Genomic DNA, 144179 nt, shown 5'->3' on the forward strand with positions numbered 1-144179 from the left:
CCTTCCAACCTCCCAGCATTCACAGGAGTTCCTGGCTCCAGTCCCACCGTCTAAGACCACCTTTATTATTATTAACTTTTTTTACAATTACAGTTGACATATAATATTGTATTCATTTCAAGTGTATAATATAGTGATTAGACATTTATGTATCTTAAGGAGTGGTTACCCTGGTAAGTCTAGTGCCCCTCTGGCACCATACATAGTTACTCCAGTATTATTGACTGTATTCCCCATGCTGTACTTTGCATCCCCGAGACTGTTCTGTAACTACCAGTTTGTACTAGTTCGTCCGTTTATCTTTTCCACCCAGTCCCCTAACTTCCCTTCCCTCTGACAACCATCAGTCTGTTCTCTCTAGCTATGAGTCTGTTTCTGTTTTGTTTGTTCATTTATATTGCTTTTAAAGATTCAGCAAGTAAGTGAGATCATACGGGATTTGTCTTTGTTTGACTTATTTCACTCAGTGTAGGACTGTCTAGGTTCATCCATGTTGTTGCAAATGTGAGGCCACTTTAATGAAGGTGTCCTCCTGTCTGGCTCTTCCTGCATGGGAACCCAAGCCATACATGTGCTAGTCCAACCCCAAGGGAATGTGAGGTTTACAACCTCTTCGTGACTACAGCTCTAGTGAATAATGATTTATTTATTCATTTTTATTAATTGCTACCATATTTTTGAGCTCTTACAATGGGAACTATTAAGCACTTTAAACACAGTTTCTTATTCTACTCTCATGACAACTGTGTGAGGGAGGTCATTTTATCGCCCCGTTTTACAGGTGAGGAAAACTGAGGGTTTGAATGGCTAATTTTCCAAGGGCACACAGCTAGTGAACAGTGAAATACTTTCAAATATTTCTTATTTGTACATTGGGGAAGGCCTTTATGTTCCTAACAGGTTTCTCTTTCTGGAATTAGTGTGTCAGATCTGAACTTAAAAGACATGTGATGGATGGACAACGCTACACACACACACACACACACACACACACACACACACACACACACACACATGGTCCCAGCCTTTGCCTGACAAGCTCCTGCCCCGACCTCCCCTTGGCAGGGCAGAGCACTCTTTAGCACACACAATTACGGGCTGGGAGGGGACATCGCTGCAGGCTCTGAGACTGTTCGTGGCCATTACACCTCCCTCAGGGCCACTAGGGAGCATGAGCTAATTGTATTAACAAGTGACATCTGGAATTTATTCAATTTTACACGAATCCTATGTTGTTTATGAATGAACCTAACTTGGGAAATGGAGATTGGGATCTCAGCTGTTTAACAAACAGACTCTGCCCGTGGGTTTGCTGACCTCTGGCTAGGGAAGAACTGTGGCTTCTTGTTCATTGCGACTCCACTACCCTCACGGAAGGCTTGGGGGTTCCTACTCTAGGGTACTAAACAAGAGAAATGGAAAAGTTCTATAGGATCCTTCCATAAATTGGACATCGCTGCATGGAATTGCAAAGATGCTAGTGTCCTGAAATCACTGTGTTCGGCTCCAGATGCGGTTGAGGTTGAAGGGATTCTATTCTTGGCAGCTCAGGACTGCCTAGGCTGGTGAGCTCTTTATCCTGTTCAGAATATAAAATATGAAACCAGCTGCCCATCACGGCGAACAGACTGCAGACACTGTGTTGTAGATGAAATGAGGCAACTGAAGCCTGTTTGATAAATAACATCTATTTCATATGAAAGAGAAAAAGGACAGAGACCAGCTCTTGAGAAACAAACAACAAAAGCAGAGCCCGAAGACCTTGAAACCATTATGAGGCGCTCATGCTTCCGCAGGAATGGGGCCCAGGCCATGCTGGTTTCAGGTTCCCCTTCACTACAGAGATAAATGGCCAGCGGAAACATTATCCGAGCAGTTTCACATCAAAGGCTAAATGGCAAGCTGATCTTCCTTTTAACCTGGCCAATGACCAAGTGAGAATTAGACAATGTACATGCTCAGGAAAGAGGGCTTCGGGCTGTTCCAGAGTGGATTTCCCAGGCTCTCATTCCATTCAGTCTCCACTGAGGAGCACTTGCTGTATAAGACACTCAGAGTGGCCGACAGCCCGGACAGAGCCTTCGGGTCTTGTAACCACCCCACAGAGCGTCTGGACAGTGTGTTGAATAAACAGGACCAAACCTGGGGAAGCGTGGGAGCTGCATTCATCTCCCTCAGCCGTAGCTGGCTCAAGGAATTCCGGTGGGGCCCACCTCACTGGGAACTCACAGGAAACCTAGGCTGGAGAGTCAGGGTCTACCTGACAGCCTCAAAGCTGGGGGAGAAACAATGAATTCTCATGTCCTACAGACTGACCAGCAAAGCAATAGGGTCATTTTGTTTTTATTTTTCGTAGTTGTCTAAAGCTGAGTGTGTGCAGCACGATGTCTCAGACCAGCTGAAGAAATCTGTGGATCACGATGTGAATTAATCCTCACATAATTTTGTGAGGCAGGCAGGGCAGGAACGACCATCACGACCCCATGGAGGAAGCGGAGGCCCACGGAAGTTAAGTAACTAACCCAAAGACCCACGGCTTGTAAATGGCCGGTAAGGGGCTCTAAGTGAGGACCCCTGATCACTTTTCTGACCCCCTGATGCAGCGTGCTTGTCACTGTGCCACACTGCTAGTCAGCTACTTCTGTTGGTGAAGTCATTTCTTCTAGATTACCAACTGAGAGGACGTGGGAAAGGTTCTGTGTTATTCCCCCATAAACTGCATGTCAGTGCCTGGCGAGGCGTTTTACAGTGAGACAGCAAAGAAAGCCCCTGACTCTTGGCTGTGAGTGATCACATTAAGCTCCGAGCTTTATGAGGGAGCGAGCTGCGCCTGGCTCCCAGCACCTGTATCCCCAGCATCTGTGACAGCACCTGCACACTGAACATTTGTGGAGGGAGAGAAGGGGACATGAAGCAAAGGCAGGAGGGAATTTACTTTCTTAGGATCACTGATCTGCTCTTCCCTCATCTGGTAAGAAGAGTGATGGAACTTTGTGGAATGTGTGTTTCAGCCTCATTCTGGCTGCATTAGTTTGCAAACTTTGTTCTTTTTTTAAAAAAAAATACTCCACTTTTAATTCATATAATTTTATTGTTTGTATTGTTCCTGTTATATTTTAAGCATTCCTGTGACTGGCTTTAAATATTTCTGGGATATCAGTCAACCAAAAGAAATAACCCTAGAAAAGCAGTAAATGACTATATAAATACATATTACTGGCAATAAGCACTTCTGTTCTGATTGCAGCTGCACCCCTTCCCCAGCCAAGAAGGCAGCCCACACGGCATGAACAAATTCTGTGTAGAGATTTTTTCCCCCAGAAGTCTCACTCTCTCTCCTCTTTACACCTTCTGAATTCTACTTACTCTTTGACACTCATTCCAGAGCCAGTTTCCTCCTCCCTGACCTCAACCAGCTAATCCAGCTCTAGTTTCTTCTAACATAAAGTGGCATGCATTAATTGTGGGTCATGTCCTTTCTTTCCATAGGGCTCTGAGTACTGGCGTATTGCGGAGGCATCTGCACTATGGCTCTGGGGTGGCTGTTGCTGAGCCGGTGCAGCCCTGTGAAAGGCCTCCTGGCTCACGGCTAAAGCACACTCATGGCAGTGGCTGCTGGCACCTCCCTTGGCCAACAGACACCGGCAGCCTCTACTTCATAACTGAGCAAACTCAGAGTCTCCTAAAGCGGGGTCTTCCCAGATCATCCTCGCTCTCTCCACCTCTTTGCTGCCTGCCCTCCTGAGAGCTCTTCCCTGGGTTTCCGTGGGGCTCAGCTGACGTGACTTTTTCCTATTTTTCTCACCACAGCCTCCATTTGTCTTTCTCACCTCCTTCTCCTTGGCCCTGGTTTTGGCTTTAGTCTTGCACTGAGCCATCCCTTTCCTGCTCACGCCATAGCCCTGTCAACTGGGCCTGGTTCTGATCCCCTATCTCTGAATGCCTGCTGGCGATTTCTCTCTGGGGATCTCTTTACCGTCCTCAAATTCACATGTCCAAAGCCTGAAGGTGACAATCTTTCCCCAAAACTTTGCTCCACATTTCGTCTTCTGTGGCAGTCGCACTGCCATCTCTTTACTCAGCTGGACTCGAATGCTCACTCATTTAGTTTTCATCCTTTCATACTCATTCATCAAGGTCCGGAGATTTCTTTCCTGGTTTCCTTCCTCTCCATCCCCACAACCCAAGCTAGTATTACACCAAACTCATAATCAGTCTGTTTCTCTTTCCATCTGCTCTGCTCCACACCAGGGAGCTCCGGCCACTGCTTCACTCTCCAGCTCAGAAATCACTGGACATGCCCTGTTTTCTACCACATGGACATGGACCAGCGGCTGACCCCCGCGGTACTCTGCAAGCTGACCAACTGCCGGCTCAGGATGCCTGCACCGGCCAGTCTGTCTCCTCACGATCACATAAGGATGCCTTGGCCTCACCTCTGTAGCTTTGCAGCTTACTCCTTTCTACCTGAAATGCCTTCTTCTTGCTCCCTGGCCTATTGAAATCACATTCCTTCCAGTTCAAAACCAACCTCTTCTACTAACTTCTCTTCGTTCTCTTTTCTTGAGTGCTTCCTGTTTTATTACACAGACCAGTAGATTCTCTTTCTTTCTGTTCTTTAGTTCTACATTATAATATTCTTTCCCCCTATTAGCTAAAGTCATGAAAAAGAATGAAATCATCAATATGAGTGCACTGAGCGTGTTTGGGAGAAAAGGTGCAATGGAAGTCTCGGGTTAAATATGTAGTGCTGATGACAAATGACCAGTGAGTGTCTCTGTGTTCCATTAATGATGTTTGTAATGCTGCCTTCATTTTCCTTCATGTCAGAATCACAAAGGGATAAAGTCTGAGGAGATCTGTGCTTTGAGGAACAAAGTATCTCTACCTTATTCTAATTCCTGCTACAGATAAGCTCTACACAGCCACCTATCCAGAGGACCTCTAAATGAGTAGTGTGTACCCATCTCCTTCTCTATTACTGAGTGTGAGGGAGGTCTGCAGGAAGTCCACCTCTCACATAGCGAGCTGCACCCAGCAGCCCAGGGACCACCCCCCACACTCACACCATCTGCTCCCCGGAGGGACGCAACGTGGCAGTCAGAGTGCTGAGTCCCAGTGCTCAGGAACATGTGTCTCCATGTCCAGTTTCCTCTGTGGCCAAGTCATCAGTTTTTGTTTTTGTCTCACTGGACAGGACCTGGGTGGAGACTCCAAGGGTTGGAAGAAGGGGATGTGCAGGTCTAGAGGGTGGACAGCACTCCCCAAAAGCTCAACTCGGAGAATACTGCGGGAGCAAATAAGCTGTAGCTGGTCATGCAGCCACCCTGTAGCTTCCTCTTTACAGCTAAATATTACAGCCAAAATATTGCATCAGGTTGTCCGCTTTGACTTCATTTTGTTTTGGTAAATAAAAATGAAGCTACTGTGAAATGCCATCAGCAATGCATGCTCTCATCGTGTAGCTGCTGTTTGTGAGAAGCGGGCCTCCCAAACTCCTCTACAGTGTGGCTTTTGTGGAGGTTATTTTGAGTGAAAATGGTCATTTCAGGTGTTTCATTGATGGTTATAAAACTGTATGCATACACAGTTTTTAAACAGTGTCAGAAAATACGGGTCTTGTCCACCTTACTGCACTCTGTAAGAACACCCTCCCAGGCTTGTGCTCACTCACCAGAGAGGTCAACACAGCCGAACACCCAGCACTGAGAGAAGGGCTCGGATGTGCTTGGTATGACACGAGGACTCAGAAACACAGCCAAACAGTCCCAAGGAGTACACAATATAAATGCTTTATTGCTAGCACAGAGGTTTCTTTTTAAGTAAATTAAAAGAAATAAATCTTCATTTTCACATTCTATATTGCAGTTTGAAGGTAACTAGCTGGTTAATGGATATGTTCACTTGGACACACGCTATAAGGGGACAGCATGACATTCACATGGAAAACATCAGAAATGTGGCATCTCTCAAGGCATCAGGCCACTGGACGCACTGTCGTCTGTAAGTAACAGCGAGGGGAGATTCCTTCAAAATGTCGTGAATAGACAAAGGTTAGAAACAGACAACTGGTGTGGTTAGAAAGCAGAAAATAGTTAAATACAGAAGGCTACATACATGTTGCCCATCTTCCATACCCTCTAGCTTAGGTTTGGCACTTTTAAATAAATGACCTTCATTTTGGTGAGAGACTGGATTGGATTTGGCAGCTGGATAGAGGGAGCAGGGAAAGACAGCTGACACTGCTCACATCACACTGGCCCGTTCACTGGGAAGAAGAGGGGTGTGTGGCTGGGAGGAAAGGGAGCCAGCCTGCTTCTCACCTCCCCTCGGGAGGGCGGAGGCAAGATGGGTGTGCCGAGAAGCCACCGCCTGTGGCAGAGCAGCTCTGGCATGGTGTGGCAATTGTGGCACACTGGAACTATGCAAATGGAAATGGAAACCTCCGAGCTTGGCCAGATTTTCCAAGATTACTGCCAGTGGAATTAGGGCATTTTAAAGTATGATAGGCCAAAGAAACACCCATAGCACTGGGAGTAGCAGATGTTGGTGCAGCAGGGACGGGTGGGGCAGATGAAGCTGTAGATCCAACTGCAGAGATCATTCACTTAGTTAAAAATTGTCAAAGAGTATTGGAAACAAAGTTATTTCTGCAAGGCACACAGCATTACCTTCTTCCAAATTCTCAAGCTTACTCAGATTGTTTTTTGATTGATTTTAAAGATAAGCTTTGGAAAAGACCTCATTAATCTATAAAAACAACCCACCCCCTGACTTATTCTGCAACAGCCAGGCAGGAATTAAATGCCCGCGCATGCGCACACCTCCAAACATGCCGCAAACTCGGAAGCTGTGAACTACACTTGATCTCTGCAGCTCCATCTTCCTGATCTTTCACTCATATTATTCATGGATGTAAGAAAACCAGATTGGGTCTGGGGTTTCCCAAGTTCTTAGTTACTTCCTAGTATATCTGTAGTGTACCAGCTTCTGGCACTTTCAGTCTGGCCTGCATCTAACTAAAACCATTTCATGTTTTGCTTTGAAGAAATGGATAACATGAAACGGTAATTTGGCTGCAAAACCTTGGAAAATTGTTCCCGGCCCAAACATCTGCCCCAAATGAGCTCAGCTGAGGTCTCCTTGGGGGAGCAGAGGATGAGAAGGGAAAGCCTGGAAGGGGGAAATGAAGACAATGGAAAGGCTACCTTTCCTCACCGGAAAGTGTTCTGTGACAAAAGGCATCAGACAGCACAGCTCTCTGACTCAGCGCCACTGCAGAAAGAGTACTGGGTGTGCCTTACCCTTTCCCTCCATCCCAATATTTGGTGTCAATAAGGTGATCCCTTACAGAGTGCCAAGAAACCGTGCCCGCTGGTTTGCTTGAGCTATGCAGTGACTGGCCTGGCCTACATGTCATCATCTGAATCTTTAAATAAAGACTGAGTGTCAACTTTGGATTCCTGAGAGCTGGGCCCCACAGGGAAAGCAGAGAGGGAGGGTCGTGCAGGCAGGCCTTCTCCTTCCTTCTGGACTCCTTAGGAATTCTTCTGGGGGATCTTCACCGTCACAGTCTTCACTTCAGAGTACTCCCGCAAACCGAATTCTCCCCTGAAAAGCAGAAATGGGCAGTGTCAGACACCACAGGCCCAAACGGTCTGACCTGGGCGATGGTAAGAGTCCCAGAAGGTGCAGGTCCTGTGGGTTCATGTAAAAATCCCTAATGGAAGCCCCACCTTCATCTGAGGGGCTGGAAAAGCTGTTATCTTATGAGCAGTCACTGTTTCTTAAACATAAAAGATGATTTTTCTTTACAATATTGCACAGAAAGGCCACAATTCCCACCTACTCAGAGAAACAGGCCTGGAGGTTTGCCTAGGCCAGCAGTCACCCAGAGACCCTGGCTGTGTCGGAGTGGGCACCACCCTGTCACTCCGGCAGACCCTGACCTTGCACAGCGGGCTGAGGTCCCACCCCAGGTGCACTGGCTCCCCAGGGCACGTGTGCTCTCCTCTTCACGAACGGGTCCTGCCCCCAACACCCACGACGCCTTGTGCTCTGCCGCTCTGCTGGAGAGCTGGTCCACTCAGAGAAAATTGTGAGATTCCCAGGCTATGGGCCTCTTGGTTTGGGATTTGAAATTCCTTTTCATTGATCCTTAGATTGAATAAATGAAAATGAATACTGAAAAGCCTACCTCACAAGAGCAGAAATCACCTGAAATGCCTTAAAAACAACCCTGAATAAACAACTGTCCACAGCACTCATAGTAATCAAAATAAATGACGAAAAAAGAATTGGGAAATGCCAGTGATCTGCCCTCCCCACTCCCTACCCCATACTCTCCTTTGGCCACTGACCTTCCTGGCTCTCAGAGGCCTCCGGGTTCTTGCTTATAGATCAAGAATTGTCATTCATTTAGTAAACAAACATAATTGAGCTATTACTATGGGGCAGCACTGTTCTGGGTTGGGCAAAGGAGAAACTAAATAATTGGTCCCAGCCTCTAAGGAGCCTGCAGGCAGTTGGGCTGAGACAGAGGGGCTGGGAGCTGGGCCACCTGTCTACGTGGCTACAGGAGACTGGGGCAGCCCTTCCCAGCCCTCGGGACATCTCACCGGTTTTCCAACCACTGCTTTGAGGATGCTGGGATGCACTAAAACCCTGTGGCTATGATGCTCTTTTTCGCCATTTTTTCTTCCCTAGACCCTTTCATTTTTACCTGTCTTTAATTGCTTTTTCCTGTTTCTCTACTTCACTATAAAATCAAGTATGTACTATCTGTTCTTTAAAATACTTGAATTTACTTCCCCTTCTAGTCTTTGTAAAGTCAAACTTCTATGAAGCTTTTCCTGAAGCAGCTTCCCCTTCTCTGTGTTTGCAGAGCACAGTGGACCCACCTCCACCACCGCCTGTCACACCAGAGGCTGCCTGACCATCTTGTCTCCCCCGTGGACTTGAATCTCACTGCCCAAGCTTTCTGCCCCCCACCAAACCTCGTGCACAACCTGCAGTGTCAGGCTCACAGAGGGCGCTTGACAACTGTGCAAGGGAGGGAGGGAGAGAGGCTTCTTCCCATCCCCACTTCCTTAGTTCCACCCTGTTGACTTACCACCTCTTCAAGGAAAAAAGAGCACTTAAGGATGTTTTTGAATAAGAAAGGATTAAGAAAGGCTGTCTTTAAAAACAGTACGATATAAAGGATAGGAAGTTACTGGCACTGGGCTTTGCCGTGCAGGCCTGCTGTAAAGGATTCCTTCTGCTTCCTTCCAGGAATCCCTGCATCCCTGCACAAGGCTCCAGTCCTTTGCCAGCAGGTCCTCTGAGCACCAAGGGCACCTGAGTTGACATGCCTGCGGCTGCCAGGACATCAGAGGGTAGCCAAGGAGTGACTGGGACAAGCGTGCTGCTCTTTCATCTGCATTGGCCACTTTGTTTACAGGAATGAGAGGAATGAATTTGGGATTACGTCACTTGGTATTCGGTTTCCTCATTAGCTCTATCCAGGCTCTGAGTCTCTATCACGGGCTCAGCTCTGGCTCTCTCCATACTTTTTCCTGCCCTTGGGCCATTCTGAACGTGTCTCTTCATCACGGATACCATCTGCCTCCTGTTTGAAGCAAAGTTACTCCCTTCTTGTTTCCTGGCTTGTGCTCGCACTTGGGGCAGACCCTGAACCACTTTCTTCCTGCTCAGATCTCCGGCTAGGTTGTGAGAAGTGTAAGGACTCTACAGGGTCAGCAGTCTACAGAAAGCAGACACGAGTCCATAGAAAGCCGGTAAGGTCACTTCTAAGTGACTGTTGGGTCCTGTCATCTTTGGGTGAGCAAAGCAAGGGGAATCCTGCTGGACTGGAGGTGCTCCCAGCGGGGGTCCCAGGCAGGCATCTGCTACCACGACCTGCTCTGAGACAGGAGTGGACTCAAATGCACCACAGAAAAAAACACTGCCCAAGCACCTGGGGCATCAGAGAAAGCCAGTGAGAGGTCCCAGGGCAATGGACACAGAGCAGAAAGAACACTGGAGTGGGGCGGGGGGGGCAGGGGGTGCGTCGGCAGATAGGAGTGGCACCTCGGCTCTGCCGTTCATGGACTGTCTGACTCCAGCAAAGTCACCCCCATCCTCATGGTACCCCCGCACCTCTCAGGCAGTATTCCTGAACTTCAGCATGCCTAAGTGGCACCCATGAAGCTTGCTTCAGGGGTAGATTCCTGAACACCCCACCATAGATTCAGTTTCACTAGGTCCAGGAGGGACCCATGAGATTGTAACCCAGATGTCAGCTGGCTCACCCTCTGAGAAACACTGCTGTAAGGTCTCTGAAGGCCTGAAGTTCAGGCTTCAGCCATTTCGCCATCTCATTCCAAGGTCTTTCTCCCAAATCTACTTAAATTCTAGTTAATCCAATTAAATTCTATAGCACATCCAGTTCCACAAAGAGGAATTCCACTACCACCTAAAAGGCAGATGTATTATTATTAAGGTGTCCCAATGTCTTCGTGTGGGCACCTTCATAGCTGGACACAGGTACACTTAGAAGTCTGTATTCATGTTTCTCAGCCAGGTTGTTATATTCCTTAAGATGACCCAAACCTGGCTTACCTACAGATAAGGTAAGGTGTTAGATTGTGGTGTCTCTCAGCCAGCCATTTAAGGAAATCAGTCACACTCACTTAATAAACAAACAGGGATTTCTGCTGAGGGTGTGTATTTCCCTGCCTTTTTCTTTGGCTCACAGCAGCATTTCTCAGAGCAGGGTCCCCAGACCACCTGCATCAGAATGATTCCAGAGACTTGTTAAAAAATTCAGGTCCTGGGCCCTAGCCCAGATCTGCTAAATCAGAACCTCTGAGAGTGGGTCCCCAGATAGGCACGCTTAGTAAACCCCTCCCCCAGACCGCAGGAGACTTTCTGTGCAGTGCATACCATGCATGGGCACATATGCACAATACATATGTGCGCACACCCGTGAACTTGAGATGCCCTTATTTAGAGTATCCTAATAATGCTTCTCATCTTCAAAGCTTGTGTCCTTCATTTTTAAATGCTGGGGTTCACAGCTTTCTTTCTATCCCCTTGATTGTGACACATATTTTATAGCTTGGGCTCAGGGGAACCTAAATGAGGAAGGAAAAGGACGGGACAAGTGAACCAGATGGAATTAGCTGAACAGGTAGAACTGAGAGAAACGCAGCCCAAGTCTCTGACCCCAGGAGTTGGAGGCCAGCCCATCAGGTAACCTGTAGAGGGCAGCCCTCTCCACAGGCTGTCTGTGGCAGGGACCTCGGAGGCTCCCCAACCCTCTGTGGAGCTTGTTTCCAGAAAGTGCTATTTCCTGTCCCTGTTCCTCTTAGAGGTGGGCAAGGAGATGTCACAGACCAAAGCTGCATGGAGTCTGTAGGCCACGAGAGAAACAACTCCTTCTACATGCTGGGTTAAAGGGAGTTTCTGGGATTGTATTAAATGAGAAGGTAGAGTGGGGGCCAAGATAAGGCAGGTTCTTTATGTGAAGTGTTTTCTGGCACTCCAGGTTAGCTAAGGAAGAGAAAACATGTTTGGGGGCAAGTGAGGACAAAGAAGCATCCAACTTAGACAAGATGAAGTGAGTCTCTGTTTCCTGGTTATGTTTTAACTGCCCTGGGAAGGCCAGCTCACCACAGCACCTACAAGACAAGTCAAGAGGCTACTCTTCATCATCTTGGGCCACTGTTCTGGGTGGTTTTGACACAGCCAAATGGTCTCCTGGGCCATCTTCCTAGATGAGGGGAATGTTTCTGACAGGCACAGGCTGGACTTGGACTATGTCACAGCCTGAATTCTGGCAGGAGGCTTGACTATGATGAAGGACCAGAGCAAGCCTGGGAGTAGGAGCCATCAACCAGCGCTTATCTGTTACAAGTATATTTCATGCCCACGACTCACCCCGTGAGTGGTCTGTAACAAGGAGGTTGATGTGAGCAGCACTTCCGGAACCAGCGCTTGCTCGGACCCAGAGACTGGGGAGCACAAGCACAGTGGCAGGAAATGAAATGACAAGGTGAATGCAGCGTGACAAGGAGAAGAAAAGTAAGGCCATGTGCCAGTTAAGAAGAGATACCTGGAGTATATGAAGACTTTATAAAAGCTGAGGAATACCAATAACTGAGCAAATAGGATCCAGATTGGTTCTGGCTGTAAAGCAGGTGAGAGGTACTGAAGGGCAGAAGCAGAGGTCCAAGCAAGAGCAGTTTCTCCCTGGCATTACCAGAGACAGAACAGAAGTTGGTGATACAAGCTGGAATTTAGAAAAAATTCTGCCATACTTCCAAAAGTAATATGTTTGTTAAGAAAAATGAGGATCACCTACATAACACTCATCTATAGCATTTGATCAACAATGATGATGCAGCTAACTTCCTGAAGGCTTGCCAGATGCTCTGTGGGATGTTTGCACACTTAATTCTAACATTTAACCTTCACACCAACCCCTTGGGGTAGGTACTATAATTATTCCCACTTTATAGATAAGGAAGCTGAGGTTTAGTGAGGTTAAGTAATTTGCCCAAAGCTGCACAGGTACGAAGGTTACAGCCAGGAAACACATCTGAGCAGCGTGATTCTAGGTATTCTGCTCTTTGCCCCAAAGCTACTCTTACTTTATGGTTTAATGGGTAGAGGCTAGAAATGACCAGCTAAAGTACCTAAAGCATGTAAAACCTCCGTGTTAGTCTTATGGGTTCACTGCATGGGTTTTCCTCCAAAACCACACTTATTTCTCCCACAATGCCTTTACTCCTCTCACACTGCTACCTTGCTCTGCCCACCAACCCTGAAAAAATATTTCCCTCTCTCCATCTACTTAAATGTTCCTCTCTTTTAAAGGCCAATTCCAGTCCCTACATGAGATCATATCTCAAGGTTTCCTGGACTTCTCCAGCTCACAGTAATCTCTCCCATTCTCAAACTTCTCTATCACTTAATGGTCTTTCTTGGAAGTTTCCTGATTCTTTCAATGTTGTATATTTCACTTACCCAACAACATGTTAAGTACCTAAATGAGCTGTACCTTCCCCGCAGACCAAACGTTCTGCTTTCCACACAGCATATGCTCAAGACTTGTGAGCAGATTGATTGTAAACTAAGCATTTGCTCTAAAAAAAATGCATTCCGTAATGGTGGAAGGAAAGGGCATGGAATATGTTTCCTTTTGTGAGTCACAAGATTTAGAAAACAGATCCAGCTCCTTTCAAAATAAAGAAAAACATTTTTTTAGGGATTGGGCAGGTGGGTGTCGGATCAAGAAAGCCCAGCTGCACTGAAAGGATCATTAATCCTTTGAGTGCCACTCAAAAAATCCATTTATATTGAAGCCTGAAAATAAACTCCCTCTTGAGTCTAGATTTCCTCTGCCACAGTCCCATTTTTCAGGCCTTTTCAGGGTCCCATCACAGGACCCTGCCCAATCCTGTCCCTGTAGCATCCTCATGCCTGGCCCCCACGCTTCCTTGGTTAGGTATTATGGGAACCAAGTGCATTTGGAGCCACTGAAACCTAGGTTAAAATCTCAGATTGCCATTTACAGGCTGCATGACTTAGGCAAACTACATAACCCTTTTAACCCTTAGGTCTTCCTCTGAACTATGTGTAATATAAAGATAAGTATTTATCCTATAGTATCACTGTGAAAATCAAGTCACACGATGTTAGGAGAGAAGTTAGCATAAAGCAAAAAACAGATCAGGCATTTAATTAATGGTATCATTGTTATTGCAAATTCCTTCTACTGGGTCTTCCTCCTATAATCACTGCCAAAACATCCTCTAGGTACCAGAAATCTCAGCCTTAAAAACTCTGGGATCTCCTCAGCTCCCACAGGATGCCCCTTAAAGCCTTTTGATATTGGGTTTAAGCCCCTCATTCATCCTATGGCCTAATGCTGCATTCCCAGACTCAGAGAACCTATAGGTGCTAAGCAAGTGACCTAAGTGAGTGAATCACGTATGTGTAAATAAATTACAACCACTATTCAGGTCCCAAAACCAACAGGAAGGGTGGGGAAAAGACGAACTGCAGGGCTCACACAGCAGCAGGTCTGGTATAGGGGGATGAAAATGAGCAGGGGATCTGGATTTTATTTAGAGCCTCCTCATTCCTGAATGGCAGGTAAAGATTTTTAAATGTGAGTCAAAACATAACATTTCCGCAGGCCAGCTTTGTCCCTGGGCTAGCAGTTGGTAACCGGTGTTTTAAGCACACCAAACTCTCCTTTGTTCCTGACTATTCTATATTTGTGGTTCCTTCACGCCTTTGTTCTTGCTATTCTCTCTGCCTAGAATGCCTGCTCCTAAAAAACTGGTATGTGCCCTGGCTGGCATAGCTCAGTGGATTGAGCGTGGGCTGAGAACCAAAGCATCTCAGGTTCAATTCCCAGTCAGGGCACATGCCTGGGTTGCGGGCCAGGTCCCCAGTGGGGGCCAAATGGGAGCCAACCACACATTGATGTTTCTCTCTCTCTCTTTCTCCCTCCCTTCCCCTCTCTAAAAAATAAATAAAATCTTTAAAAAAAATCTAACTGATTAAAAAAAAACTGGTATGTTATTTTCTCTGTGAAGTCTTCTCTGACCCCATCAGGCAAAATTAATTGGTTTTGCCTCCTTACAAGATGTTTGACATACCTTTCTAGCAGCCCTTATTTTATAGGATTATTGGTACATTAATTTTTCTTCATTCCCACCTAAGGTAAGAGAATTGTGTCTGTTGTTCATTTTTGTAACGTGCAGCACAGTGCTTAGCTTACGATGGTGTATGTTCAACCGAATGCTTGTTTAATGAATGAATGAGTAAAAGAATGAAAGTACTCCTTTGTGCTACTGTTCACAATCCCTGTTTCACCAGCAACTTTGGACACTTACATTTCTCTTCCATTTCCAGACATCTTGAATCCCCCAAAAGGGCTCTGGGCATTTAAGGCATTGTAACAATTGATCCTGAAAGATGAAAACAGTACTGCTGTTAGTGTGAATTCTGCTTGCACAGAAATAATCCCACAGGCATGATACCTTTTGTAAGTTTTAGTTTTATTTCCTTTTTTCCAGATGAAAAATTTATAATTTAAGATTTACTTTGATTTCCTTATCTGGCCAGTAAAGACTGCATCACCCCTCAGTATGAGGTCTGGTTGCTTTTGGTCTTCCCCGTCCTTCCAGAGGATATGTGTATATTTCACCGAGGCTCTGGAGAATTACGAGGCCCTGACACCACCCGTGGAATGTTATGACCAGAACAATGGCCCAGACTGATCTTACCAAACAGTCCCAGCCTGCATGGCAGAAGACACTGTGAGGGCCTTGTTGATGTCATTGGTAAAGACAGCAGCCACGAGTCCAAAGTCGGAGTTATTGGCTCTTTCGATAACTTCATCCATAGTCTTAAACCTCAGAATTTCCTGAACGGGGCCAAAGATCTGTAACAAAGTAGTTTGATCCAACATGGTTGCTTTGCCATTCCTTCACCTGCTTTCCACATTTCAAAGCATGTGTTCTCTGCCTTTGTTATGTAAATAATGTTTAAGTTTAGCAGCACAAAACTGTCAAATATCCCAAACTTTCCCAGAATAAGATTACATGGGAGTCTATCCTTTGGGTTTAATACCCTACAGCCCAGCCTGCCAGCCATCCATTAATTCCACTGGGTGCACTGCAGCTGCATGCCCATGAGCCCCAGGCAGGACGGGAAGGACGATTCCTGCTGCAGGCTCATCAGCACCACCCCCCGCCTACATGAACATGAAGATGCCAGCACGTTTTTTCTGTCCTGGTTAACAGCCCAGTGACCCACCGACTGCCTATTCTGATGGTTCTGTTGGCTAATAACAATTGCAATCAGCATGACACCCAGCTTTCCTTCCTTTTCAACTTTTTTCTTGAAACAGTTTTTCATAGCCATGTTTATTGCTATAGTACAATGCACTCAAAATAGAAATCATTTTAACTCTGATACCATAGAAATGCTCCAAAAACCATCCCAAGAAAATGTGGCTTCTGTTAGGACCCTGTATTCGATACCTCCTCCTTGGCAATGCGCATGTCATCAGTGACGTTGGAGAACACAGTGGGTTCGATGAAAAACCCTTTCCGGCCCAGCCCTTTGCCGCCACACTCCAGCTTGGCGCCCTCAGCCACACCACTCTGGATGAGTTCCAGGATCTTGTTGTACTGTTTCTTATCAATCTACAGAAAAAATTATCTAATGACTCCAAGTAAAAACCTTCTATGAAAAAGGAAATAAGCATGTTCTCAAGAATCATTTGTGATTTTTTTCAAAGCTTCACCATACCTAGGCAAATCACATGGAATACTGTTACTTAAATATTTTTGATCCATGAAAAATGGCAATTCTGTATGATTCAAACTAATATACCAAGAGTTCCAATAAATGAACAGTTCTCTAAGCGAAAAATACCAGTTTAAGATTTAAACATTTCTAAATGATGGAGATATTAGTGAACTGATTATTCTCTATGTGGAGAAAAACTGACCTCTGTAGCCAAATGAAGAGTTTTACAAGTTTTACGGATACTAAAAGGATGAAATCAACAGATGAGCTAATACACCACCTTTTTACATGGTACTGTACATCAGATCCTGGTGAGGTAAATTTTTAATGGAACTATTACACTTTTAGAGGAAAGGGTTAAGTTTAAAGAGTGGGGGCTAGCTTCCTACTCCATGAAATAAGGTCCGTCTTCTTTCTAGAAGTTATAGGTTTATCGCCCAATTATTATGGTAAATAATATAAAACCTTACATTCACCTGAGTTTGAAATGCTCAGCAAGAATGTCAATCTTCTCTCAAATGGTCCCAAAACTTAGGCAGTGTTGTTGTTTCTCATTAGAAAAACCCAGGCTCTAGGGATTCAGATGAGATCTGGTCCACCTATTCCTTTAAACATTCTCAGATTCTCAGATTCCCTCTACAGTTTTAAACCAGAATGCCTTCTGGAAATATGCCCTGATGACTGTGGAGAACCTGCAGCGCTGAAGAGTGCAGGCTGAGGGGACTTTCGTGGCCTTCCCACTCCCCACAGTGCACGAAGCACCAAGTAAGAGACAACTGTACAGCACAGGGAGGTAGACAGCCCTTCATGGCCTACACGTTCACAATCTACAAATGATCTCCCAGGTGGCCTGGCATGGTGGAGAGGATCCTCTGCAGCTGGAAAAAGAATGACTGGCTTCTGCAGGTGAGAGGGCCCACCTCCCTGACCATGGCATCTGCAGGGATGTCTGAGGCCCAGCGGTTGCAGCAGTGACTGGCCGCTAATGTCAAGATCCACCCTGTCATGACTAGGTCTTTGTTTCAAGCTGAGAGACTCCAACTTACCCCCCAAATTCAGAGTATCCTAAGGTAACCCTAATCCTTTAGTTTTTCAGAAATAAAATTTAGAAATGGAAAAAGAATCATATGACATAAGCAATGCCTCACTGGCTATACTTCCAGTGATGTAGAGGGGTAAGGATGCAGTGGGGAAAAGAAAGGTGGTGCTTTGCTGGCTCCCACTTGAGTGTCCACTTTCTGTGCTCACCAGGGATTGAATAAAGAAAGGAAATGTTTGTGATTTCTCTACCTGGGGTCCCTGCTCAGTGGTGGGGTCAAAGGGACTCCCCACTATGCGTCTCTTGGCCCGCTCCACGCTTCTTCTCACGAACTCCTCGTAGATGGACTCCTCCACAAAGATGCGAGACCCCGCAGTGCAGCACTGGCCTTGGTTGAAGAACACACCCTGGTGAGCCTGCTCCACAGCATAGTCCACTACAAGAGGAAACACCCATGTTCTCACACTGCTTCACCCAGAGAGGGGCCTGACTAGAGAGCCACCTCTCTGCCCCCTCCAAAGCCCCAGGTACAATGTCATGCTCACTGAAGAGCACACGAGTAACAGGGCTGAGAATGCAACTTAGTTCTGGTTCTAACGAGACCCGGATGTTACTTGCTACGTTAACTTGGACATCTTCACTTCTTTGAGTCCCTTTCTTCTTCTGTAAAAAAAGGATGGGAGCACGTCACCTGTAACAGGAGTCTCAAACCCCAATATTCAGAGAGGCTGGGCAGATAATGTGATGCTGTGAATCTGCCAGGTAGTAAGACAGTGTGATGGAGGCTCAGAAGGAAAACCACTACACTTGGCTGTTGCTGTGCATATATATAAGCCCACAGTTGCCAGATTTCCAAATTTAAGACAGAAATCAATATTTTAATGTATCATTTTTTAAGCACTGTGTGATATTTTGACATATAAATGCAGTTATGCCCAGCATTTGGCCTATGATGGCCAATGTGCAACCCTAATATGTAAGGCCTTCTGACTGTTATTTCCTTTTTTTTTATTGATTCAGAGGAAGGGGAAGAGAGGGAGAAATAGGGGGAGACAGAAACATCGATGTGAGAGAGAAACATGGATCAGCTGCCTCTTGCATACGCCCCAGCCAGGGACTGAACCTGCAACCCAGGCATGTGCCCTGACTGGGAACTGACCTCCTGACCTTTCAGTCTATGAGACGATGTCTAACCAACTGAGCCACACCTGCCAGGGTGTGGCTGTTATGTTTAATTAGTATTTTGGTGAACTGAACTATAACAGCAATGCCTTTTGTTTGAAGATATTAAATTTCCTCTATATTCACATGGAATTGCATAATATAGCACATGATAACTTGCATTTTCATCTCTTATACTTCAAGATAATATTAATAAGTATGGTGTGTGCTGGTTGCTAAATGACTGATTGACTCAATCCATCAACGTCATGTCAATGAGGCACCTATTCCTCGGGAGAATTTAGGCATACGAATTCTTATCCTCTTGACAACTAATATAAAAGCTGAAGCTGAACTCTGCAGATTCCAAGCTGGGGCTGAAAACCAGGAAATCTGCTTTCTGTTCTCTCCAGTGGTGAAATCAGGGAAACAGCTCTGCCTGGCAGGATGTGAAGAAGAAAAAGGATGACTGAAAGAGATGTGGGAATTTTATTCCCTGGAAAGTTTTTCAAAACATAGAGGCCACACCTGTGCAGAGTGAACTAGACAGTATCCTGCCTGGAGACATGGAGTTTCCTAGGTTACTGTCTCCAGCCTCCCTAAAGTCCTACTGCCAAGGCGTAATCACCTCCAATTTAGGTCTATTCATACAGAACTGACCATAGTGTGTGGTCAGCCTGACTGGAAGTCATGGGAACTACAGAAAGGAGTTGGAATGACTAAACAGAGAAGGAGGTGTGGGTTTGGGAAAATGTTGGCAGGGCCAGTGAAAGCAGAATTTTTTTAATGATCCACCAGGCACACTTGTGAAGTTTCCGATTTCTTGAATCTAGGCAGGGAGGTTATATTTCAGGTGTTCAGATGCTTAAAGCATCAGTCTTTCCGCTTTAGAGCACTCACCAAGCCTTCACTCCTCCTACCCTATTCTACAACATCACACATTTCAAGTGACTTATTAGTGCCTAGAAAACGAACCCTATTCAGTTCCCAATTGATGTGTTCTTTCCCAATATTAAACTATTTTCCCCTTAGAAGGAAGAGTCCATATTCTTCTTCTTGAATGTTCCTTAGTTTCAAAGATCTTTTTCTTAGTGTCCTGTCAAAAGTGGAGATATGAGAGAGTGCCAAAAGACAGTGTGCTGGAACACATGAGAGACTTGCGGTTGACTTACAATCGGCATCTGCAAAAATAATATTGGGACTTTTCCCTCCAAGTTCCAGAGTTACTCGCTTCAAATTGCTTCTTCCAGCTGCTTCTTGGATAAGCTTTCCAACCTGAAAGGAAACGGAGAGAAGTTTTGCACAATGTGCAGTTGAGATGGCCAATGGCCAGAGCCAGTCAGGGGAAATAGCGGTATGCAGCAGTAATGGATCCTGCAAAGCAAACCCACCTACTGGACGGCAAGGGATCAGCTCCTGTGCTCAACTTGTGTGGACAAGATGTGAGTCACTGCCTCAGTGACTACGAGTGCTGTTAGCTTCTTCAGAGGCTGCCTCAGCTGAAAAGAGCTCTCTTGTCCAAGGAGAGACCCTCCCCTGGGTGTCCCACATCCACCCACTGATGGTGGCAAGGGTGTCGAGGCCTTGCCCTTTCCGCCCACCACAAGACAACTCCGAGACCAAGTATGCTCCACCAGGTCAGATGTAGTTGGCTGAGGCCATCAGGCCTGTATTGCAGCTTGATTTTCCGTGCCCATTCCCCTTCAGCAGGGAAACCTAGTGAATGATCTGCATGCCAAAGGCATCTCAGAGACTTCTCCTGGAGAACCTGACTACTCACCGGGTGCTGCTCCACTGGAGGGCAGAGGCCATTTCATGGAAAATGCTGAGCCACTGTGGAGCCCAGATAGGCAGCTTGCTCTTGAGATGAAAAGTACTACTTGTGCCTGAATCCTACCAAAAGTTAAGTATTTTAAAAGTCTGGTGAAGAGAAATGCTGAATTTCTCCAACCCTTGTTGAGATCCTCCGTTAAGACTAATAATTCCTTAGGCAGTATAGAGGCAGTTAAGAGAAAAGGCCCTGGAGCCTGAACTTTTTTTTTTTTTACTGATTCTATCACTTACTGTTTGACCTTGAGAAATTTATTTAACTTCTCTGAGCCTCAGAATTCCCTCCTGTGTAAATGAAGCTAAAAATAGTATTTACCTCAGTATTTAGTTGACCTGAGGATTAACTGATTTAAGATATATGGCCCTTATAACCAGACCTGGCACACAGTGACTACACATGTTAACCACATGCAGGTGTGAGAAGCCGGAACCCCTCTTCTCCACTTTCTTGCAGAGAAAGGGAGGTGATGGTAAGGGGAGGTACCTAGACCTTCCATAGCAGGTCTCCTCTTGCATCTCCAAACTGTCTATGCACATCAACTGTTTCAGGAGACACTGGGGAAACTGTTTCTCTGACTTCCCCCCAATTTCCAGTACTACTCATTAGCTGGATTAACTGCTTTGTGTTTTTATTAGAACCTGACCTCATGGCCAGAAATTTTAGCAAATATACTCTCATTCTGAGGAAATCTAACCTTGAGGTAAAACTAGAGTCTCTTAGTTTGCAGAACAATGTTACTTACCAAGGGGATGAGAAACACTAACATCTGACCTTGTAGATGACTGGGCAGATGTCAACCCACCAGCCACATTGCCCCCTCCCTCCCCTGACAGCTCCTCTCTCTTCTACCACAAGGTAAACTCCCTGAGAAGATGGGCTAGCAGAGGCCCTGTCCTCAAACATGCTCTCTCTCCTTCAAGAAGAAAATATGTGAACACAAAGGAAAGGAGAATCTGGCCCTCTGTTCTGTCAAGAGAATGTCAGCCAGGTGAAAATTATAACTGTAGCCTGAGACCTGTAGCGACAGAGGGAAACTGGCACCTACAGGCTGCTGGGGAAACAGCACTATGGCACTTCCCCAAAAAAGCTGTGTCTATGATGACCTGTCCTGAGGAATCTTAGAGTGTGTGCAGTGTTCTCTGTCCTGAGAAAATCATCTTAATAGATGGGAACTTCCAGCCAAGATGGAGGCATGTGTAGATACATTCTGCCTCCTCACACAACCAAAAGGAAAACAGTAACAACAGATTTAAAAAGAAAAAACAACCAAAACAGCCAGAAAATCAAACTTTATGCAAGTCCAAAAAACGGAATTAAAGAAGAAATATTCATTTGGACTGGTAGGAGGGGTGGAGATGGGCAGCCAGGGCAGAAAGGACTCCCAGCAAGGCGGTGGCTGGAGGACTGGGCAGGTGAGGTTGTGGTTGGCAAACTGGGTGGTCCCATATTTGTGTGTGGATAAACTGGGAGGAACACCTGGGGAGTGAGACAGACCATGCAACTGAGGGTTCCAGTACAGGCAAGTATAGCCTCAAGACTGCACGGCAGCAGGAAAAACTCCAAAACTCACAGGGGAGTTCTTTGGACAGACCCACAGGGTCCTAGACTGTACAAAAAACCACTCACCTGGGAATCAGCATGAGAAGGGCTCAGTTTGCTTGTGGGTAGTGGAAGAAATAACCGAAAGCTGGCAGAGAGCTGAGCAAGCAGCACTGTTCTCTCTTGGACCCCTACCCCCATACAAAGCCACAACCCAGCAATGTGGGTTGCTCCATCCTGGAGAATACCTAAGGCTCCATCTGCCCCTTACTACATAACAGCTGTGCCAAGGCAAAAAAAAAATGACCCAAATTAAAGAACAGAGCAAAGCTCCAGAAAAAATACAACTAAGCAATGAAGAGATAGCCCACCTATCAGATGCAGAGTTCGAAACACTGGTAATCAGGATGCTCACAGATTTGGTTGAGTATGGTCGCAAAATAGAGGAATAAGTACAGGCTATGAAAAGAGAAATAAAGGAAAATATACAGGCAACCAACAGTGAAGGGAAGGAAACCAGGACTCAAATCAACAATTTGGAGAAGGAAGAAATAAACATTCAACCAGAATAGTATGAAGAAACAAGAATTCAAAAAAATGAGGAGAGGCTTAGGAACCTCCAGTACATCTTTAATGTTCCAACATCCAAATCATTGGGGTGCCAGAAGGAGAAGAGGAAGAGCAAGAAATTGAAAACTTATTTGAAAAAATAGTGAAGGAAAACCCCAATCTGGCAAAGGAAATAGACTTCTAGGATGTCCAGGAAGCTCAGAGAATCCCAAATAAGTTAGACCCAAGGAGCACACACTAAGGCATATCATAATTACATTACCCAAGGTTAAAGATAAGGAAAGAATCTTAAAAGCAGCAAGAGAAAAGGAGACAGTTACCTACAAAGGAGTTCCCATAAGACCATCAACTGATTTCTCAAAAGAAACCTTACAGGCAAGAAGAAGCTGAAAAGAAGTATTCCAAGTTATGAAAGGCAAGGACCTACATCCAAGATTGCTCTATCCAGCAAAGCTATCATTTGTAATGGAAGGGCAGATAAAGTGCTTCCCAGATAAGGTCAAGTTAAAGGAGTTCATCATCACCAAGCCATTATTATATGAAATGTTAAAAAGACTTATTTAAGAAAAAGAAGGTGACCATAAATATGAATAGTAAAATGACACAAACTTACAACTATCAACAACCAAACTTAAAAAAAAAACAGAAACAAAACCAAAAATGAACTAAGCAAACAACTAGAACAATAACAGAATCAAATAACAGAATTACAGAAATGGAGATCACATGGAGAGTTATCAGCAGGGACGGGGAGGGGGAGAATAAAGGAAAAGGTACGGGGAATAAGCAGCATAAATAGTAAGTACAAAATGGACAGGGAGAAGTTAAGAATAGTACAGGAAATGGAGAGGCCAAAGAACTTATATGTACCACCCATGGACATGAACTAAGGGGAGGGGGAATGCAGGCAGGGGGCTAGTAAAGGGAAGAGAATAAAGGGGGCAAAAATGGGACAACTGTAATAGCATATTCAATAAAACGTATTTTTAAAAAATTGATGGGGACTCATTTTAAAGTCTAGCAAGATAAGTGCTCTCTCAAAGGTGATAATCCCTGGAAGTCCTGAACATTATTATTATTGTATTAAAAAATTAGTATTTATTGAGTTGGTCTGTACCAGACATTTATATGCATTCACTCATTTAAGGCTCTTGAAAATCATAAAAAGTAGGTACTATCTCATTTTAAAAGTAAGCAAACTCAAGAGTCAGAAGTCAATGGATATTAGCAGGTTTCCCAGCTGGTTCCAAGCAGAACCTGTCAGACTATGTGCAGGCTAAATTGAGAGCACAAGTGTGAGCTCACTCCCTCTCCTTCCCTCCCTTCCTCCCAACATTCTTCGCTTGGCACCTTCCTTTCTCTACATACTAAACATCCGATGTATATGTCATAGCAGCAACACCTCATCCTTGAACTCGAAATTAATTTCCAAGTGAGTAGAAATATCATCTTTTGTAGACACAAATGATGATCGCAAATCAGTTAAAAACATACTCTGCCTTCAGATTGACATTTAAAAAATAAGCAGAAGTGAGAAGAAATCACAGATTTTATACATTGCAAAATGTGCCAACACTGAATAAATGTTTGGAGTTGGTAAAGAGAGTGTTGGCCCTGATGGCATTGTATTTCCGTTAGCTCTACCCCCTGTGCTTCCGTGAACCCTCTATGGGCTGATATATATATCCACTAGGAACATTGTCCAGTAATTATTTTCATGGCTACAGTAATGATACAAAAATCTTGCTCAGTCTGTGGTCATCAGAGAAGAACACTTCAGAATAATTTTTCCCATGTCAGTTCTTTGCCAGCTTTTCCTTAGAAACCAAATTTGTGCTAAACACTGCAAGGTAAATCTCAGATGAACAATGAATGCCTTTCCTTTTCATTTTTCGAAGAAGGTCAAGTTGCACCCAGTCTTGAGAAAGAATTGGATGTGTTAGGTGATGGGAGAACCACTTCCATCTGGAGTGGCCTCAGGACAGGATACTCTGAAAAACCTGATTTCAGCAATCTCCTTCATTCAACACATGCTCCTGGTTCTCCTGCTGTGTGCCGGGTGCAATTTGGGTGCAGTCCCTTAGTGACAAGGAACTCACAGCTAAGAGGACTCCCATGTAAACCCAGCAGGTGCTCAGTAAGTGCAGTTTTGCAGTCCACTTAGAGGAAAATATGGGTCTGATTTAATATTAGATCTAAACAGATGAAATTATGGTTCTGTAGCATTTCATTATGACCCAGAGTCAGACTACTCTAGGCCCTACCCATTAAATTGGGCTAGGATGCAACAATCTTCATTAATTATGGAATCAGGCACTGTGTGCCTTCCCATGACATTCTCAGTTTCCAGGTCAGACTCTCTGTGGAGAATATATTACTACTCATGAATTCTCCCCGCCAGCAGAGCGAGGTTAAGTGACCCCAACCAGGAGGCATGCCTCATTATCATTATCATGAGGGGGAGAGGCGATGGGAAGGAGCAAATGCAACTCCAAAGTAAGCAACTCTTAATAGGAAAGAGTAATATTTAAAAGCAATGAGTTCTAGTGAGAAATGACTCTGTGTCTGCTTACAAAACATGATAGGTCCTATGCAAACCAACCTAAACTGTCACTTATACAAACACCATGTGAAGGTTTCACCAGTTAAACCCTATGGGGTCCAAAAGTCTAAGAACAAACGAAATACAGACATCAAAGAACAGCCTGGGATTCACTGGGCCATCTTAAGTGGAAAAGTAATAGGGGGGTTCCTTGGGGACACGTGCTACACTGGTCATACTGAACCCCTTAATACAACATGTGGTTAGAAGGTGAAAGTATCTGGTGAGATGAACATCTGACTGGACGTTCAGGTCTTCTGAGTGGTTACAAGTCAAGTCAACAGGGATGACCTCAACAAAACCAAGCCCTATTCTGATCAAACAGGTGATCTGTAAGGTAAAACAGAGAAACATATAGTTTGGGAAACATACAATAAGTGGAAAAATTAAACAAAAGAAAGGAATAGGGACCAAATTTTGAGTTCGACATTATCTTTTTTCCCCCAATCAACAAAGATTTCACAATATACTCTTATTATACTTCCTGTCCTATATCTGACAACCTGGCTAATTATTACCATGCTCAGGCTTATGGACTATCGTTTGGCCCATAGGAGTCCGAAGACCTAGGTACCACAAATGCTGGTTTGGCTCCTAACCCATAACCCATCTTCAATTTGGGAAAGCCACTTTAGCTCCTTGGGCCTCAATTTCTTCATCTGATGAATGAAGGTACAAGGCAAGCAGTTCATCTGTGCCTTAGGTCTCCAGTTTGTTGGAGTTAAACAAAGGCACAGAGGGCTCCCCGAGCCCCTGCTCACTCTGAGAGTCCACAATTCCACATCTTCTAGCCTCATGGAGCAGAAAGTAGTTTCTCATAGAAGCACCACAGCTGCACTGAATGGTAGAAAAATATGATCTTTTTTTAGTTTCTTGCATACAGCTCATCATGAAAAAGTGACAGTGTTCCTATCATGTGGTTTCCTAACTTTGCACTCCCTGCAAAGTCTCTCAGCTATATCTGCGCACCCCGACCAGGCAAGGGCAGGGAACTGGGGCTACCCCACACATCACAGAACTCGGCTAATTTTCAGCAGGAATGTTGGCACAGACCAACTCTGACTCCCATTCTGGTTTTGAACAGTCTTCAAGATTGATATCAGAAGTATCCCTGGACCAGCCAGAATGTACTGGAATCATGTTCACGGCAATGCAACAGGCTGGAAATGCAACCTGGCACTTTGTGTGGAAAGTAACTGGTTATACAGAATTAAAGAGAACACTAACAGCTTTCCACGCCTTGCATTGGAGGCTGTTTCCCTCTGAACGGTTTCTAAAGTTGGGTAAAATTTTGCTTTTTTGTTAATTAACTGTCCATACAGGGATGAATTTCTTCTCAAAGATACTTCTTTTTCATGATTAATTACATACATTAGGGTAACTTTTATCCCAGAGATATTCCACCTTTTTTTATAACAGAAAAATCTCTAGTTGAGATCTCAATATAGTGGTTGAAGATGCCTGCTTCCTGCAATATATTTTCATTCCTTACACCCCAAATAGATTGACTCTATGCCTCTATCTTCCTCTCCTCTCTAATTTCCATTGTTGTGCTCACTGCTTCCCACTCTCATGGAAACAGAAATGCCAAACATGTGTATTATTGAATATTTCTTGTCTCTCTGAAATATTCAGCAATTGTCCAAATCAATCTGCTCAGATTTCCACCAGAAAGTAACAGGACCATGGCATCTAAGTAGGTCCTTTACTTTAAGTGGTAACAGCAATTTCAAAATTTTACTGTAAAATTCAGATTATGAAAACAGCCACTAATTATAATCCAGCTTCTTTCCTACTATTCCCAGCACCACACACCCATCACTCCAGCCACAGAAAACCTCCAGCCCCACCCAGAATATGCTGGTCTTTGTATAAGTGGTTTCATCTAAAATGCCTTTTCTCCTCTTGCTTACTTGATAAACTGATTTTTTTTCAGACCTACCTCTGCCACCTCTCCTGAAAAGCTAGCTTTCCAGACCCACCCTTCCCACAGGGTTTGGTATCCCAGCTCCACTGGCTGATCCCTCATAACAACACACTGTTTTTGTTTAACAGCTGTCTTCCCCTGCAGGCTGACTTTATGGGCAGAGAGACTACACACACACACACACACACACACACACAGTTTTCAACAACATTTGGTGAGTCAGTGGGCCCGAACATGACAGCTGCTCTTGAGGTCTCTGGAAGTCAGAGAACATTAAGTCGTCAGAGAAACAGAAAGGAGAGATTGGAACACAGGATGCTACTTCCAAGGCTTAGTTTTGCCACAGCTAGCAGCACAGTTTTTAGCTTTCCTCTTCTTCCTTTTGGTTTAAATGTCTGCATCATTAACGAAGGCATGGCATTGCGGTTCTGATTCCACATTGGAGTTCCTACTCACTTAAAAGTTTTTTCAACATCTGGGCTTATACAGAGATTCTGATCTTTGTCTGGAGTGGGGCACTCAGGTGTCGTATTATTTTTTAATTCCCAAGAACGTTTCAATGTGCTGCTAGGGCTAAGAACCATGACATCAAGGACTCTTTAAGGGCATTTCTCTAATGCTGTCTCTAACCTTTCATTGTTGGTTCTATTTTCTAACTGTTTAACGTGATCATTTATTGAGCACCAACTGTCTGCTGCTTGTTCTCACAAACATTATATAATCTTCATGACAACCTTGTGAGGCAAGAATCATTACCTCATTTTAGAGCTGAAAACAAAACAAAACAAAAAAACAAAATAAACAAACCACAACTCAGGGAGGTCAAGAAATGACTTGCTGACAGGCGCCCAGCAAGTGTCAGAGCCAGGAGTGGACTCCGAGGCCCACGCCAAGCCTCGGGCTCTTCGCCCCACGACTGCTTCCCTCTGTGGTTCCCACTTCGCTTGGATGTTCTCCTGGAGGCTAGGTCCCCTCTGCCACGATTAGAATCCTGGTAGCTAAACACACTACCCACAACTAACAGATACTCTAGATCTACTGCCTGTATACCTAGCCATTCCTCTGTTACATATGACGTTCTCTTCCTATTTCAGATACATTTTTAAAAATCAAGTCTGGATTTTTTTCAAGAAGTCTGGTGAGTAACGCTCAAGTCAAAGCTACTTCATGTGAGTCCCACCAACTAGGTGAACTGCAGGGTGTGCATCTTAGGGCTTTTTCATGCTCAGCCTGAGCTCTGAGGGGAGAAACCTTACTACAATCAAGGAATCTCAGCTAGCAGGCAGAGACTACAGCATACTTTCTCTTATTCTTCAGTACTCAAGTTTAGATTATGGTATTAAAAGAAAGCTAATGACTTAAAGACTGACACATCAAACTGGCATATTTGATTCAAATGCTGGATATTTAATACAATACAACCTTAGAAAGAGGCCCATTTGCTGTTTTTAAAACGTAGCTACAACTGGAGCACACTGCTTCCCCACCTGCACAGAGCGAGAGGCTGCACAGAGGAGAGACTGACCTGATTCATTCCTCCGGCAGCAGAGAGGGCGTCCGTACCATGCACTGAGGAAATGAAAGGAGAGCCCCAGCTGCGTAAATTAGAATCAGTGATAATACAGCTGTTAGCTACAAACATTTGTTTGGCACGAATCAATCTGGACTCTCCTGTAGTTTGCTTTGATGATCTGTCTACTATCTTGTTGACTAATGATGACATCATGGTTTGTTAATCTAACTGAATAAAGAAAACACTATACAAAGCAAAATGCAAACTGTTCTCCTATACTTCAGAGGTTGTTTATTGACTCTGTGTTTGTTAGAGCCCTTTCATAGTCACTTATTAAATATTTACATGTATTGCCTATGCATTTAGCTGCATAAGTAGAAATTAATTCTGTCTTTAGTCTGAGTAACTTTGTTTGCTTTTTAAAGGCCTTTTGCTAAAGGAAATGGAAAGCAGCCACCCAAAATAAGCTTCTTGTTGCTGCCTGTTACAGACATCTTGTGATGGATCAACATGCCCCCTTCCCCTAGAGTAATCATAACAGGGGCCATGTTTAAATCCATACTTCAGTGACATGTTCCCCCTGAAAACACCCCTACAATTTCCCAAGTAGCCTACAAAATTAAGAAAGGACAGATGGATAAAGAAGTAAAAAATATATAAGCTGAAAAGGGACTTGAGGATTATGTGATCATTTGATTTGCTTGTGAAAGTTGTCCCTCTGACACCATTAATATGGATAATTATGGGTTGGCTTTCATATTCTAGACAAATGCTTCTCCTGTGGGTCCCCTATTGTTTGTCAGTGATATCACTAGAGAAGAAACTAAGATATTCCAGAGGCCACAAGGATTGGTTCTCAGACAAGTGAATGTAAGCCCCTCTAGAGAGAGAAATACCAAATGTAGACTCTGTCAGAAAAATTTAGCTGAAACTTCCTCTATTCACACTGCTATAAGCTATCTCACTGTGTGAATAATCTTAATAGCAAAACACTTCATAGGACCACCTTCTACCTTTTTCTCTTTGTCAATTTTTCTTTTCTCTTTTTCTCTAAGTTCCCCCATCTAATATGTGCATCTTTGAAGGTTGCATATTTAGTTTTTACTGTCCTTCCTATGAAGATAAAAAATTCCTATATTATATTATATAAAGCTCCAGTGAGATAACATGGCTAAAATTAAAGACCAACAATAACAAATGCTGGCAAGGGTGTGAAGGAGCTGGAAGTCTTATACACTGCTGCTATTAATGTAAGCTGGTACACTCACTTTGGAAAATAATTTGGCAGTTTCTTAACCTAATATGATCTAGCCCTTTCATTCCTAGATATTTACTCAAGCAAAAAGGACACACAAATTTGTGCATGAAATATTCTTAGGAGCTTCTGACTGTAGTAGTCCCAACCTAGAAACAACCTGAATGTCCTAAATGTCCATCAACAGGTTACTGGATAAACAAATTGTGATATAGCCATAAAATGGAACGTTACCAAGCAAAGAAACAAAAGAATGAAGTATTAATATATGCAACAACATGGATAAATCTTAAAATAGTAGTATAAATAAAATGATTGAATAATTAAATTTTATAATAATTAGAGCTGAAAAGGAAAGAGAACAAGTAAAGAGGGGGAAAAAGAAACAAAGAAAAGCAAAAGGTGGTGAAGATAAAGAACGTATCAGAGGCCAGTAAAAGATATGATTGGAACTAAAAGGAGGCAATATTTGAGAGTATGAATCTAAACAAGAATAAAGTGTTGTACTCATTATAGAAGTTAGCTAGTTCTCATTTATCTTCACAGAGGGTGGAACAAAATCATTGAGCTAAGAACTCACTGGGTAGGTGGGAAAGGAGGTCATTTCTGACAGGAGAAATGGCATTTGCAAAGTCACAGAACTGTGAGAGGGGGTTGGCAAGCAGTCTGGTAAAGCTGGAGAGCAGGACAAGGTGCAAGGGCAAGGTCATTGATTAACTTGTCTTTTGCCTTGAGGAACCTGCACATCCAGGTAGAGATGTCTACTCTGAAGTTAGTCATAGAGTCTGGAGCTCAAAAGAGGGGCTAATAATGATAAGTGAGCTATTTCAGGGAAATATTCTAAATGAAATATTAGTGTTGACTTACTCATTTGATTACTTTCATATTGGTAAATAAAAAATCAAACAGATTGATTAGGTTACTTGAGGTGAAAATCTTCTATACTGATAGTTTTATACAGAAGAGAGTTGAAGGGAAAAAATAGTAGTTAATTTGTTCAGAAACCAATAGTTAGATAGAAATAAACTTTGGACCTTGTCTTAGGAATAGTGCTCTTATGCAGATAAGAGCTGAGTGACCAAAAATTGCTTATAGGAAGAAAATGTTAGCAGCTAAGCCTGGAAGATAAAATTTTCTATAAATTCATCAGGATTTTCTACAAATCTCTGTCCTTCATTGAACAGGCCCTCCACATACTGGTCCTGAGAACATAATGCCATGCAGTGGCATTATACATGTGCTAAACCTATGAAATTTTCTGGGGAACACTCTTGGAGCACAGAAGTAGAGAAGAGAGGGAGGAATAAGTCCAAAAAGAACTCAGTTCTATTTACCAAGAATCAGTTCTATGCTCATATGCTGAGCGAAGCCCTGAGTTGTTGCATTTGTAAATTAACGAGTGAGGTAAGGATATCTTCGCCAGTGCTCGGCACACAGTAGGAAATCAATTGGATGAAACAGGAATCTTAGTTCTAAGATGATCAAAGTCATCTCTCTTTTGGAGCCAGTGAGCCTGTGAGTGCCCTTCTGGGCTCTCGAGCTGCTCCAGTACACAAGGGGCAGGGGCGTGGGAAAATGTAATCAACTACACACAGACTGCAAAGTGGCAAAGAAACTGCTTGTTCATGAGGTGTGGCTTGTTTACAAATAAGTCTTAGAACTTGACAATTGCACTGTGTGAGTTATAGCCTCTGTCTGAGAAATACAGTTAAAGCAGGGCTGCTCACATGGCAATAAGTTCCCTATGTTGAGTCGGCTGTTTTCCCAGATCACCAATACTGTATGTATAGTTTCATAGTATGTCTAAACTTTGGGAAATATTTGTAAATGTTTAATAAAATACTGGCATTTTTTCTTGTTTCTTTGCTGAGTGGTTTAAGGATGTAGGGAATGTTTTGCAGCATGTCCTCGCTTTGCTAAGCTAATTTTGAATTAATTTCTTTTTTTTCCTTCAGGTGCTTAGGAGAATGATTACTGCTAGAATGAGAACTACAGACACAGCAGACAATATGAGTAGTATCTGTCAGTTTTCATTTTATTTTAGCACAGATTAATAAACTCAGAGCTGTAGTTTTGTTTTCCTTAAGTAGGCCTGGAAACATGGTCTGGAGTATGACCCAACTACTTACTGTATATAAACTAGTGATTCTTGAATGTTAATGAACACAACAATTAGTAGAAAGCCTTAATAAAATCAGAATTCCTTGGACCCCATTTCCAAATGTTCTGAGAAGATCCTGGGTGATGGCAAGAAATCTACATTTGAATAAGCCCCCTCACCAGCCCCACCCCCTCTCCCTCACTGTAGAGGAGGTAGTCCTTGAACAACTATGGGAAAACAATGGCAACTACATTACACTTCACTGCAAAGGAGTATCTCCCCACCCCGGGATTCAGTTCTGGCAAATTCAGTGGAAGGAGCGGCCCCCAGTCTAGGCTTTAGCAGAATCATAAGCAAGTTCCCTAATAGCTGCCAAGTGTCCCCATCAAGCAGCATCTCCAAACCCAGCACTCTATACCACTTAAAGAAAAGGGTTCCAAATCAGTTTATACAAGCAAGCACCTGGGCACTCTTCCAAAAAGTGAAAGAGAAGAGCAAAAACAGAAACAAAAAACCCAAACATTTACTAGAAGACAGAAATATTTGTAAAATATTTATAAAAGCTATAAAACAAACAAAAGGAAAGTAAAACTGCTAGAGGCAGGCAGGAATTAGTTTTTGATAGACATATTCTTTACAAATGGAAGTTTCAAATTCAGCTAATATTTACTGAGTTTTTACAATGTGCCAAGCAACAGAACTAAAATTTTCAAATACATTACCTCAATTAATCCACAAATAATCCTATAAGGACTTATTCAGAGCCCCACTTAATGGATGAAGAAATGAGAGATTGGAAAAATTAAATAATTTGCCAAGGTCACGCAGCCGGAGAGGTGTATTTGATCCAAGGTCAGCCGAATCCAACCCCCTTCTATTATTACACCACACTTTACCAAGCATAAATTGGTCTATAAATTTCATTTAAAAATAAACAAAAAATAATGACAGCTAATGTTTACTCACACTTTGTTAAGAATCAGGTCCTGTTCTAAATACTTTAGATATTTAAAGATAGTCTGTTTAAGATAGTCTATCTTATTCCATTCTCACAATCCATGAATTAGGTATAATCACCCCTCATCTACAGACAGAAAAGCTAAAGGCTGGAAAAATTAAATATTAATAACATGTACAGTGAAAGCTCCACACCATCATTGTAGAGGTTTGAATTATGTCTAAAGTTCTGACATGGATATGACATATTTAATCTTCACTACTTTTAGTATAATTTGAAGATGGTGTCTGGAATTGTTTATTGAAAAAGTGGTGATTTCCTCTAGTTTTTTTTAATAGAAGAGTATGGTGTGATGCAGCATTCTTTCAAGCTTTCATTTTTGTAAAAAAAATGAGAAGCACTTTATTTTTCTTTAATAGCCTCTAAATAAAGGATGAAAAGAAATTTAAGCTGAACTACATTAAAGCTCTTAACTTCCTAAATTCATTAAAATTCTATGAGGTCTTTGTTGATCATTAGATTGATTATTAACCATTCAGCTCAGTTATGATAAGCCACTTGTAGATGACAATTAACTTGGCCTGAATGTAGGTGAGAGTAATACAAATTTGAGGATTAGCAAATGATTTAAAAGACAGCTATAGGGGAAAACCTGATATTTTACCTAAGTTTTGCACACTTTCATGTCCCTTAAATATTAAACACTTTCACCACAACACTGAGATTATGTGTTTAGCCGTCACTGAACATCTGGGGTCCAGTGCCGGCTCAATCTTCCAAGTGTCCGGTGCACGAGGAAATCAGACACACATTAACTCCTCAACATGTCCCATCTATCATGATTTAGGTCCTTAAGGCTCCCCACCCCCAACCTCTATAAGGCTTTTTATTTCGGAAGAAATTTTTAAGAATATACACTGTGTCAGTATCCAATCTACAGCTATGGAATTCAAATGGCTGTTAAACATGGAGCTGCCTGAAATGACAAAAAAGGAAAACTGCATTTGTTATTAAGAGGCAACAGTGAAACCTAATCTCCCATTCCAGCCAAATATGTATCCAGCTTTTTGAAAGTGCTGGTCCTTAATATCAGACAAGGGAAATGATTCTGAGAATTGAATGATACCAGTATTTGTTGATTATCTGCCAATATCAAGCAACACATTACTCACAAGGCGCCCCCCCGCCTCTGGGGTTCCTCCAAGTCCTTTTTGCATTTTGGTTCCCACATCTCTACAATTTCATTTTCTCCAAAGAAAAAAAAAGAAATAGATCTATATTTTCCCACTTGTGAGTATTAACAACTGTAGAATTAAAGTGCAGAATAATCTTTTTCCTAAATATTGTTATCTTTGCATGAAGTAGCTTTTCATTTAAATTTAAATATCTTCAGCTAGCAATGTGTCTCCTTAATGAACAGACACATTTGAAAAGCATGTTGAGCAAGAGGATTTTTGTTTTAGCCTTGATCTTAGAAAACATTTTCAAAATCAGGAAATTTTTAAGTAAGGTGGTGAACTATTTTTCTCTTCCTTCACACTCCCATACACATTACACAATATTACCAGTAGTTAGTGTTCACAGTAACTAATATTCAATTATCTGGATTAGAATGAATTACACAAATTCTCTGAAGTCTAACATAGTATTTGATATGTAATAGGTGCTCAATAATGTTTGTGAAATTGACTTTAGATAGCTTAAGTTTAAAACTTTAGGTCCTATATTGCATAATATCAGATGAAAGTATAATACATCAATTAAAATTTAAAGATGCCAAAGATGCAATTTAAAGTAAATTATAGGAAAAAAAGGGGGGAAATTGAGTTAAAGCAGTAACCCTTCAGAATTAGATACTTGTGGCCATGTTCCACTGAGAGATTATCCTTCCTAAGCACCCACTTTGCTATGCGATTCTTGGTTTTTGATGGCTTCCTCCTCCTAGGGGAGGGTGCACAGCCTCTTCTCCAGAGAGGCAGTGCAGCACTGTGATTTGGAGCATAGGCTCTGGATATTACTCTCTCAGACCAACAACTTATTGCATGTGACCACGGGCTAGTAATTTCACTTCGTCCAGCCACACTCAGCTCACCTGTGGAGGTGTAGTGAGATGATATATGCAAAGCACTTAACAGGTATTTGGCATGCAGTAAGTGCTCAATCAATATTGGCTATTAATAACCACAATTAAAGCCTTAAATGCTTTTTAAAAATCATCCATTTTAATAGCTTTATTGAGATATAATTCATATACCATAAAAGCCCCTTCTACATATACAATTCAATAGTTTTTAGTATAGAGAGCTATGTGACAGACCATCACTATTACTGCAATCCAATTCCAGAACATTTTATCACTCCAAAAATAAACTCCATATCTATTAGCAGTCATTCCCATTCTCCCCTCCTTTCAGCCCCAGGCAACCACTAATGTTCTTTCTGTCTATAAATTTGCCTATTCTGGACATTTCATATAAATAAGATCATACAATATGTGGTCTTTTATGACTGGTTTCTTTCATTTAGCATAATGTTTTTAAGGTTCATCTATGTTGCAGAATGTATGAGTACTTCATTCCTTTTTTATGGCTGATTAATACCCTAATGTATGGAATAGATATACTACCATTTGTTTATCAACTATCATTTGATGGACATGTGGGGTGTTTGTACTTTTTGGTAATTAAGAATAACATTTTTGTAAAAGTTTCTGTGTAGTGTTAAGATTTTGTGAAATGCTTTTTTCTGTGTATGGAGATGGTTGTGTGATTTTTGTCCTTTACCAGTATGGAGTATTACACTGATTTCTAGATGTTAAACCAACATTGTATTCTTGGGATAAATATCACTTGGTCATGGGGTATAATCCTTTTTATATGTCACTGAATTCTGTTTGCTGGTATTTTTGTGTCTACAATTAATATAGGATATTGATGTATAGTTTTCATGTAATGTCTTTGTTGAGAAGGTTTCTACACTTTGACCTTATTTTTTTAACCAAGAATTCTTTTCAGAGGCTTGACTTACAGCATGTTACTTTCAAGTTCATCTGCCTCCCCATTCCCTTCCCAATACCCACTCTATCCTACTAAGAGCTTCTATATTCTCGATCTTCTACTTGTTTACTAATACTGCTCCTTTTCCCCCAGTTCACTGTACATATCCAAATTCTTTGGGACTTACATCAAATCCCTTTTTATCTTCAAGCCTTGACAGACCATCCAATCTCCAAAAATCTCTCCCTTTCTGGGATGCTGATGTCATATTACAAACTAACATTTGGTTATTGTTTACAGTGTACAAAACTCATATTTCATTTAATTCTCACAACCCTGAGAAATTTATGTAATTACTATAAACCAATTTTGTACAGAATTAAGTGACTTGTCCATAATTGTGTAGCTACAAAGTGAAAGATATTAAACCTTAAGCTTTTGGTGGCAGGAAGGAACAAGAAAAGTGCTTCACTTGATGTATCTATCACCTTCCAGCTCTGAGACTAAGCATTTATTTCTCGAATTCAGTCTTTCCTCCATGCAGTTAACACATATTTATAAAGCATGTTGACTATACAGCATACACTGCTTGAGCTAGTGAAGAGAATGCCTAGAGGGTAGTAGTCTTGGGAGAGACTACTACTCCGTACCCAAATTTACCAATATGACCAAAAACTTCTGAAACTAAAGCTAAAAAAATCAACACTAAACTGATAAGCAAGTCAGCTTACCCAAAGAAATTAAAATGGGTTAATTATTGGACAAGGTACTTTATTTTATTGTTACATTATCTTTATTGTATTTTTTCTATTACTATTTATCCTCCCTATACCTTCTTCCACCTGTACCCACCTCCCTACCCACTGCAAGGGACTAAGGTATTTCAAAGTATTCTATACCAAACCAACCAAACACTTTTCTGAATCTAAATGTCTTTAGAGTTGTATTCTTAAGACTTTAATTACATGAACTGAAGTAAATACATTTGTAACCTCATTGACTATATGAGTCAATCTCATCCAATATGAGTCAATGATAAACCATGAGGGTATGCAATTACCTGAAACCTAGAGAAAGAAATCAAAGAAAAATATCAAAAGTAATAAAACAATGCAGTGGGTCTTTTGCTTCTGATCATTGTGGAGTAACTGGCACTGGACTTGCCCTTTCACTCTGAACAACTAGAAAAGCAGATGAATTTCTTTCTTCAAATGGGACATCAAGCAATATGGGACTGTGATTCCAAGGATAAGAGGAACAAATAAGGACAGACACTTCTGTCAAAAGACTTTCTAGATTGCACCATGAGGTGGTTGAGGTAGATAAAATATAAAGAGCTTAGTACCAGTGGGAATGAGGTCCAGAAATCTGTGTGGGAGTCCCCTTGAGTCTCTGGGTAAAAGCTAAGCAGGGAATACATAGGGTGAAGCTCTGTATGTCTAAATAAAAAACAAAGACCAGGACTTCCGGCCAAGATGGAGGCATAGGTAGACTCACTGTGCCTACTTGCACAACCAAAAGAAGGACAACAATGAATTTAAAAACAAAAAACAACCAGACTGACAGAAAATGAACTGTATGGAAGTCCAACAACCAAGGAAATATTCATCCAGACTGGTAGGAGGGGCAGAGATGGGCAGCCAGGTGGAGAGGACACAAGGCAAGACAGCTGATGGTGGACCCAGTGAGGTGGTGGATTGCAGACTAGGTGGTCCTAAATTCGTGTGCAGATAAACTGGGAGGAACAACTGAGGAGCGAGACAGACCACACAACCCAGGGTTCCAGCATGGGGAAATAAAGTCTCAAACCCCTGACTGAAAACACCTGTGAGGGTTGAGGTGGCAGCGGGTGGCAAACTCCTAGCCCCACAGGAGAGTTCGTTGGAGAGACCCACAAGGTCCTAGAACATACACAAACCTGGGAATCAGCACCAGAAGGGCCCAATTTGCTTGTGGGTAGCGAGGGAAGTGACTGAAAACCAACAGAGAGCTTAGCAAGCAGCACTGTTCCCTCTCAGACCCCTCCCCCACATACAGCATCACAGCATGGTGACCTGGATTGCCCCGACCTGGTGAACACCTAAGGCTCCATCCCTTATCAGTAACAGACACTGGAGGAAGGGCAAGAATTGAAAACTTATGTGAAAAAAACAGTGAAAGAAAACTTCTCCAATCTGGCAAAGGAAATAGACTTCCAGGAAGTCTAGGAAGCTCAGAGAATCCCAAAGAAATTGGATCCAAGGAAACACACATCAAGGCACATCATAATTACATTACCCAAGGTTAAAGATAAGGAGAGAATCTTAAAAGCAGCAAGAGAAAAGGAGACAGTTACCTACAAAGGAGTTCCCATAAGACTATCGGCTTATTTCTGATGAAAAGAAACCTTACAGGCATTAAGGGGTTGGAAAGAAAGTATTCCAATTCATGAAAGGCAAGGACCTACATCCAAGATTGCTCTATCCAGCAAAGCTATCATTTAGAATGGGAGGACAGATAAAGTGCTTCCCAGATAAGGTCAAGTTAAAGGAGTTCATCATCACCTAGCCCTTCTTATATGAAATGTTAAAGGTATTTATCAAAGAAAAAGAAGATAAAAATATGAACAGTAAAATGACAACAAACTCACAGCTATTACCAACCGAACCTAAAAAAAAAACCCCAAAACAAACTAAGCAAACAACTAGAACAGGAACAGAATCACTGAAATGGAGATCACATATAGAGTTATCAGCGGGGGAGAGAGGGAGAAAAGGTACAGAGAATAAGTAGCAGAAATGGTAGGTAAGAAATAGACAGGGGGAAGTTAAGAATAGTATAGGAAATGTAGAAGCCAAAGAACTTATATTTACGACCCGTGGACATGAACCAAAGAGGGGGAATGCAGGTGGGAGTGGATGTGCAGGGCAGACTGGAATAAAAGGGGGGAATGGAAAAACTGTAATAGCATAATCAATAAAATATATTTAAAAAACAAACAAAAACAGAAACCAGGTAGTCTGTATGCTGAATAATTCCCAGAGCTCATACAGAGCTGGGAGACATTTGAGTTCTGACCAGCAGGAATGGAAAACACCTTGTTGAACACTGGGACCATTCAGTAGAAACACTGGAAGGATCTCAATTTAGTAATCTTAGTAAATTTTGGGGTGTTAGTAAAAGATAAACTAGTCCTAACAAAGTTTAAAATTAGGTGTCATAAAGGTCAAGTTGTACTTAGCCACTTGTTAAGGGAGAAAAACCTTAGCACCCTTTAAAGAATAACAACAAAACTGATTTTCAGTCAAGCTGGAAGCAATAGGTAGACACACTTTGCCTCCTTGCACAACCATAGAAAGAGTTACAACTAGACTTCAAAACAAATTAACACCCAGAACCATCAGAAAATCAAGGTGTATATAAGTCCAAAAACCAAGGATTTAAAGAAGTCACATTCATCCAGAGGGGTAGGAGGGGCAGAGTAGTGGAGATGGGCAGAGAGGTGCGGAGACATGGTTGTGGAGGCAGAACAGATAATCCCACATTCATGTGTGGTGAATAAAAATTGGGAGGGATACATTGGGAACAAGTGATTCCAGCCCCAGGCCAGACTGCACAGCCTAGGGTTCCAGTGCTGGGAAGATAAATCCCCATAACTTATGGCTGTAAAAACCAGTGGGAGTGGGGCAGGGGAAGACTGCTAGATTTTCAGGAGACTTAGCTTGAAGGAGCCAACACAAACTTAGAACATACTCAAACCCATCTACTCTGGGACTGACCATTAAGACAACAGCTGGAAGGGTACCAGTTGCATACAGGGAGTAGGTGAAGTAACTAGAAATGGGGTAAGTGCTAGGCAAACCTCCAGACGCCAGGCAGCAGTATTGTCCCCTGTCTGAGCCTTCCACACACACAGAGCCACAAAGCAGTGAATCGGGTTGCCCCACTCTGGTGATTACCTAATCCTCTGCCCTACACAATTTGCAGGTACCTTTTCTATTGTAGGCCACACTACTAAGACAGGGGGTCAAAGCAGATCTACCTAATACACAGAAACAAACACAGGGAGTCTGCCAAATTGAGGAGACAAAGAAATATGACTTAAATGAAAGAACAGAACAAAACCCCAGAAAAATAGCTAAATGAAATGAAGATAGCCAACCTATCAGATGCAGAGTTCAAAACACTGGTGATCAGGAAGCTCGAAGAACTCATTGAGTATGGCAACAACAAAAAGGAAGAAATGAAGGTTACACAAAATGAAATAAAGAAAAATCTACAGAGAACCATCAATGGAGAGGATGAAGCCAGAATTCAAATTAACAATTTGGAACATAAGGAAGAAATAAGCATTCAACCAGAACAGCAAGAAGAAAAAAGAATGCAAAAAAACAAGTACAGTACCAACATCTGAATAACAAGGATGCCAGAAGGAGAAGAGGAAGAGCAAGAAACTGAAAAGTTATTTGAAAAAATAATGAAAAAAAAAAACCCCTGCCTAATTTGGCAAAGTAAATGGGCATACAAGTCCAGGAAGCACAGAGTCCCAAACAAGTTGGATCCAAAGAGGACCACACCAGGACACATTATAATTAAAATGCTAAAGTTAATGATAAAGAGAAAATCTTAAAAGGAGCAAGAGAAAAGCAGACAGTTACCTACAAACAAGTTCCCATAAGACTATCAGCTGATTTCTCAAAAGAAAATTTGCAGGCAAAAAGTACTGGCAAGAAGTGTTCACATGATGAAAAGCAAGGACTTGCAATCTACATTACTTTATCCAGCAAAGCTATCATTTAGAACGGGTGGGGGGGTGGGGGGGGTGGGGAGATAAAGTGCTTCACAGACAAGGTAGAGCTAAAGGAGTTCATCATCATCAAGTCTTTATTATATGAAATGTAAAGGGACTTATTAAAGAAAAAGAAGATCAAAAACTATGAACATTAAAATGGCAACAAATTTGCACCTATCGACAACTGAATCTAAGAAAACAAACTAAGCAAACAACCAGAACAGGAACAGAATCATAGATATGGAGATCATCTGGAGGGTTATCAGCAGGGAGGGGGGCGGGGGAGAATGGGGGGAAAGGTGCAGTGATTAAAAAGCATAATTGGGTAGGTACAAAATAGACAGGAGATGTTAAGAATAGTATAGGAAATGGAAAAGCCAAATAACTTACATGCATGACCCAAGGACATGAACTAAGAGAGGGGATTGCTGGCGGAAAGGGGGTACCAGGAGGAAAGGAGCTAAGGGGGAAAAATTGGGACAACTGTAATAGCATAATCAATAAAATATATTTTTAAAAAAGAATAACAGCCCTGGCTGGCGTAGCTCAGTGGATTGAGCATGGGCTGCAAACCAAAGCATCACAGGTTCGATTCCCAGTCAGGGCACATGTCTGGGTTGCAGGCCACGGCCCCTGGCAACCACACATTGATGTTTCTCTCTCTGTCTCTCTCTTTCTCTCTCCCTTCCCTCTCTAAAAATAAATAAATAAAATCTTAAAAGAATAACAAAATCCAAATGTTCAATAATGTAACTGCTATAATGTACATGAAAGAAAGAATATATATATGAAGAAAATAATGGTCAAAGTTTTCCAAATTTGATGAAAACTATAAACTCATATATCCGCCTATAAACTCACAGCTTCAAGAATTTTCAATGAATCTCAATTAGTAAAAAACAAACAAAAAAACAAAATTTCACAGAATCATATTATAATGAAATTGTTGAAAACCAGTAAAATAGAATATCTTAAAAGCAACCATATAAGAAACTTTATGTACTGTAAAACAAAGATAAGAATGCTAACTTTTCACTAGAAATAGTGTAAGTAAAAAAAAAAAACCCAGAATGACAAGTAGAAAAAAAATCAAGATAGGATATTTAAATACAACCATGTCAATAATTCATTAATATTAAACAACCCAAAATGGACAGAGAAGTGTCATATTGTATGATTCCATTTATATGAAATTGTAGAATGGGCAAAATTAATACAAAGAAACGCTAGTTGCCTGGGACCAAGGGTGTTAGCCACAAAGAGACATGAGAAATCTTTTTAGGTTATGGAAAAATTCTGTATCTTGATCTGAGTGATGGTTACATTAGCGTATACATTTGGTACTTAAATGGGTGCATTTTTTGTATGTAAATCAAACTTCAAAAAGTCTTTTTAAAAGTTAAAAATATATATTAAATGTCAAAACAGAGTTTTGAACCCAAGCAGCCTGGAAACAAACGTTGTGTTCTTAATGATTCACTATGCCTGCTATGTCTTGTCTGGCCTGAAAAGCAAGGTCATCTATTCAATTAAATTTCCAATACATGATATTGTGACTTCAAAAAAAGGCACTCACTTTTTAGATTGAAATATCCTTGGACAAAAAAGTTAAATGCCTAGAATTTAATTTATCCAGATATGCACAAGGCCATGAAGTGATGAAGACAACAAGACAAACTAGAGTTACACCATGTTCTTAAGTGAGGAGTCGATCTTGTAGAGAAAGCACTTACCCTCAGCTCAATGCAGACAGGTAATGCAACACCAATCCAAATTCCAATGCAGATGTTTTTGGAAGAAAAGGTGTTTAGAAAATGGATTTGAAATTTTATCTGAAAGAATGGGCATGAAGAGCCAAAAGGTTCTGAAAAACCAAATAGCAAGGTATCTTGCCTACCACATTGCAACGCATCTTTTAAAAACCAGTAATTAAAGCAAGTAAAGCAATCTGGCACCAGTGAAAGAATAGACAGATAAAATTCTGAGTCTCAAAACAGAAATATGTGCATATGGAAACTTATCATGTAAGGTTAGTGTTTTATTCAAATGAGCTGCAAAGGGATACATCATTTAATATATGATGTGGAAAGAACTGAACACTCATTTAAAAAAATAAACTTAGGCCTCATCTTTCATTTTCATTAAAACAAATTCCAACCAGATTAAAGATTTAAACAAAAACAAAAGCATAAAGGTACTGAAAGAAAATGTTAAGGACCATTTGTATAATCTTGAAGAGATTTCTTTAAAGATGATAGAAAACCCAGAAGCCATTAAGAGAAAGACTTGTGCATAACAAGTCTATTTTTTTTTACAAAAATTAGAAAGCAGAGAACAAACTGGGAATATTTGCTAGTTCTAAAACAAAAAGAAGATTGACATACCTAATACATAAAGAGAGCGTAAAAACAAAACCATCACTCTAATGCATTCTTGGTGATAAGCAAGTTAATATATAACTATCTGTTTTTCAACATGTGTGTGCATGCATGCACGTGTATATCTGGATCTCCAGGAATTTTTATTTCAATACTCTGTGTAATAGGGGAAAACAATGAAAAAAATATGAAGTGTACATGAATGAGGACTGAACTATGACCCACTGATGCAAGAGTATTCCATTCAGCTATTAAAAAGAAAGAAGGTTATCTATAGAGACTGACATACAAAGTTTGATAACTCAATTTATATATTACGATCTCATTTTTATTAGAGAATATTATACAGTCCAAGCCTCTCAACTGATTCAAGCAGGACCACTGGTTGGTTAATAGAATAAAAGTTGAAGTATGGGAAGATACTTTAAGTACTTCATTTTAGTTTTAAAAATATATACATTCATTCTCCCATCTTTGGATAGAGGACCAAGGTCTTTTCTTTAATTATGGGTCCACCTGTCCTTTCTGATTAAACCATACCCTTAGAATAGTGTTTAAGATTTCTGGTTTCAGTTTCTTTAGAATGGAGTGAGGACTTAAAAACATTTGCAAAGCAATCCAGGTGCATGTTCTAACTAGATTTATATTTTTTATCCAGCCTTTCACAATTGCCTTGCTCGCTCTCCATTGACTGTAGTTTTTCTTAGCATCTAGCCCTTAGCAAATCTTTTCAAAGCATTAGACTTAGTTTAAATAGGAACAATAATTCTCTTTTATGCTCACATTTATATGTTTCATTGAAATTTCCAAAGCAGTACTACTAAAATAAAAGATTTGGAAACAAGCAAGTTAACTCTTGATAAACATAAAGCATAATAATCTGTAACTATAAATTAACACTCATGTTTATTAATCTCTTATGAAATATTTTAACATGAGCCATGTTAACTAAATATTATTAACTGTGTATACTGAAGTCCCTAGACCTGTGCTGTCCAACACAGAACACTTGAAAGTTGAAATGGGGATTGAGATGTGCTATAAATGTAAAATATGTACCAGCTTTTGAAAACTTCATACTGAAAAAAGAATGCAAATGCTGGGATGATTTTTATATTGACCATAATTTGAAATGATAATATGGAAATGCCAAATTAAATAAAATATGTTGCTAATATTAATTCACTTAAATTTTTAATGTGGTTAATAGCCAACTATAAATTACAAATGTTGCTTTCACTATATTTCTATTAGGTAGCACTGTTCTAGACCTGTGGACAGCCTTTGTTCCTGACGATGGCATCTGTGAAGTTCTACTTGACCAAGTGATTCAGATTCTTTTTTTTTTATCACCTGTGTTCCCTCAACCCAAGACGTGTTGGATAGCATTTTGTGAGAAATCTCTCTACTCGGACTTTTGGTTCCGTGTCACGGATCAGTAAACTATGGCTCAGGGGCTAATGTTGGCCTGCTGCCTATTAGTATAGCCCACAAGTTAAGAACAGTTTTTGTGTTTTTAAATGGTTGGGGAAAAAAAAGAAGATTATTATTTTTGTGAGGCATAAAAATTACATGAAATTCAAATTTCAGTGTCTTTCCAAAAAGCTTTCTGAGCCTGTGGCCATGCACAGTTCATGCAATACCTATGGCTACTTGGTGTCACAGGGGTGTAGGTGAATAGCTGCTTCAGAGACCATGTTGCCTGCAAAATCTACATTATTTATTACCTGACCTTACAGAGAAAAGCTTGCTGACCACACCTTTATATCATTCCTTATGACCCATGTGCATAGTTAGCTGCCAGTTGCTTCTGCAGGATCTGGTGGAAATAAATAGAAGGAGAGCTTCCCATTTTCACCCCTACCAGAGATTAGTTTAATTTCCAGCTCCTTAACTTGCTTCTGCCATACTGTTCTTGATTCAAGAAAGTGTTCAGAGGCCCAGTCACTGGGAAAGTCTCTTCTGAAATAGTATTTATAATTTGTTTTTACCTCTGTGTTCCTTTTATTTCAAAAGATAGTAGGGTTTTGTTTATTTTTCTGGGACAGGTTTTACACAGATGGAATCATAAGAGAGATAGGACCTGGCTGGCATAGCTCAGTGGATTGAGCGCAGGCTGCGAACCAAGCATCACAGGTTCGATTCCCAGTCAGGGCACATGCCTAGGTTGCAGGCCATGGCCCCCAGCAACCACACACTGATGTTTCTCTTTCTCTCTCTCTCTCCCTCTCTCTCTCTCCCCTCCCTCTCTTTTTCTCTCTCTCTCTCTCCCTCTCTCTCTCTCTCCCCCTTTCTCTCCCCCTCCTCCCTCTCTAAAAATAAATAAATAAAATCTTAAAAAAAAGAGAGAGATAGGAGACTCATGGCATCAGTGGTCAATGTGGGCCTTGACTCTGAGATTCGCCAGTGTTCCAGCTATGACACCAATGCTGTCCTCTGAGGGCTTGAGTGTTCACTGATCTTTCAGTGTCCAGCCTCTGAGTAACATTTTCAGTTTTCCTTTAAACCCTCTACCCCTCTGCAGACCTGTTCCTCAACCCACAGTTTCCCAGGTACCTACCTCAGTAGACCCTGTGAATGCAATCTTGTCTATGCCAATGTGAGAAGCTATTGCTGCCCCAGCCGTTGGCCCATATCCTGGCAAAATATTGATGACTCCTGGTGGAAAGCCAGCCTAACAAAACAGAATTGGAGGAAACGTGGCTTGTGAGAGGTGAAGAAGCACATTAAATCAGATCTGCTCCAGTGGGCCCCAACCACACGGGGAGTGGGGGTCACTCCTGAAGGCGGTTTCTCTTACCTCCTTGATGAGGGCTCCCATGTAGAGTGCGCTGAGTGGTGTTTGCTCTGCTGGTTTAATAACTACTGTATTGCCACAGCACAGAGCTGGAGCAATTTTCCAGGCAAACATCAGCAGGGGGAAGTTCCACTGAAAGGAAAAACTCAAGGTTGATAGATGGAAAAATATCCTCCACTACTTTGTTTTCAAGCTGTGACTTCTCAGATTTCTCAGACTAGTCCTCAACATAAATCTTGTCCCACCACAAAGTGTAGATGTTTGGATTTTTAAATTACTTCATTAAGAATAAAATAGGACTGACCTTGAAAATCCAAATTAGTATATTCCAACTACCAAGCAAAAGAAATCACACGATGAAAAGGGAGTATTTGTTTTTTCTTTGTTTTGTTTTAGTTTTTCATTGCTGTTATTTTATATGTTTTTAAAACTAGACTTCGGTTCCAGTAAGTTCTTGTGTTTGAAAACTTTTTCTTGCCTTGGTGATTTTTATACCAGGAATTTCAGACTGATATGGAAGCTCTTCAGTGTGAAAGAACTAGAAGAGAAAATTCTAGTTGTAAATTATATTTGTTAATGCACATAATTTGTCGTGGTAATCCCTTTTCTTTACCTACACGAATTATCACAAAAACATGATTATAAAATAAAGTGTATCCTTATTTTTTGAGTATGCAGAAATTTTAGTTTGCTTCCTTCTTACTACAAAAATAAGCTAATGGACACTAAAATAATACATGTATTTGGATTTGAGGCTAAAGCTGGTTTAAACTAATTTTTAAAAGGGTATTAAGCTGGTATTGTCATACTCACAGGCATGAACCTCAGGACTATCAGGTGTCGTTGATAATTTCATTAAGAAAGAAAACAGAAATCTTGGTCCCCTGGCTTCAGCCCCTGACCACAATGTGTTTCTGCCTGAAGCATCTCAGCTGCCATCCTTGAAAGATTCTCACTGGCCCTGGCAAGCTTGCAAAAATATACAAGTGTCTTGCCTTCACCAAACACCCAATTTCTTTTCCCCTTAGTTGTTTATAAACTTGGGAGTCCACAGTGATGTTTTAATTCCATCTACAGTATATAAATCTTGGAGTGCGGTAACTGAGCTGGAGCTGGTTGACAAGCAGCTCTCATCCTGTCAGTGAAAGCTGCAGCTCCCCGAGTCTGGGAAGGGCAAGAAGAGCAGGTTTCAGTTCCTGCAATTAAGGTGACAGACCTCACCCCTCCTCTGATCCAAGTGGGGTTTTTCTGGGTGGTGTGGGGGCAGAAGAACTTAAACCAAACCACTCATTTTCCATTTTCACTCTCTAATAAATTTCACAGTAACCCAGAGTCTGTAGATCCTGAAAAGAACATTAATACCTCCCAAAAATCTTTGGCCACCAAAGCCAAAGATTACCTTAACTCATTCTCCTATATTTTGAAAAAAAGAAAAAGAAAACTTCTTGTCTACAGTGTAAGAATTTAGTTTGAGCCTCCCCTAAAATCCCTGCCAGAATGATTAGCTGGTACTCTTGGAAGATTTGATGATGTTTTGTATAGTGCCAAGGCTGTGTATGGGGGAAGAGAGAGAGAGAGAGAGAAGACAATGTTTAATGTTCCAATCTAAACACTAAGCACTACATCTATTTCCCTTTACAAGACACACAACAGCCCGGCATGGTTTCAATTATGACCATGACGTTAATGGTACTGCTGTGTCTTCTGTAGAGTCTTCTATCTAGATTCTTGTGAAAAGAAACAGTGGGAAAGAATGAGATTAAAAGACCATATAAAACAATATGCCTGGAAAGATGGTGAGTCACAGTTTTAAAAAATAAACAAGCAAATATAACAAAGCATTAATTTTCCATAAGCCAAATGGACATCCATAACCAAGGGCAGGTTATTAATACATTGGGCTTGGCTTTGCTTATTTTAATCATGAGAATTCCATGACTTGAGAACTCAACTCCTGGTAACGGAGCTGAAACCCTATTAACCTGTTCAAATAAGCATTTGCAGGGAGGCTGTTAAAGATATGTCAACAACATGAGCTCAGTTTTTTCCCCCCAGTAATGGAAAACACACATTGCTGAGATCCATGTTTTATGTATCTTTAAGAGAACTGGCTCAAATGAAAATAAATATGAGACCCAAGGAGATACACTCACTGGGATGATCTGTCCACACACTCCAATGGGTTCATGTCTTGTAAAGGTAAAATAGTCTCCATCTGAAAGAAATGAGCATGGTCACTACCAGAGAATTCAGATTGGAAGAAAAAAATGCAGAGATAGAACTTGGGTGGCAGCAAAAAAAAAACCAAACAAACAGAAATAAAGTTGAAAACACATCCCACTCAACCATGTACAAAAGCTGGTAGAAGAGCTCTTACTTGGCATAAAGTATCTCCAGATATGGCTCCCAGACACCCAGAGTATTAACCTCTTCAGGCAAAATGAAGGACAGGTTTTTGATGACACTGGAAGCCGTCCTGGGGAGGGAGCGTGTATGTGGGGGAGCTAGAAACTGGAAAATACCCATTACTAAATGTTATGATCCTTACATGCAGAACAGTTATTTGATTTAAAAACTGACATACCTCAAAAATTTAAATAACTTTCTGAGGTATTAAAAAATTAAGTAAAATACTAGTGAGTCAAGTTAAAATTCTATGCAACTGGAAAAGGTGAGGAGTAAAAGTGGATCTATTCATAGCTCAGTCTAGGTGTCAAATGCACTTCCTGGAGGAACCAGGCATATGTTGGCCTATTTCAAGAAGGCAAAAGTCCACTTCAAAGCACATTCCAACAATAACCCAAAGCCTCCACCCTCAAATGAGCCATGGAAATGAGGATGATTTAATAACCTTGTTTTCCTTATAGGAACAAAAAGCAACTAAAATAATTATCCAGGAAAACCAAACCAAACTATTCCTTAGGAGAATGTCATTATGTTTATCTGAATTATTTTAAATGTCTGATTGAAATAACCAAAGAAAGAATGGCTCATTTTTATCACAGGGCCTTTCATTTCTGGTCCTGGGCAAAGTCTTTGTTTTTCCCCAATTGCCAACCTTTTGGCCCTGCCACTGATATTTATTGTCTCTCTCAAAAGCCTCCCCCCTGGGAAAGTGAAGATGCTGAGCTAATGCTCATGAAGAGCATTACTTTTAGGGACAGGTAAGGCTACAGGTGGGGGCAGAGTGTGTGGACTGGAGAAAGAGAAATGATTGCCTCTCGACACACTTGAATCACTAATATTTATCAAACAAAATTGTTTTAAATTCAAAATTATACTCTTTAAAATAATTAAAGGTTTCTCTCTTTCTCCTGAACCTCTTTCCAGAATTAATAGCTAGCTACCTTACTGGTGCATTGTTTCAAAAAACTTTTTTTCACATACAAGTATATGTAGCATCCTTTTATTCCCCCTCCCTCTTTTAATACAAATGGCATCATATTATTCACAGTCTCCCATATTTTGTTTTTTCCCCACTTTTTTCATGTAAATCTAACATATTTAACTGCTGAATGTTATTCCACTGGCTCAGTAATGGTAGTAGTTATAAACTATCCTGAAGGACACAGAAATTGATTTTAGTTTAGGCTATTATAAATAATGCTGTAAACACTATCATTATATATCTTAGTTTTGTGTGCAGACAACTCCAGAATTTTCACAGATGCCATTTTTTACAATAACATCAGGTATTACCCTTCTTTAAGTTATAAATCTCCATAAAGGTTGTCTTTTAAAAATATTAATACCTTTTAATGTTTCAGGTTGTTTTTTTCAGTAGACATAAATGTGATGTCAGGCTCTTCTTCCAGGGAAGGTTTTCCATGAGAAGCAATAACACCAACCAATAGGCTAAAGAGTTTTATTTCCAAGGAAATCCTTCCCAACTAAACTAGAATTTGGTTAAGATGATGGATTCAGGTGGATAATCACAGACCATAAAAATCAGACTAAGCCCTGGCTGGTGTGGCTCAGTGGATTGAGTGTGGGCTGTGAACCAAAGGATGGCCAGTTCAATTCCCAGTCAGGGCACATGCCTGGGTTGTGGGCCGGGTCCCCAAAAGAGGACGTGCAAGAGACAACCACACATTGATAATTCTCTCCCTCTTTCTCCTTCCCTTCCCCTCTCTCTAAAAATAGATAAAATCTTTTTAAAAATCAGAGTAAAATGTCAAATTGGAGTACAAATAGGCTAAGAAAAATGGGAATATGAACTGAAGAATGACACAAGTGCTTATTCTAGCAGTGCATGTGGGACGCTGGAGTGGCTGAGAAAATTCACAAGGCACTTGCACAAGCACAGCATGGCGAATCATGAGGCACTTCCCTCCTTTACATGCGAAGTGCTTAAGAATTTAGTTGCCTTATTTATATATCATTTTGAAAGTTTTGAATAAACAATAGAAGAAAAATGTGTAGGCAAAATCTCAAAAAACTGACTTCAAAAGGAACTAAATTCAACTCCATAACTATGTCCCAAAAGAAACTGAGTTACTGGGAATAAAAATTTTCCTGAGTAAACTGTTCACAGAGAAAGGAACTGAAGAATCTACTGTCCCTACATTTCCTCTAAGTAGTTAATAAAGAAGTGCAGGGTATTGTGGTGCTTCAATTCCTTCCAACAGAGTATTGAGTGCAAGATAAAGAAAGGGCCTAGACCTTGAATTTGATCTTTCTCATCTGGTCAGTACAAGAAGATTCTGGACACTGCAGTCTGATCTTGGGTGCCTGGCAAACACAAGAGCTGTGTCTTCTGTATGCACCCTTGTCCAGGGCTAAAGGCACCTCAGAGGTCCTTCACAGCTACTATGGCCCCACTCCAAATCCCAGCAAACTTCTAAACTAAAGTTACCCATAGACAAATCGCTTAAGGGCCATCTTCATAATTTCTGCTATATCCAAGTATAACTTACTCTATTACTTACTTAATTTTTTAAATCAATTCATCTTTTAAAAATATGAAAATGGTGATATGATAGTCTCACCTTAAAGAAAATCTATGAAACAACTGATTTCATGAGTTAGCAACATTTTCTCCTAATTTCTTCAAATCTATGATTAAAATAATAAATGTTCACCACTTTATTATATAGTCATCTTGCATGGCACCAGTGCCATGTGGTATGCTCTAGTGTGTTTCTCAAATTTAAATGTGTACACAGAGCACCCGGAAGTCTTGCTACAATGCAGAGTCTGAATCAGTAAGTCTGGGATGAGCCCTGACACTTCACATTTCTACAAGCTCCCAGGTGATGCTGGTGCTTCTGATCCACAGATCACACTGCGTCGTGAGGTTCAAAGGAACCAAGAGGCTAATGGAGAATCCACAGGTATCGCAATGACTGCCAGTCACTTTATAGTAGCTGACTTCATTTCTACTTATTTATTTTTTGCCTACTAATTTGCCTGAAAGGGGTTTGAAGTGTAGGAGAACCTGATTAATGTTTTTAACACTTTTAAAATATCCAAAATTTATAAAGAACTTACAAAACTCAACACCAAAAAAAAAATCCAATTTGAAAATGGGCAAAGGACCTGAATAGACACTTACCCAAAAACCACATACAGATAGCCAATAGACATATGAAAAGATGCTCAACATCACTAATCATCAGGGAAATGTAAATTAAAGCCACATTGAGATATCACCTCACACCTATCAGAATGGCTACTATCATTAAATCAACAAGACTAGTGAAGATGTGGAGAAAGAGGAACCTTTGTACACTGTTGGTGGGAATGCAGATTGGGGCATCCACTGTGGAAAGCAGTATGGAGATACTTCAAAAACTTAAAAATGAATCTGCTTTTTGATGCAGCGAACCCACTTCAGGGAATATGAGGTCTGTCCAGAAGGTATCCAGCCATGTAGTATGAAAAATAGAGATATTCACTGAAGAAGATACCAGAAACCTTGTACATAGGACAATGACACTTCAGTGTCCTTCGAAGCAGGCACCTTGGGACCTCACAGTTCTCCCAGTCACCATCAGCCACCCCATCGTATTTTCCTGAATCTCATCAATGGTCTGAAATCTCTTTCCTTTCAAGGTGATTTTAGTTTTGGGAAAAGCCAGAAGTCATAGGACACCAAATCTAGGCTGTAAAGGGGCTAAGTCACCTGGGTGATATGATGTTTTGCCAAAAAACTCTGCACGGGATGTGATACACGAGTGGGCCCACTGTTGTGATAAAGCTGCCAATCACCAGTTGCCCATAGCTGTGGCCTTCTGAATTATCTGAATAGTTTCCACAGAGGAATGTTCAAGCTTAACACAAAATGTGATGCAGATTTGTTGCTCTACTCAGTCATTTTGAATGCCATGGCCACACAGTACACGTGCTCATGCAACAGCATCTACCACCCCCACTGACTAGTACAGTGAAGTGGTCATTGTTCACGCATACACACTCCAGTCCACTCTCCTTGGCTGCCAAGTTATCTCAATGTCACACAAACTGTTCTCATTATGTTAATAATGGCTGGGCTTTTTCTGGATAGACCTTGTATATCCGCAAAAACCTAAAACACTAATTTGAAAGAACATAAGCACCCCTATGTTCATTACAGCATTATTTACAATCACCAAGAGATGGAAGCAGCCCAAGTGTCCATCATGAGATGAGTGGATAAAACAACTATGGGACATTCACACAATGTAATACCACTCAACTGTAAAAAAGAAAAAATTTTACCCTTTGCGACAGCATGGATGAAGCTAGAGAACATTATGCTAACTGAAATAAGCCTGTCAGAAAAAGACAAATACCATATGATTTCAGTCATATGTGGAATCTAATGAACTAACAAGCAAAATACAGACAGACTCATAGAGAGCAGGAATGATAGCTATGGATGTGGGGAGGTTAGGGGATGGAAGGATCGAGCAAAAGGAAACAGGACTCATGGACACAGACAACAGTGTGAAGATTGTGGGGGGAGAAGGGCACAAGGGGGCTAAATGGTAATGGAAAATAATACAATAAAAATGAAAAATTAAATAGCAAAATAAGAACTACATATATATTTCTATAGAACCTTACAAAATATTTTACCATTCTTAATAGTTAATGCTCAAAACAATTCTTTGAGAAAAAACAGAGCAACTGTTATCACATTTTATAAATGGAGAAAATACGGCACATACATTAAGTTCAGAGTCATGCAACTCATTACATTGTGACTCTTGGACTTGAACCTGGGTCATCAGACTTCAGGTTCATTACCCTTAGAAACATATTAAAGACTCTTTTTTGAATAAGGTGCTGGATTTAGGTGGATATCACAAACTATAGAATCACTATTAGGTCAATGAGGAGTGCAAATGGGGTAAATGACAACCCTTTTGTGAAAGATGATGAGGACTCTTTGATGGTCTGATATGTGGACACAGAGAACTCACACAAACTCCAGTATCGTAACTTATCAAGGGAACACTGTAGAGCAACACCCCCTTCCCTCAACTGGGGAAGCACAAGACAGCCCCTCTCCCCTCTTCATCTAGAGAGAGTTGACTCAAAAGGGCAACAATGTTAACTTCTCTCTCTCTCTTCTATACCTAAGATGATATATAATGAGTACTCTTCTCTGCTAGAAGAAAAATTACAACCCATTTTCCCAACTTTTATGTTAACAATGCTCTCCAAATATGGCAAGGAGACTTCAAAGTTTGTTCCCTCCATTTCTCGAGCTTTGTGCTATTAAGCCCATGAGCTTGATGTAGAAAAAAAAAATCTGTACCCAAACACAGACATTCCATTTGGGGCTATGATGATCTTAGGTCTTCTTACCAAATATGAAGCAGAGAGAGCTCAGACTCAGCATGAAAGGACTGCATTTGATGAGGACATCAAAAAAAAAAATGTTCTGAATACCACAATTTGAGCCAACAAGTTAGAACATAAATAACCATGATGGAGAAAGCTAAAGAAAAAATGAGATACCAAAAAAGAAATACTAAATAATATGTGTAGGAGTTTTTATCTCTCTACCTTTTACTCATTTCACTCAAGAAAGTAAAAAGTTACAGAGTAACAGCTACTGCTCTTACAGGAGTTGAAGACACACCCAGAAACACTTTCTCTGATGTGTTTTTATACCTGAGTGCTTGCACCTCATGAGGAATATAAATTTCTTACAACCGAATACTTTTTTATACTATGAATTTGGTTGAATTATGGATCAAATTTTACTGAATATTTGTAGACCAAACCATGTCTAGAATTATATTAAGAAAAGTCTTTTTCCCAGAATAGAATGAGCTTCTGCTGTATTTGTGAAATACAGTTGAGCTGCCATGCTGTGTTCTTTGATGGGGGGTTGTCAAATTACACAGAAGAGACAGAAATTATTTAGTCAACTAGGACAATTTAATTTTTAGGTTATTCATTGCAGGTAAACATTACTTTTTAAAGCAGACTTTATAGTTGTTTGAAAAAGATTTTCAACAGAATTTTTATTCTCATAATATCTGACACTGGCACAGTCTATACAAAAACTAAACACAGTGTAATTGGGCAATATGCACAGTCAATGAAATCAGAAAACTCTCAAATGTGCCAGAAACTGAGGAGAAATTTATCCAAAATGGACCTGAAGGACTAGCTCTCAATTACAATATTAAGAGTATTTCAAGAACTGCAGCTAATTTTATATACCTGGGCACACTGAAAATGAGTTTATTTGATAGCATGAAAATCTGGAGCACAGTTCAGTGAATGGGAGGCCATCTTCCAACCTCTAATCTGTGTAGAGAATTACCTCTTGGGGAGCTAGAAACCCTTCTGATTACTCCAGGATTAAACAATTACACCAGCTACACCGAACTTTTCATTACGCCCCCTGACAGATTCCTATGTATTGTGACCCTGAACAGGCCTTGATGAACAGTGTACATTTATAATGATAAACTATAAACACCTACACAAACACAGACTTTACATTACGGGGGGGGGGGTGGCAAAAAACGGAATTTATTTATAAAAAACTGTGTATTTATTCTTACATGTTTAAACTTCAGTCACCTTCAAAGTATTCTATATTTGATGCAATACGCCTATTGAGATGTTTTTCCCACTGCTTAAAACAGTTTTTGAACTTTAGGTTTTGATCGAAAGAGTTTCTGCTGTTTTTTGTTTCACTTCTTCCACATTGGCAAAATGTTTCCCTTTGAAAACTTTTCTCATCCAGGGAAACAAATAAAAAAGTAGCTCCAGGTGAGATTGGGGGAATAGGGAGGGTGGAGCACAGGGGTCATGCTGTTTTTGGTCAAAAACTGCAGAACACTCAGCGCAGTGTGGGCAGGTGCATTTGTAAATCACTCATCATGAAATGGCAAATGCATTAAGAGAGTCTTTAAAAAAAACTCACTGAAGTTGAACGCAGCCTCTCTCTGCCAGTACACTGATACATATAGATTCCTAGAACACTCACCTAGCAGTGGAAGCCTGTACTACGAGGGGCCCGCCCTCCAGAAGATACTTCTGTTTTCCGGGAGGTCACCCCCCTACACTACTGTTCTGGACCTTAGTTTCTTTGTATGAAAAATGAGGGGATTGCCCTTAGGAATCCCTGAGGTCTTTTTCAGCCTTGAACTTCTCAAAAAGGTTACATATGAAACAGACTTCATTGACTTCCTGTCACTTCAGGTCCCACTAACTAGGCTGGGTTCTTCTTAGGTGGCCAGAGAAAATAGTTCCTCACTCTCAGTGAGCAATAAGAGTGAACAATAAGATCTCACTATATGCATTCTTCGTTGACAATACTAAACTAGATGTAGTTGTTGAAGGCGAAGCCTTAGGATCTGAGTTAATGTCAGAGCATTTTTAACCTATTCTTTAGTTAGCAGGTAAAACTGAAAAGGGATGGAAGTGGATAAATAATTACTTATGTATGACCAAGGCAGTTTTTTACCTTTTGTACAAGCTAATGTATCATGAAGCCATTTTCGTGTTGGAATTCAGCTTAAAGCACGAACTATATTTTCTCTGCTTACATATCACAAAATCAATCAAATCACCGGTAGTTACAGAGGAAAAGCATATGCAAATCAGTTAGTTTCCATTTCTCCCTCCATTAATTGCAAACAAGCTTTGATCCTTCCTCCATCATTAGGAGTTTGTGGACATGAGAGGGGCTGAGGACTTTGATATAGGTTGAAAATAATCAAAATGGGAGAAATAATACTTGGCCTGCTGGGCTGCTATGAGTTTAGAGATACTATAATAAGCACAAATAAAGTGTTCAATAAATCATGGTAATGATTATTATTTATCATCACAATTAGGAGATGCCATAGTAGAAGGGTCAGAGCGTAGGGTGTATGGTCAGAAACAAGGGCTGCACTGAGTACCACGGCAGGAAATAGTGGGCAGTGCTGTAAGGGGAACAACATCAAGGCCCTTGTGAATCAGACTGACACTGCCCGATGCTGTGATGACTCCAACTGTGGGGATGCAGTGGGGTGTGATGGGGAGGAATGGGAAAAGCCCTCCAGTCAGAAGGAGAAACAGCTGCCCAGTGGTTGGCTCAAAAGTGGTCACACCCTAACCCTTTTCTCCTCTTCCCAAATATTCTAGACGGAGGCTACCCTACAGGGGGAGGTGGGGGAAGCAGATACTTGCTCTCTCCAACTGATTATCCATCATGTAATCAAAGTGTTCTTTCTAAAATGCAATTTTGGTCAAGGCGCTCATCTACAGTATTCAAAATAATTCATGGCTCACCACTGCCATGGAATAAAACTTGTTGCATAGTTTACCTGGCCCCAGAGGCCCACTGTCTTCTGCATATATCTGGTTATACTTTCAGGTCCACTACCACACTGTACTCTGCTGCCTCCATTCTCTGCGCAGGTACTGTCACCACCTGTGATGGCCCAATCTCCATCTTCACTTATCTATCCTTCAGGTATCATACTGGATGGGATTGCCTCTTCTATGAAGTCTCACTGAACTTCATGCCCCCACATCTGAATAAGCTACACTACATGGCAATTGCTTGTCTACCATTGGTTATCCTTACTAATCTATAAGCATTTCACTTACTCACCTTTTAGCCCCAACACTTAACAAAGGATGTGAAACATAGCAGGTGCTCAAAAAAAAATCTGTTGAATGGATTAATGTGTTCGAAGACATAAGTGAATGACTAGAGGCTGAAGCTGATGCCTGGTAGAGAAGGTGAAGGAAGACTCTTCCCATTACATGGTGGCTTGCCTGCCTCTCTAAATGGGAAGGAGTGAAACAAATAGCACCATTCTTCCCGCTCTTTTTGGCTCTTATCTTTCGGTGTCAGAGATGCTAAGTTGGATGAACCATGGAGTATGATTCAGTGTAACAAAGCATTCTTATATTTTAAATTTAAAAAAAGCTTTCAGCTTTATTTTTTATCGGTGACCAAATGGAACTGTGTTTTGCATCTCTGTATTTCCCCTAGGAACAATGGTCTAGTATTCACTAATTCCGTGTCTGCACCAATTTTATGGAACTACCATGAATAATGAGAATCAACTATATATAAATCTAAAACTCTGCAGAGAGTTAAAGACTTCACCAGGGTGACTGGCCTCTACCTCTTCCTGCCCTGCTGAATTGGCCTCCCAAAGAGGGTCTATAGTGGCTAGGCAGAAAGAGGCCTGGGTTTGAATGTCAGGCCTGACTAGCCATGTGACCTTGTACAAGACACTAAACCCTTGCTGTCTCACTTTCTTACCTGTAAAATGGGTATAATATCTTTTAAAATCCAACCTATCTCACAGGGAGACACACAAAATCACAAAGATCCTGTGGTCACAAATACAGAGTACATAATTCCTTTGTGTTATAATTCCAAACAAAAAATTAAGGTGTTTCATAGGACAATACACATAACACAATAAAGACTTCATGGTTAAAGGCTAACAGCTTTCTTATATTACAGGTTTCATTGGAAAATAAGCAAGAGTGCAGAAACAGAGCCAAGCTCATGTTAAATTATTATGTTAAAAGTGACAATCACAAATGGATTGTTAAGAATAAATAACTGAATGATAATGACCCCTCTTCTCCCTGATCTTCTCCGAGAATCCCCCTGGTTTAGTCCAACTACATTCACTAAGCTCTAATCTAGCCAAAGAGGTGAGGGGCTGAATTCTGAGGAGCCCTCAGGCAAGCCCAAGTAAAACTGGAACAGAGAGGAAAGCAGCCAGGTTCACATTTGCTTCCATTTGCTTGAGGTCACAGAGATAGCTCTTACATCCCAAATCCCCAGCCTCTAGGAGCTCAGCCTACAGATATATGACCCTACAGAGAGTCTCTTCCTGGTATCCCTCTAAATGTACTTTAAGAAAAACTGGGGTAATGAAAAATTACTTAGCATTTAAAAAAATTCCTCACTTTTTTTCCTTCACAGGTTGAACACCAGTTTTTGAGTCAAGGTGGCTTAGAAATGGCTACTGTAAAAGCTGTTTCTAAGCCCTGTATTTCTAACTCCAAGATCAAAATCCTCAGGGTCTCCAAAGAGCAACAGAGGAAAACAGTGAAGCAATGGACTAGCCACTTCTATTGCCAGAGAAAGTTACAGTAAAGCTTCAACCACTATCAGAGACTTCAATAATCTGTTATTTAATCAGGGTCTTCTCCCCTAAGGAAGCAAATGAAAACCAAGGCATTGTTAGGCCAACTGGAGATTTATGCATAGGGCCTTCTGTTTCACTTTAGTCCTAAGATATCTGTAAAACATTTCAGTAGATATTTAAATGCTTGAAATACATATTTGCTGTTTTCATAGTAAAACAGCAATTGGGGTGAAAGCAAAAAAGGACCTTTGATCTTGTTCATTTACCTTTCTGCACTGAAGTAGGGGAGGCCAACCCAGAAAAGCTGACATGTGTGCTGTCCATGACAAAGGTTTTAAATCCTAGGTCCTCCAACAGGTTTGCACAAACCACACTGTGACTCTGCCTTACCTTGACAGTTCTCAAATCCTGCAAGTGCTGCTGGAGAACAGTGGTTCCATAAAATTCCTAGAGCCAGGACTGAACTAAGATTCTGACCCTCCCTAAGGGCAATCTCCATCCTTCTTAGTCTGCTAAACAAGTGAAACCTCTAGACAGCGGGAAGAGTGTCTGTAATTCAAAGCTCATTTTCTAAAGACTTAACATGCCATGTCCATCATCACTCATGGAGGCAATTTTAAAATAGTTCTTTGAAGTCTCATCTCTGTCCGTTCTCTACTCCCACTGTGACATCTTCTCTTCTTGCTCCATGCCTGAATGAGGCATCACAGCAGTTACCTGCTTGGTGCTGGTCTTGACCTTCCTCTTGCTACTCAGGGAGACCTGCAGCCTAGGTATCACCTGGAAGCTGGTTAGGAAATCAGAATCTCAGGCCCCACCCCAGGCCTAGTCAATCAAAACCAAGGGAGGGTGGAATCAGGAGAGGGAGGTGGAGATGGCTGGAGTGGGAGGGGAGTGGTGGGGGGTAAATGCAGACAACCGTACTTGAACAATAAAATAATTTTTTAAAAATAAAATTTTTTATTTTGAAAAAAAGAAACAGCACTTGAAGAAGATCGCAGGTGGTACATATACACAATAAAGTTGAGAACTGCTCTAAGCCATCTGCGCTATCAGCCAACTGTCCCCTTTTTATAAAGCAGTCCCCTTCAGTCTATGAAGGCTCTTACAGGGCACTCCCAAGTTCCCAGCATTACTGTTCACGCTTCCTAGTATGCACAGGGAAAGCAGGCTGTTTTCTGGAGAACCCAGGTAGAGTATCTGGCACAGTACTTAGCATCCAAGAGCCACTCAGTAAACATTTTTTCCTTCCTCATATCTACTCACCGCTCCTAATATCTACAGAGCTCATTTAGCCAGTCTCATTCCTGTCATGGTGTCTCTTCCTCCCATTATGTAAAATGGACCTTCCTAGTGAAGAGAGTCACCACCTCTAACGTTAAAATTTGGGCTCTACAACTTATTTGCTGGGTTACTTAGAAAGACTGTTTAACTCGTCCAGGCCTCAGTGTCCTCCTCTGTCGGTAAGGACGTTAACAACAGCGCCTTCCCTTTAGGGTGCTGCGCAAGTACTCCACATGGTATTAGCTATCCCCAATATTCACACTCAGATCAAGAAGTTTCCACCAACTAACTTAGTTTAGCTATTTTCCCTCTGCTTTAAAGGAATACAGCACTGATAGGCTAAGCCATGCAACTTACAAAAACGTGTCAGGGTGGTTGGTGGTTGTTTTTATAGATTGTAAAAGTAATTCACGGTCAATATAGAAAAATACTTTTTCAAAAGAAATACATCATCCATAATCTCACCACCAAGAGAAAATGTATTTCCCTCCAAACAAGTAGATCTTATGTTTCAGGAGGGAAAGAACTAAATCTTAATCTTCTCAAAATTTCCCTTGACTTCCCAGGCCCAAGGCCTCGCCACACCAGCAGAACCTCACCTAGCACAGTGCTAAGCACTCAGCAGCTGACAAACACACACCTATCCCTTGGGCTGACTGATGTATCAATGTAAGTGGCCTGACTCTGCACTTATATATGAACCATCTACATAAAGAAACAGGGACATTATCAGAGTGGTGTAATTTGTTAGGCTCTTTGTTCGGTTCAGACTGCTTAAGTGTGCTCATATCTGTATTCTCTGAGACTGCTATTTGTGTTTGGTGATGAAAGTGTGTTTCTGGTGGAGCCTCATGTTTCTTTTTTCAACATATTCAGATTTTACATACCTACAGGAATGGTCATCCCATGGATTTTATCAGCCCAGCCTGCGTAATAGCGAAGGGTTTTGATGACCCCCTGCAAATCCACATAAAAAGCTTGCAGGAACGGTTTGCCCCCGTTGAGGGATTCCATGGTCTGTAGGAAAAGAAATAGAGAGAACTTTCCAGTGATACGCTTGATAATTTCTGGAGCAGAAGATAAAAGAAGGCAAGAGAATAGAGATGAATATGAATGGTGACTCATACTTGGCCACCCCTGATTTCTCAAATACAAAGATTTTCGTGCTGCCAGCTTCACCTAGTTTCCAGTTGAAATCACATGGATATATACATGCATGTTGTTGTGCCCGTGTGTTTCCAGCAGTCACTATCCAAATACATACACACAAGATTTCTTCAACTGACGAGGAAGAAACAACTGTCTGTCAAACCAGCTCTGGTTATATTAATGATCAGAGCTTCTGGGGTCTTGTTCAGAGTCTAAACCAGCATCTGAATCCATAAAGAAGAGCAGGGGTATGGGCTTTTATGCAACTGATGTGAATGCAAAACGTTTTCAACAGCTGCCAAGACCCCTGCTGAGAAATGGAATATCCGTGGTTCACAGTGGGTTTATTTATTGCCACCAAATACACAAGATCTCCTCTAGGGAAGCTCATATTTTAACAACTTGAGGGCTGTTTTTTTGTAAATATTTATGTTAACAACCATTATCTATTAAGAATGAAGTATCTGGTTCATTTAATAAAAATAGAGGCATTAAGCAGTTTCATATTATAAATGTTATTTTAATCACATGTTCCTAGAGTGGTTAAATTGGTAACAAAAAGCATTGCAAATGAACACATTGAAATGAGAAGAGTATTTTGACTTGAGAAATATTAAAGGTGTTACAAATTGAACTTAATGAAATAAAAACTGTAATCTCATGTCCTTCTCTACAAGGACGTTTTAGAACACACACTAGTGTGAAAACTCTGTAATTTACAGTACAATTTATCCACTTACTATGTGTACAAGATGAAGCTCATTTTAAAATACCATGCTACAATATTTATCACTATATTTTGGCTCACCTTTATTAAAGGGAATCAAATAACTTCCCAGCACTTTTTAGGACATTTATATATTCATGAGATACGCACTACATTCTCCATGTCTAGCATGGGATCATCTACACAGTAGAGTAGAATACCAAAGTGGTGTGGTGAACAAAATCCGGGCCACCTAAATGGTCCCCGTGAGCTAATGACACCAGCCAAATTCCCAAGAGTTGCCAGCATAGGTTTATTTCCAACTGTGCTGCCTTGAATATGGTATTGGCTTCGGTTTCCTAGTCAGGAGCTCCCTACATTACAGAGACTTCTTATTAAAACTCTCTCCTGTCATGACTTGGTCATGTTTAAAGTACATTTAAAAGTAGGAATGCCATTTGAGTGCCATCACAATGAGACACATGTCAGAAAAACAATGACATTTGAATTTTATGACGTGAAAATATAACTATAAAAATGAACTACTAATATATCATCATCTAGTAAATATTGTTAATCTGGTGTTGTAAACATTATAGATATTTAACTCAATCAAACTGGCTCTTACAGGCCATCAGTGTACCTCCCACTGATCATTTAAATGTCAGACCCTGTGTTAGAGTTTTTTTTAAAGTAAAATACAATTTTCAGTCTCAAAGAAATCATAATCCAGTGAAGAGACAAGCATATAGACTAGCATTCCCCAAGGTATTCCAAAGAATTCAGTTTTGCATGATATTGATAGGTTAGTAAAAAAAATAATGTTGAGGCTTACTTGAGTAAGTTTGACAAACATTGGGTAGGGCTTCTCAGTCTTTAATATGCTCGGTGTCTTATGAATTTCCCAGAAGGGGCCATTTCACCACGAAACACCTTTTTCACATTATGTATAAACACCTCCTTGAAGTACCGGATTAGAAAATGTTTTTATAGACAAACAAATGTTACATACAGTTAGAGTTTCAAAACATCTCCACAGAAGATTCATTTCTGTTCCCATATTCTGGACAGACCCCTGGAGGTGGGGGGGTGGGAGGAAGGAGCCATGGTGGAAGTGACCCTGAGGAAGGGTACTGAATCCTCCTTCTCCCAAAGCAAGCCCCGCAGGGACCTGCTTTCCCAGGCAGACAGTGGGATGGTGTATTCATGGTTTGAATGCCTGAACACAGATGGCCCAAATGTTAATTGATCAACCGTGGGTCATCTGTGTGGAGATCCCTCATGTACAGAACAGACATTCCCTAAAGGTTCCAGCTTTCAGAAAGTCTGTATTCTCTAACAAAATGACTTTTACTTTAAAAAAAGTAAAAGTGGAAATGCACCATAAGTGCTTATCCTGCCCTATGCTTCTGAAGGTTTCTCCTCAATCAGGAGGAGTTAGTTCCAGGGAGGTAAAAATGGTCCTTTCTGATTCTAAAGTAAATCGTTTGGTGTTGGTTTTCTGCAGAGAGCGTGGTGAATCTCCTGCAGCTTAACTGTTGTGTTTGTTAAAGGTGGGGAGAAGGCAGGAAGGTCCTTACTAGTCATGGGAAGATACGGTTTTGTTCTTCAAAATTCAGTAAGAAGAAACACTCAGCTGGTCCTCCATTTCCCCTACCTGACCACAAAAGCCTAATGTCTCTCATTTTTCATGTATATTATGAACTCCTTTGCTTGTTCCCCAGGTCTGCTTCACATCACATTTTCAGAAAGACAGAATAATCTAAATTACAGTGGAAAGGGAAATTTGGGGTAAAAACAATGTTTTCTTAGTCTACTTACTGCAAGAACTGCCCTGTCTCGTTCCACCAAGTCTGCGAGCTTATCCAGCAGGCGTCCTCTTTCTGAAGCATCCATCCTTCTCCACACTGAACCAAGCGAGAAGGCCAGGCGGGCTGCCTGCACTGCTTTGTCTATATCTGCCTGTTAGAAAGAAAGAGGCACAACTGAAGAGAGACAACACTCCAAATAAAGGAAGAACCATCTGCTCTCATGAAAAAAAGTGGCATAGTCTGGAAAGCAATTTCATAAGGAATTTTTTTCTAAGAAGGACATACCTTGTCTGCTTCTTGGACTTCACACACCTGTTCTCCTGTGGCTGGATTACAGACAGGGAACACTCGCCCACTCTCGGAGTTCTGCCACTCATTGTTAATAAAAATCTAAAGAAGCAGACAGAGAACAGGATCTGTGAGACAGGTGATAGGAAGCCTGTCAAAGGCAAACTGTTATGGAAGTATCATTGTAGTCATACTTATCCTACATGCTGTTGGTATATAATTAAAGTACAGAATTTGAAGAGTTCTAAGAGATCCTTAAACAGTATGCAGCCAAGCTTCACCCCTAATTCAGGAATTTCCTTTATAATATTTTTTACCTTAATGTCATCCAAAGATCAAATACAGTGAACCTACCAGCCAGTGAGAGAGCCAAATAAGAATGAAAGAACAGAGCCTCATAAACATACAAAACATACACTGAGGCTGAGAAAAATATTTATTGATTGTCCAAGCTCTAGCCGATACCTATAAGGGGTAAATTAAACCGACAGTGGTCAGACTTTAGACCCCAGTTTCTCTGTCAGAGGCCTAAGTGTCTTCACAAGGGGAACTTGAAGGTTGCTGGAATAAGCATTTGTTGCTGAACTTACAGTCAGACCCTGACCTGAGCAATGGCTCTGACTAAACTAGTGAATTAAACAAGTTACAAGTTAAATCCCAGTTAGAGTTCATTCCCTTTACTGGGTAGGCTACATGGCTTAGCAAAGGGAAAAGGTCTACAACTTTCAAACTGGTCTCTCTACGCTTTTTTAAGAGCCTTGGTTGCCTTACATAAAAAAATGAAGATTTTAATAAAATGACATAGAGACTAATGATTGAAGAAATTAGGTCAATTTCTCAGAAGATTTGTATGACATGAGTTAAAAGAGAAGGGAAAATATAGACAAAGAAATTTTAACATTCATATTGAAATTAAGAAACTCAAACTAATAATTTTAAATTATACAAGCTCAAAGAATACACAGAGATATTTTACTCTATAAACTTATGGCATGAAAATGAAAATTTCTGAACTTATGACTCAGTTGGCTAGCCAGTCAACTTAGAACAAATACAGTGACAGGTTGATTTGTTATCGCCTGCCATTTTAATAATCACCAGTGAGGCTAAATGGGTATACAGCTACAATTTTAAATATTAAATTCCAGATTACTTCAAAGCATTGCTTTTTTTCTGGACTTGATATAACAATGAATTTGACTGAATAAGTTTTCTTTTCCTGAAGGCTTTTTAAGATAAAGGGAAAAAAAGATCTTAAATCTGTATAGCACTTAATACAAATGTATTAAGCACAAACACAATGAGCTTTTAACTTCATACATTTTATAATTTTAATATGTAATTTATAAAGATGCATAACACAGTACATTCATTTATTCAGTAAATACTTAGCTACTTCCAGCCACAGGAGTGGAGAGAGGACTGGAGTCCCAGACTTCCAGGCAGGGTCTCACAGTCTCTAGTCGTTCAGTAAATGCAGCAGCCCCAAAAGCAGGCTCTTATCATCTCCACAAAAAAGTTGGAAAACTGACAGGCCAAGAAGCTAAGGGTCCTAAGAAGCAGGTTCTTACAGTGGCTCTGATTCAAAGTCTACTGCCCTTTCCACTCTGCCAATCCTTTCAGGATTGCTCAGCTCAAAGAAACACAACGAGTTAGTTAATGTCTAAACCTTGCACTCCTGGTCCAGTTCTCTCTTCACTCCATTTAAAATTTCCTAACAGTTCACAACTCATCATATGTAGATTCGCATCTAGAATATTACCAGGTTTACAGAACAAAGGATCTTGCCAATACTCCTTATTTCTTTTATCCACTACTTAATTACTTCTTAATCTTTGAAATATCATCACAATCCAATTTAAGTTTTTAAGCTTCTTTTTTGAGCAGTTCTGACTATTTGTAAGGATTGATATTTCATGACATTGTTTCTTAGAGGTCTTCCAAAGATCAAAGAAAAAAATTACTTATTTTTAATAGAATAAAACTCATTTTCTTACTATTATCATTTAGGTTCATTGATCATTTTATAAATCTAAGATATATTATGGAATCTTAATGATCTTTTCCTAGCTCTTGAAATATTTTGCTATTCCATTATTCTAGAAACTATTTAATCATCACTCATCAATTATTTCCAACTATGCTAAAAAAAATCCTAAAATAATAAGGAAGCAAAAAATTACTAGACAAGAATAAATAAACACATCACGACTATTTCATCACCTTTGATTTTGTTATTGTATTGTCCAAAGTAATGCATCATCTTTCAAAAGGACATTTATAAAAAAGTCTGGAGACAGATTTTAGTCATATTCTTTTTAGCTTTCACTAAACACAGTTAAGAATTAAAAATTTTTCATTTCTGTCCATAATGGGAAAGAGAATAAAATTATCAAAGACATTTCACAATTGTTGGATGAGTCAGAAGATGAAAGCAGACAGCCAGAAACACTAGATTAACTGAATGAACAAAATCTTGGACTATGAGTCTTTAGGATAAATAAATAAATTTTCTAAATTAAAAAATCAAAGAGTAAATAATATATTTATAAACACAAAAAGGAAATATGATATTCTAATCAGTCATTCATCTGGAAGGACTTAATCATGAATTATTTTGTAACAAGAATCTGGAGCATCTTGTTTTGAAAAAAGGATATGTGACAATAATTTATCTTTCATGGTATGTGTGGATAACAATTTACTTGCTATGATTCATAAACGGACAAATGCTGAAGGTAGGTTTATATACAAAGGTGACTGAAAGGGCAGATATGTAAACGTAAAAAAGTTCACTAGACTGATCAGTCTAATTTACGGTTATAAAACTAAAACTAATAATGTTTTTGTAATTATGAAACTAAAAGATGGCCATCCTCTTTTCTATAAAATTATGAGCCTTCAAACCTTTCAATACTGTCACACTGTGATAATGCACATGCAAGAAAACAAGGAATAATAATCTATTGAAATGTGTTTAAAATCTAGAGTCAGCATTTATGAGATTAATATTTCCCATTTCAGCCCCGGCTGGCATAGCTCAGTGGATTGCGGGCGGGCTGCGAATCAAAGTGTCACAGGTTCGATTCCCAGTCAGGGCACATGCCTGGGTTGCAGGCCACAGCCCCCAGCAACCACACATTGATGTTTCTCTCTCTCTCTCTTTTCCCCTCCCTTCCCTCTCTAAAAATAAATAAATAAAATCTTTTAAAAAACAAAGAATACTAAGTATCATTAAGTTTAAAAAAATTTCCCATTTCATACAAGAAAGCTGATGAACACATAGGTGCATTCGAGGGCATTGCCTATTAGAGGTACATATATCTCTAAAACCAGAAAAGTACATAAGAAGATGTGGTTTGCTCTGTTTAAATTCCTGTCTTGTTGGTTTTGCTATATGTTTATTTACTTCTATAAATTTTCCATAAAATAATTTACAATTTTAAAAATATAAAGAGTCCATGGGCCCAAGTGGTAAATGTGATGACTATTTTTCCTGGTATGATAAAGATTAAAATATTTTATATTTTTACCATGTTACTATTTTTGTAGACCCAGTCATATAGTATGACAACTAAAAAGCTTGTACTGACAACATTGTTGGCACAAAGGATAGCAGATACTTCTACAGTACTTGAAGGTTTTCAGCTTCTCTGGGCCATTTCAAATGTTCTGAATGCTGTCTAAAGTGTTCTTCTCCGACCAGGGCTCTTTGGAGAAACAGTTCCTTTCACGGCTGTAGCAGGGAAGCACAAAATGATCCTGGGCTATTGTGGTGCCAGAACGTGTGGTACATGTTCAAAAATTGATGGGACATATCAGGAGGACACAGGAGCCAACATGAGGGGGCTCCCGAAAGCCAATAATGGGATCATTTAAACAATGATACAAGTAATAATATTAATGAACTATTACTCACAGAATGAAAAATGCATCCATACTGATGTAAAAATTTTTAATGAATAACTAAATAAATTAAGAATAACTAAATAAATAAGGAAAAGCTCTTCTTCACAGTAGAATTCCAACTAACAGCAGTGAAGGAATGATGGAATTAGATCATCACTATTTGTCAAACACAACCGTTACAACTGCTTGAGGCAAAAATCATCAACAGATGGTAAACTCAAAAGTATAATGAAAATTCGGGTGTTTATGTAGTCTCAAAACTATCTCCCCTCAAGATATTTATTAATTACAAAGGGAAAAACAGTCACTGTACATTGAAAAAAATTGGCAGGCAGCACCTTAATCAGATGATCAAAGTCAGTGTCACCAGTGATGGGACAAATTGATATCATGTGCTCCTTATATGATCTCCTAAGGACACAGAACTTTCTCTGCTATTCTTCCTAAAGGCATAGCCTGAATTTAATCATGAGTAAATTATCAAGCAAATCCAAATTAAGGCACATTGTACAAAATAAGTGGCCTTAATTTTTTACTTTTTTAAAGTGCCAATGTCATGAAAGACAAAGAGAGCCTAAAAAAACTGTTCCAAAGTAAAGGCCACTAATGATACATAAAAATAAATGAATCATGTAACTGTGGATTGGCTCCTGAACCAGAAAAAAAAGTACATTATTGGGACAATTGGTGGGATCTGAACAAGATCTTTGGATTAGACAGGGTGAATGGCACATAGGAATTCTTTGCACTATTTTTGAAACTTTTAAAATTAAATGTGAAATTATTTCAAAATAAAAAGTGGAAACAAGGGAAAGGTTTAAAGTTGCCCTGGTGCCTACCTTTCATACCTCAAATAATGAAAACAAATTTGTTAAATGAAGAATGAAGACATTACACCTTTCTTTTCATAAAAGTTCTTTATTAAATGTGAGTTTATGACAAATAATTCAAGCTCTGCTTTAAAATATGGCCCAATGCTGCCAAAATTATTCTTTTTACATTTACAAATTATTTCAATTCAAATACTTGCTAATAACTGTATGAGAAACTAGAAAATTCTGCTTTGCATTAACTGAATTTCAGAATAAGTATCAGGAAGATGTAGTCGTTTCTACTTTGGAGCTCTCTGAAAGTAAAGCCGTCTGACTCTCTAGCTAAGTTATTTTAGCTTGTTCAGTTTCTTCGTTTATAAAATATGCAAATATCAACATATAACATTATATAATTCTGTGGTGCTCTAATCACAAGCAAAAGAGCAAATAATCCATAAAAGAAAGTCCTTGGCCTGCTCTAGGTTTCTAAGAGGAACAGACGGATTAGCTTATAAACCTAACTTTTTTCTATGGTTGTGAAGAACTGCCCATTGACATTTTATAGGTTGCTGTTGGTATTAAAAGACATAATGAATGTGGTGGGCACTTAGTTAATGTTAACTGGAATGGAATGTCTGCTGGAAGAGGATGTGAATCATTGTCTCACACCTTTCCTAATGTAATTAGAAACATAATACCTCCCACACCAAAATAAAATCTGAAACACTCTAAAGAATGAGGAATATATTTGGGCAGTAGAGTTTTCTTGTACAAAATAATATAAGTAATGTAAATGTGAGTTAACATTCATATTAAAACACATAATGAACACACTATTCAAGCACTAGAATGTCATTAATATCACTGAAGCTAATTGTGTGTTTCTTCCTGGTCCTATCCTCCTGCTTGATCCTACTTGACCCACTTTTCCACTAGAGGTATCCACTATCCTGAATTTTTAATTTCTTTATTCTTAGTTATAGGTTTTCTTTTTCTTGTCTTTGTGAACTAATTATTAGGTAGGAGTTTCTCAATATACTATATCAATCTTGTGAAATGCATTGTTCTGATCATCTTGATCTTTTTTTTCTGCTTGTCTTACCAATAATTGAGAAAGCTGTGTTGAAGTCTCTCATTTTAGATTTGTCAGTATATCCCTTAGCTTCATTATTTTTATCTCTATAAATTTCAAGTGAATGTAAGTTTGTAAGTATTAAGATTCTCTGGTAAAACAGAAACATTTATTGATATGAAGTGACCATCTTCATTACTGATTAAGCTTTGTTTCTTAAAACCTATTTCGTTTAATATTAGTAAAGCTAAGTGAATTTTTCTTTAGTATTTTCCTAATATAGCTTTTCCCATCCTTTTACTCTTAATTACATCTTCATTTTTATATGTCTCTTTAAATAATGTATGACTAGATTTTATTTTATTCAATATGAAAATTTCTGTCCTTTGGCAAGTTTAATACATTTGTTTTTATTGTGATATTTGAACTTGATGCCTTCTATTTGTCTTGCTTTATTTTACTTGTGTTTTTTTCTTGTCTTTTTCTTGTGTTTTTTCAAGTTAATGTTTGCCATTGTTCATTGTACAATTCAATTTTCCCTTCATGTTGGTTTGGAAGTTGTATACTATATTTCTATTCTTTCATTGGTTGTCCATCATATTTTATTGTGCATATTTAACAACTTGAAGTTTAAAGTTAATACATATCTTAACATTCCTCCCAAACAATTACAAGGTACTTAGAACACTAGATCTAATTTCTTTCTCCAAGAATTTGTTATAAAATTATTTATACAGAAAATTTTTTAAGAAGTTTTTCTTTTATTCTCATGATTCTTTAAAATTTCATTTAGTAAAGATTTATTGGGGATCAAGTTTCAAGTCTGAACATGTATTTTTTGCACCCTAATTCCCAAAAAGATACTCCCCAGAAGACAATTACTTTCTCACACTATATTGAGGGCATTATTCCAATATTTTCTATACTATAATAGTGTTTCTAAGAAGTCTGCTGTAAGTCCTTGATCATCATCTTTATTGATAACTTGCTTTTTCTTTCTTTTTTATTTTGCAGGTTTCCTTGTATAGTTTGTAATGATTGAGTACTACTTATTTTTTGTCCAATTCTTAATGAAGGAGACTATTCATTCCTCTACTAAGTACAGATAGACAATGTAATTTTCAACTTAAAAAATGTTGGCATATTTTTCATGAAATACAATTGCACACAAAGATATTTTTCTTGTAATGTGGTTTCAAGATACATGCAATATTTAAAGAAAACTTTGAATTTCTAAAGGTAAGTAGATTGTAAAATGTTTATATATAAAGAAAACACTCCAGGGGACTTCTGGCCAAGATGGAGGTGTAGGTAAATATGCTTAGCCTCCTTTCACAAACAAAAGGACAACAACAAATTTAAAAACAAGAAACAATCAAAACTGCCAGAAAATTGAACTGTATAGAAGTGCAACAATCAAGGAATTAAAGAAGAAACATTCATCCAGACTGGTAGGAGAGGCAGAGGTGGGCAGCTGAGACAGAGAGGATGCATGGCAAGGTAGAAGCTGGTAGACCTGGTGGTCTGACATTTGAGTGTGGATAAACCTGGAGGAACAACTAGGGAACAAATCAGACCATGCAGCTGAGGGTCCCAGCAAGGGGAAATAAAGCTTCAAAACCTCTGGCTATAAGAACATGTAGGGGTTGAACAGGCAGGAGAATCTCCCAGCCTCGTAGGAGAGTCTGCTGGAGGGACACATGGGATCCTAGAACATACACAAACCAACCCGCCCAGGGATTGGCACCAGAGGGCCTAATTTGCTTGTGGGAAGCAAGGGAGGTGACTGAAAGGAGGGAGAGAGCAAAGCCAGTGACATTGGTCCCTCTCTGACGCCTCACCTATATATAGCACTAAAATTCAGTTAAGTGGGTTGCCTCACCTTGGTGAATAACTAAGGCTCTGTCCCTTACAACATAACAGTTGTGCAAAGACAAAGAAACATGGCCCAAATGAAAGAACAAATCGGAAACCCAGAAAAAGAGCTAAGCAATGAGGAGATAGCCAACCTATCAGATGCAGAGTTTAAAACACCAGTAATCAGGATGCTCACAGAAATGACTGAGTATGGACAAAAAAATACAGGAAAAAATGAAGGTTATGCAAAGTAAAATAAAGAAAAATATACAGGGAACCAATAATGAAAGAAAGGAAACTGGGACTCAAATAAAAAATGTGAAACAAAAGGAAGAAATAAACATTCAGCCAGAACACAATGAAGAAACAAGAATTCAAAAAAGTGAGGAGAGACTTAGGAACCTCCAAGACACCTTTAAACATTCCAACATCTGAGTCATAGCGGTGCCAGAAGGAGAAGAGCAAGAAACTGAAAACTTATTTGAAAAAATAATGAAGGAGGAGACGGAAGATGGTGGCTTTACTCTAGGCAGCATTTTTCTCGGCTTCTGTGAAGAGGGGGGAAACTCGCGGATCGGTGGAGAAACAGAGCAAGTGGGCTAGGTTACCGAATCACTTTTGAAAGCAGGACATCAAAAATTATTGCACTCACTGGAAAACCAGATGGTAAGGAGACTGCTACAGGACAAAAGGGGCCCAGGGATCAGCGTGGGGGGGGGTCTAGGGGTGTGCAGACCCCAGGCCCGCCCGGTGCTCCGGGGTGTGCCCCCAGGCTCCCGGGAGAGGGAAATCACTGCTCCCTCCCCCGAATACGGGGGGTGAGCAACTCCAGGGGAGAACGTGTTGCTAGAAGGAACAGATTGGCCAGTTGGACTGGGAAAAAATTGCCCAAGAACTGCAAACACCCGCCCAGAGACCTGGGAGAAGGGAAGGCCTCTAGCCGACAGGACCAGGGGCAGCCTGGAAGAGCGCCTGCACCCCTAGCCCGGTGGAAGTGCAGGTTGGTGGAGAGTACAGAGCCGGGCCGCGCTCGGCTTGCACCCCATAGGGAGGCCTGAATCTCGCACTGCGATCTGGGAGGGTTGTGGCACTTGGTGTGTTCCTACAGGAGTGGCTCAGAAATTTCCAGCCAGCCCAACCTGGGGAGCCGGGAAAGGCGCCAACACCCGGTTGGAGTGCGGTTCGGCGGGGAACACGGAGCTGGAAACGGCTTGGCTCGTGCACTGTCGGGAAGACTGACTCTCGCGCGCTTTGCACCCAAAAGGGTCGCAGCAAGGCGCTTAGGGCAATCCTTGACCCCAATCTCAAAAGTTTGGGGGAGGGGCACGCCCTTTTACGATCCCCAGGGAGGGCACAGTGAATCCCAAAACGTCGTGGGTGCCTCCTGAGATCATAGAGCTGGAACCCTGCAGGACCCCGGAGTCTGGAAGAACATGGAAGTGAGATTCAGAGAGCCAGTGTGTTTGGGAGAGTGCCCAGGGTACCTGACAGACTTGCTGAGATCTGGCTGGGAGAGAGAGAAGCATTTCAAAGGTCCCTCAGCCAGCTGAAGCCAGCAAGATCAGAAAAACTGGTCTGGCCAGTTAGAAACCAACAAGAGGTTTTGGGTTTTTTTTATTTTTTGTTTTCTGTTTGGTTTTGTTTGGTTTCTCTGGCTGTTGTTGGTTGATGTGTTTTATGTGACATTTTATTTTTCAATTCTTATTATTTTTATCTCGCAATCCCTTATGTTTCTCTCCCATTCATCCTAATATTATTCTTTCCACTCCAAATTTATCTCTCCTGCACTACATCTTCTGCTTTTCTTTCCTTTTTTTAATCTTGCAAGTTACTGTAAATTTGTATTATCTTTTTCTCACTTTTCCAACATTTTTTATTTTAGTAATATTTTGGTATTCTTTTTCTTTCTGTATAATCTTCTTTGCTTGGCTGGCTACAGTGTCATTTGATGGGTTCCCCCTGGTATCTCAGTCACAAGGTGTTGATAAGTTACTATCCTTCATATGTGTTCCATTAATACACCTCTCAAGGTTCTATACTCTTTATTCTTGTTATCTAGACCTCATTGATTCTGCCACAAGACTGTCACTTTACTATTACTGCTAGTAAGACCTAGTCTATACAATTGTAAATGCTTCTCAATACCCCTACCTGATCTCAGCCCACTTTGCAATTTTCTGAACTATACTATTGTGGGGGTTGTCTCTATTCTTTTACTCACTACTCCTATATACTAATCTTTAGTCCAACCCTACCTTAGAAGCTGACCTCCCACAGCCTCACAGCTTTCTAGATCCAACTAACAATCCTCTTGTCCCCAATAAGAGTCTTACCTTCTTTCCATCCTTTCTAAAACGTGGATAGTGGGGTGGAGGATCACAGTTAACACTATAAGGAGCCAAAGGATAACCCATCTCTTCTCTACTGGCTGCTAAAGTAAATATCATAGTATACTGTCTTGCTGTTTTAAACCATTTTGCCTTACTCCTCCAACTGATCACAAAAAGAGTAGGGGGAAGCTGTGAACACCAGGATACACGAAGGAGATTGCACCACTGAATCTCACAAATATTCTACCACAGAAGTTCACACCATAATTACAGGGAATCAGAACAGATCAAATTAACAAACAAGGAGAAAAAAGAAGAAACCCACGAACAATGAGAAAACAAAGAAACAACCCCCAAATTGAAGGGAAACAAGGAAGCCTCAGGAAAAATGCTAAATGAAATAGAGGCAACTCAACTATCAGATAGTGAGTTCAAAACAATGATTACCAGGAAGTTCAATGAACTCACATTGAGCTTTCAGAAATTAGAGGGAAACTACATCAATCTCACTGCAAACTATATAAACATGAAAAAGGAAATAGAAACTCTCAACAAAGGTCAAGAGGAAATGAAGAATACAATTTCTGAACTGAAGAACACAGTAGAAGGGATGAAAAGCAGGATTGATGAAGCAGAAGATCAGATTAGCGAGCTGGAGGACAAAGTAGAAAACAGGATCCAGAAAGAGCAAGAAAAGGAAAAGAGGCTCAGAAAGAATGAAGAGCGATTAAGAGAACTGCAAGACAATATGAAACGTAATAATATCCGTATAATAGGGATACCAGAAGGAGAAGAAGAAGAACAAGGGATTGAAAACCTAGTTGAACAAGTAATGAAGGAGAACTTCCCTAATTTGATGAGAGAAAAAGTCACACAAATCCAGGAAACACAGAGAGTCCCAATCAAGAGGAACCCAAAGAGACCCACCCCAAGGATCATCATAATTAAAATGATAAAATTTCAAGACAAAGAGAGAATCTTAAAGGCAGCAAGGGAGAAAAAGGAAGTAACATACAAGGGAGCCCCAATAAGGCTAACAGCTGACTTCTCAATGGAAACACTTCAAGCCAGAAGAGAATGGCAAGAAATACTCCAGGTAATGAGAACCAGAAGTCTGCAACCAAGGCTGCTATATCCAGCAAGGCTCTCGATCAAGATAGAAGGCCAAATAAGAAGCTTCCCAGACAAAAGAAGTCTAAAAGAATACACCTCAACCAAACCAGCTCTGCAAGAGATTCTAAAAGGACTGCTTTAAGGAAGGGAGGGAAAAGAGAGAGAGAGAGAGAGAGAGGAACACATGTACATAAAAGACAATGAATAAGTACCTATCAATAATAACCTTAAACGTAAATGGATTAAATGCTCCAATCAAAAGACATAGAATAGCTGATTGGATAAGAAAAAATGACCCACATATCTGCTGTCTACAAGAGACCCACCTCAGGATAAAAGACCTACACAGGCTGAAAGTGAAGGGCTGGAAACAAATCTTCCAAGCAAATGGACAGGAAAAAAAAAAGCCGGGGTAGCAATACTCATATCAGACAAAATAGACTTCCAAAAAAGGTCCATAAAGAGAGACCCAGAAGGTCACTTCATAATACTCAAGGGAAGAATCCACCAAGAAGACATAAATATTGTAAATATATATGCACCCAACAAAGGAGCACCGAAATACATAAAGAAAATCTTAGAGGACTTCAAGAAAGATATGGACAGCAGCACAATTATTGTGGGAGATTTTAACACCCCACTATCAAAAATGGACAGATCTCCTAAACAAAATATCAACAAAGATATTGTGGCATTGAACAATACCCTTGATGAAATGGACTTTACTGATATATACAGAGCCCTCCATCCAAAAGAAGCTAAATATACATTCTTTTCAAATGTACACGGAACATTCTCAAAGATAGACCACATGATAGGACACAAAACAAGCCTCAAGAATTTCAAGAAAATTGAAATCATACCAAGCATTTTCTCAGACCACAAGGGACTGAAGCTAGAAACCAACCCAAAGGAAAAAAACCAAAAACACTCAAAATCATGGAGATTAAATAGCATGCTATTAAACAATGAATGGGTCAAGAACGATATTAGGGAAAAAATCAAAAGGTTTCTGGAAACAAATGAAAACGAACTCACAACAACCCAAAACTTATGGGACACAGCCAAGGCAGTCCTGAGAGGGAAGTTCATAGCGATACAGGCCCACCTAAAAAGGTTAGAAACATTCCAAACAAACAACCTAACCCTACGTCTACAAGAACTCGAGGAACAACAACAAAGGCAGCCCAGAGCAAGCAGAAGGAAGGAAATAACCAAGATCAGAACAGAATTAAATGACATAGAGACTAAAAGCACAATTCTAAGGATCAATGAATCCGAGAGCTGGTTCTTTGAAAAGATAAAATTGACAAGCCTTTAAGCAGACTCATCAAGAAAAAAAGAGAGAAGACCCAAATAAACACAATCAGAAATGAAAGAGGAGAGATTACAACAGATACCACAGAAATACAAAGGATTGTAAGAAATTACAAAGAGCTGTATGCCAAGAAATTTGAAAACCTAGGTGAAATGGACAACTTTCTAGAAAAATATAATCTCCCAAAACTCAATGAAAAAGAAGCAGAAAACCTGAACAGACCAATAACAACAAAAGAAATTGAAGCAGTAATCAAAAAACTCCCAACACACAAAAGCCCGGGACCAGATGGTTTCACAGGAGAATTCTACAAAGCATTTAAGGAAGAGCTAACCCCTATCCTTCACAGACTATTTCAAAAAATCCAGAAAGATGGGAGTCTCTCAAACTCTTTTTATGAGGCCAACATCATCCTAATTCCAAAACCAAATAAAGACACAACAAAGAAAGAAAACTTCAGGCCAATATCACTGATGAACATTGATGCTAAAATCCTCAACAAAATACTGGCAACCGCATCCAACAATACATTAAAAAGATCATACACAATGACCAAGTGGGATTCATTCCAGGGATGCAAGGATGGTTCAATATTCGCAAGTCAGTAAATGTAATACATCACATAAACAAAAGCAAAGACAAAAACCCCATGATCATATCAATTGATGCAGAAAAAGCATTTGATAAGGTACAGCACCCATTCATGATAAAAACACTCGGCAAAGTGGGAATAGAGGGAGCATTCCCCAACATAATAAAGGCCATATATGAGAGACCTACAGCCAACATCATACTCAATGGGCAAAAATTAAAATCTTTTCCACTAAGATCAGGAACAAGAAAAGGACGTCCACTTTCACCACTTCTATTCAACATAGTACTGGAAGTTTTAGCCACAGCAGTCAGACAAGAAAAAGAAATAAAAGGAATCCAAATTGGAAAGGAGGAAACAAAACTGTCACTGTTTGCAGATGACAGGATAGTGTACATAGAAAATCCTATAGACTCCACCAAAAAACTGCTTGACTTAATAAATGAATTTGGCAAAACAGTGGGATACAAAGTCAATATCCAGAAATCAAAGGCATTTCTGTACACCAACAATGAAACAGCAGAAGCAGAGATCAAGGAAAAAAATCCCATTTGAAATAGCAAAAAGAAAAATAAAATATCTAGGCATAAACCTAACCAAAGAGGTAAAAGACCTGTGTTCAGAAAACTACACAACATTGAAGAAAGAAATCAAGGAAGACACAAACAAATGGAAACGTATACCGTGTTCATGGATTGGAAGAATTAATATCATCAAAATGTCCATACTACCCAAAGCAATTTACACATTCAATGCAATTCCTATTAAAGTACCAATGGCATATTTCACAGACATAGAACAAACACTTCAAAAATTTATATGGAATTATAAATGACCCTGAATAGCTGCTGCAATTTTGAGAAAGAAGAGTAAAGTAGGAGGGATCACAATACCCGACACTAAACTATACTACAAGGCCACTGTAATTAAAACAGCCTGGTACTGGCATAAAAACAGGCACATAGACCAATGGAACAGAACAGAGAGCCCAGAAATAAGCCCAAGTCTCTATGGTCAATTAATATTTGAGAAAGGAGGCAGCAACATAAAATGGAATAAAAATAGCCTCTTCAACAAATGGTGTTGGGAGAACTGGACAGCCACATGCAAAAAAATGAAACTTGAGCACCAACTTACACCACATACAAAAATAAATTCAAGGTGGATAAAAGACTTAAATATAAAACGTGACACCATTAAAGTCCTAGAGGAGAACGTAGGTAGGAAAATCTCAGATATTTCACGAAGAAACTTTTTTACTGACGTGTCCCCTAGAGCAAGGGACATAAAGGAAAGAATAAACAAATGGGACCTCATCAAAATTAAAAGCTTCTGCACAGCTAAAGAAAACAGTATTAAAATTAAAAGAGAACCAACTGTATGGGAAAACATATTTGCCAATGATACCTCAGACAAGGGTTTACTCTCCAAAATATATAAAGAACTTACAAGACTGCACTCTAAGAAGACAAGGAATCCAATTAAAAAAGTGGGCAAAGGACTTGAACAGACACTTCTCCAAGGAGGACATACAGAAAATCCAAAGACACATGAAACGATGTTCAATATCGCTAGCTATCAGAGAGATGCAAATTAAAACCACATTGAGATACCACTTCACACCAGACAGAATGGCCATCATAAACAAAGCAACAAACAACAAGTGTTGGAGAGGTTGTGAAGAAAAGGGGACCCTAGTGCACTGCTGGTGGGACTGCAGACTGGTACAACCACTATGGAAAGCATTATGGAATTTCCTCAGAAAACTAAAAATGGATCTGCCTTTTGACCCTGCAATTCCACTGCTGGGACTCTATCCTAAGAATACTAAAACAACAATTCAAAAGAACCTATGCATCCCAATGTTCATAGCAGCACAATTTACAATAGCTAGATGCTGGAAGCAACCAAGATGCCCATCAGTAAATGAATGGATCAAAAAACTATGGTACATTTACACAATGGAATTCTATGCAGCAGAAAGAAAGAAGGAGCTCCTACCCTTTGCAACAGCGTGGATGGAGCTGGAAAACATTATGCTTAGCGAAACAAGCCAGTCAGTGAAAGACAAATACCATATGATCTCACCTTAAACAGGAACCTAAATAACAAAAGAAAGAAACAAGCAAAATATAACCAAAGACACTGAAATAGAGGACAGGCTGACGGTGACAGGAGGGGAGAGAAGAGGGAATTTAAGGGGACAGTGGGAAGGGTTCACAGGAACAAACTTAAAGGACACATGGACATAAACTAAGGGGAGGGTGGTAATGGGAGGGAAGTTGGGAGGGTGGGAAGGGGGACTGGATTGGGAGTAAAAAGGAGAAAACTGTATTTGAACAATGATTAAAATAAAAAAATAAAAAAGAATTCTGCCCACCAAAAAAAAATAAATAAAATAATGAAGGAAAACTTCCCATTCTGGTGAAAGAACTAGACCTGCAAGTCCAAAAAGCTCAGAGAATTCCAAAGAAATAGGACACAAGGAGGAACACACCAAGACACATCATAATTACTTTATCTAAGATTAAAGATAAGGAGAGAATCTTAAAAACTGCAAGAGAAAAGGAGACAGTTACCTACAAAGGAGTGCCCATAAGACCATCAGCCAATTTCTCAAAAGAAACCTTACAGGTAAGAAGAAGCTGAAAAGAAGTTTTCAAAGTCTTAAAAGGCAAGGACCTACATCCAAGACTACTCTATCCAGCAAAGCTATCATTTAGAATGGAAGGGCAGAAAAAGTGCTTCCCTGATAAGGTCAAGTTAAAGTAGTTCACCATCACTAAGCCCTTATTATATAAAATGTTAAAGGGACTTATCTAAGAAAAAGAAGATGATCAAAACTATGAACAGTAAAATGACAACATACTCACAATTATCAACAATGAACCTACAAAATTAAAACAAAAACTAAACAAATAACTAGAACAGGAACAGAATCACAGAAATGGAGATTACATAGAGGGTTATCAGCAGGGAGGGGAGAGGGGAGAATAAAGGAAAAGGTACAGGGAATAAGAAACATAAACAGTAGGCACAAAACAGACAGGGGGAGGTTAAGGATAGCATAGGAAATGGAGAAGCTAACAAACTTATATGTACAACCCATGGACATGAACTAAGGCAGAGGGAATTGTGGAGGGAAGGAGGTGCAGGGCAGAGGGCGATAAAGGGGAGAAAAATGGGACAACTGTAATAGTATAGTCAATAAAATATACTTTAAAAAGAAAAGAAGGAAGTCCAGCTCCATCAGTTTTGTTAGCTCTGATAAACTTTGAATGTCTTCATGGAATCAGAAATGAAACAATAAATAATATGTTCTGTTTTTAGATGTTACATCATTCAACCATGTGTAAAGATGTAAAGGGTGTTTTCAAGGCTTTTTTCCATACAATATTTTTTCCTCAAAATTAAAAGGCCCTGTTTACTTCAGTAAATACCCTTGTCAATATAGATAGGGTTTTTGAATAATCCTCATAGAAGGATCACTACAGGTATTACATGTTTGCATGACTTATTTTTTGGCTTGGGTTTCAACGCTAATTCTGCATGTAGGAGTCAATCCCTAATAAGCAATAGCTTGTGAAATGACTTTTAATGAAATTCTGATGCAGCACCTTGACACATGCATCTGGCTCTTATTCAGAGCCATTTAAAAGAAATATATCTTTGTAGGCTAAAACTGTAACCCTAAATAGTATGTTGAGAATATTACTTTTTCTGTTGAATGGCTAAATCAGTGTTTTTTTCTTTTTAAAATTTTTTATTAAATGTATTGGGTGACATTAGTTAATAAAATATATAGGTTTCAAGTGTGCAATTCTAGAATACATCATCTGTATATTGTGCTGTGTGTTCACCATCCAAAGTCAAGTCTCTTTCCATCTCCATTTATCCCCTTTTACCCTCTTCTACCTCCTCTCATCCCCCCTCTTCCCCTTCCCTCTGGTAATCATCATACTGTTGTCTGTGTCTAGGAGTTTTTTTTTAATCCCATCACCATTTTAACCCAGTTCTCCAACCCTCTCCCCTAAACCTCTGTCACTTATCTTTTTACTGTCTCCATCATTTTTCCTTTTTCAGAATGTCATATAGTTGGAATCATACAGAAGGTAAACTTTTTAAAACTAGCTTCTTTCACTTAGCAATTTTCATGTAAGCTTCCTCCATGTTTCTTCATGGCTTGCTAGCTCATTTTTTGAATTCTGAATAATATTCCACTGTATGGATATGCTACAGTTGATTTATTCATTCACTTTCTAAAGAACATTTTGGCTGCTTCCAGTTTGGGGAAATTATGACTAAAGTGGCTATTAACAGTGATGTGCAGATTTTTGATGAATATAAATTTTCAACTCATTTAGGTAAATGCCTAGGAAAGTGATTGTTGTATCACATGGTAGGACTATTCTTAGCTCTGTAAGAAAATGCCACACTGTCTTGCAAATTGAGCATACCCACTCTGCACTCCCACCAGCAATGAATAAGAGCTCTTGTTGCTTCACATCCTCATCAGCATTTGGTATTGCCATTTTTTTTAAATTTTAGCCATTCCAATAGGTGCATAGTGGCATCTCATTTTAGTTTGAAATTTCCTAATGACATATGATGTTGAGAATCATCTTACATGCTTATTTGCTGTCTGTATATCTTCTCTGGTGAGGTGTCTTAGATCTTTTGCCCATTTTTTAAAGTGAGTTATTTGGTTTTTTAGTGTTGAATTTTAAAAAGTTCTTTATATATTTTGGATACAGGTGCTTCATCAGATATGTGTTTTGCAAATATTTTCCCCAGTTTGTGGCTTGTCTTTTCATTCTCTTTCAGTGGTTTTACAGATCAAAAAGGGTTTTTTTTTTAACTTTTTTTAAAGATTTTATTTATTTATTTTTAGAGAGGGAAGAGGAGAAAGAGAGAGAGAAACATCAATGTGCAGTTGCTGGGGGTCATGGCCTGCAACCCAGGCATGTATCCTGACTGGGAATCGAACCTGCAACACTTCGGTTTGCAGCTCATGCTCAATCCACTGAGCTACGCCAGCCAGGGCTCAAAAAGGTTTTTTTAAAGTCCAATATATGAATTTTTCCTTTCTTGGATTATGTTTTTAGTGTTCTATCTAAAAATTCATTGCCAAACCCCAGGTCATCTTTATTTTCTCCTATGTTATCTTTTAAGAGTTTTATAGTTTTGCATTTTATGTTTAGGTCTATGGTCCATTTTGAGTTAATTTTTGTGGAACATGTAAAGTCAGTGTCTATATTCACTTTTTGCATGCAGGTGTCTAGTTGTTCTGGCACCATTTGTTAAAAAGACCATCTTTTTTCCATTATTGCCTTTGCTACTTTGTCAAAGATCATTTGTCTACATTTGCATGAGTTTATTTCTGGGATCTCTCTTCCATTGACTTATTTGTTTATTCTTTTGCCAATAACACAATGTATTGATTGCTGTGACTTCACAGTAGGTTTTGAAGCTGAGTACCATCAATCCTATAACTTTGTTCTTCTCAACATTGTGTCGATTCTTTAGGGTCTTTTGCCTCTCCATATAAACCTCACAATTGGATTGTTTATATCCACAAAACAACTTATCAGAATCTTGATTGAGACTGTATTGTATCTACATATCAAGTTGAAAATAACTAAATCTTAACAATATTGAGTCTTCTTATCCATTAAATATAAACTCTCTTTTGACCTACTTCATCAGTTTCATAGTTTTTCTCATAAAGATCACATACACATTTTGTTATATACCAGAGATTTATACCTAAGTATTTCTCTTTTTGTGGCAATGTAAATAATATTGCTTTTTATTTCAGATTCCAATTATTCATTGCTGGTATATAAGAAAACAAATGACTTTTGTATATTAACCTTGTATCCTACAGCTTTACTATAATCATTTATTAGTTCTAAGAGATTTTGGGGGGAGAGAGAGTATTGTTTTGGGGGGGAGGGGATTTGGTGAATTCTTAGGGATTTTCTACCTAGATTATCATGTCATCTGCCAACAAAGGCAGTTTTATTTCTTCCTTCCCAGTCTGTGTGCCTTTTATTTACTTTTCTTTTCTTATTGCATTAGCTAAGACTTCCAGTACAATATTAAAGAAGAGTGGCAAGAGGAAACATCTTGCCTTGTTCCCAAATGAAAGCATCTAATTTATCATCATTAAGTATGATGTTGGCTATAGGTTTTATGTAGATGTAGAGGAACTTCTCCTCTATTTCTGCTTTGCTAAGATTTTTAAAACATGAATGGGTATTGGATTTTGTGAAATGTTTTTTCTGTACGTATAGATATTATGTAATTTTTCTTCATTAGCTTGTTGATGTGACAGATTATAACTGATTTTTTAATATGAACCAGTATTGTATAACTGAAATAAATCCCACTTGGTTTGGTATATAATGCTTTTTATACATTGTTGGATTTTATTTGCTAATATTTTTTAGTGTTTTTGCATTTATGTTAGTCAGGCAATGGTCTGTAGTTTTCCTTTCTTAGTTTTGGTATTAGAGTAATGCTGGCTTCATAGAATGATTTAGGAAATGTTGCTTCTGCTCTTTTTTTCTGGAAGAGATTGCAGAGAATTGGTATGTTTGATGGACATCACCAGTGAAACCATCTGGACTTGGTGCTTTCTTTTTTTGGAAGAGTTCTATGAATTACTGATTCAATTTGTAAAACATACACACCTATCTTGGCTTAGTTAATGTGGGCCTCCACTCTCAGGTCCCACCAACAACTAATCTTTTCCTTTGGGTCTCTTAGGTTAACCTCCTAAGAAGGGCATCTGATTTGGTTCCTATACATCTTTTCCAATCAGTAAACAGCTTTAAATTAAGTGGCTGCCCTTGGGTCCAAACATCTGGAAACAGGAAAAAGGAAGTCATGTAGTACATTTTGAGTACATTTAAGGGTCAAGTCCTGGATCAAGAGACTTCTTTTCAAAATAACTGTAGAGAGGGAGGCAACAGGTGATGAATATCTCAGGAATGGTGCCATTTTGATAGATGTTGGGATTTTAAAGACTTTTTTGGTAATGCCTTTGTTTTAATATAATGGTAATGCTGGTCTCAAAGAATAAGCTAAGTATTCTCTCTTCTTCAATTTTTTGGAAGAGTTTGTGCAGAATTGGCTTTTTTCCCCTTGGATATTCATAGACTTCACTAGTAAAGCATCTGGGCCTGGATTTTTTCTTTGTAAGAACATTTTTTTAGCTACAAATTCAGTTTCTTTAATAAATATAGGGCTATTCAAGTTATCTATTTCCCTTATAGTAGAATCTTAGTAGAATGTATCATTCAAGAAATTGCCTCATTAGTTATCAAGTTTGTGGACACTGAGTTGTTCATAATGTCTTTTTATTATCCTTTTACTATTTATCAAAGCAGTAGTGATGGCCTCTTTTTAAATTCTGATATTGTAATTTGTGTCTTCTCTCTTTTTCTCTTTGCTAACCAGTCTAAATATTTACCTATTTTATCTATCTTTTCAAAGAACCAGCCTATATGGTTTCACTTATTTTCTCTTTTGTTTCCCTATTTTCAATTTCATTGATTTCTGCTACAAGTTTTAATGATTTTTTTTCTGCTTGCTTTAGGTTTCCATTGTTCTCCATTTTTGTTTCCCAAGGTAGAACTTAGATTACTTATAATATATGAATTCAATGCTATAAATGTCCCTCTAAATACTGCTTTCACTATACCCCCTAAATTTTGATAAATTGTACTTTCATTTAGTAAAATATTTTAAATTTCTCTTGATTTATTCTTTGATCCATGTATAAGTTAAAAATGTGTTGTTAATCTCCAAATATTTGATGATTTTTCCAGGTATCTTTCTGTTATTAATCTCTAGTTCAATTCTGTTATGGTCTGAGAGTATTTTTTTCCATAATTTGTACTCTTCTGGATTTGTTAAAGTCTATTTTATGGCCCAGAATATTGCTGAATGCTCTATGTGAACTTGTGAAAAATGTGTATTCTTAAGTGGTGGTTTACTTTACCACTCTGAGAATTGATATGGGCATTTGTTTCTAGAGGAAACCTGGCTTTTGCATCTTCTTTCAGCTCCCTGATTCATTTTTAGATCACTGTTCTTTTAATCAATCAATACATTAAAAATAATGTATGCAAGGATAGATGCTCTATTTCTACTTAATGCTGTAATAATATTTTATATTCTACTATGTAATAAAGCAAGAAAAATAAATGAAAGACCAAAAAGTTGATAATGAAATAAGTAATTATGGTCTTTATTTTCAGATGACATGATTGTGCAGAAATTGCTAAGAAACCTAAAATAAATTATTAGAAGTATAAATTTAACAAAGTCCCAGGATACAAGAGCAATATACAAGTAACAAATCATTAGAAAGTAAAATTTTTTAAAAGATTTATTTATTTATTTTTAGAGAGGGAAGGGAAGGAGAGAGAGAGAGAGAGAGAGAGAGAGAGAGAGAGAGAGAGAGAGAGAGAGAAAAGCATCAATGTGTGGTTGCTGGGGGCCGTGGCCTGCAACCCAGGTATGTGGCCTCACTGGGAATCGAACCTGTGACACTTTGGTTTGCAGCTCGTGCTCAATCCACTGAGCTACGCCAGCCAGGGCAGAAAGTAAAATTTAAATGCATATATTTATGCACATGCATTAATTCTTCCAAGATCTAGTGCATGTGACAGAGGGATCCTTTAGACTAGAAAATATAATTTACTTTAATGCCAGATGTAGAAACCCTAGATAGCAACTTTTGGCAGCCAGCAACTATTAACCTCCTAAATTATGGAAATTCAAGAACAATAATCTAAAAAAAGAGACTAAGGAAGAATTATGAATCTTGGTTGCAATGCAACCAGTACATAAAATTCAGGGAACTGCAAAATTCTTCCCCACATCCTCCTTTGTGAAACAGGTTAATAGAACAAAAATAGTGAGTTGGAACTAAGAGAGGAAGGAATAGCTGAGCAGAAATTTGATTTCACAGAAAAATTTGCAGAATGTGTATTAAAGGCCTATTCTAAACGCAGAGTTGTTTGTAGGTACCACTGAAAATCCTATCCTGAAGCTGATAATCATGTTTCAAAGACAAGATTACTTTCAGGAAAATTAAATAATGCAAGACACTCTATGATTTAGTGCCAAGATGAATGGTAGAGATAAGCATTGCAGGAGTACTCTTGAGAGAAGGAAAATATCGGTGTGGGCTGATATGTTAGAACACTTCAGGGAAACAAGAATTAATGAAGGATTATGACCTGGGGTAGGGGATGGATAAGTGAGGACAAAGAAACTCTATCCCTAATGAAAATGATTCAGCTGGCCTGATCAGCCCTGCTTCCTTAACTTTAGCCCCTCTCTGAAAATTATCTGATAGCCTGCTTTAAGGCGAATGACAGAGAAGGAAGATATTCAAAGTCTAGCTTCTCTTCTTTCCTCCACAAGGTCCCAGACCCTTACCAGCAGCCTCAGTGGTGGAGTCGCCCCTGTGTCCTGGGCACTATCCTCTACCACAGCACTGACCTCAGAGTGAGCAGGGTGGCTTCAAGCAAGCAGAGCCCAGAAATCATGAAAATCTAGAGTCAGAGTATACAGGTCAAGCACTCATAAAGCTTGTCAAACAGTCATAGAAATAAAGACACAAGGAAAAAGAAAAAAATTTAACATGTTATAAATTAACCACATTTAGAAAGAGCAGTGATTAAAAGGAATGAAAAATGCTATAGAAGAAAGAGGAGGATGATACTTTAAAAGACAAGAAAAATGAATGTTGAAGAACTATTAGAAAACAAATACTTATTTTTAAGTAACACAGTTCTGTTAAAATAGAAGAAACTGAGAAAAATAAGCCTTATATATTTCATATTGAGAAACAATGAATTGAGAAGGGAACCAAAGATGAAGGGAGGTGTAGGTTTCCCATGAAAGTTCAGGTATTCAATATTTTGTACTATTCAGTGCTGAATAACTAGCTTTCTTTTCTTTTTATCATCATGAAAATACTGTTAGAAAAAGCATTAAAGCAAAACCAGCTGAAAAGCATATATAGCCTGTGGCATATATCTACAGACCATCGGAATCCTGCTAGTTACAGGAATGTATTATGCTTAGTCAATTTCTGCATGTTGCTAGTATCACCACACAATGGAAAAAGAATCATACTGTAGGGGAAGTGCGGTATTCCTTGGGTAGCATAATACTGATATTCATAAGCATATATACTTGGGCCAAAAGGTTCTCAGAAACCATGCAAAGAATTGCAGAAATAAAGACAAGGAGTCCCTGGCGATCAGGAGGGACTTTTTTGTTTCACAAATCTAGTCTAAACACAGCTGAACTCATGAAGATACGTCTCTAAAGATATGGGGTTTCCATGGTCTTTTCCTATTAACACCCTCCTTTCCTTTCTTCCCTTCCTTTCTTTTCTCCTTCAGCAGTTTTTACTGAATGCCTACTCTATCTAGGCATTGTACTTGCTAGTGTCTCCTTAGATTGCTATATGTTCTTTCCTCTCCAGGCTGAGCAAATTGTCTTTCAGGCTAAATATACATGCCTGTGTCTAGCACATGACCCCAGGAGTACAAGAGGGCTAAAGGGGTTCCTATGCCAGTCTTCCCAAAATACAAAGGCTCCTGCTTCCATGTAGAAGACTCCCCAAATAATTTTGTAAGACATCAAAAGACCCCCCAAATGATTTTGTAAGATAGAAAGAAGTAATTCCCATGACTGATTCACTTGTGGGAAACAGAGTTAGCTAAAACAAACTCCACTACGTGCCATCAAGGCACCAACCTATTTACTGCCCCGTGACTCCTACATCTCAGCTGTTAGCAATTTTAGGAAAAGTAGTAAGAAACAGTCAACTGGTCTGAGCAGCCTTGACCAAGTCATGTTGATTTACAGCATTTGTTACTCTGTTGAAGCAACATGGCATTAAAGCCAAGTACACACCAATGTCAGTTGTGACATGTTCCCACAGTGGAAGAAACTATACATGCCATCAGTGTTGTGGCAGAAGGCAATGGGAATTGCTACTGGTAATGGTTAATGTTCATTTCTTCCTGTTCCACTTTCTATAAACAAGGTAATGCCTATACAAGCTCATTACTGTAAACTGAGCACATTTAAATTGGCAGTAAAACCAGAGTATTTACTCTAGTGCACATATAAAGTGCCTCATCCAATGTTTTGGAAATGTTTCAAGTTTTGAAACCAAGCAGCTGGCAGCTTTACAAGCCAAACCTTACACTTAAATCACTCACTCTGGAAAGTTTTTTGGTGTCCCGTGTCAGGTAGTACCATTCAGCAGACATTCATTCCCCGACCCCTTGGATTCTTTTGCAATAAATTTGCATTCACGGGGCTCTTATAATTCTTCCAGCACCACAGACTCCAATGTCTGTTGATTAAATGTATATATCCTATGCATTTAATCTGACTTTCATTATGGCCACTTCGTAAAAACGCCACAGACTGGACAAGCGATGACACATAGCAAGAAGCTGGAATCCCTGCAAAGCCTCAGATTAGGTTTTTTTTTTCTCCTTCTTTATTAATAGTGACCATTTTGTGGCCTAGCTCTAAATCAGCAAAAGTATTTGACAGCAAATGTTCCTATCTATGGATTATATATACCCTGTCCTAAACACCAGATGAAAAAAGGATAACCCCAGGAAAGGGAGGGCTTGCTTCATGTAAATCATGTTACAAATTGGACAACACCCAGAGAGTTCATTGTTCAACCTCAATTGTGAAGGCCATTCCCATTTACTATTCCCCTAGAATCGATGTTAATTAAGGCAGACTGAGGCCATAAATCAGACTGGGAGTTTTACAATGTAATTCAGCATTAAGCATATGTATTTATATTAAAAGTAACTGATTAACCACTAGAGTTTTTTCAGAAGTTGCTGAGGCCATTTTTTTTATAATGAAGACATGTCACCTTTCATTTCTGTGAAGAGAGAAAATAAAAGAAATATTATCTTCTAAAAATGTGTACTAAAGCTAGTTAAGTGACTCACAGCACTATTAGAAGAACAAAAAGAAAGAGAAGAAAAAAAGGAGGCAAGAGTTACATGTGAAAGGAGAGGCAGTTAGCATCTTTATTATATCCCCCTAGACATCATTAATTTTCCCTTTATTTACAATCATGTCAGACACTATATGTCAGGCACTTTATTTACTATATGTCAGACACTATACTAGGCACTAAGGGATACAGAAATAAGTAAGAGTCAGCCCTTGTCCTTGAAATAAGCGTCCAGCACTGTAGTGGGGAAGACCAATACAATACAGCTCCAATAATATGATATGGTCACAACAGTTACAAGTATTTATTGAATGCGTACTATGACTATGCTACAAAGATAATCTATTTTATAAAAGTAATAGACAGGTAATTGTTGTGCCTCAGAAATCCAGCCAAGAACCACACCTGCCTGATAGGAGGGGGAAATGAAGTGCTTGTGTCCTAGAGTCTTGGTTTCTCACTAAATGTTCCCATCTTCCCCAAACCTGCTTCTTTGTCTATGAGAGAACCAAACTTGGTAACCAAAGACAGGCATTTGTGATACAAATCTTTTGTTCAGCCCCTTGACAGACATGGATAATTGATCATGACACTTCCCTGTTGAACTTCTGAATCTGTCTTCCTTTCTCTCCTCCCTCCCTCCCCCTCCCTCCCCCGCTTCCCTTTTTCTTTAAATGGTACTTTAGAAAGTTACTACCAGCTGAACGGAAGATGTTATACCTAAAGAATTCCTAGTTCTAATACTGAGTATCTAAGGTACTATCTAGAGAGCACATGTGGCCACTAGTGGGTGCTCAATAAGACTGTTTATCAGAAGTTCTGTGACACCACTGTACGTTTGTCTTGCTCCTTCTCTATGTGCATGGTGAAGTTTCAAAATCATTGGACTAACATATCTCTGTCCCCATAGCAGAGTCTGTCCTCTGGATTCAACAGTGTCTGCCTCTTTTTCCAATTATGCCTAGTACTTGATCAAGTAAGTTATATAGTAGAAAGATATCATTTGAAAAAAGAGAAATTAAGCTGGAAAACAAACATTTTAAAACCTATGCAAAGTAACCACCAAGAACTGGAAAACTCCCACCTCCCCCCACCCAAAATAAAACTGGTTTTAGTTTCTAGTTTTGAAACCAAGTAGTATATCAAGATCATACTTTAACAGCCAAGTCTTCTGAAAACATGATTTTAAAACACACTAATAAACGAATATCTTTGAGTTGGTCTAAATATAGTGGAGGCCACTTTGGTTAGGAAGAAATAGTTTCACAGAACTGCAAGGTGCCTTAGATATAACCTATGCAAATGGAAAGTGTTATATAAGTTTGTCAAAAATCCAGGGACTTGCACAAGGTCACCCACCCCCTTAATGGGAGAATAGGGACTGAAATCCCCATATCCTGATCCTCCTCCCAGCACTTTTCCTAAATTTAATTTTCGCTGATGTTTCTTTAGAAAGCAGATGTGATGGTTGGCCAGGACTATGAGCAATCCTCACCACATCTCTTTCACAATGTCTCCTAAAAATTATTCAGCACAAAGAAGTTTGCTTGAACCCCTTTTTCCTTCAGTACAATCAACACAGGTGACTGCAAAATAACTTTTCATTTCCTTTCTTGAAAGCGAATGTGTTAGGGAAGCAGTGGTGATTTACAATCCTAATATGATTCTGTTTAGAGGTGAGGTCCCAGGACATGTGCTGCAGGCTCCCCAGGTGTAGAAGCAGGAACTTCTGCCACAGGACAAACAGAAGCCAGACTATTGTGATCCTCAGACATAAGATTATTTTCCTAGGTATGTTAAAGAACAGTTTTGTGCTCGTACAACCACAGGGCTATAGTTGCAGGACTGAAGAAAAGGGATTTCAAAACCTATCCTAATGACTTTTCACAGGAGGGTTGGTTTTGGATGAACATAGGAAAAAGGGAATGGCCAACCTTGACTGACTTAGGAACTGCTCACAATTGCACTGTATCAAAGTGATTCCTTTTTTATGGGTTCCTTTCTCTGTAGAATCCAGTTACCCAAGGCTGAATAAGAAATGGGCATCAAATGCCAAAGTCTTTATAAAATGATCACAGATGTTTGGCTCACAGTTTCTTCTCCCAGCTAAGGGAATTAAAATAAAAATTCAGAATGGCACTCTATTAAGACACTCCACATAGATATTTGGAGAAAAAAAAACCTGCAAGTACAATTTTCTTCTATAAATGTTTCATTGCATCCTAGATTCTGGGTGCCTGGGCAGGAAACATCATATATTCTCCATTTGAGAAATTTTATTTACTTCCTGGTCAAGAGCTTTTAAGAATTCTAACAAGGGCAACACTCTACTGCAACAAAGGCTTTCTCTCAAACAAGTGTCCCTTGCCAAACCTAAAAGGAAAAGTTGTACACATCTCACAGTGTCCAAGAGAGGTGGTCTGAAATATAGAGTACATGGAAATGATTGACTTCTGGCCAAGATGGGGGCATAGGTAGATGTGCTCTGCTTCCTCACACAACCCAAAGAAGGATGACAACAACTTAAAAACAAAAAAACAACCAGAAATGCCAGAAAATCAAACCGTATGGAAGCCCAACAATCAAGGAGTTAAAGAAGAAACATTCATCCAGAGTGGTAGGAGGGGCAGAAACAGCTGGGGCCCAGAGTAAAAGCTGCAAGGCGGCGAACCAGTGGGTGCGGTGCTGTCTGGTGGACCCCAGGTCCTACATTTGTGTGCAGATAAACCCGGAGGAACAACTAGGGACTGAGACAGACCACACAGCCAGTTCCATCATGGGAAACTAAAGCCTCCAAACCTCTGGCTGTAAAAATCTGTGGGAGTTGCAGTGGTGGAAGTAACTTGTAGCCTCACAGGAGAGTTTGTTGGAGAGATGCACAGGGTCCTAAAATGTACACAAATGCACCCACCCAGAAATCAGCACCAGAAAGGCCTGATTTGCTTGTGGGAAGCAAGGGAGGTGACTGAAAATGGGGCAAGAGCCAAGCAAGTAGCATTGTTACCTCTCTGACCCGCCCCCCCCCCACATACAGCACCACTACTCAACAATAAGGATTGCCCTGCCCTGATGTAAGGCTCTGCCCCTTATAACATAAAAGGTGTGTAGAGACAAAGAAATATGGCCCAAATGAAAGAACAGATCAAAACTCCAGAAAAAGAACTAAGCAACGAGGAGGTAGCCAACCTATCAGATGCAGAGTTCAAAACACTGGTAATTAGGATACTCACAGAAATAATTGAGCACACACACAAAATAAAAGAAAAAAGTGAAGGCTATCCAAAATGAAATAAAGAAAAATATACAGTGAAACAACAGTGAAGGGAGGGAAACTGGGACTCAAATCAATGATTTGGAGCAAAAGGAAGAAATAAACATTCAACCAGAACAGAATGAAGAAACAAGAATTCAAAAAAATGAGGGGAGGCTTAGGAACCTGTTTAAAAGGACACCTTTAAACATTCCAACATCTGAGTCATAGTATGGCCAGAAGGAGGAGAAGAGCAAGAAATTGAAAACTTATTTGAAAAAATAATGAAGGAAAACTTCCCATTCTGGTGAAAGAACTAGACCTGCAAGTCCAAGAAGCTCAGAGAATTCCAAAGAAATTGGACCCAAAGAGGAATACACCAAGATACATCATAGTTACATTACCCAAGATTAAAGATAAGGAAAGAATCTTAAAAACAGCAAGAGAAAAGGAGACAGTTACCTACAAAGGAGTGCCCATAGACCATCAGCCAATTTCTCAAAAGAAACCTTACAGGTAAGAAGGGGCTGAAAAGAAGTTTTCAAAGTCATAAAAGGCAAGGACCTACATCCAAGACTACTCTATCCAGCAAAGCTATCATTTAGAATGGAAGGGCAGAAAAAGTGCTTCCCTGATAAGGTCAAGTTAAAGTAGCTCACCATCACTAAGCCCTTATTATATAAAATGTTAAAGGGACTTATCTAAGAAAAAGAAGATGATCAACACTATGAACAGTAAAATGACAATTCACAACGATCAATGACCAAACCTAAAAAAAACAAAAACAGAAACAAACTAAGCAAACAACTAGAACAGGAACAGAATCACAGAAATGGAGATCACATGGAGGGTTATCAGTGGGTGGGGGGAGAGGGGAGAATGGGGAAAAAGGTACAGGGAATAAGAAGCAAAATTGGTAGATACAAAATACATAGGGAAAGGTTAAGAATAGTATAGGAAATGGAGAAGCTGAAGAACTTATATGTGTATGTACAACCCATGGATATGAACTAAATGGGAGGAATGCTGGAGTGGGAATGCAGGGCCAAAGGGGATGAAGGGGAGAAGAAAATGGGACAAGTATAATGGCATAATCAATAAAATATACAGTACTTAAAAAAATCAGACAAATGAAATTATTTATAGAGTACACAGTTGTATCTCTTGATTAACACAATAAAGATCATAGAGGTGAGCTTTTCAAAAGCCAATTCAAGGTGACTGAGCTCATTTATACAATTTCTTTTTCAAAAGAGACCATCAGGATAACAAAGTAATATGCAAGTATATTCTCCCCAAAACAAGTGTAGAGACTGAAGTTGTTTTAATTTATTCAATCATGAAAGTTCAATGTTATGAGGGTTATGTCTTATGCATGACAAACAAATTAGAGAAATAAGGATATTCACTGAGGACTGAGGTGATTAATCTTGCATGTATTCCTTTATATTCCCTATAGAACAAACTAGAATGGAAATGCTAGAGTTGAAAGATCACCATTTAAATACCAGTCTGCTTTTACCACTTGTGAAATCCTGAAGGGTCTTAGACTCTCAAACTCTGAGCTTTGAGTCCTTCTCTGTAAAAACATCCGGAGGGGGACGGTGGCGGGGAAGGCCTATCTACCTTGCCAGGCTGTTGTACAATTAAGGGGATAATATGAGAATGTGCCTAGGCTTCGCTGTCTAAAATGGAAGTTTCTCCCTTTCCTAAGTTTCTTAGAGAGAGATCTCCTGTTAGGGAGGGGGATATAAAGGGACTAAAGGGTAATGAAAAAAGTGTAAGAAAGATTTGTTTTAAAAAGACCAAAAAAAGATAAGAGTTTTAATTTTTAAAAAAAGGAGAGAAAGAAAGATCTCCTGGCTTCATCGGATTTTCCCCACATTCTAACATGTAATCAGTGTTCGAAAGACAAAATAAATCATAGCACTGGGGAAAGAAGTGAAGATGAGATAAGGAATTCAGATTGGCTGTTAACAGGAATCCAATTCATCTACAGTTGCTTTAAGTTGTTTTATAAATCTCAGCAGTTGCTTGGATTAAGATTCAAAACAGTGAAGTTTAGCCATGCAGGCCAAGCCACACCACTTGGCCACTTTTGCAGTCAGATGTACCCCAGGACAAGTCAGGCTCACCACACTTTCTGGCCCATAGGAAAGTGGCCGTGACTGTAGAGAGAGGTTGCCATGAATTTTCTAACTGGGGAATCTAAATCCCCAAGGAATTCTCACAGCAGCAGGCATTATAAGGAGTTAGGTGTAGAAAATTTCCTAGTCTAAATGAATCTTTGACATAAAGCTGCCATGTTTTATTTCAGTAATAAAATGTTTTGTTACTTTAATAGTAAACATTTCAAATGACTTGTCTGAAACCCTGCAGTAGATTGTACCTTGGAGAGTTGAATTTTACTCACCTTGCCACAAAACTGATTTTGGTTCGTCAAAGGAGAGTACCAGATAGCAAATCAATAAGCACACTGAAAAGTTCAATTAGTTTTAAGTAAGCAGTACAAAGTAGTTTGAGGACTTGTCATATGTTAGTTATCTCCTTTTACATTATTGATCCATTGTTTCTACAGATGTACTTTAAAGAGATTTATGGACAAAACAAAGAACAAACAACACTATCATTTAACTATATAAAATTAAATTTCTATGGTTATAAAAATTTAATTGCGTTGATGATAACCTCAGCATGCTATTCTGCAAAGCAGCATATAATCGAATATTATAATAAAAGATAATAAAGGTATTTTTAACTTGAATGAAAAAATCCCCACCTTATTTTACTTCTAATTAAAGAGGTTACCTATATAAAGTAAAATAACGAAGCAAATGATCAGATCAATGATGGAGGGTGGGTCTTCCTATTGATGTATCTAGGTATTTAGAGCAAAAGTGGTTCTGTTGACTTCCACTCTTCACTCTGCTTCACGCCAAAACATCTGGCTAAAAAGTGAAAAAACACCCAAATGGCATTGTATAGGAAAACACCTTGATGATTGATTGCCTTTTTTACTTTAAAGTCAATGTTTTGATATTATAAAGACATGGCCTTTGTTCGGTAGGTGTAATCTTTTACTGGTAAAAACCATGGTTTTACAAAGCTTGCTTTGACAAAGACTAAATTATTAAATCTCATTTTCAATCAATTAACAGTTTTATATAATGGACCCAATATTGTATGCTCTGAACCCCACTTATCCCGAGTGCTAGGCTGAAAGGCAGGAAAAAAGAAAAGACTTCATTAGAAAGGGCTGCAATCCAGAATTGCAAAGTATGCAGATAGCACAAGGTCAAAAGAAATAAGAAACTAGAGGCAACATTTTAAAACAGCTTTAACATATTAATCTAAAGTGAGTGTGCCAGAGTATTTTAAAATAAATGTTGTATGCCAACCCATCACACTAATGTGCAATGATTACACAAATTGTGTTGATGTTGTAAACAGAAATAAGTCAAAACATCAGCAGTTAGGTAGCAAAGATCCACCCAGCCTCTGTCACATACATTTAACCTCAAGCTCCGTTCCTGAAAGTGAAAGGACACTGATGAGAGTACAGAGACAAAAGGTCATTAGTCATGTTGCTCAGACAACAGTTTAGTTTGGCCAGCCTTTCGGGGGACAAATACACTGGGAGGTGAGGTGAGGTGGTGGGGCCTGGCCTTGTTCCCAGAATGAGGCTCCTTGGATCATTCAGATTAAAGGGCTCTGGGGGTAATTCTAGGGACCTGTGATACAAATTAGGGCAGACCTAGCATTCCATATGATTGAGGATTCCAATAGTCATGGCCAGATATCTCTACCACAGAGCTAGAGTATCTGATTCTCCTAGTATCCCTTAGTCATGTGACCTGGTTTGATTAGCACCTAGCTTGAATCTCATGGAGGTCTTTCGGGTCTTCTTTAACCACAAAGAAGGGCAAAGGTGTCCTGAAATAAAGTTCTGCCTCCCCGTGCTTTATATAGTTTCTTAATGGGTCAAATTCCTATGTGTATAAAGAGCACTACATGGTGTGACTTGGGTGTGTCATTTAAACTTTCTGTGGCTCAATTTTCTCATCTGTAAAATAACATAAAATCACGTTGCCCAGTGGTCAGAAGGATTTGATAAGGTACACATTTAATTACCAAAAAAACTGGCATAGTATGCACTCAGACTTTTAACTGATTCTAATTCTGAATGCAAGCAACCAATTCAAGGCAATTAATGCTGGTAAAAAGCTAGTCACCCCTTGTACTGTGTTTGCTTATTTATTCATTTATTTTCTCTCTACTGCTGGTAACTAAGACCTGTCTGGCAAACCATCAAAGACACATGGGGCAAAAAGATGGGGGGGAGAAGGTTAGGATTGTGAAGACCATCCAATACATTAACTGGTCTCCCCTGGAATTTCTGTTGCTGCCTTTTTCTGACTGCCAAGAAGACAGGCTAAAGCAGGCTGGTTCAAACATACCAGAGTGGCCTGGCTCTGAGAGGGTCTGAGCAGGCGCTGTGGGAAATGGGTTCTGAGAAGAAGAAACTCAGGGAAAGGGCTTTAGCTTTCTCCTTCCAGTTTTAAGAAAGTCGAACATAACATGATTTCTTTTTGTGTTCGGCTTGGAAACAAATGTTCTTTTGCCTATCTTCCCTAGGTTTAATTAGTCTTCTGTCTTTCTCAGAATTCAGCCTGTTCATTTGCAAATGGGAGACATCAGAAAGGCTAGTGAGTGTCTGTGTGGGTGTTGGGGGGCGGGGGCAGAGGCTGAAGTGTTTATTTTCAAAGCCACGGGAGTCCCCATTTGAAAAAGCACCCAGCTTATCTCAATGTTTTTGTTTGTATGATTTTGAATTAAAAGGTTGGAGCAATTCATTTAAGAGATTAAGCTGTCTTTACAATGGGCCTAGTTGACTTATTTATTCACTAGTATTGCTAGGGTTAAAAAAAAAGTCTACTACACTCTGCATTATTCAAGTGCAACCATTTTAAGAGATTCCTTTGGTCTTTCATCATATTGCCTATTAATTTTTCATTAAAATGATGTTTATTTGCTGGTCACAAATAAAGTCGCAAACCATGTGTGTTAACAGTTTAGAGTTGCCAGTTTTAGCAAGTAAAAATACAAAATGCCCAGTTAAATATGAATTTCAGAAATAACAGTGAATTAAATTTCAATATTAAGTATGTTCCAAATCACTTGCAAATCATGGGGAATCCTTATATTTTAAAAGTATTCATTATTTTCCTAACATTCAAATTTAACTAAATGCTGTGTATTTTATTTGCAACCTCACCAGGTTTTCATGAATGTCTCCACGTGCCAAGGATGCCAAGTGAAAACTAGGAGAAATTCCATTTCATTATTATACTTAAACTTGCTCCCTGCAGAGCTGAAGTGCTTTAGTAGTCAAAGTAATTCCCAGTTTATAAACAGATAAACTGATACTTCAGGAAATCAAGTGAATTTTGACTATAGGATGAGATCTAGTTCTAAGCACCAAAGCCCGTCCATTTATGGTAATTAATTCCTTTTATGACCATCTCATTGAGAAAAGAAAAAAACACAAAAAAGACAATTGGTATCATCAATTGAATTAGAAGTTCAGGTCATTAACTACCACATTTATACGCCAATATCATCTTTCATTTATGTTACAAAGCAAACATCCTGTGCAAAGAGGGCCGCGACACCCGAGTGCATATCCTACGGTCGAAGAGGCCTTTGAACCAATAAATAAGTGATTTATCCACAGAAGACTAAACATTTGCTTGTCACAGTAACAAAACACAAGCTGAGTTTTATGTAGCACAATTATTTTCATGTATATGTTAATATAGTTAAATAAAAAGAAATTTGTTCAATTGTTTTTCTATCAAAATTAAAATTTTGCCCTTGGCTCAAATCTTAGCAAATATTTTCAAACATAATTATACCTATTTTGTCTTCAAATGATTAAATTCTTCCTCTTTGTTCTTGGTCAGTACAAATATGCAAAAGAGGTCTGAGTTACCTTCCCTCACCCCAGAATTATATTGTAATAGTTGTAGTAATTCATTCCCAAAGCCTGAGTTAATAAATTGTGATGATGAACTAATAAGCCTAATTGTGCATAGCTTATAGAGTCAATTTCATCAACTTAAAATCACATCTAATATTTAGAAAGAAAGGGTTTCTTTCTTTTCTTATTTTTTGTTTTTTTTTTCTGGTAGACCTCAAAAGACTTTAATTTTTCTTTCTTTCTTTCTTTTCTTTTTCTTAAATCAGCACCTTCCCAGAAAAGGAAAAGAGAAAAGGAGACATCAAGTGAAAAGCTCAAATTAAGCTTCAAATATTCAGTCAAGAAATGCCCATTTGCCATTTAAATAAAATATTAGAAAAATCTTGCTAGGACTTGATTTTGAAAAAACCCTCACATTGGCGGTAAGTCTTGCTAAGAAATGCCACTGAAAGCTGCCACTTGACCCGGAATTCCTTTACAAGAAAAACTAGCCATAACTACATGTGAGACCTGTATGAGAAACTGCCGGAATGTCAACTTCATTTGCAGTGGCCCCATATGGCCTGATCACTCTCCCTGGCATGATAAATCACTGGCAGAACCCTTACCTTCCTACGTTTGATCTCTGCTCAGCAAGATGTGGTTTTGATGTGAAGAACTCCAGATCTCTTAGGTCAGAGACAAATAGCAGTGGCACTGACCTGCAAAGTGCTAAGTCTCTATTAGACTCAAGTGAAAAGCTGTAAGCTTCTGACAAGTTCCCTCTGCACGGAGTTTACCAGACCCGCCGTGGGTTTCACAAGCTCAGGCTAACAGAAAAGCTGCTGATATATATGGGTTGGAAGAAAAGTGCCAACAAGCCTCTTCTTTTTACTGCTATTGCCAAGTATTAAAATCAATTTTCCCTAAGATTTAAGGACAAATTCTCTTGGTAGTCACTGGCCTAATTTCTAGTCCTGTAAGTCTTTAGCAAAAACAAAAATTTTTATGTCCAGTGGGTCATTATGACACTGCTAAATCCTTCACATATATAAGGAGAATCATTAACACAGATTTCTGTGGACCACTCTTTGGTAATTATAAGGACATCCTTGGGATCCCATGATGGGACATTATCAAACATACAAGTTACTTACCAGTAAAAATAAAAATAAAGACCTGAAATGAACCTAAAAAGACACATCTGAAAGGCTTCTTACAAAAACAGTTGGTGTGTTCAGATGTGACTTGTCACTATAAAAAAACTGCAGAATCTTTCCAAAAATTGTAAGATTACAATTGGTGTGAATTTTAGTTAGCTGAAATAATGAGGAGTTCCAAGAAAGCTAAAAGTGTGCTATCGTTTTAGCAGCTCCATTATTTCAATAGCCATCCCTTTAGACCACTCACAATTAGAGACACTCATAAATAAGCCTCCCATTAGCTCTCTGTAGATCTGAGTCAGTGACTTGGCAAGTGTTCATTAAAAGCAAAATGTTTGGTTTCTTTTTTCACTAAATGTAGTTTCTGTACCCATATTTGTACGTATGTGTCCATACCAAATATTGAGCAATAATCTCTCTCCTTAATTTAGATCATCAAGAGTTCCAAAATCTCTCTGTTTCGTGTACTTCTTTTCTAAGCGCTGTCTTTTTCGGCTGGAATTCCTGATAATGATATCAGAATGTGGACAAACCTTGTTAGTCTCCTGCTGTTTACAGGACAGGATTTATGCTCAATGTGCTGAACACAATGTCACACATCACTAAAGGGACAGAGCTACCACCCAGGCTCCAATCTGAGAAATTTTTCACTCAGTGCAAACTATCAGCATGGAGAAGCATGAAAGAGCAATTACAGCCAACACATGTAGTCTTTTAAGTGTACACCAATAAATACCCATTTGTGAAGGTTAATTTAATGCAACCCAGGGTGTTATCTGGAATAGTATATGTCACCAATTCAATCCATTAAGTAATTACTAAATTCTCAAGAGGGCTCACAGAAGTCAAATGTGGTTATTCCAGGTTCATTGCTTCTGGTCTCCCGAAGGACCATTTAGGACAACAGCTGGAAGAGCGACTACAAAGGTTCCCAGGCATAACTAACCATTTGATGAAAACAGATAATGAGTCTACCCAGGGACTGAGAGTCGTCGAGAGCCTGTCCCGAGAGAAATACTTACAGAAGTGAAAGAGAAGACAAGTGTGTAAAAATAGAGAAGGAGATGGAAAAGATAAGAAGGGGTAAGTTTGAGAAGTACAGGAGAAAGAGAAATGTGTTCTCTCTAGAAGTAAAGACAGAAATATGGAGAGTCTAAAATCTGGCTCAAAGAAGACAACTTGTCAGCAATTTCTTTAGATAGGATTTTTGAGCCATTTCCAATGAAATATTAATTGTGCATCCCAATCACCACCACCCTCGGTCACTGAGACTCTGTGAAAGTCTGGATATTGCATGAATTTCTGGGGACCACTCTCTATTTCTCTATTCTGCATCCCCGGTAGATTACATGTTATAAACAGATCTAACAGTGGTTGAACCTCAGTGAAAAACAATTGTTCATGAAAGGCAATGTGGAAGATAACGACCCAACTCCCTGACAAGTGTCTCACCCACAAAATGATGACTTATGGAATTATGGCTTACGGTGGGAAAAGAATCATTAGAAAGAATGTGAAATATATTGGCTTTCAACTGTCTTACACATTCTACCTCCCAAGTGAATCTAATAACCATAACAGAGAAAAGCACTTTTTGAATAAAAAAAACAAACAAACTGGTGTTATTAAGGGCCATGTGTGACCACCCAATCAGTGAGAATCTAAAAACACAGTTCTTTATCATAGCCTAAAGAATCACACCTACCCAGGTGATTCATACCTAAAGTGTTGATTACATCAATACTTTTTTTGCTTTGAATGCACATTCTCATCTTTATGTGAGGTTGAAATTGTTGCTACTGATAGCTATGAAAATATCAACTAGAATTAAGTTTGGAATTTGTAGTCAAAGAACTGAATTTGGGATTATCTTGCAAAAACACTCAGCAGAACTTTAAACTAAGCTCAAATTTTATTGCCTTTGTTGTGGTTCTCGTGCCTGTTCATACTGTTATGAAAAGGAAAGGAAGAGGATTATTTGATCCTGGAATCGCCACCTACTAGCTGCTGAGCCTAGAAAAATTATTTAATGTTAATGTGCTTGATTTTCTCACTTATAAAATGGGATACTAACATATATCCCCATCAGAGGACTGCCACAATTATTAAATGTAATCATATGTGAAAAGCACTTTGGATATTATAGTACTAATAATATAAACTGCAGCTATTAATAGCTATTAATGATAATAAAATATAACAAGTGTTCATTCAACAAACATTTCCTAAGCATTTATAGTATGTGGCACTAAGATAGATGCTTCAGAAATACCAAGATGAATAAGCATTTATAATCTAGTACAGTTTATGAACAGGGAGTTACCCAGAAAAATATAATACAAGGCAAAAACTGTACCACTAGGAGTAGTACAAACAAGTAATATGGGTATTCAAAGAATATAGGTTCACCCTAAAAAAAGTGTGGGGCCAACTCTATTAGTTATTACATAAGTACTATGCAGTGAAGGGCTACATTCAGTTTTAGGGTTGGAAAATTTCATTCTTCAGTAGCTTCTTCTGAATTAGAGGTACACATGCACAGATCAAATAGCTCACAAAATATAAGCACAAAGGTGAATGTACGACACCAGCTTTGAGTACAAAATACAAAAATTTAAAACACTAACAAAATACAAAGTAATGTTATTTTCAAGCCTGGTGCTAAGGAACAATTTAAATTCTCTAACAGGATTAAACACAATACTGAATCAGTTATTCAAAAAACAGGTTTTTTTCTACGAGAAATTCTTTTTCACATTATATTCATTGTCATCTCTGTAGTTTTCTCTAGTCCCAAAAACAAACAGCACACAATGAAGAATTCTTCTGTTTACCAGGTAATGGGCCTTCAAAAATGAGGGGGGGGGGGGAGGGAGCACAACAGACCCAACGTTTGAGTGCTTACTCTGTTCCAGATAATGTAAGAAAAATAGAGAAATTAGCCTTGGCATGAAAAGTTATAATGATCATGTATCCCAGAGTTTTCTACAATGATTCCTTAAAGGTAGGTTTATGGAGTGCATTGCTGTTCTTAGTCTAGGGAAACCAACTAAAAGCACCCACGAAGGTAGGACTGGTTTCTGATATTATTCCATTATGGAGAAGACCAAGCTTAGAGGAAAACCACACATTCTGGACCTCCTAATCTTATTCCAAAATGGCACAGAATACAGTCTTGAAAAATTCATGACACATTAATATCATTTGGCTTTCCTTTATGTTACTTCATATGCACTTAAGACTTATCTGTGTTCTTATACATAAACAAGTACCAATTAGACCAAATGCAAAAAGTAAAAATTTTAACAATAAAAACAAACTTTGAGAAGACTATATAGATGAGTATCTTAAAAAACTTGGAATAAGAATGGATTTCATAAACAAGACACCAAATGCACTAAACATTTTTTTAAAAGACAGAAAAATTCTCTATTTGCATTTAAAACTATATGACAATTACACCAAAAAAAGAGAGAAGAAAAGGCATAGGGGGAAGAAAATGTTAACATAGTATATAATTGTTAAAGGATTATAATCCTGAATACATAAAAATTGCTACAAGTCAGGAAAAGCACACACCTACACAAACAGAAATGAGCAAATGATAGACTGGCCAAAGGAAGAAAGCCAAGTGGCCAAACAAATATATGTGAAGATGCTCAACCTCACAAGAAATCAATGAAACGCAAATTAAAATAGCAATGAGATAACATTACAGACTAATCAAATTGACAAAATTTAGTAAGTATGAGAGCTCTAAGCATAGGTGAGGATGCAGAGTAATGCAAAGTTGGATATACTGCTGGTGGCAGTGGAAACTACTATTGACTGTGTTGAACAGAAATTTGGCAACCTGTAATTAAGCGTACATACACCCCATTAGCCAGCAATATCACTATTAAGTATATATCCTAGAAGGTCTTTCACACAGGTGCATAAGGAGATATGGTTGGGAATGTTTAATGCAGCATTATTGTAATAGTGAATGTTGCGAGTATCTTAAATGTCAATAGTAGAAGTAAAAGTTGTGATATATTCAAGCAATGGAATACCATACAACAATGACAATGAATTAATTGCAAGTACATGGAACAACATAGGTGAATTTTGAAGATATTAACCAAACAAATCAAATTGCAGATGGATATATACACCATACTACCATTAATATAAAAAGATTTGACATGCAAAACAATAGTATATATTGTTTGTGAATACATGTACATACAGCTGTGGGAAAGATAAGAGGAAGGTAGGAAAACGAGTTCACAAGAGGAGCATCAGTGTATTTCTTTTTAAAAAATCAGAAGCATCCCTGGCTGGCGTAGCTCAGTGGATTTAGCTCGGGCTGTGAACCAAAGTGTCGCAGGTTCGATTCCCAGTCAGGGCACATGCCTGAGTTGCAGGCCATGGCCCCCAGCAACTGCACATCGATGTTTCTCTCTCTCTCTCTTTCTCCCTCCCTTCCCTCTCTAAAAATAAATAAATAAAATCTTTTAAAAAATTAGAAGCAAATCTTGCAAAATGTTAAGAACTAACAAATCTGGGTATAGGTACATGTGTGTTATATTACTGTCTATCGTCTTCTGAATGATTAAAATATTTCATTCCCCGTCAAGTATGTTTAACAATACAGTATGCTGGTGATGTGCTGAGCCGCAAAGATCTCTTTTCCTTCAAAACCTTCATGGTGCTCAAATGCACTCGTCTCAAGCATTTAACATCTTCTATCATGCACCATAGTTATTTGTGTACATGTCCTCATTTCATGTCCAAATGGGAATCCTCTTCCGCCCCTTTAGGGCATAGTCCACATCTGTGTATCTTCGTGCCAGACAGTGACTAACTGTGCTTTGTATAAATTAGGGTCCAATAAGTGAATAAATGAATAAATAAATTCAGGGAACCAAATGGGTAGCTCTGGTTGTGGTTAAAAATAAAAATGACCCCGAGATAATATAATTAGATATAACCTTCCCTGTGAAAATCAAGTTACGTTGGTATGTTGGGTATCAGACTCCAAAATACAAATGAGGCAGAACTCACTGATTTCAAGCTGGCTAGGCAATTTAACCAGTCTCATACTGGTTTCTGAACTCCTTACAAAAAGAATTCAGTGAAGAAGTCCTATTTTCATACCAAGGGAAATGAGACTTTAAGCTCTTTGGATTTCATAATTATGTAGATTTCATAATTTTGTCTTCCCAGGCAAGGGAGTATTTCCCCTCTTCCTCCCGACCCTAAACTCCCCACCATTACTCACACCTCAGCCCACATATCTGGTGTGTGTTTTGGCACCAGGGGGTTGGGGAGGAGGAAAATAGTTTATTTTTGCTTGTTAGTGGGTTTGCTAAACCCACCATATTTTGCCAGATCCACTAATGGGAGGGAGGTGCCATCCTACCTGTGGGAAGAGCCACAAAATCCATACCATTTTTTGGACTCAGGTTCACCTTTAAGAAAACCCTAGAGGGGTCGGGGGAGGTAGAAAAAGGTATGGGAGGACAAATGGTGATGAAGGGAGATCTGACTTGGGGTGGTGAACACACAATATACAGACGATATATTATAGAATTGTATACCTGAACTGTACTGTACTATATAGAATCGTACTATATAATTTATATAGTACATAGTATATATAGTATACTTATATAACATTTCATAACTGTATTATATAGAATTGTACTACATAATTTTATTAATGAATGCCACCCCAATAAGTTCTATAAAAAATAAAATGGAAAATTTTAAATATATTTAATATATTATTATTTATATATTTATATTTATTGATAAATAAATTTATTTAAATTATAAAAAGGAAAAAGAAACCCTTAGATGTGACCTGGGGCAAAAAAAAAAAATCCTAAGAATCATTGGATCTGAAATCAGAAGGCAGAGCCTAAGCAAATCAAAATTATGTGTGAGACTGTACAAAAACATAATCTTTTAATTATTTTGAAAGTTTTCCCTATATGTTATAATCAAGACTGGAATGTGTTTTGGTAGCAATGATATCCTAAATTCTGCTAAATAAGAGAAAGGTGGTTCCAGGTTCAGCTAGACAATCAGTTTTATCTTTCCAGGGATCTAGGAATAAAGAAATGGCTACTTTGGCTCTCCAAAGGTGTGATGAGGAAAGGAAACAGAGCAGACGACCACTTCTGTTTGTAACAAAGCTGCACTGGAAGAAAAGGAAAGCTTCCTTCTTTAATAAAAATTAGGTTGTTCACCCACAAATTTCTAATTTTCAATCACATTCAACAAACCCCTGTGTTTAGCCCCAGAGAAGTTTAAGTGAGAGCCCAGCAAAAGTCTAGATGGTGGAAGCATCCAATTTTACTCCACCTGGAATTTTCAAATCTGGAAGTGTTTCCAAGTTATGTGACACGACAGCGGCTTGCTGTAAATAAAGTCATTTAGAGTTAAGATTTTGAAGGGAAATAATTTGAACATAACTAGGGCCAAAAACCAAGCAATACAGAAATGCAAGAGAGAAGAAATTCCCAATGAATAATCTCATATATCTGAAAGGTAAAATGTAATAGAGCTCAATGATATGTCTCAAAAGACAACTGAAAATTAATCGTGACATCATGGCGATCATTTCTATATGCATTAGACTTGGTATTTGAAGGGAAATGATTGGTTTTGAAATGACAAGTAAAGAAATTAAAGAAATGCTAGGTCTTTCAAAATAATCACTGCATGGTGTTTTTGCTTTCTAGAAGCTGAAGTGCCCCAAAACTGGGCAGTTAGGACTAGTGAAAGTCTCTTCAGTTTTAAATTATATAACTTAATATTCCTTCCTATTTCCAAATAGCATCCTCCTTCTGAGAACGTCCTCATATGCTGCCATCCTTCCTAGATTTACGCACCAGTGACTTGGCAACATCTTTGTCCAAATGACTTAAAAAATACCAGAAATGGCTCTTTGTAATCTGACATTTAGGCCCAGGCAGTTGGGTATGCTGAGGTATAATACTGAATTTCAGTACAAGTGTCAGATACCTACTTTGATTATTAAAATACAGTCATGCACTGCTTAACAACAGGGATACCTTTCTGAAAAACACATTACTAGGCAATTTTGATTTTGTGTGAATATTGTAGAGTGAATTTACACAAACTTAGATGATATAGCCTACTACTGTAATGTGTGTCTATACTTTTTATTGATTTATTATTGTTCAAGTACAGTTATCTCCATTTTCCCACCATCACTTTCCTCCTCCCCACCCACCCTTACCTCCCTCCCTCAATCCTTCCCCCTTTGGCTTTGTCCATGGGTCCTTTATACAGGTCCCTTGACGACCCTTCCCCTTTGTTCCCCCGTTATTCCCTTCCCCCCTGCCCTCTGGTTACTGTCAGTTTATTCTTTATTTCAATGCCTCTGGTTATATTTTGCTTGCTTGTTTGTTTTGTTGATCACGTTCCATTTATAGGTGAGATCATATAGCATTTATTCCTCACCACCTGGCTTACTTCACTTAGCATAATGACCTCCAGATCCCTCCATGCCATCACGAAGGGCAGGAGTTCCTTTTTTCTTTCTGCTGCATAGTATTCTGTTGTGTAAATGTACCAGTTTTTGCAGTTGATGTACAATAGTTTATTAGTTTCAGGTGTACAATATAGTGATTAGACCTTTATAGCCCTTATGAAGTGATCACCCAGATAAGTCTAGTACTCACTTGACAGCAAACATAGATATTACAATATTACTGACTATATTCCCTATGCTGTACTTTACTTCTATATGACTGGTATGCAGTAGGTTTGTTTACACCAGCATCACCACAGACACACGAGTAATTATAGTTCAAGCCATGTCCGTTGGCTTCTTTTTTATATATAATTCAAGCACCTGATTTAAGCTGTGATTGCTGAGGCATCCACTTTAAAGAGCTGTCCGCTTCTTGTAAGGCTACCTGGAATATACACAATGTCAGTCACGTGACTGGATAAAGAGTCAACCCACCTCTCACTTAGACTCCTTTGTTTTAGAGATATTGGTTGACTAAGATATCTGACCATTTTAGGCAATTTGTGTGCGTGTGTTTTTTTTTAATCTTTCCATGGTTTAAGTTCCCGCTCTTGTGTTTTAAATTCACCAATAAAGAGTGACCCCAGGTGAAATCCTAGGGCATGCGATCTCTCCTCAGGACCTCCCTGTGCCCTGGGAAATGAGGAAAGCTCCCAGGGCCACATGAGTGCCCCCAGGCGTTTCCAGCTGGTAGCATGACTGTGGGCAGGCTGAAGTGGCACAAAACAGTAATGCCTTTGGCTACAACATCACTAGGAGATCAGAACTGTTCGGCTCCATTTTAATCTTACAGGACCACTGTAGTAAATGTTGTCCCTCAATGACCTAACCACCATTATGTGGTGCAAGACCATACTGGCCAGGAAACGGATTTGGCAACTTTTTAGTCAAGATGAGATCTTGGTAGGGAAACCTCCAAGGGATCCCCTTTGTTGAAAATCCAGTATAAACATACACACTATGTGGAATATTAAAACTCTTATGACTACTTGAAATACTAACAATGGCCTGTTTGAAAAACTTTATTGATCATACAATTTTGATCTTTCTTAATGGGACTCCATTAATTTGGAACAATGAATGTAATCATCACTTTACAAAAGTGAAATGGAATTAGCCCTTGGCCTACCGTCATTACATGCCATTTACTTTCGCACACTGGCTTCTTTAGTCCTGACAACAACCCTGTCAGGTAGATACTGTTATCTCAGTTTTGACAAATGTAGAAATTGACATCCAGTGAAGAAACCCCCCTGAGAAGGAGAGGCCATCCATAACTGTTCACATAGCTAATTAAGCACATACCTGACCAAGATTTGAACAAAGGCCTATTTTAACCCAGAGCCTTTCTTTTTCTAAGTCAAGGGCTTAAAAACTTTTTCTAAGACATGGGCCATATGGTCTCTGTTGCACTGTAATCCAAAAGCAGCCACAGACAATATGTAACTGAATGAGTGTGGTTGTGTTCCAATAAAACTTTATTTACAAAATTAGGCAGACAGTGTGCAGTTTGCTGACCCCTGCGAGCTGTCACTAAGATAACTAAAAGGACAAAAAATGTCCATCAATATTTGCATTCCTTTATCCAACTGAAAAAGACTTGAGAGAGAACTACTTATGTTGGTATTTGAGATGCTTTTAATTTGGTCACAGTAAATTGTCCTGCTTGTCTAAGACCCATTATACATGCCTGGCTCCTCTTCAGCCTTGCTACAAGGAAATGAGACCTCACAGAACAGGCTCCCTACAGAACCTTCTTTCTACCCTCAAATCAAAAAACTAACTCCTCATTTCACAGGAAAAAAAGGACAAAAGTGCTTCAGCGAATGATGATTCCATTTGGTAACACAAGCCCATACAGTAGAAGGTACCAAGGCAGGCAGGACCCCAGGAGAAAGACCTAATTCAAGTCTTACAATGAAGTTGGTCCACTTCCCTGGGTTAAATGGGGATGATACAAACATCAAAAGGCTGTGTAATTTCAAAAAAATATAAAGTTTAATTAATAATTTATGATCAAGACAGTCTTGATGAGATGATTAGAAGTCACTAGACCCACCCCATCTCATAAAAAATGATCCCTGGAATAGGCAACAATTTTTCCCCAGATATAAAAACCATAGAAACATCAAAAATAATAAATTAAAGTCAGGGAATCAAAAGTCACAAAAGGTATCTCTTTCTTAAGAGACATAGACCAATCCATAGTCTCTCCCTGTTTGCAACAGAAGCAACACAAAAAATAAAAATTTAATCTCTCTCCCCACCTCTCAAAAAAATACGTGATCATTAGAAAAAACAAAGACCATAGTGAGGAAAGCTCTCTCAATTTTTAAAAGTCAAGGCCAAGGTCTTCCTTATCAATTATCCTTACTTTTTCCTACTCCCTCGCTGCCAAAAGTTATTATTGCAAGAACCCTAAGATTATATATATATATCATATATGGAAATGCTAGGTAAACTATTAGGCCCTATAAACAAGCTAAGTATTCTAAGTATTATTCTCATTATTGTTATTTTTACAATGATAACTGAACCACCACCAGGCTGACAATTTTTGGCACTCACTGCTTCTAATAAGACTAAGCCCTTAGAAAGTGGATGCTTCCACAGCCCAGCTAGCATAATGGAAAGCACAGTTGTTAGAAACATGGCCACTCAAATATCCTTTGAACTGAATTGAAACGGTTTTCTCCAGAAAGCAGATGTTCAATAAAAAGTGTTAATTGAATAAAAGAATAAATAGTAGCTACCCAATGCACATTAGCTCTGATTATCAGTTGATTGCCTTTTATTTTCTCTCTTCTAGTTTAGTAGGTCAATCACCCATAAATGTTCCCCTTCCTCCCTCTGTTCTAACTCCCCACACTACTAGATGCTGGAGTAAAACAACACTTTATGTTATTATTAGTTATGGGTGTAAACTTGCAGTGAAAAAGTGATTAACATGGAAAGAGTGCAAGGCGTGTGTGTGTGTGTAGTGGGGTAGTGCAATGCGGGAACAGAGGAAGGAGTAGAACCAGGAGAGATGGTAAGAGACAATGGAGCAGGTAAGAGTCGCATTAAGATGGAAAGTTTCCAAAGACCTGGGAATCCAGGAAAGACCTCTGCAGTTCCAAGCAGTCAGTGAAGTACTGGACTTGATTTTACAATGTGTGTATTCCTGTGATATATTCAGCTATACAAAAATCCTGAAAGCCAGACTGATAAAACAGAAACAACTCAGAGCATCTTTAATTTATAAAAGCATAGCTAAAAGCAATCAGACTCCTACGGTAGCTGGTAAGCATTCCTCTTAGGATACAAGCAAGACAGTATACATTCCTTCTACCTCAAAGTAGTCCACTCACTCCTTCATGCTGGTGCTGTTATCACTTTTTCTTGATTAACAGTCTTTTTTGTTTATTTGTTTCACATATTCCTTAATAAGAAGTCACTTTTAAAAGTTGGGGTCTAGCTTACTTTATGAGGGAAATAAAAACAGATATATTCCAAAGACGTTGTCGCCATTGATCATTAGTCTAAAGGGGGTAGTGGACCTTAAAGAGGTAAGCTTATTTTTAAAACTAAATGTAATTGCCTGAAAGTCAATACATACAAAACCAGGAGGTTAGCCCTTTCAAGATCCTTGGAGATTGGACTTTAATTTTGGAGCATTTCCACAGGACCTTTCACAAACAATAGCAGTCACTTTTTTTTTCTAGTTATCTCCCCATTCGCCTTTTATTTTAAAAATGCAAAATAGTTTTAGAAGAGAATGCTGAAGAAAAAAAAAAGAAAAATACCAGAGCATAGTGAAAAGTTTTCTAAATGCATGCTACCTGAAATTCTCAGTAGTAGCTTTACGTTGGTCCCCAAACCATATTTTAAAAATCCTATAGCAATAGCCTTCACTAAAGGTGTATTTGTTTAACAAGACAAAAATGATTAAGGATCATCTATGTACCATTTTCTGACACAGATATTGTTGTGTCTTTCCTATGTGTTATTTAACAAGCCTTCCAGCATAATAATGTTTTAGCCATTAATTACCCTTTTAGAGATTCCTTGTGAGTGTGGTATCACTATTCTAAAGGACTAACTGTCCATTCTACCTTGTTCATTCTTCCGCTTAAAACTGCCAATATACTTTCCTTCACCTTTAATCATAAGTGAATTTTTAAAAAGCTCTCCATCAATCTTATTTTCCTTTTCAGTAAATCCACATTTGCCATTACCCTCGGCTACCAAAAGAGCAGCTTCTGCTCCACATTATAAAAGCTGTTTGACCACAACGCTTGTCTCAGAAAATTTAAAAGTCTCACTAAAGAGCTGAGGAGGAATGGTGCTGGGAATATTCACAGATATCTGACTTTACAAGGTTTTGTGAAAAGAGGTCACCTTTAGATTAGTATTACTTAGTGTTTATGAGGGTTGTTTGTCAAGCCAAAAATAAGGTGCCTCCTCCCCACAAATTAAAGAATCAAGTTACAATCCATTATTTCATTTCTGATTGTTTTTCTTTGTAATAAGTGGGAAAGTGGATACTGGATAAAAGTCTCCCCTGAGCGAAAAGACTCCACATTAAAGACTTCAATTAGCTATAAATCAGTTGTCTTTCCTACTGGGGAGAACAAGAGGAAAAAAGAGAGCAGGAGTAGTTAGAGAAAAAGAGAACTGGAAGAGCTTCCAAATTAAATTCCGAGATACCTGCTGCATACCTAAAACTCCTTTCAGGGCTGTGAAGGAAATCTGATGAAAATTAAGATTAAAATCAAACCCTCCCAAATTTGAAGATTAGGTCCTCTCTCACAAGTAGATCTTGCATCTTAATAACTTTCAAGTGAGGCTACAAGAGGTTAGGGACCCTCGTAAAGCAAAACCTTTCTGGTGCAGGCTTTCCCTGCTTGGTCCTGAACCCAGATATGTGCCACACATTGGCACTATTGTTGTGCAAACAATGCCTAAATGGCTGTAACCATTAACGACCTCTCATTAAAACGGCTTTCAAAAATTTGTCACACCATCTAAAAGAGCTAACAGGTACATCAAATTCATCTAAATCAGCATTCCAAACACAAATCACCCTGATTTTGTAACCTAAAGCTCAATACAAGTAAAATTTTAATATTCTGATGTTGTTTTTTTTGTATTTCTTTCAAGCATTAAGTCAGAACCAAACAATTTACTTCTCGACAAAATTTAGTTTATCTTGTAATAAGCATGATGGAAAACAACTCTAACCATACTGTGTGTGCTCTGTGAATGTTTAAGTTAATCGGGAGAAGTTTAGGGTGGAGATCAACGGGAAGAAACAAAATCAAACAAGAAAACTGTAAAATGAACTCCAAGAAACAGGACTTTAAATCCCATCTCCCTGCCCCCAAATGCTATAACATTATAAACCCCCCATATGAGTAATTAATAATAAAATTTTTCTATGTAGAATCGATGGAAAGAAAGTAAATTCGATTTATATTAGATAGCGAACACATATTTTCTTTAATGTGGTGCAAAAAAAAAAAAAATTCCTGCTTGGCAAACCCAAGATGTCAGAGTTCGTTACAAAGAATATATATATTTTTCAGTTCAAAAGCGAACCTGTTAATTTGCACAAATAAAAAGACCTTCCAAGTTTTCCAGGAAAACTGCCACTGCCTACAAAATTCGAACGCAATGCTGACATTGGATCCACTGTACTCTCGCCAGCCAGGTTTCCATGAAATCTGTGCAGGCAGCCAGACCACGGCGTGTCTTGACAATTCCCACGCGAAAGTCGCTCCGCACCGTCGGAACTTCCGAGGACCTGGGCCGGACGGGCAGCTAACGGGCCCCGGAGGCGGAGGACCGAGAAGAGTCAGCCCGGCTGCGTGGCCAACCCAGGCGGGACACCCTCCTTCCCCGTTTGAGGAGTCAATGCGGTGCCGACGCCTTCCCCGCAGCGGTCGGGACCCCGGGAACCGCCTCGGAAGGAGGCAGACGCGGTTTGGGAAAAAAAGGCCGTTGACGGCAACCCCTCAGCGCCACGCTTCAAGTTGTGCTAAGTCCCCGAGGTGTTCCAAGACCCCGTCGGAACTTCAGAAGCCACAACCCCGAAAACGGGGCGTCCCCTCTGCTGCAGGGGGATGACAGGCTGGCCCAGGCGACCCTGACCCCCGATCTTGTCAGGCTATCCTCGCCCCCTAACAAGCAGAGAAAGTAAGGAAGATTCTAGAAAGTCTCCGAGTACAGCGGTTCGAGCCCGCCGCTTACCTTGGTGTACTTGATTTCGAGGTTGGGCGTGGGCGACGGCAAAAGGTGCAGGGAAGCCATGAGGGCGGCAGGGTCGGCCTTCACCTCACCTGGCATCTCGATCTTGCTGGAAGTCATGGTGGCGGGCCGGGGTGTCGCTGGCCCAGCGGCGTGGGCTGTGCGGGCTGTGCGGGCTGTGCGGGCTGTGCGCGCGGTCCGCGGTTCGGGGGCGCGCTCGCCTGTATATAGGCAGGTGTCAAGCTGGGGCTCTTCTTATTGGACGTGAGGGCCGGGGCGCGGGGGTTGGTCCATCCTACCTAGGACTCCGAGGCACAGCCGGATTTACATAAAGTCCGCCGTCCGCAGGCGCGTTCCCTCCGCGCCCACGGTCAAGTGCGTACCGCGCTGCCGGCCGCGGGAACCGGTCCACGCCCACACCCCCAGTCCTCGACGGCCGTACCGCGAACCTGCGCAGCGGCCGCACGGGGCTCGGAAAACGGGGCCGGCCTCACTCTAGCTGGGTCCGCGTTTGCGGGAGACGCACCTTTCCCGATGGCAGGTGCGGGTCGTGGCCCCGGAAGAGGGACGGGAGGAGACCGGCACCCGAACGGGCGGGTGCTCACGTGGCGCCGAGAGCGGGACCCGCGGTATCGGAGGGACAAGCCCGGACGCAGCTGAAAGGGGCGCAGAGATCCCTTCCCACCCGCGTCCCGGGGCCCGCCAAACTCCGGTTGTCTTTTTCTCTCGGGGACCAGGGAGGGGGCGCCCTCAGCTCTCCTTCCCGGGGCAAGAACGCAGAGTCTTTCCTAACGACCTCCGCGCACACCCACTTCCTGCAGCCGAACCCGAGGTTCGACCTGGCTGCTGGGTCGGGGACCGGTAACGATGAGTGCGAGTCCCTCGCCCCACACTCAAAATGAGTTTGCCCTAGAGCCGGTTGACTGCGAGCCGCCCGGGGCAGGCTTCTCCCGCCCAGCTGCTGCCCTCTGCCGACCGGGACCGCCCCAGGCTGTCCGTGCTGTCTCTGGAGGAGACACGGGTCTTGGTCATCACATGCTAATAGTTGCATGTTTCATTCACCCCTCTAATCTTTCTTTTCGGATCCCTCCTTCCAGCCCTTATGCTCCTTACCCCCAAACACACAAAGATAGACTTCTTTTATTTTTCTGTTCTTCAAGCTAACAGTTATCCCGCCAGACATTGGACTCCTCACTTAACTTCCTCTTTGGGGTCAGCTTCCATATTTACACCCCGTATTTTAAGTGTTTCCATAGCCCCAAAAGGCCTTCTTCTAGTTTGTGGGAGGCTAAAAGTCAGCATGTACGTGTTCGTCAAGAACGCAGAGATACCATACCAGAATGGATTTAGGACTCCGTGGGCTAAATCTGGGGTCCAAATAAAAAGACCTCTATAGATCACTTCCCCTCTTTACTCCCATTGTAAGCCTGACAGGGGCCTACTAATTCTTACCTTAAATGCAGTTTTTGGAGCCTTTAGTACCCTATTTCTTTGGATGTAAAGTGTCAGCCGGAAAAGATCTTGCCTTAAATACTTTCAGTACCAAAAATTGTCTAATTCTCTGTTCTTGGATGCTAAACAACAATAGAAATAGACAAAAATATTTCATTTTACTATTAGGTCTATAAAAATAACTTTTAGCTTCTCGGAACTCAAAGTATATACCAAGGTTATCTGAATGAATCATTTTCATGGAGATGCTAGGGACCTTAGCTTGGGCAGTTGAGAGATCTTGACTCACAGGGGATCTCTATGCTCAAATACTGTGCCTTTATAGTAGTATATGTTCAGGAGATACACTTAAAAAATTTCTTATCCCCACCTAAGGACATCTTTTCATTACTTTTTAGAGAGAAAGGAAAGGAGATATATAAACATCAATGTGCAAAGGAAGCATCTATTGGTAAAAAGAACAGTCTTAGAATTAGTTGGGAAGAGAGGGAGAAGGTAGCAGCAAGAAAAATAAATCAATAATACTGGTAAAGCAATTCTGCAAACGTATTTTGAGTGCTTCCCAACTGAAGGCAAAATGCTGGAGACTGGGTTACAAACAAGAGGGACATCCCTTGCCATATGTGAGCTTGAAACCCTTCCCCCCCCCACACCAGTGATAGATAATTGACTATGGGAGATTGTGGGGGAAAGTTACAAATGAGCATCAACAACACCATCAGGGTGCCCCACCATGGGGGAGGCCATCAGGGCCTTAAAGAAGAGGTGAGACTTCAACAGGGGAGGAAAGGACAGTAAAGGCAGAAGAATCCACAAGAACAAAGGCAAAGAGATGTGAGAGTACTTTTTAGGAGACATCAGTGTGGCTGGAGGAGCAGCAGATGAGGAGGGCAAGGCAGAACTCAAGACTGTAGAGACCTTAATTTTTGAGACACTGAGAAGCCAAGGATTCCAAGAAGGAGAAAAGGGAAGTCTATAAAAATTAAACTGATAAATGAATATTGTCAAGAAAGACTATCACAGGCTGAAAACTATTGATTTCTATGTCTCCTCAGAGCATAAGATGGGGTTGTTCATCTTTGACCCACTTCTTCCTTGCTAACTCCAGTTCTATCATCAGGGTTGGAAAATCTCTCCCAAAGAAGAAACTGTATAACAGGATTATTAGCATTTGTTACACGATGAGGTAGAGCAAATTAAGAACTTCCCTTCTTCTCCAGGCAGGAAAATGAGGATCCCTTGGCTTCTCATAACTGTCTCCAAAAGATCTAGTATAGTGACAGATGGCAGACTGGTTTCAATTGTTCCCTAAGGGCTATTTTTGTGTGAGACTTGCTCTTCAACTAGGTAGTGAAGTGATCAGCACAGGGACTGTATCTTCTATTTCATTTGTGCCTTCCCTCAATTTCTAAAACAGCATGGAGCACACAGTAACTATTTAATAAGAATTTTTGTTGAGTGATATGAGCAAAAGACAGAACACATTCCCTATGGCCCTGTTTGACTACTTTTCTATGCTAAGAAACGTTTTCCTGATCTTAGATTTCATTTTGCTTTGCTGCATCTTTCACTATAAACCAGGGGTGTCAAACTCATTTTCACCAGAGGCCACATCAGCCTCGCAGTTCCCTTCAAAGGGCCGAATGTAATTTTAGGACTGTATGAATGTAACTGCTCCTTAACGGTTAAGCAAGAGCTCAGCATTGTTGCTGGATAAAACAAGGTTGAGGGCTGGATTCAGTCCGCAGGCCTTGTGTTTGCCACCTGTGTTATAAATCTTTCTGATCATAGATTTTTAAGAATATTTTTCTTCATATAATCATCCTCTGAAAAAAAAATTTCCCCATATCTTCAGCTCATGATTGCAGCCATTTGTTTCCTAGCCAAGCTCTTTAATCCAAGATGGGGACAGCATATGTCTTCTCGGTTTCTGTCCATAGGATTTATTCTTCTGTTACTTACTTGTAAGGGTGCCGTAACATCTCTTCTCACATTCTTATTCTTTCCTCCCCTTCTTTCTTTTATCATCTCATTTTGTTATCTTCTTGTTTCCTCCGTAGATTTCAAAATGGTGAACGTGGGAGTCTTCCCCACAACTACCTTCAGACTGCTAATATTCTGAATTTCAGTCTTTTCCCTGATTTGGTTATGAAACATTTTTACCCACCCTTATGTTTCCTTCTTCCACTGCCCCCCCTGCTGCATCTGTGATTATTTATTGTTTAGGATACATACTAGTTAAAACCTCTGTGCAAGGAAATGTAAGCTGCAGTATGCTCTATTTCCTTGTGAATATAGTTTATGAGACCTGGAGGAGCCAATATCCTGGAATTGTAGAGGAGAAAAATAAATTCTTGCCTTATATTTCCTCACCTAAATACTGGAATGCAAAATTGTAATTTTAAGTCATCAGTTTTATATGACATTTGACTTTAAGGTATAAACCATAGTGATTTAGGCTTCTTTTTTTGTTTTTAGTTAAGGAGGGAAAATATTTGTTATTTGAGAAACATGTTTTAGAAATCAATGAGGGAAAATGAATGGAACATAAAAATTCGTCTCCCAAACAAAGGAATACTCTTGATTTTGACAGTAACTGAATGCCTACCTTGAACTCCAAGCTTCCACGATCAGGGGCTATTTCAGCCTCAGGGAGCCCTGCTTCATGGCCTTCCTGTTCCCATCACTAACCGTGATGACAGCCTACCTTTTCTAGCAGATACACCTGCATTTTAATTTATCTGCAAAAATAAATCACACATTATAGCATTTCTCTCCTCTGGGTTAACTGAATTAGTTCCTTAAATGTCTCTAAGTCTAATGATTTGAAAGAGGTACATTGTTTGAAATATTTTTAAAAACTAGGGCCCTTGGGTTGTATGCAAAATGAATGCTTATTTCAGATACGTGTCTCCTAATGATCTCGTTCATCTCAGATGGGATATGCTGGGCTACTTTATGTGAAATGTTTCTAGAAAACTTGAACAGGAAAGCTTAATGCATGGTATATTTATGGAGAAGTGGTCTTTAACTTATTAACAAAAGCTTACATAAAGCTTTACATATTTCAATCTAGAAATGCTTAATGAAGTATTTTGGAGTCATTATGAAAATTTCTATAAAATAAATTCACTTATATTTTTATTTAATGTGAACACCAATTTTTTATTTGGAATCTAAATGCTCATTTAATTTTCCTTTTCTTCTCAATATCTTCAAGAAAAGAGGCTGAGATTGTGACCTTTATGAACCATAAAAATTCTGTACATATGAAGTCCCTTATGCCCCTGCATGGCCTCTGGTCACTGTAGTCTATGAAAAGGTGTATTTATGGTTGCAATGAGTAGATTCCTTATTGTTCATGACTCCAAAATTATGTTTTGATACAAAATACAATTCTTGCCTTTTAAAATATATCCTCCACCTTTTGGGAATCTCAAGAGACTATTTTAAAAGTAGAAACTGGTTTTGTCTTTGTTGTAAAGCCCAGTTCCACCTCGTATTTGTTTAAAGGCTTCAATCTAGGCACAGAGATGAGCTCACTACCGTATCACTAATCACACATAAGAGGCACAGGGAAAAATTAAAAACCCAGCTGTGCCCCCTTTTCTGACAGACCTGAGGAAAAAGGCATTAGCTCCCTCTGCAGTTCATGGTATGTATGTGCAAGTGATATTATTTAAAAAGCATTAACTTGAATTCAATGTTTTTATCTGCTACTGATGAGAAATCTTTGGAATTGTTACATTTTTAATTTGAATTATTCTGGAGAAAAATATCTCAGAATGCAGACTAATTTTAGACTACAAATAGTTATGAGAGGAACTTTCATTAAAAGACCTTTGACTTCTAAGAAAAGAATGACAGTGTACATTTGACTGATTTACCATAGAAAGTGAAGTACTGAGAACACTATAGTCCTGCTCACAGAGCATGCAGTGTCCCATAGCAAGTCACATGGATGTATCTCAGATTGAAAGCAACTGTTTTTATTATGGTAGGCAAGGAAGTGTTACTAATGGGCCAGCTCGAGAATCTTTTATTTTCTCACCTAAATAAGTGCTTAGGATGTAACTAAGTTAAATTTGCTCCTTTTTCTTTTCAGTTCCTTAGTTTGCATTTTTCTTTTTACTTTGAAAATTCTTTACATCCACACATGTCTCTTGGTTGCTACTACTTACTTTAGGACTCTCCCATTCTTAAACATAAGCTTCTTTCCAAGTCTTTGCACCCTTATAGATAGTCATTCACCCAAAGGGCCTTTGGGCATAAGGAATTCTCACAGGAACTTTGGTGATATTTGGGACAGGGATTCACATTCATGTTCACTAGAAAACGAGACTCTTTCCCTCCTTTACATGGTGGAATGAGCCACAGAAAAGACAATGAAGAACACTTCAGGTGTCTTGGTAACAGAGAGGAAATGGCCAGCCTCCTTGTCAAACTACAGGGGAGGGGTCTCTTGCTTCAGGCGTACATCTTCCCCTTTTCAAAGTATCTGTGATGCCCTCACTGCTGTTGCTAAACCTGGATTTTTTCTCCCTCTATCTATCAAATAGCTTTGAACAAATACTAATGCTTATTGATGATACATTATGAGCCAAGCATCGACATAAAGTATGAAGAGCAAAAAAGAAGTCTGAGGAATAACAGTAACCATTTATGTAAAGTTCTGCAAGGGCCACAAGGAAGGAAAGAAGTCAAAATGTGCAGCGCATGATAAAAATGAAAGAGGATTCATAGAGGAGACAACCTGTTCATAGAAGGTTTCGTCGGGGCTTACTAGGGACTTTATACCCCTTCTATGTGTGGTGCTGGCGGGGGAGGACACATAAGACACAGGGTATAAAGATAACATTGTCCAAAACAGGTCTCTACAAAGAACTCCTCTGACTTTTTTTTAGGTATAAAGGTGACTAATGTTATCTGTTAAGTTTAACTATTTGTAACATTGGAATTCCCAGAAGTGTATGCTTGGAGCTGAGATTGCTTCCTACTTCCCAAGTACAAGTTAAATGTTCTCAGACATAAGAGCCTTTGGTACACATCTAGCCAGAAGGGAAAATAGAGGACCAACCAAGGCAGCTTATTTTTTCCCCACTTAGGAAGAAAATCACATTAACTAGGACACCAGGTCAAGTTTCTGATGCATACATCCCTGCTATAGGTTGATGTTGCCACTTTACTCCTGCTTATTTGGAAGGTCAGACATTCATGGAATACTACAATGGTTTTGCATCCAGCTTCCCATTATAGTCATTTAGGGAGCTTTTAACAATATGGATGCCTGGTCCCACCTCCAGAAATTTCAATTGTCTAAGAAGAGGCCCAAGACACCGATATTTTTAACAAGGTTTCCTGGTGCCTAAAAGACAGCCTGATTTGAGAATCACTGGTTTCCCCATAGCAGGTTAACTCTGTGGGGCCCCTTGAGTCCACTCTGCAACCTCTGGACTGGGAAAGTGTATTCCTTGCTTCCCACTTGGTAGTGCTCTTTGACTCGCTGTTTTTTAATTTACTATTTGAAAAACACATCAAGCTCCAAATGGATTGACCTTTCCACTAATGTATCTCACCTAAATTAACAGAGGCAATTAACTAATCTACATTGGACTTGTGCACTTTGCAGTTCGCATTTATCACCTTTTAAATGCTCGATCTGGTGTGCAGTTTAAATTTTTTATTATTACCCTTTAAATCTGAAGAAATGTCTTACATCTAATTAGCCAAACTTACGTATTCAATTAATAGATTCATTACGGGCTAATGAATATGGAGACCGCACTTAGGTGACAGCTGCCTGGCAGTTGGGAGGATCAAACTTTTCTGCTGTGAAAAAAGAAAAGAGTCCCCTCTGTAACTAAAGTAGCTTGAACTTTGAGTTTTAACATCTCTGCATATCTCTAATGCCCTAAGGAGTTTTATGGACCTGCTAACATAGGAAAGACAATATGTTGTCCAGAGATGCTGCTTTACCAGAGAAAATGGGAATCAGAATTTCAAAAGAAATACACATCTGAAGGCATGTTTCCAGGTAAAAACGTATAGATCTAGTTTGTCATCTCAAATGACTGAGTTTTTCTAACCTGAGTTATTCATGCAAAACGCTTAAGAAAATAAACTCAATGAGAAAATTAGTATCACACATTAAACAAAACCTTTAATTATTATAATAAACTTGAGGATCATTCCAAATTCACTTGATTTTAGAGATTTAGAGATATGGTCAGACATCATTTTGGAAACTAGAGGTTTCAATACAAAGTTATATTGGGAATCTAGATAATTCAGGGATCTAAAATGAATATTCACAATATTTTTAGTTATTAATACTCTGACATTTTAGCTCTCTGGCTATGAATAAGTAGAGATTTTTAGTAATTATGAAATAGTCATGAGTTTTGGAAAAAGTGGGTGAGAGCTAGAATTCACTTGAAAACTATTTTTAGAGGTGGCAGGATTATGAGGAAAATAATAAAAAATCACTTTCAAAACATGTGAGACCTTCCACATCAAAGCTAGAATTGAACAAGTGACTTTTAACCTATGTCTGCAGTGAAACAGTAAAAGTATTTCAGGACATGTGCATGCTACACTATTGGGACATCACAAGTCTTTTTTTTTTTTTCACTTTACACTCTTTACATTCAAGCAGACACTCAAATTATTAAAAGACCACATTTCTTATGTTCTTTCTGGTGCAAAGTCCCAATATATTTGCTAGAGTAGCAAGTAAGCATTTATCAAATATTCTAAAAGTGAATTACTGCAATATTCATATGTCTAATACTAATGACCTCTTATGTGTCTTGCACTGGCTGGATTCCCAGAGTGTATAAAAAAGAAAACTATAAGGTCTGGTTACACCTCAAAGAATTTGCAATTGGATTCTCATAAGGAAAATCTTCATAATTGACAACAAATATACTAAAATTTCATGTGTTTCAAGGATGATTTGCTCTCTTTAGTATTCAAAGAAAAAAAAAGCCAGTGTGAATAAATCTTCCTCATGCTGCTCTCAGTAGAAGGAGCACAGGAAGAGAGAAAGAAGAAGGCCCCTGGTGTGGTCAGAGGAACTAGAAGGAGAACATATAAATGGTACCAAAGTAAGACGGAGATAGCCCTGCGGTTACAAATAAAACAAAAGCAAGTTTAACAAAGAATTGTTAAGGATCTGACTCTCGGTGACAGTAACCCAAAACATCTGCTGCTGTGACTAACACTGTTCAGGCCTCAAGAAAAGGCTTTTCATCATCCCTTGTTCTGTGTCCTGAAAACACAACATGACATTGACTGCCAGAAGACGAGCGTGTCAAACGCTGTCATCATTCCAGTGCAGGGAGGATGTGAGCAGTGCACACACAGAGGTTCGATGAATTAGCCTACCAAATCCTTCTCAGCATGAATACAAAAGATTCTTCAAAAGTGGAAATGTTGTTTTCCAAGAGTGCCAAATGACCATTTTCTTGATCTTCTTTGGGTTCCAACTGGTAGTTTTTCAGGTAGTAACAAATTAACAAAATTTAAATGCAAAAGGTTAAAGATAAAGAGAGATTCTTAAAAGCAGTAAGAGAAGGACAGTTACCTATAAGGGAGCTTTCATAAGACTATCAACTAATTTCTCAGCAGAATCATTTCATGCCAGAGGGGATTGGCACAAAATCCCCTGTGATGAAAAGCAAGGATCTACAATGAATACTACTCTGCCCAACAAGGATATCATTTAAAAAGCCACACAAAAGACTGAAAATAAAGAGATGGAAACAATATTTTATACAAATGAAAAAATCTAAGTAGCCATATTTATATTAGACAAAATAGGCTTTAAAACAAAGGCTATAATAAGAGATGAAGAAGAACATTACATAATGATAAAGGGATCAGTACAATAAGAGGATATAACCTTGTAAACATTTATGCATCAAATATAGGAGCACCTAAATATATAAAGCAAATATTGGTGGTCATAAAGGGAGAGATCAACAGTAATACAGGCATAGAAACTGATTGACACCAATGGATTGACGTTCTAAACAGAAAATCAACAAGAAGCCCTGGCCGATGTGGCTCAGTGGATTGAGTGCCCACCTGAGAACCAAAGGGTCACCTGTTCAACTCCCAGTCAGGGCACATATCTGGGTTGCAGGCCAGGCTCACCAGTAGGGGGCCCTAGAGAGGCAACCACACATTGGTATTTCTCTCCCCTTGTTCTCCCTCCTTTCCCCTCTCCAAAAATAAATAAATAAAATCTTTTTTTAAGAAGATCAACAAGAAAACAGCAGCCTTATATGACATACCACACCAGATGGACTTAACTATTATTTTTAGAACATTTCACCCCAAAGTAACAGAATACACTGTTTCTCAAGTGCACATGGATCATTTTCAAGAATAGACCACATGTTAGGTCACCAAACAAATCTCAGTAAATCTTCTCTGACTAAAATAGTATGAAATTAAAAATCAATTACAAGGAAAAAAACTTAAAAAAACACAGGGAAGCTAAATAACATGTTACTAAGCTAAATAACATGTTACTAAGCAAATGAAAATGAAAACACAACCTAGAATCTATGGTACACAGTGAAAACAATCCTAAGAGGGAAATTCAGAGCAATACAAGCTTACCTGAAGAAACAAGAAACACTTCAAATAAGCAATCTAAACTTATACCTAAGTAAACTAGAAAAAGAAGATCAAAGGCCAAAGAAGGGCCTTTGTGAAAAAGAAAGAAAATAATAAAGATCAGTACAGAAACAGATTAAATAATCTTTAAAAAAAACAAAAAGATCAATAACACCAAGAACTGGTTCTCTGTAAAGATAAAAAAGATTGACTAAACCTTTAACCAGAATTTTCAAAGAGAGAGAGAGACAGAGACAGAGAGAGAGAAAGAGAACCCAAGTAAATAAAATTGAAAGGAAGGAGGAGAAGTAAGAACAGACACCACAGAAATACAAAGGATAATTAAAAAATACTACAAAAAAACTACATGTCAACAAATTGGACAGTCTGGAAGGAATTAATAAATCCTTGGAAACATACAACTTTCCAAAACTGAATCAAGAAGAAACAGAAAAACTGAATGGACTGATTACAACCAATGAAATCAAAGCAATTAAAAAAAAAACACATAAAACCTCCCAACAATCGCAAGTCCTGAACTGGATGGCTTCACAGGTGAGTTTTCACCAAACATTCAAAGAATAACTAACAGCTATTCTTCTCAAACTATTCCAAAAATGTCAAGAAGAGGGGAGGCTCTCAAGCTTATTTTATGAGGCCAGCATTATCCTGATTTCAAAACAACATAAAGACATCACAAAAAAAGAAAATTATAGGTTAACCTTCCTGATGAACATAGATGCAAAAATCCTCAACAAAATATTAGCAAACTGAATTCAGCAATACATTAAAAAGATTATACACCATGGTGGAGTGAGATTTGGAATGCAAGGTTGGTACAGTATTCTCAAATCAATTAACATGATATACCACATAAACAAAGGATAAAAATCATATCAACAGATAACAAAATCTAGCATCCATTTATGATAAAAAGTCTCAGCAAAGTGGGAATAGAGGGGCCATACCTCACCATAATAAGAGCTAAAAATGGCAAACCGACAGGTAACATCATAATCAACAGGGAAAAACTAAAGGCTTTTTTCTTAAGATCAGCAGCAAAACAGGGATGTCCACTTTCACCACTCTTATTCAACATAGTACAGGAAGTCCTGGCCACTGCAATCAAACAAGAAGAAATAAAAGGTATTCCAATTGGAAAGACAGAAGTAAAATTGTCATTATTTGCAGATGATGTAATACTGTATATAGAGAACCCTGAAGATTCGACCAAAGAACTACTAGGCCTGATAACGAATTTAGTAAAGTAGCAGGATACAAAATAAAAATTTAGACTCAGTTGCACTTTTATACACTATTAATAAGCTATTAGAAAGAGAAATTAGGAAAACAATCCAATTTATAATTACATCAAAAAGTCCTAGGAATAAATTTAACCAAGGAGGTAAAAGACCTATGCTTGGAAAATTGTAAGACATTGAAGAAAGAAATTGGAGAAGACAAATAAATGGAAGCATATAGCATGCTTGTGGATATGAAAAATTAACATTGTTAAAATGTCCATACTACCCAAACCATTCTATAGATTCAATGCAATTTCTACCAAAACACCAATGGCATTTTTCACAGAACTAGAAAAATAATACACAACTTTATGTGGAACAACTAAAGATCCCAAATACCCACAGCAATCTTGAGAAAGAAAAACAAAGTTAAAGGTATCTCACTACCTGATATCAAACTATACTAAAAGGCTATAATAATCAAAACAGCATGGTACTGGCATAAAAACAAACATATATATCAATGGAACAGATTAGAGATCCCAGAAGTAAACCCACTCCTATATGGACAATTAATATCTGACAAAGGAAACAAAAACATATTGGAGTGAAGATAGTCTATTCAATAAACAGTGTTGGGAATTTTATACAGTTATGTGTAAAAAAAGTGAAAGTAGACCACCTTCTTATACCACATGCAAAAATAAAGTAAAAAATTTATTAAAGACTTAAATGTAAGACTTAAAACCATAAAAACCCTAGAGAAAACATAGTAAAATCTTTGACATGTCTCTTAGTAATATTTTTTTAATATATTTCATCAGGCCAGGGAAACAAAAGAAAAAATAAACAAATGGGACTACATCAAACTAAAAAGTTTTTGCACAATAAAGGAAACCATCAACAAAATGAAAAGATAACCCACTGAATGGGAGAACATATTCAACAATGATACATCTGATAAGAGGTTAATATCCCAAATTTATAAAGTACTTATGCAACTCAACACCAAAACCAAAACAAATAAAAACAATCCAATTAAAATATGGGCAGAGGATCTGAACAGATACTTCCCCAAAGAGGACATACAGATGGCCAGTAGACATGTGAAAAGATGCTCAACATCACTAATTATCAGTGAAATGCAAATTCAAACCTGTCTGAATGACAATCGTCAATAATTTAACCAACAAATGTATTGGTGAAGATTGAAAAAAGGCACCCTCGTGCACTGTTGGTAAGAATGTAGATTGGTGCAGCCCCTATTGAAAACAGTATTCACGTTCCTCAAAAAATTAAAAATGGAACTGCCTTATGAACCAGCATTTCCACTTCTGGGTATATATTCAAAACAACCCAAAACACTAATTTGAAAGAATATATGCATCATAATGTCTGTTGCAGCATTATTTGCAATAGACAAGATATGGAAGCAACCAAAGTGTCCATCAATAGATGAGTGGATAAAAAAGTGGTGGTACATGTATACAATGGAATATTACTTGGCTATAAAAATGAACAAAATCTTGCCATTTGAGACAGCGTGGATGACCTAGAGGACTATGCTAAGTGAAATAAGTCAGAGAAAGACAAATAAATCTAAAGAACAAAATAAACAAAATTGAAACAGATTCATAGATACAGTCTGATGGTTATGGAGGGGGAGAGGTTGGGGTGAAATACTGACGTACTTGAAATTTAAGTACAAATCGGTAGTTACGAAACAGTCACAGCAATGTCAAGTACAACATAGGAAATATAGTCAGTAATGCTGTAACAACTATATGGTGGCAGGTGGAAACTGGGAATATGGGGGGAACACTGTAAATTATACTATTGCCTAAGCACTATGCTATATACTTGAAACTAATACAAAATAATATTGAACATAAACTGTAATTGAAAAATACAATTGAAAATATATTTGGTAAGATGTAAGTATATTTTCAAATGGATTAATTTTATTTATTAATTTGATACACATTAATTTCTATTTTACTTTTTGGTTTTAATAGAAGATATCAAATATTTTAGAAAGTAACTTGTTTGAAAACATCTGTGAGAAATATTTTAATGTTTCTATGTTTATTTAATTCATTTTTCTGATGAAATACATTCAAATTTGGACATTTTAAGTATAATTTTTTAAAGAATCTTAAATCATTATTCTGAATATCAATAAATTATATGAAAATTGTGGTCATGACAATATTGAAATTTAGTTGAAATCAAAGCAAAAGCTGCATTTTGTCAAATAAATTATAATTTGTGAATATGCTTATCTTTATTTTGTTTCTTACTCAAATACTGCTGAAACATCAACAGAACAACTAGGATATACACACTAGTAAATCAAGAAGCACTAATCTACTCCTGACTATTCCCGTACTCACTGTTTGAGCCACTGAAAATGTTTCCTACTTCCCATGGACAGTATTCATGCAAATGTATGTCTTCATCAGAACACAACAGACTTTATATTAGGATATCTGCATTATTTTTTTAAACTACAAAAGGAAAACAATTCCAACTCTTTACCTATATTATAATGCTATTCTCAAAACTGGACTAAAGAATAGGGCAATGGTTGATCTAAACAAGTTGTGGTATAAGTGAATTATGATCATTATGTTACATCTTCACAATCCAACAAAAACAACCACAGCAGTGTTAGGAACAGGGAACTATTGAGATGTGTAAACCATCATCTCACATCAGGAGTTCTATGTTCATGCAGGCCAGCAGAGAGCAGAGTGGGAATATCATGCTCTAACAGGTGCACAGTGCTATAGAGAGAAAAGGAGAAAGTGGCATGAGACTCAGAAGGATGGCATTTGAGCTGTGCCTACATTATAGGAGGGCACATAGGCAAGACTAGCATGGTGCAGAAGACGGGAGCAAAATTTGGAAAAGAAAGCAAAATGTAACATACCTGTAGAGGAATGTGCAAGAAATAAGCCAGATGATAAGCTAAGAAATTGATTTAGTAGAATGAGGAGCTAGAGTAAGTCCTCCCTGGCCCCTCTCTTCCCCTCCCCACTTCTCCATCCCTGTTACACTGGGATATTATGTGAGTTAGATGGTAGCAAGTCCTAGACACGTGGGACATGTAATTTAATGCCATTCAACATTATAAATAGCCAGGCAAGCAGAAAAATTCCCAAAAAGGTCTACACATGAATCAAAGGATTTCCAGGTGAGAAGAATTCCTAGGGCCATAGGAGGAGAAGGCAAAGTGATGAAAAGGAAAGGGTTGTGAGATGCCCGAAGGTGCTGCTAAGAAAGAGGTAGAAACTCACTCTCAATGATGGAGCTACCATACCCAAAAGGTACAGACTGGTCTTTGTGTTAAACCAAGTTTTGTGTCTTTCATCTCACTATCATTCCACCTATCCTGCCTCTTCTCTCCACCTTTAAGGCTACTGCCATGGTTCTGGTCCTCTGCATCTCTTGAATAGTATATGTAGTTCTACCAAGTTCTACATGAATGAGAATGAATTTCAGTTAAAGTTAACTGATACAGATCAGCTCCTGTGAAATGTGGGTGGGCCTGAAAGCTGAGTGGGGCAGGACCTCAGGGAATCATCAGGGCAGGGCAAACACTGTGAGCCAGGTTGATGGAGACTCAGATATGCTGCCCACCTGCTGGCTCTTTTGGGGCAGGGCTCATCAAAGGAACAATGGCCTCTACCGGAACTTGACTGGGAGAGAGCTGCCCCCAACTCCCATCCTGATGTCCAACTTCCCCATATGTCTCTGGTGTGTTTTAGGCTGATACGTGGGTGCTAGAACTTAGAGGGAGTGAGTGTGAGTAAGTCTATGTGTAGGCCCTTTAAGGGAACTGCCTGTGACTCCAGAAGACCTCTGTTGCTCTCAGCCTCAATCCCCACTGGTTTTTGCAGCCAGAAATTATGGGGACTTCTCTTGCTGGCACTGGAACCCTGGGCTGGAGGGCCTGGTATGGGGCTGGGACTCAGCTAGCTCCTCAGGGAAGATCTCTGCAGCTGTGATATCCCTCTCAATTTTTATCTGCCACACAAGGGTGTGGGACTAGCCTGTTCTGCATCTCTGCCCCTCATACCAGTTCCACTGTGACTTCTTTAATTCCCTAGTTGTAGGGTTTCCATTCAGCCAGATTTCAGGTGGTTTCAACTGATGGTTGTTTTGTAGCTTATCTGTAAGTTTGATGTGGAAGTCCACACTTCTTGACATGGCACAACCTTATCAGAGCTGTCACTTTGGAAAGTTGGAAAGTTAATTATATAACTATGTATAGAAAAGAGAACATTTAGATCATTCATTCAAGCTCAATAAGGGAATTCAAGGTCATCTAAGCCAGGCTTTTCTAAACTCCCCTCATCACTTCTGAATATAATAGATTCCTTGGTTCCTCCTAGGTCTGCTGGATCAGTTTCCCATGGAAGGGCCTAGGCTCCTGTGTGTTTAAGAACTTGAGCTCTCCCAGAGCATTCTTATGCTTGGGCAGTTTGTGGAACAGTGATAAAACCCAACACACTTTACAATAGATGAGGACACTCAGGTCCAGAGAGACAGGCCAGTTGCAGAAGCCCAGAAAATGTGGGCCCAGAACAGAATGAAGGGGCTGGAAAAGAGGAAAACTGTGAATGAGACTGCAGACTTCATGACAGCCTTACCAGAGTATCGAATCTAAGGTCCACCTGAGGTTCCCGGGATCGTGTGATCCTGGCAGGAAGGGGTTTTCATTTACTCCTGTCAACCCTGTGAAACCACAAGAGCAGTAACACTTGGGCGGCAGGGGCTAGAGGAGTCAGTGAGAGGGCAGGAGAAGGAGGAAGATCCTAGGCTACCTTCTGCTTGATGAACCTGGGTCAGGCTGAACAAGGTACTTTTGTCCCAGCTTCTGTTTGTTCAGCGACCATTGAAGACTGCAAGATTTGCTTGAGGGCAAAATTGTGAGACAGCATTTCTCACAGGTGTTTACAAGGCTTCCCTTTCTGTTTCTTTTCTTCCTCCTTAGTGGCTTCACCACTTCATCCCCCCAGTGTGTCCCTGTGCTCAACCCTTTCTTCCCTTGGTACATAGACAGGGCCCATCATCATCCATACTTTGACCGAGTCAGTGTTTGGCCTTGACGAGGCATTAGCACCATCCAGTTTCCTCTCTCTCCCACCCCTACTCCCAGGGGTGTGTGTGTGTGTGTGTGTGTGTGTGTGTGTGTGTGTATCCATTTTTCTTGTTCACAAATGTAAAGCTTTAAGTATTACATCCCAGACAAAAAGAAGCTAAAGGAGTTTATCACCACCAAACCAATATTACAAGAAATGTTAAATGGACTTCTTTAAGAAGAAGAAAATGGGAAATCTATGAATAAGAAAATACCACGAAGAAAAAAAATCTCACTAACAAAGGCAAATACATAATACAAGCAGTGGATCAGCCAACACTAAAGCTAGTACAAAGGTTAAAAGGCAAAACAGTGGGAGGACCATGTGTAATTACAACAGTAACATAAGGGATACACACAAACACACACATGAGAGGTGAAAAAATAATGACAAAAACATAAACATGTAGGAGGTGAGTAAAATGGTAGTGATTATAGAATGTGTTTGAATTTAAGTGACCATCAACCTAAAATAGTCTGCTACAAACTTAAAATAGCTTAGTATATATGAAGTACATAGTAACCAAAACCCAAAAATCTACAAGAGATATACAAGAAATAAAAAGAAAGGAATCCAAACATAACACAGCAGAAGGTCATCAACATACAAGAGAGTAAAAGAATAAGAAAAGAACAGAGAACTACAAAAACAATCTCAGAACAATTAGTGAAATGTCAATGACTACATACCTATCAATAGTTTCTTTAAAATAAATGGATTAGATGCTCCAATCAAAAAGCAAATGGATAGAGAATAAGTGGTAGATATAAACAATGGAATATTACTTGCCCATAGAAAAGAATGAAGTCTTCCATTTGCAGCAACATGGATGGACCTAGATGGTATTCTGCTAAGTGAAATAAGACAGACAGAGATAGAAAAATACCATGTAATTTCATTTATATGTGGAATCTAAAACAAAAAATAAACAAGCAAGGCAGAAGCAAACTCATAAAACAAGAAAACAAGAAGAGATCAACAACCACCCCATCTGATGGTTGCCAGATAGGAGTGTGGGTGGTGGATTGGGTGAAAAATGTGAAGAGATTAAGAAGTACAGGTTGGCAGTTAAAAAATAGTAATGGGAATGTAACGCACAGCTTAGGGAACACAGTCACTAATATTGTGATAGCTGTACATGGTGTCAGGTGGGTGCAAGATTTGCTGGGGGATCACTTTGTAAGTTAGATAAATGTTCAACCACTATTCTGTACACCTGAAACTAATATGATATTTAATGGTAACTATAATTGGAAGTTAAAAAATAAAATAAAATAAAATAAAATAAAATAAAGAAGTAAGGTATTTCAGACAATAGTATAGGTAAAATATATACATATTTGCAATAGAAGCTCTAGGGAGCCATCTTGCCTTTGAAATGATAATTTTCCAAAGGTTGCCTAAAAGTTTTATTCAGCCATTCAGCACACATTAGTAAGTGAGAGCATTGTGTTAAGCACAGTGCTAAATATCTGGCATCTAGAAGAGACAAGAAGAAATGTGAAAAAAGAACAAGGCTTGGCCCTTTTCTCTGAGTTGCTTACAGTTTGGTGATGATAAAAATTCAAACAGTTAATATTGTAAAATAGAAATATGCATAACACATATAGGAGCCTGTTGGGAACTGCCCTGCCTGGTATCAGAAGCTGTAACCCCCACCTAGGCTAAGGCTAAGGGAACGCCCTTGGAACTGTAAGCCAGCAAGGAGACAAAAGCTTATCTCTCTGGCAGGAGTGCTGCTTCTGGTGCTTCATTCATAACTGAACCCCAAAGCTTGGTCGGTTAGCCAAAGACGGGTAAGATTCCCCAAGGGGGAACGACCTAAGACAGGCACGATCACGTGGGAGGCCCCCAAAAGAAGGACTTTAGGGGCTCCAGCAAAAGGGGGTGATGGACCCTCGCTCCTCAGCTTCATCATAGTCTGAGTCCTCAAGGTCTGGGAGAAAATCTCCTTATCTCTTGGTTGCCTTAGTTCCCTTGCTCCACCTAAGCCTGAAACAATGACAGGGTGGTGCAGCTCTGTGCTGAAAAGGGCGGATTCCCCAGGTGATCAGGCCTAAGAAAGAACATGTAAATTACTGTGAAACCTCCTTTGTTTAGAATGCTCTCAGTTGAATGAGAAAGGTCCTAGGAGGAAGTTAGTTTGTTCCTCAAAGTCTTACAGCTCTTTGACCCTGACTCAAAATAGACTGGCAGAGTTCCTTGTTATCTATTGTTCTTTACTTCCTCGTAATGAGTAATGTACTTTACCTGAATTATTATGCAAAACGAGTCCAATAAAAACAGGTTTGGATGGTAAATCAGCACGCTCCCCACTAGAGGGGGTGGCCATTCCATCCTTACTTCTCCACAGAAACTAGTCTGTCTCTGTGCATGTTTTTTCTCGAGTTTCGACGAGCCATCTGCAGCGTTCCATGGTCACTGCTGGCCGGTGACCCACACATCAGGAGCCTAGTGAAGAAAATATTGTAGTTAACCTTCTTTGACCTCAGACAAGAAGGCTTTGCAGAGATGCTACAACTGATTTTGGACTTAAAGCATGAGGTTTTCTCTAGGGAGTTAATGGGGAGAAGGAAAGATATTCCAGGCACAATGACAGCATATACAGAGGTAAAAAAGCATAGAAAATTTTGCCATGTTCAGAGAAAAAAAAATAAACAAAACAGAAGGTCAGTATGCAAAGAGTAGAATGAGTGGCAAGGAGTAGAGTGAAGAAGTAGGTTGGTGGTGAAGCGTCAGGTATGTAATGTAGCAGATTGTACTTTTAAATATATATCTCATTCCACAGGATTTTACATTCCTTTATCTAGAGGTGGGGTATCTGTTCCCTTGAACCTGAGCTATTTCTATATTCTTCCTGACCAATAGGATGTGGCAGGAGTGATGCTGTGTGACTCATAAGGCTAGGTCATAAAAATCAATATGGATCCTGTCCAGTGCGTTTCTGTCCCCCTCCTTCCTCCCCCCCTCTCTGCTTTCCTCTTTCTCTCTGAACCCTTGTCTTTGGAATTCAGTATGTTGTAAAGAAGGTCAGACCAAATGGAAAAGCTAAGTTTTGGGTGTTCTGGATCCCAGCCCCAGCCAGCACCCAGCCAGCATTTGCCATCAGATGTGGAACGGATAGGACTTCAGATGTTTTTGGCCAGTGAGCCTTGCAGGGCTCCAGACATCACAGAGCAGAAAGAAACCATCCCTGCTGTATTCTGCCTGAACTATCCACAGTAATCAGGAGTGAAAACAAATGATTATTGCTGTTTTAAGTCACTGGGTTTTGGGGTAATTTTTTATTTTTAATTCTTTTCCAAAATTGAACCCAATATCAGTATGCTTTCCATTTTCTTTTCTTTTAAAAAAGATTTTATTTATTTATTTCCAGACAGAAGGAAGGGAGGGAGAAAGAAAAGGAGAGAAGCATCAGATGTGCAAGAGAAACACCCATCAGTTACCTCTTGCATGTCCTCAACTGGGGACCTGGCCTCCAACTCAGGCCTCTGCCCTGACTGGGAATCACACCATTGACTTTTCAGTGTGCAGGCCGGTGCTCAGTTCACTGAGCCACATCACCCAGGGTAGGGTCATTTTTTTAATAGAACAATGTGTAATGGTATAGTCATGCCAAGAAGTTGCAATTTATCTTAACATTATGAATTTAAGTTATGAGATGCTCATGGATAAATGAAGGTGTTTTCATCAGGGAAGTGACATAAGAATTGCAAATGAGAAAGATAGCCCTGGTGGCAATATAAAAATAGGATAGTGGGGGAAGTGTGGCTCAGGGAAAACTGGAGACTATGGCAGCTCTCCGAGCTAGTGGGGATGGTAAGGCAGAAAGCCTGTCAATTTCTAGGAAAACTTTTTTGATTTTAATTTATTTAGGAATGTTCTTTTATGTACCCAAAAGGTGAGAATCAGTAAGAACAGCAGAATACTTGGACTTATTGCCACTCTCCCCTATCCCAGCCTTTCCTCTACTCTTTTAAGTCCAGACCTTGTCTTCAGAGTCTATTTCATTGGTACTTCCATTCCTACTTAATGGTATCTGGATACTAACAGCACACTCCTAGTTGGTGTCTTCTCCTTGACAGTCTCATGACCTGGAGTTTCCGTTGCCTCTAGCTCATCAGCATCATGGTTCAGAGGAAACCTTAGTCCTGGGGTTTCACTGGGGGCATGGAAGGGCATGTTTGAGGGAAAGAGGATCTCAACTGTTGGGGAGGTAGAATATGGTCTTTCTAACAAAGATGAGTATAACAATGATACTCATGATGAGGCGGGCAAGTTAACATAGGGAACAGAGGCCACAGGCTCTCCCTGTTTCCTCCGCTTCTAGATTAGGACACTGCAGATTGACAGCTGCTCCCCCACTGCTCACCTACTGGTTCAGAGCACTACAGACTGTAGATGAGACTTGTGACTAAACATCTGTCCCCTTCCTGCCCTCTCTCAATTTCCTGGGGTAAGAAATAGTTAAGACAAGTGAAAAACTGGTCTCAGCCAGAGTTGACAGACATGTTGACCCTACATTGTGGTTTTAAAGCTGCTCTGCCCTCCAAGTAAGACCCACCATCAGTGGCCAATCCCTCCCTTGCCAGCATCGGAGACCAGGAAACCCCCATCACTCCCCTTGTCCATAGTTAATAAAACCTCCTCCTAGACCCTATCAGGGTCTCACTTTCTGAGTTCTGCCCCACTACCCTCCTTCTTGAGTGTGTATTGTCACTTTAATAAATCTGCTGTGCTCTGCTGACCCTCTCTGTCTCATTCTAAACCTGCCTTGCACAGGGACAAGAACCTGGACATTGTCACTGGGTTGAGGCTTTCCTTGGCCTCCCTATGAGCTCTCTGGCATTATACGATTTATGCTATTGTGACTACTTGACACCAAAGGTGATTTTAAATACTAGAGTAATGATGTGTTCATTAATACAAATGATTTGGTTGTATAGTTTTTTTAATCCTCTGAGGATGTTTTTTAATTGATTTGAGAGAGAGAGAGAAATATCCATGTGACAGGGAAACATTGATTGGTTGCCTCCCATATGCACCCCAACTGGGGATTCAACCTGCAACCTAGTTATGTGCCCTGACCCAGGATTGAATATTCAACCTTTTGGTGTATAGGTTGGCACTCCAACCAACTCAGCCACCAGGGCCAGGGCTGGTTATGTAGTTTTAAGTATACAATGCCATTCACTACTTGGAGCAAGACTTGTTAACCACTGACAATTGCCTAGAATATGTGGAAGACAAACTGTTCCATGGCATAATACTGATGGACCTCGTGAGGTAGACACTCACTATCTTAAAGATGGTTTGATAGTCAATTTGCTGGAATAAAAATCCAGACAAAGTCCACATGTAGCATTTATTATGGATTTTATGTTTCTTTCAAGTATTTTCAAATAGTTCTCAATCTCTTGTATTTATTTTTTCACTTTATGCCATTGATTTGTTAAAAACAAAAATGTGTTATGAGTATTGTAAAATGGTTTACTGCCTGGACTCAGCTGTTGTACTGGGTTCATAGTACTGTTTAACTTATTTCCCTAAATACTATGTTTCCTGCAAACTGGTTGTTCCATCCCCAGGCTTGACTAGATTCATGTGCATATTTTTAGACAAGAATACTTTATAAGTGGTGCTAGAGTTAACAGTCTTTTGAGGATGATGAATGTATTTTTAACTATTTTAAAATTAGTTTTAGAAATCTTTCTGCTGCAAAACCAGGCATATCATAACCTAGGTGGTAGTTCCATTTATTTGACTACATAGCTTACATTGCCACTGGCTGGTGTCTGTATTGGTTTGTTGTTGTTTTTCGTTTGTTCATAAAAGGCTATAACCTAGTATTTTGAGGGAAACTATGATGCCCCTAAGTCTAATGAATCAACAGTTTCTAAAAGTCATTCACAGTTTGTTTCATATCCATGGATATTTCTTTGGAATTCATGTCAAGTCATGGTATATTTAAAACCATGAGTCATTGCCCCACATAGAATATGATAGGAATTATTCAGAAGATGCTAATCATCTTCTATGTGGTCAGGCCTCAAATTAAAAATAACTAAAGTTTCAGATTCTAGGTAATTCAGAATCCCAAAATAGCTTTCCTCCACTTATCCAGATATTCTTTTGAAATATGGACTCAATTCGCATGATCCTCTTGAATAATTTTACAAGGAAATATTTATTGAGCCCCTACTTTAAATAGATCAAGTTTATGAGGTGCTACAGACATACAAAAGTAAGATAAGATACAGTACTTACCCTCAGGAGTAAATTTAGTATGGAAGATCATAAATACATAAATAGTTACAATGTACAGTATGGGACATAAGAGTGACAGAAACAAAGCACATAAAAGTTAGTTTAGGAAGATTGTGGAAAACTTTTCAGAAGCATTTGAAATAAAACTTGAAAATCCTGGTAGGATTTTTGGGTCCTTGAAAATGGAGAAGAGTGAATTTAGCAAGAATGAAGGAGAAAGTACACAGCATTTAAAAAAAAAAAAGGGAATTATTCTCTGGCTGGTGTAGCTCAGTGGATTGAGCATGGGCTGTGAACCAAAGGGTCACTGGTTCAACTCCCAGTCAGGGCACATGCCTGGAGTGCAGGCAATCCAGGTGGGGGCCACATGAGAGGCGCCCACACATTGATGTTTCTCTCCCTTCCCCTTTCTCTAAACATAAAATAAATAAAACCTTAAAAAAAGTAATTTTCGCTTTTTGCAACAGCACAGCTAGAACTGGAGAATATTATGCTAAGTGAAATAAGCTAGTTGGTAAAAGACAAATACCATATGACCTCACTTGTAAGAGGAATCTAATGAACAAAAGAAACTAATGAGCAAAATAGAATCAGAGGCATAGAATCATAGAATAGACTGACAACTGTAAGAGGGGAAACGAAAGGTGGGGATTAGTTAAAAAACGGAGAAGGGATTAGTTAAAGAAGATGTATGGATGACCCATGGACATGGACAATGGTGTGGGGATTAACTGTGAGAGCAGGGGGAGGGCTGGGTAGAGATGGGCAAAAAGGGTAAAATTGGAACAACTGTAATAACATAAACAATAAAATACTTAAATTAAAAAAGAGAGAAAGCATCTAAAAATCCAGAGGATTGAAATTGTTGGATATCTGAAATCTGAAATTACTGGTTTGCCTCTCATTAAGGGGGTAAGATAGGAGATAGAAGGAGAGAAGCAGATCAATACCACAAAGATTATTAAATACCAGCACAACCTTTCTTTCTTTCCTTCTTTCCTTTCTTTCTTTCTTTCTTTCTTTCTTTCTTTCTTTCTTTCTTTCTTTCTTTCTTTCTTTCTTTCTATAACCGTTAAAGTAAGATAACATACAGTGGTATCAAAAGAAAGTGTTTTAAGATGAAGGAAAGAAGCATTATTCACAATAACCAAAGAGTGAAAATAACTTAAATATCCACTAGTTAGTGACTGGATAAGCAAATGTGGCATGCCCATACAAAGCAATATTATTTGACCATAAAAAGAAATAGAAGACTGATACATTATTGCAACATGAATGAACCTTGAAAACATGCTAAGTGGAAGAAGCCAGTCACAAAGGATGACATTATGATTTCATTTATATAAAATGTCCAAAATAGACAAATCCGTAGAGATGGAAAGTAGATTAGTGTTTGCCTAGGGCTGAGGGGCAGGTGGGAGAGTTCGGGAAATGACAACTAAAAAGAGAGGCAGTTCTTTTTGGGGTAATGAAGTGTTCTAAAATGGATTGTGATGATCAGTACACGACTCTGAATATATTAAAAGCCATTGGATTACATAGTTTATCTGAATGAATTGGATAATATGTGAATTGTATTTTAATCTAGTTGTTTAAGAAAAAAGGCAAATACCATATCATCTCACCTTTAAGTGGAACCTAATCAACAAAACAAACAAGCAAGCAAAATATAACCAGAGACATTGAAATTAAGAACAAACTGACAGTAAACAGAGGGGAGGTGGGAGGGGATATGGGGGGGAAAGGGGGAAGGGTTTTCAGGAACAACTATAAAGGACACATGGACAAAACCAAGGGAGGATGGGATCAGAGGAGGGAGGTGGGGATGGCTGGGGTGGGAGGGAATAGTGGGGGCAAAATGCAGACAACTGTATCCAAACAACAATAAAATTTAAAAAATAAATAAATAAAGTATAAATTGCATAAATGATTGAAAAGACCAAATTGTTAAAATGACCATAATTTCCAAAGCAATTTACAGGCTCAATAAAATTTTAAAGAAAAAAATGGTGAAGGGAGTTGTCCACAGTATCAGTTTTAGCAGGAAGTTCTAAGACATTGCATACTAAGAAAGGCTATGGAATTTGATGATTAGAAATTCACTGGTGACCTTTAAAAAGGGAATTTCTCCTATGAAATTGTGGGAGCATAGTGAGTGGGTGAGGAGGAAGCAGAGGCAGAGTTGTCTTTTAAGTTGGCAGTGAAGGGCGAGGCCATAGGACATAACTCTTTGAACTTCCCCTTCTCAGCCTGAACATCTATTTTAAAGTCTTCTCATTGATCTGCAAAGATCCCTTTTCCAAGAAAGAGGGAAAATTAGCTTCTTGCTCATTCTTGCCAATACCACAGTTTAGGGGTGTCACAGCACCACCACCACCTGCTTGTGTGGGACACGAATGAAGTGGGATGGAAGGTCACCTCACTACTTGGCCCCTTGGAAACTGCAGGGAATGATGAATGACAACTGTGATGACATCCACATACTGAGCAAGCTTTGTGTGTCTTTATTCACATACAAAGCTCCCTCCTTCACATTTGCATTGAGGATGAAGCTTACTAAGTTGGAAGGCATAGTTGCTTTAATTAATGTTGAAGACAACTTTCCACTCATTTCTGTCTGGGCAAACATCACCATTTTGGAATGTGCTAGATTACTGTGAACAAAAGAAAAGTTAAAAACATAAATAATTTTTAAATTTGTCTACTGAATTTACAAACCTAAAGAGAGCAGGAGTCTTGTCTTATTCACCATGGAGCCCCTCCATAGTGCCTATGATAGAATACATGGTTACTGAAGGAAGGAAAGAAAAAAGAGAAGAAGGTGCATTGATTTTCACATTCATAAATAAACACTTTGCATAAGAAATCTTCTCATTAATATTTGTTATTTCTGAAGAAAACCATTCTTTCGATCTGGGGTTTGCTTGTCCACCTGAATTCTTGACCTTACTTTCCACTCTCAGTCCCAAAACCCTGCCTGATTTCTTGCATTGTTTCTTAGTTCAGTCATTAAGAAACATCAAACAAACCCAAACTGAGGGACATTCTATAAAATAATTGGTCTATAATGTTTAAAATTGTCAAGGTCAAGGTAGTCCAGAAAAACTTAGCAACCCTTCCTGATTGAAGGAGTCTAAAGAATTAGCATGATAACTAAATGTAACATATGACTGTAGACTGGCTTCTTTTGCTAGAAAAGACATTATTGGGTCAACTCCTTGAATGGAGTATGAGCATTAGAAAATATATTGATGTTAACTTCCTGATTTTCATGGCTGTATTGTGTCTACGTATGAGAATGTCCTTGTGTGTCACAAAACTAGAGTGAATGGAAGCAATGGAGCATCATTTCTACAACTTACTCTCAAATAATTAGAAAAAAAGTATTTTGCACAATCCTTTCAACTTTTCTGTAAGTTTGAGATTGTTTCAAATATATAAAAATAATTACTATTTTGAAATAAAAATAAGGTGATCCTAGGAAAGTAACCTTTTCCCAACCTGCAGAAGCTAGTGCAAATCTTTTCTGAAGACATACAATGTTAGCCTGAGTCTCAAAGAATTCCCACTTATGATTTCACAATAAAAATAATAAAACATGAGAAAAAACATTATCATGAAGAAGAACCAGTAGAAACAATACATAGCAGAATTAGAATAAAGACTTCAGATATCAAAATTACCAAATAATATAACATGTTTTAAGATATAAAAAGGATCTTCTCATTAATCTTTATTTCTTGAATATATATATATATCCTTTATATATATATCCTTTATATATATATATCCTTTATATATATATATATATATATATATATATATATATATATATATATATATATATATATATATATATATATATAACTGAAGCTAAACTGAATGTTTAGGCCAAAGTTATGCCTACCTCAGTCATATCAAGGTCTACCACAAAGGACCACATACTATGTATACTTACTAAAGCTGTGATGGCCCTCTCCAGATTTAAACAGCCACACAGCTAGAAACACTGGCCAACTGACAAATTGCCTGAAACTGTCACAGGTAAAAACCATGTGACCTCAAGCACTAGAGTCCTAATGTGGGGGCCCCAAAGCCTCAGCCACTACCTGATATTGGGTTGGCCAAAAAGTTCATTTAGTTCTTTCCATACAATGGCTCTAGTAGTGCTTAATTGTTTTTAACTTCATTTGAAACAATTTTGTTAGATAGTATTGTGATAGCTGTCATATTAGCATGCATTTTTAAAAAACATCAAAATTGCTGAATTTTTGTGCAACCTTTTTAATATTGAAGATGGAAGAAAATACACAACATTTTTGGTGTATTATGCTTTACGATTTCAAGAAATGTAAAAATGCAAAGGAATGCAAAAAAAGATTTCTGCAGTGTATGGGAAAGGTGCTGTGACTGATCGAACATGTCAAAAGTGGTTTGCAAAGTTTCTTGGTACTATCAACATTTTGGCCAAATAATTCTTTGCTGTGGGGCTGTCTTATGCATTGGAAGATGTTTAGTAGCACCCCTGGCCTCTACCTACTAGAAGCCAATAATGGGAGATAACTGACATGCTCAAAATAGCCAAATCAATAGTTATTGGTGAAAATGAAAAAAGGTGTCTTTTATTTTACAGACAAAATTAATCAAGTTTTATATTTTAGACTCCATAGTGTCTATCAGTCCTTGCCTGTTTATTGGAGACTTCCAGGAATCTATTTAAGAAACCAGAAATTTTAGAAGGCAAGCTCAGAAACAATTGAGAAATAAAACACAGGAGGTTTTTTAGACAGAGATTTTTAAAATTTAGCTTTATGATAAACTGGGACATGTGGTTTGAATTTGTAGCCACAATAGTATGCTAATGTGTCCCCTCTGTATAGAATGTTTCCAAACTGTAGGCCTGTCCCTGGATGGAGCAGAGCCCCTCCCCCTCAGCTTACCACAAGAAAGCAGATCAAAACACCATACTCCACATTTAGTCAGAAATTATATTTTCTTCTCAAGAAATGTATATGTTACTCTATATACTTGTGTTTAGAGTTGTAGAGGACAAATCTAAATTCAACTTGATTTTCATTTTTTTTGGAAATTAACTAAAAATAGAGGGGGAAGGGATTTGTTAACAGCAGCCAATCAAGGAACAGGGCACAACCTTCAAAATATGGTACAGAAGAAAATATGGAGAAGCTTTGAGTCTGAGGCCATCCAGAATGGCCCCTAACCCTGCCCTCATCTCTCAGAGACCTAATGAAGGGTAAAGGTAAGGAAACCCAGTTCTGAGGATACTCACGAATATTCTCTTGTTTTTAAGAAGTGTACTGCAGCAACAAGTCAGTAGCCATTGCAGACACTAAGCAAAAGCCCTAAAAGCAGACCCTCTGTATACATGTCATCATGGAACCTTAGCAGAAGTTGGAAGGATGCAGGACTGGCCATCTTCCAGGGCAGGTTGCTGAATTTTGGAGAATTAGCTGGCAGCCACAGAAGTAGGTCTCACCCCTGGCCTGGAGGATGTGCCCTGAGGGAGGATGTGTGTATTCATTTCCCATATCTGCTAGAACAAATCACCACAAACTTACGGCTTAAAACAACATCAATTCATTATATTGCAGTTCTGGAGATCAGAAATCTTGAGCTAATCAGAGTAAACCAAAAAGAAAAAAAAGTGAGAGAACAGGGATTAAAGCAATTAGAGAAGGAAAGAGAAAAGACAAAGGTAATAGCTTTCTCTATTGTAGACAGACTCAAATATAAGACAAAGAAAGTTTTGGGAGATGACATTTTAAAATTCCCTTCTGGAAATATATCTGAAGAAACCTGAAACACTAATTTAAAAGAATATATGCACCCCTGTGTTCATTGCAGCATTTTTTACGATAGCCAAGATCTGAAAAGCCCAAGTGCCCATCAGTAGATGAGTGGATAAAAGAGCTGTGGTACATTTACAAAATGGAATACTACTCAGCTATAAAAAGAAGGTAATCTTAGCCTTTGCAACAGCATGAATGGAGATCATTATACTCATTGAAATAAGCCAGTTAGAGAAAGACAAATACTGTATGATCACACTTCTGTGTGGGATCTGATGACCAAAATAGGAACAGACTGACAGCTGTCAGAGGAGAGGGCATTTGGGGGGCTGGATGAAAGACAGTGAAGGGATTAATCAAAAAAACAAATAGGACTCATAGACACAGACAGCAGTTTGGTGATAGCCAGAGGGAAAGAGGGGTGGAGGTAGGTGGAGGTGGGTCAAGGCGGGATAAGTGGGGATGGAAAGAGACCTTGATTTGGGCAATGGTTTCGGGCTGCAATGTGCAGATGATGTTCTGTTGAGCTGTACTCTTGAAACCTGCATGGATTTTGGAACCAGTATCACCCCAATAAATTGAATTTTAAAAGATACATAAAAATAAATAAGTAACTGAATCTTCAAATTGAAGACAAACAATTAAGCAGTAAAAATAATACAGAATGGTAAGTAGGGCATTTCAGTTAATGAGGAAAGAATTATACAATCAAACATACAGAAAAAGAGAACTATACTTATATATACAGTATAAATATATAGTTAACTTAGTATTTATATTAAATATGTATGTTATATGTTGCATAAGTATGCTTATATTACTTATGTAAGTCAATATTAAAGTAGCCATAAGCATATGTTACTATAGATATTAATTTATATGTATATTTATATAAATATAAAATACTTCAATAGATTTATTTATAAATTACAGACATATAGAATATGTATATGTAAGTATATGTTATCTTTAATTTTATACATATAAAGATTTTACACATATTACGTGTTATGATTATATGCCACCCAAAAACATAAGTATATGACGCAGATTAATGGAGAGTGGTGGGAGGATAACCTTCTTAAACTGGGCTCTCAAGGAAAGTATCTCTGAAAATGTAACATTTGAACTGAGAGCAGAACAATGAGAATAAAGCAGGGTAAGGGAAGAGTGTTTCAGGAAGAAGAACAGCACGTGTAAAAGCCTGTGGCAAGAAAGACCTCAGTGTGTTTATGTAACTAAAGGGTGGAAAGGGGAAAAAATAGAAGCAGAACAAACATGAACCTAAATGGAATAGCAAATGTAGGAATTTTGAAAAACTTCTCAGGGAGTCTGAAGTCTTATCTAGGTACAAGGGAGAATGGATCAAAGCCTAAGTAAATTATGCTAATACTCATCATCAAAACAGCAGTACCAGAAACACAAGGTTCAAAATGAAACAGAAGGGCAAAGGACAATTTACGCAATTAGGGGTCCCCTTGAATATTTTTTTCCCATAGAAAAACAGCTAGTGGAATCAAAAGTAATTATCTTGTTGCTGTTAAAGTCATCCTGTCTAATACAAAACTTAGCACTTCAAAAAATTGTGAATATCTTTGAGTCTGGGTAAAGAGTGAAAATTATTAGATGTTTTAAAAGTTAAAAATTCAGCCCTGGGCTAATCTGACATACTCAACAGCCATTATATATGAGCCCAGTTAATAGGAATGAATTATTTGATGATAGTAGTAAACTGTTAATGCTTACTGTGTGCCAGGAACTTTATATGTATACGCATGACAGCATCCCTGTGGGGTACATACCATTATCATTTCCAGTTTGTCGACAAGAAAACTGAGGCATAGCAAGTACAAATTACTTGCCCAGATTCACACAATTGCTGAGTGCTGGAGAGATTTGAACTCACAAGGTCAATGTCTAGAATCTGATTTATCTCTTAATCATTACACTTTTAATTTGCTATCCAGGAAGAATGACCCAATTCCAAAAACAACCACCGCCATCAGCACAACTGCATTTCAGCACAGCAAGGTAACTTCAGGGAGCTCTGAATTCAAACCACTTCCTTGCTCAGTGTCTTTGGGCAAGTTACACAAATTCTCTAAATCTTGGCAGCTGTAAAGACAGCTATCAGAGGGGAGGGCGTAGGAGGGCTGGGTGGAAAAGGTGAAGGGATTAAAGAAAAAAAACTCCCTCATAGACACAGACAACAGTATGTGATTATCAGAGGGAAAGGGGGTAGAAGGAGGTAGTAGAGGGTAAAGGGAATAAATGTTGATGGAAGGAGACTTACTTGGGGTGGTGAACACACAATGCAACATACAGATGATATGTTATAGAACTGTACCCCTGAAACCTATATAATTTTAATAAATTCAATAAAACATATATACATGTATATATAAAACCTCCCCCAAAAGATACTATTACAGCATACACAAAACACTTAGCAGAAGTAATCTATGAATGTTTGCTATTAAAAGTGTTAGCTGTTTGAACGACAACTGGAATGGCCTCAAGTACTTGATCTAAGCACTTCACTTCACAAACGTGGGAATTGAAGCTCAAGAAGTGAAAGCTGTTCTTAAGGCCGCAGAGCTTGTTAGGCTTCTCATTTGTTCATTCATGCTGGTATCTTACACTCACTTACTGAATGAACACATGCTAAAATTTATTTTTACCTTTGTATATTAAATTTATTGGGGTGACAGTGGTTAATAAAATTATATAGGTTTCAAGGGTACAATTCTAGATACATCATCTGTATATTTATTCACAAAGATATATGCACCCTTATGTTTATTGCAGCATTATTGATGGTAGCCAAGACATGGAAACAACCAGTGTCCTTTGATAGAGGACTGGATAAAGATGTGGTACATACACACAACAGAATACTACTCA

At 39.2% G+C, this 144179-nt stretch overlaps 1 protein-coding gene across 1 annotated transcript; it reads right to left on the bottom strand.

Annotated features, from left to right (window-relative positions):
* Positions 1–5776: 5776 nt before the first annotated feature.
* On the bottom strand, positions 5777–113609 carry ALDH1A2 (aldehyde dehydrogenase 1 family member A2). The gene is made up of 13 exons (XM_045823396.1): positions 112734–113609; positions 63548–63652; positions 63273–63413; positions 60484–60613; positions 47906–47967; positions 45756–45884; positions 45516–45629; positions 19687–19789; positions 17605–17789; positions 16044–16208; positions 15285–15442; positions 14892–14966; positions 5777–7611 (listed from the first exon to the last, which is right to left on the bottom strand). The coding sequence occupies exons 1-13, from the start codon at positions 112848–112850 to the stop codon at positions 7539–7541; spliced, it is 1557 nt and encodes a 518-aa protein (XP_045679352.1). The 5' UTR covers positions 112851–113609; the 3' UTR covers positions 5777–7538.
* Positions 113610–144179: the final 30570 nt, after the last annotated feature.

Source organism: Phyllostomus hastatus, unplaced genomic scaffold (genome assembly GCF_019186645.2).
Source record: "Phyllostomus hastatus isolate PE091 unplaced genomic scaffold, TTU_PhHast_1.1 phas_scaffold_501, whole genome shotgun sequence".
In the NCBI taxonomy this organism is placed as follows: Eukaryota; Metazoa; Chordata; class Mammalia; order Chiroptera; family Phyllostomidae; genus Phyllostomus; species Phyllostomus hastatus.

Bases quoted from the DNA above. Each gene is read 5' to 3' on its own strand.
- ALDH1A2 (XM_045823396.1), bottom strand. From the start codon at position 112,850: ATGACTTCCAGCAAGATCGAGATGCCAGGTGAGGTGAAGGCCGACCCT. The intron at 45,630-45,755 runs GTAAGAGAAACC...CTGTTTTGTTAG, and splicing joins TGGGAGCCCTCATCAAGGAG to GCTGGCTTTCCACCAGGAGT. The intron at 7,612-14,891 runs GTAAGTGTCCAA...TCTGCTTTTCAG, and splicing joins TCTGGAAATGGAAGAGAAAT to GGGAGAATTCGGTTTGCGGG.